At 41.5% G+C, this 121,896-nt stretch overlaps 2 protein-coding genes, 1 long non-coding RNA gene, 2 other non-coding genes and 2 pseudogenes across 5 annotated transcripts; 1 reads left to right on the forward strand and 6 right to left on the reverse strand.

The window, feature by feature from the left end:
• Positions 1–1,804: 1,804 nt before the first annotated feature.
• Positions 1,805–1,995, reverse strand: LOC115832220. Its single transcript, XR_004027653.1, has one exon. It is a non-coding gene; the product is annotated as a U2 spliceosomal RNA (small nuclear RNA).
• Positions 1,996–27,432: 25,437 nt separating this feature from the next.
• LOC115832190 lies at positions 27,433–27,498 on the forward strand (annotated as a pseudogene).
• Positions 27,499–37,613: 10,115 nt separating this feature from the next.
• On the reverse strand, positions 37,614–37,717 carry LOC115832208. The gene has a single exon (XR_004027643.1). It is a non-coding gene; the product is annotated as a small nucleolar RNA U13 (small nucleolar RNA).
• Positions 37,718–50,610: 12,893 nt separating this feature from the next.
• Positions 50,611–121,645, reverse strand: PPP4R2 (protein phosphatase 4 regulatory subunit 2). Its single transcript, XM_003264900.4, has 9 exons — positions 121,366–121,645; positions 120,293–120,374; positions 71,423–71,593; positions 59,629–59,722; positions 58,765–58,802; positions 56,071–56,145; positions 55,671–55,814; positions 54,679–54,968; positions 50,611–54,425 (listed from the first exon to the last, which is right to left on the reverse strand). Exons 1-9 carry the CDS (start codon positions 121,397–121,399, stop codon positions 54,100–54,102), a joined length of 1,254 nt encoding a protein of 417 aa, XP_003264948.1. The 5' UTR covers positions 121,400–121,645; the 3' UTR covers positions 50,611–54,099.
• On the reverse strand, positions 56,513–57,937 carry EBLN2 (endogenous Bornavirus like nucleoprotein 2). Its single transcript, XM_004093130.3, is given in 3 exon segments — positions 56,513–57,179; positions 57,182–57,671; positions 57,674–57,937. Coding segments are annotated over 3 exon segments (816 nt in total). The 5' UTR covers positions 57,746–57,937; the 3' UTR covers positions 56,513–56,925.
• On the reverse strand, positions 81,978–101,309 carry LOC115832040. Its single transcript, XR_004027515.1, has 3 exons — positions 101,186–101,309; positions 92,779–92,782; positions 81,978–81,990 (listed from the first exon to the last, which is right to left on the reverse strand). It is a non-coding gene; the product is annotated as an uncharacterized LOC115832040 (long non-coding RNA).
• LOC115832194 lies at positions 90,958–91,023 on the reverse strand (annotated as a pseudogene).
• Positions 121,646–121,896: the final 251 nt, after the last annotated feature.

Genomic DNA, 121,896 nt, shown 5'->3' on the forward strand with positions numbered 1-121,896 from the left:
CATGTTGGCCAGGATGGTCTTGAACTCCTGACCCCAAGCGATCTGCCCTCCTCAGCCTCCCAAAGTGTTGGGATTACAGGCGTGAGCCCGGCCCCAAGAAACATTTTTAGGGGAGTTAGGAAGTGAGATGGGGAAGGAAGGAGCCTGTCTAGATGGTGTTATCAGGCCAGCTACCACTATGGGCACCTGGAGCTTAACCCTGCTGGGCAGCTCTGGGAAGCAGTGCAGAGCACACCCCGGAGCCATCCCACCAAGGGCAAGGGGCTGGGGGGCTTATACACTGGCTCCTGCCAGTCATCTGGGAGGCAGATCTGGGGGTGGGAGGGGGTGGTGCTAATTCTCCAGCACTTTGGGTCAGAGTAAGGTGTGTTTGCTTACCTGAGTCAGAAAGCCCTCAGGTAAAAGGATGCCAGTGCTGGCAGTTGCAATCAGGCCTGTGTGCACTGCGATGCAAGGCAGAGAGGATGTGGGCTGGGTCTGGGCAGTGTCCACTGTAGTCTTTTTACCTGGACAGTCTGTTCTGTCCAGCACTCAGCACTCCTCTCTCCCCACCTTCTTGAATCATTCAGGCCCATCTAAGCTTACTCCCTCCTTTACTCATATCCCTGATCAGCAGGCAGTGCTGTTAGGACAGCATAAATCTCACTTCTTATCTGTATTTCTCACAGAGCCTAGCACGGTGCTTTGATGGGTAGAAGCTCTCTCAGTTGACCCCCGTCTAGCTTCCTTCCCAATTAGCTGCTGATGGAGAGTCCCTCAGCGAAACCCCTACCTGAGGCCCCTCGCTCACCCAGGGCACAGGCACCCCCTACACTTCCCTGCTGCTGACTCGGTGCTCCCCTTGAGTGTCCTGCGTTTGTGCCTAAACCTGCTTATGTCAGCTGTGATATAATTTAGAATAAATCACCTAAATTAAGTGCATTGAATAATAAATGAATTAAATTGAACATTATGTCATCTAATTAGACACAAGTGCAAACATGGTCTTTTATTTGACACATGGACACGTATGTTTATTGTAGCGCTATTTACAATAACAAAGACTTGGAATCAACTCGAATGTCCATCAGTGATAGGCTGGATGAAGAAAATGTGGCACATATACACCATGGAATTACTATGCAGCCATAAAAAAGAATGAGCTCATGTCCTTTGCAGGAAAATGGATGAAACTGGAAGCCATCATTCTCAGCAAACCAGCACAGGAACGGAAAACCAAACACCGCATGTTCTCACTCATAAGTGGGAGCTGAATAATGAGAACACATGCACACAGGAAGGGGAACATCACACCGGGGCCTGATAGCAGGGTTTGGGGGCAAGGGGAGAGAGAGCATCAGAACAAATACCTAATGCATATGGGGCTTAAAACCTAGATGACTGGTTGGTAGACGCAGCAAACCACCATGACACATGCATACCTATGTAAGAAAACTGCACGTTCTGCACATGTATCCAGAACTTGAAAAAAAAAACAAAAAGAGGAAGAAGTTCAAGTCCAGGCTGGGCAACACTGGTGGACCCCGTTCCTTTAAAAGGTCACCACCACTCGACTGCCAAGATGAGATCTAAGGACCTCCAAGAAACATTGAACACGCTCTGTCTGCGTGCAGATACAGAAACGTATAGTCTCGTTTGGGGTTCTAGTCTTCCCAAAGCTCTGTAGACACAGCGAAAATGGGAGTACTGAAAAGTCCACCTTATGTCCGCAGACCGGGAACCTTAAGGTAGTTCAAGGAATACGAAAACAAGCATATCACAGATACTAGGTGTGCAAGCTACTCTGCAGGGTATTTCCCTTCTAAAGGGGTGCACGGTTCGTGGAACTACTACAATACCAGGTCGATGCGTGGAGTGGAGACAGCAAGCTCCTATTCCATCTCCCTGCTGCAAAAACCCACGTAATATATTGTCCTCGGATACAGAACATATCAGATATTAAACTGATAACAACAGATACTAGACTTGATCTTAGCCCAAAGGTCGAGAAGCGTTACTGTCGCTTTCGCCCCCGCCGTCACCGTCCCTCACTCATCCATACTAAAGTCGCGGTGAGAGCCCCAGCCTCTCTCCTTGCCTCATTGCCTTTGTCTCGTCCACACCACTATTGACGCCATTACACACTCGGGCTGATTTCTTATTCTCCACGTTTTAAAAGGGAAATCTTTTTTTTTTTTTTTTTTTTTTTATTATTATACTTTAGGGTTTTAGGGTACATGTGCACAATGTGCAGGTTTGTTACATATGTATCCATGTGCCATGTTGATTTCCTGCACCCATTAACTCGTCATTTAGCATTAGGTGTATCTCCTAATGCTGTCCCTCCCCCCTCCCCCCACCCCACAACAGTCCCCGGAGTGTGATGTTCCCCTTCCTGTGTCCATGAGTTCTCATTGTTCAATTCCCACCTATGAGTGAGAACATGCGGTGTTTGGTTTTTTGTCCTTGCGATAGTTTACTGAGAATGATGTTTTCCAGTTTCATCCATGTCCCTACAAAGGACACGAACTCATCATTTTTTATGGCTGCATAGTATTCCATGGTGTATATGTGCCACATTTTCTTAATCCAGTCTATCGTTGTTGGACATTTGGGTTGGTTCCAACTCTTTGCTATTGTGAATAGTGCCGCAATAAACATACGTGTGCATGTGTCTTTATAGCAGCATGATTTATAGTCCTTTGGGTATATACCCAGTAATGGGATGGCTGGGTCAAATGGTATTTCTAGTTCGAGATCCCTGAGGGATCGCCACACTGACTTCCACAATGGTTGAACTAGTTTACAGTCCCACCAACAGTGTAAAAGTGTTCCTATTTCTCCACAACCTCTCCAGCACCTGTTGTTTCCTGATTTTTTAATGATGGCCATTCTAACTGGTGTGAGATGGTATCTCACTGTGGTTTTGATTTGCATTTCTCTGATGGCCAGTGATGATGAGCATTTCTTCATGTGTTTTCTGGCTGCATAAATGTCTTCTTTTGAGAAGTGTCTGTTCATGTCCTCTGCCCACTTTTTGATGGGGTTGTTTGTTTTTTTCTTGTAAATTTGTTTGAGTTCGTTATAGATTCTGGATATTAGCCCTTTGTCAGATGAGTAGGTTGCAAAAATTTTCTCCCATTCTGTAGGTTGCCTGTTCATTCTGATGATAGTTTCTTTGGCTGTGCAGAAGCTCTTTAGTTTAATGAGATCCCATTTGTCGATTTTGGCTTTTGTTGCCATTGCTTTTGGTGTTTTAGACATGAAGTCCTTGCCCACGCCTATGTCCTGAATGGTATTGCCTAGGTTTTCTTGTAGGATTTTAATGGTTTTAGGTCTAACATATAAGTCTTTAATCCATCTTGAATTAATTTTTGTATAAGGTGTAAGGAAGGGATCCAGTTGCAGCTTTCTACATATGGCTAGCCAGTTTTCCCAGCACCATTTATTAAATAGGGAATCCTTTCCCCATTTCTTGTTTTTGTCAGGTTTGTCAAAGATCAGATAGTTGTAGCTATGCGGCATCATTTCTGAGGGCTCTGTTCTGTTCCATTGATCTATGTCTCTGTTGTGGTACCAGTACCATGCTGTTTTGGTTACTGTAGCCTTGTAGTATAGTTTAAAGTCAGGTAGCGTGATGCCTCCAGCTTTGTTCTTTTGGCTTAGGATTGCCTTGGCGATGCGGGCTCTTTTTTGGTTCCATATGAACTTTAAAGTAGTTTTTTCCAATTCTGTGAAGAAAGTCATTGGTAGCTTGATGGGGATGGCATTGAATCTATAAATTACCTTGGGCAGTATGGCCATTTTCACGATATTGATTCTTCCAACCCATGAGCATGGAATGTTCTTCCATTTGTTTGTATCCTCTTTTATTTCATTGAGCAGTGGTTTGTAGTTCTCCTTGAAGAGGTCCTTCACATCCCTTGTAAGTTGGATTCCTAGGTATTTTATTCTCTTTGAAGCAATTGTGAATGGGAGTTCACTCATGATTTGGCTCTCTGTTTGTCTGTGATTGGTGTACAAGAATGCTTGTGATTTTTGTACATTAATTTTGTATCCTGAGACTTTGCTGAAGTTGCTAATCAGCTTAAGGAGATTTTGGGCTGAGACAATGGGGTTTTCTAGATATACAATCATGTCATCTGCAAACAGGGACAATTTGACTTCCTCTTTTCCTAATTGAATACCTTTTATTTCCTTCTCCTGCCTGATTGCTCTGGCCAGAACTTCCAGCACTATGTTGAACAGGAGCGGTGAGAGAGGGCATCCCTGTCTTGTGCCAGTTTTCAGAGGGAATGCTTCCAGTTTTTGCCCATTCAGTATGATATTGGCTGTGGGTTTGTCGTAGATAGCTCTTATTATTTTGAGATACGTCCCATCAATACCTAATTTATTGAGAGTTTTTAGCATGAAGGGTTGTTGAATTTTGTCAAAGGCCTTTTCTGCATCTATTGAGATAATCATGTGGTTTTTGTCTTTGGTACTGTTTATATGTTGGATTACATTTATTGATTTGCGTATGTTGAACCAGCCTTGCATCCCAGGGATGAAGCCCACTTGATCATGGTGGATAAGCTTTTTGATGTGCTGCTGGATTCGGTTTGCCAGTATTTTATTGAGGATTTTTGCATCAATGTTCATCAAGGATATTGGTCTGAAATTCTCTTTTTTGGTTATGTCTCTGCCAGGTTTTGGTATCAGGACGATGCTGGCTTCATAAAATGTGTTAGGGAGGATTCCCTCTTTTTCTATCGATTGGAATAGTTTCAGAAGGAATGGTACCAGTTCCTCCTTGTACCTCTGGTAGAATTCGGCTGTGAATCCATCAGGTCCTGGACTCTTTTTGGTTGGTAAGCTATTGATTATTGCCACAATTTCAGAGCCTGTTATTGGTCTATTCAGAGATTCAACTTCTTCCTGGTTTAGTCTTGGGAGGGTGTATTTGTTGAGGAATTTATCCATTTCTTCTAGATTTTCTCGTTTATTTGCATAGAGGTGTTTGTAGTATTCTCTGATGGTAGATTGTATTTCTGTGGGATCGGTGGTGATATCCTCTTTTTCGTTTTTTATTGCATCTATTTGATTCTTCTCTCTTTTCTTCTTTATTAGTCTTGCTAGTGGTCCATCAATTTTGTTGATCTTTTCAAAAAACCAGCTCCTGGATTCATTAATTTTTTGAAGGGTTTTTTGTGTCTCTATTTCCTTCAGTTCTGCTCTGATTTTAGTTATTTCTAGCCTTCTGCTAGCTTTTGAATGTGTTTGCTCTTGCTTTTCTAGTTCTTTTAATTGTGATGTTAGGGAGTCAATTTTGGATCTTTCCTGCTTTCTCTTGTGGGCATTTAGTGCTATAAATTTCCCTCTACACACTGCTTTGAATGTGTCCCAGAGATTCTGGTATGTTGTGTCTTTGTTCTCATTGGTTTCAAAGAACATCTTTATTTCTGCCTTCATTTCATTATGTACCCAATAGTCATTCAGGAGCAGGTTGTTCAGTTTCCATGTAGTAGAGCGGTTTTGAGTGAGTTTCTTAATCCTGAGTTCTAGTTTGATTGCACTGTGGTCTGAGAGACAGTTTGTTATAATTTCTGTTCTTTTACATTTGCTGAGGAGAGCTTTACTTCCAACTATGTGGTCAATTTTGGAATAGGTGTGGTGTGGTGCTGAAAAAAATGTATATTCTGTTGACTTGGGGTGGAGAGTTCTGTAGATGTCTATTAGGTCCACTTTATGTAGAGCTGAGTTCAATTCCTGGATATCCTTGTTAACTTTCTGTCTCGTTGATCTGTCTAATGCTGACAGTGGGGTGTTAAAATCTCCCATTATTATTGTGTGGGAGTTTAAGTCCCTTTGTAGGTCACTCAGGACTTGCTTTATGAATCTGGGTGCTCCTGTGTTGGGTGCATATATATTTAGGATAGTTAGCTCTTCTTGATGAATTGATCCCTTTACCATTATGTAATGGCCTTCTTTGTCTCTTTTGATCTTTGTTGGTTTAAAGTCTATTTTATCAGAGACTAGGATTGCAACCCCTGCCTTTTTTTGTTTTCCAGTTGCTTGATAGATCTTCCTCCATCCCTTTATTTTGAGTCTATGTGTGTCTCTGCACGTGAGATGGGTTTCCTGAATACAGCACACTGATGGGTCCTGACTCCTTATCCAGTTTGCCAGTCTGTGTCTTTTGATTGGAGCATTTAGCCCATTTACATTTAAAGTTAATATTGTTATGTGTGAATCTGATCCTGTCATTATGATGTTAGTTGGTTATTTTGCTCGTTAGTTGCTATAGTTTCTTCCTAGTCTCGATGGTCTTTACAATTTGGCATGTTTTTGCAGTGGCTGGTACCGGTTGTTCCTTTCCATGTTTAGTGCTTCCTTCAGGAGCTCTTTTAGGGCAGGCCTGGTGGTGACAAAATCACTCAGCGTTTGCTTGTCTGTAAAGTGTTTTATTTCTCCTTCACTTATGAAGCTTAGTTTGGCGGGATAGGAGATTCTGGGTTGAAAATTCTTTTCTTTAAGAATGTTGAATATTGGCCCCCACTCTCTTCTGGCTTGTAGAGTTTCTGCTGAGAGATCAGCTGTTAGTCTGATGGGCTTCCCTTTGTGGGTAACCCGACCTTTCTCTCTGGCTGCCCTTAACATTTTTTCTTTCATTTCAACTTTGGTGAATCTGACAATAATGTGTCTTGGAGTTGCCCTTCTCGAGGAGTATCTTTGTGGCGTTCTCTGTATTTCCTGAATCTGAATGCTGGCCTGCCTTGCTAGATTGGGGAAGTTCTCCTGGATAATATCTTGCAGAGTGTTTTCCAACTTGGTTCCATTCTCCCCATCATTTTCAGGTACGCCAATCAGACGTAGGTTTGGTCTTTTCACATAGTCCCAAATTTCTTGGAGGCTTTGTTCATTTCTTTTTATCCTTTTTTCTCTAAACTTCCCTTCTCTTTTCATTTCATTCATTTCATCTTCCATCAGCGATACCCTTTCTTCCAGTTGATCGCATCTGCTACTGAGGCTTCTGCAATCTTCGCGTAGTTCTCGAAACTTGGCTTTCAGCTCCATCGGCTCCTTGAAGCCCTTCTCTCCATTGGTTATTCTAGTTATCCATTCTTCTAATTTTTTTTCAAAGTTTTTAACTTCTTTGCTGTTGTTTTGAATTTCCTCTCGTAGCTCAGAGTAGTTTGATCGTCTGAAGCCTTCTTCTCTCAACTCATCAAAGTCATCCTCCATCCAGCTTTGTTCCGTTGCTGGTGAGGAACTGCGTTCCTTTGGAGGAGGAGAGGTGCTCTGTTTTTTAGAGTTTCCAGTTTTTTTGGTCTGTTTTTTCCCCATCTTTGTGGTTTTATCTACTTTTTGTCTTTGATGATGGTGATGTACAGATGGGTTTTTGGTGTGGATGTCCTTTCTGTTTGTTAGTTTTCCTTCTACCAGACAGGACCCTCAGCTGCAGGTCTGTTGGAGTTTACTAGAGGTGCACTCCAGACCCTGTTTGGCTGGGTGTCAGCAGCGGTGGCTGCAGAACAGTGGATTTTCGTGAGACCACAAATTCAGCTGTCTGATAGTTCCTCTGAAAGTTTTGTCTCAGAGAAGTACCGGGTTGAATGAGGTGTCAGTCTGTCCCTACTGGGGGGGTGCCTCCCAGTTAGGCTGCTCAGGGGTGAGGGACCCGCTTTAGGAGGCAGTCTGACCGTTCTCAGATCTCCAGCTGCGTGCTGGGAGAACCACTACTCTCTTCAAAGCTGTCAGTCAGACAGGGACATTTAAGTCTGTGGAAGTTCTTGCAGAGTTTTTGTTTGTCTGTGCCCTGCCCCCAGAGGTGGAGCCTACAGAGACAGGCAGGCCTCCTTGAGCTGTGGTGGGCTCCACCCAGTTCGAGCTTCCTGGCTGCTTTGTTTACCTAAGCAAGCCTGGGCAATGGCGGGCGCCCCTCCCCCAGCCTCGCTGCCGCCTTGCAGCTTGATCTCAGACTGCTGCGCTAGCAATTAGTGAGACTCCATGGGCATAGGACCCTCCGAGCCAGGTGCGGGACACAATCTCCTAGTGTGCCGTTTTCCAGGCCCGTTGGAAAAGCGCAGTTAGGGTGGGACTGACCCGATATTCCAGGTGCCGTCTGCTTCCCCTTTCTTTGACTAGGAAAGGGAACTCCCTGACCCCTTGCGCTTCCCGAGTGAGTCAATGCCTCGCCCTGCTTCGGCTCGCGCACAGTGCGCTTCACCGCCTGTCCTGCACCCACTGTTAGGCACTCCCTAGTGAGATGAAACCAGTACCTCTTAAAAGGGAAATCTTACATCCGTGCTTGTTCCAGCGTTCCGGGGCTTTCATTTCGAGTTTGCATGCCCCGTGCTTTCCCAAAGGGCGTGGCCTCCAGGGTTGACTCCGCCCCCGGGGCCGCCTCCTCATGGGGAGACGGGGATCCACTGGGGTCAACTTCCTCGTTTGTATGAACCGAGAGAAAAGACAGAATTGAAAGACACTGAGGGCTACAGCGAGAAGGGTGTGTGGAAGAGACCTGTTGGCGGAGAGTGGTCCGCGCAAACATGGTCATTTTTAAGAAAACTAAGATGAGTGCTTTGGAAAGATAATTTGCTAACAAAATTTGCTGTTAAATGCCTTTGAAGTGCTTTTAGCTTCATTCTTCTTTGGCAGACACCGTTCACTGGGTAAGTCCACACCTTTTTCCCACCCTTTTCTTCCTGATCTGCTTCTGCTATAGATGCTGGAAAGCTAAGTGCATGAATTCCCAAGCTGTCTTCGTGGCTGGATATGTCTATGACCCACTTCTGACTAAAGAGTAGCTAAAAATCTGATGGGGAAGGGGGCAGTCTCAGAAAAATTGCTTTCCTGATATCGTGGACAGATGTACTTCAGCTTTTTCCTGCCTTGAATATAGATGTAATACCCAGAGGTGCAGAAACCATTTTGTGATCCTGAGGCTGCAAGCCAACAGTGAAGACTAATAGAATGGAAAGAGAGACAATGCTTGAGTCTTTTGCAGAATCACGGAGCAACATTGGTGTTGGAATGTCTCCTTTAGACTAAGATGCCCTCGGCCGGGCGCGGTGGCTCACGCCTGTAATGTTCGTAACTCCCACAAAGATGTATCTTGGGGGCCGGGCGCGGTGGCTCACGCTTGTAATCCCAGCACTTTGGGAGGCCGAGGCGGGCGGATCACGAGCTCAGGAGATCGAGACCACAGTGAAACCCCGTCTCTACTAAAAATACAAAAAATTAGCCGGGCGTGGTGGCGGGCGCCTGTAGTCCCAGCTATTCGGAGAGGCTGAGGCAGGAGAATGGCGTGAACCCGGGAGGCGGAGCTTGCAGTGAGCCGAGATTGCGCCATTGCACTCCAGCCTGGGCGATAGAGCGAGACTCCGTCTCAAAAAAAAAAAGATGTTTCTTGGGGCCGGGCCTGGTGGCTCACGCCTGTAATCCCAACACTTTGGGAGGCTGAGGAGGGCAGATCACTTGGGATCAGGAGTTCAAGACCATCTAGGCCAACATGGCGAAACCCCATTTCTACTAAAAATACAAGAATTAGTCGGGTGTCGTGGAGGGCATCTGTAATCCCAGCTACTCGGGCGACTGAGGCAGGAGAATTGCTTGATACCGGAAGGTGGAGGCTGCAGTGAGCTAAGATCGTGCCTCTGCACTCCAGCCTGCACGACAGAGCACGATACTCTTGTCTCAAAACAAAAAGGTTTCTTGGGATTACCTCCCAAATAAACTATGTAGAGGCAAATCTGCATCACAGGATCTATTTATGAGAAATACTAAGACAAAGCATATTAACAATAGTCACTTCCATTGACTGAGGCTTTAAATATGGGCCTGGTGTTGTGCCAGGCAGCTCACATGCATTATCTCACTCACATTTACAACAATTCCACAAGGGAGCAGCTATGTTATTATGGTCAGGCAAAAAGTTGTGGTTGGCTGTGTGCAGTGGCTCATGCCTGTAATCCCAGCACTTTGGGAGGATGAGGCAGATGGATCAGTTGAGCTGAGGAGTTTGAGACCAGCCTGGGCAACATGGCAAAAAAAAAATCTCTACAAAAAAGTATAAAAACTAGCCAGAAGTGGTGGTATATGTGTGTGGTCCCAGCTACTTGGGAGGCTGAAGTAGGAAGATCACTTGAATCTGGAAAGCAGAGGTTGTAGTGAGCCATGATCAAGTTACTGCACTTCAGCCTGGGAAACAGAACAAGACTCTTTTAAAAAAAAAAAAAAAAAGTTGAGGTTCAGAGAGGTTAAGTAATTTGTTCAACTACACACAGCTAAAAAATGGCAGACATCAACAGATGAATGGATAGGATAAACAAATTGTTTATACACACACCCACACGCACACAGGAATATTATTAAAGTCTTAAAGGAATGAAGTACTGACACATGCTACAAAATGGATGAACCACAAGAACATCATGCTGAGTGAAAAACCCAAACACAAGAGGCCACATGTTGTACAATTACATTTATATGAAATATCCAGACAGATGAATCGACGGAGACAGAACTGAAATAGGCAGTTGCCAGGGGCTGGGGGAGGGAGGGAATGGGGAGAACTTGCTTGATGAATGCGTTCACTTTGGGGTGATGGAAATGTTTTGGAAGTGAGTAGAGGTGGTGCTTACAAACCATTGTGAGTACACTAAACACCACTGAATTGTTCACTTTAGAATGGTTAATTTTACGATATGTGAACTTCCTGCTCAATAATATTTTTATGGCAGAGCTGGGAGTTTAAGTTAGGTGACTTCAACCAAGAAACTCTGATGTCAGTGATCCTCAAAGTGCAATCCCAGACAAGCAGTGCAGCATCACCTGGGAAGCTGCTAGAAATTCTCATTCTTAGGCCTCACCTCAGATCTACAGAATCAGAAGCTCTGGAGGTGGGGCTCAGCCATCAGTGTTTTCACAGACCCTCCAGGCGACTCAGATGAGCTGAAGTGTGAGGAGGACTGCCCAGAAATCAATAGGAGTCTTATTCTCCGTCACACTCAGCCAATCTCAATCCATATATTTCACGTGAAAATAAAGTATTTGTGGATTCCTTGATATGAGGACTTCAAGGGCTCGTGTGGGTGTGAGTTTGAGTGTGTTGAACTCATCACACGCACCCAAGTTTAGCAGCCAAGGTGGGATCAGGATGCGCTTTCTTTCAAGGTGAGTGGATGCCCCCCAAAGCACAGTGCAGAGAGCTGGGCTGCACCACGTCAGCAGCGGAGAGGCCTTGGCAGGCCTGATGCATCCATCTTCACCTGACTGTCAGGAGGCTTGGGTGGGGCGGGGCGCCTGTTAACCAGACCAGCTGAGCCCAAACCGGCAAATGTTTCCCCACGATAAAACAGGAGGAGATTCAGGGGCCGTGCCAAAAATAAATCTCCTAAATATCCCAAGGCTCTGCTGCCTTCCAAATCTGTCCCTTTTTCAGTACCCAGTGAAGTTACTAACAAAAGCAGTTAGGTAGACAATTGAAATTATGTTCATTTTTGTACTAGGTTTAGAGCTTTAGTTCAATTCCAGGGACAAAACTCTTGAAAGTAGCAGTTCATTTTAAAAACAAATTCCAATGAAACAGTCAAAATACCCCAACCTAGCACATGGGATTCCCTTTTCAGTGTTCCATGGAGCATTAGTTCCTGAAGATGTTACTAGGAAAGCCTGGAAAAAGGGCGTGGTGGTCAATTGAACTTGAGAAATGGTGTTTCCTCCACCCACCTTTTAGAGAGTCACAGTACACATTCGCATATTAAAGGCTCTGAGAGATCCTGCAGCACAAAACCCTGCTTAAGTGTGTCCAACTCAGACTGTCACAAACTCCAAACTTTTTAAAAGGCAGCAAAGCCCAGCAGTTAAATGCGAGCTCTGGAACCAGCATCTGGGTTCATATCCTGACTCAGCCACTGGCTGTGTGACCACAGGGAAGTTAGTCACCCTCTCTGTACTTCAGTTTCCTCATAGATAGATGCAGATGAAAACTGACCATTCAGAGGGACCTTATGAGGACCAGCTTAGTTAATGCAGATACAGCAAATACAAGGCCTTACACCACTTAGCACATATTCAGTCCATGTTAGATGTGTGTTACATTTTTTAAAATCACTTAATCGGGGTGGGGCGTGGTGGCTCACACCTGTAATCTCAGCACTTTGGGAGGCCGAGGCAGGCGGATCATTAAGTCAGGAGTTCAGGCCAGCCTGGCCAACACAGTGAAACCCCGTCTCTACTAAAACTACAAACATTAGCCAGGCATGGTGGTGTGTGCCTGTAGTCCCAACTACTCGGGAGGCTGAGGCAGGAGAACCGCTTGAACCCGGGAGGTGGAGGTTGCAGTGAGCCGAGATTGCACCGTTGCACTCCAGCTTGGGTGACAAAGCGAGACTTTGCCTCAAAAAAAAAAAAAAAAAAATTAGTTGGTTTATTACAACATCTTGCCGACCCTAGTCCACTGAGCACATTTCCGGAAATGTGAGAGGTATGGCCTTACCTTTGTCTGAAACACAAAGAAATGACAACGGGCTGTTCCTGATAAAAAGGAAAAAGTTTAGAACCAACTGTCCCTTTTAAAGCCTAACTGGATACTGACTGAGCAGCAAGTGTGGATTCATCATTCTGGTGGGAGCCTTCTACCTATATGCCTGCTCTTCCTTTTTTCCCTAGAAGATTTCCCCTGGATATAGATTCCCTTTGGATGGTCTCCAAATATGTAGATAGAAATAACAGACAGGGGCTGGGCGCAGTGGCTCACGCCTGTAATCCCAGCACTTTGGGAGGCCGAGGCAGGCAGATCACTTGAGGTCAGGAGTTCGAGACCAGCCTGGTCAACATGGCAAGACCCCATCTCTACTAAAAATACAAAAATTAGCTGGGCATGGTGGTGTGCGCCTGTAATCTCAGCTATTGGGGAAGCTGAGGCACGAGAATTGCTTGAACCCGGGAGGCAGAGGTTGCAGTAAGCCAAGATTGCACTACTGCACTCCAGCCTGGGTGACAGAGCAAGACTCTCTCTCCAAAAATAAAATAAAACAGGCCAGCCATGGTGGCTCACACCTATAATCGCAGCACTTTGGGAGGCCAAGGCAGGCAGATCACCTGAGGTCAGGAGTTCAACACCAGCCTGGCCAACATGGTGAAACCCATCTCTACTAAAAATACAAAAAAAATTAGCTGGGCATAGTGGCGAGGGCCTGTAATCCCAGCTACTCGGGAGGCTAAAGCAGAAACATCACTTGAACCTGGGAGGTGAAGGTTGCAGTGAGCCAAGATCGCACCACTGCACTCCAGCCTGGGTGACAGAGCAAGACTCCATCTCCAATAAATAAATAAATAATAAAATAAAATAAACAGGGAAAAAGACGTGTTCATGATTTTATCCCATTCAGCCATCTAAGAAAAATGAGTAATTAGCCAGGTGTGATGGCAGGCACCTGTAGTCCCAGCTACTCGGGAGGCTGAGGCAGGAGAATCGCATGAACCCGGGAGGCAGAGCTTACAGTGAGCCGAGATGGTGCCACTGCACTGCAGCCTGGGCAACAGAGCAAGACTCTGTCTCAAAAAAAAAGAAAAAGAAAAGAAAAATGAGTAATGCTGTCTAGGATCTTAAGAGATTCATCAATGTCTTCAAATGTATTCAAAACATACTTATTGAACTTTTATTATGTGCTAGGCACCATCCTACGACTGGGATTATGGTAGGGAGCAAAACAGATGATGCCCCTGCTTACATGGAACTGTCAAAATGATTGACTCTGGGCTCTGCATTAGCCAGACAGAGATAGGCGGATGGATGTGTGAATATTCATTATTAAATGCTCATTATGCACTGGTCTTGTGTTAAGCATTTTATGTGTATTATCTTACTGAGTCTTCACAATAACCCTAGGCAGGCATGACTGTCTCCACCTAATAGATAAGAATTGAGACTCAGAGAGTTAAAGCCTTTTGCCCAAAGTCACACAGCTGGTGGAGAGCAGTGCTGGACCAGGATTGACTGACTTTAGATAGTTTGACTCCAAAGCCACATTCCACCACACCACAGCTTTCAAGAAAAAAGATGATATTGAAATGTCTTGCCTTCACTTCTTTCCTTTTTCTGCTTTAGTGTCCTGATTCCCAAAAAAAAAAAAAAAAAAGATATAATAGGGATAATTTAACATCCTCTGGATTATTTTGCATTCTTGAAATGATCATGCATTGCCAGAAAAAATATTTTTTGGTTTTTTCCCTCAAAGGAGGGATAAATGCTAGTTATAAAAATGCGGGCCAGGCCAGGTGCAGTGGCTCACACCTGTAATCCCAGCACTTTGGCGGGTGGATCACTTGAGGTCAGGAATTCAGGACCAGCCTGGCCAACAAGGTGAAACCCCATCTCTACTACAATTATAAAAATTCGCCGGGCATGGTGGCAGGCACCTGTAATCCCAGCTACTTGGGAGGCTGAAGTGGGAGGATTTGCTTGAGCTTGGGAGGCGGAGGCTGCAGTGAGCCGAGATCGCGCCACTGCACTCCAGCCTGGGCAACAGAGTGAGACTCCGTATCACACACACACACACACACACACACACAAAATGCAGGCCATCTAGAAAGGTATTCATGTCATTCACTCAGTAAAGCTCTCTGCTGCTGTTTGGTGGCACACACAGCAGAAACAGAGGAGGGAGACTGGCATCGTCCCTGCCTTCTTGGTACTGAGAACTGGGCAGGGGAGAAGGATGGGGCATTTCATCTCAGTGGGGTCGGGGACCTCCAGGAGACACATTTGGGGCTGGGAGAGTCTGGCCTTGGGGAGTCAGGGCAGGTTCTCTAAAGAAGTGAAGACTGAGCTGATAAAAGGAGAGGCAGCCTGGTGCGGTGGCTCACGCCTGTAATCCCAGCACTGTGGGAGGCTGAGGCAGGCGGATCACGAGGTCAAGAGTTCGAGATCAGCCTGGCCAACATGGTGAAACTCCATCTCTACTAAAAATACAAAAAATTAGCCAGGTGTGGTGGCAAATGCCCATAGTCCCAGCTACTCAGGAGGCTGAAGCAGAAGAATCACTTGAACCTGGGAGGCGGAGGTTGCAGTGAGCCAATATTGTGCCACTGTACTCCAGCCTGGGTGACAGAGTGAGACTCTGCCTCAAAAAAAAAAAAAAGTAGAGGCAGCAAAGGGAAAGTGCGCTGTCAGGGAAGAGGCTTCCCAGTGGAGGAAAGAGCCTGTGCAAAGGTCCTGAGACTACCAGGGCCGAGGCTGGAGGAAAGGAGAGATGGCCTGTGGGACCAGAGAGAGAGGGAGCAGCTCAGGTTGGCAAGGCAGGCATGGGTCAGACAACATGAGGCCTCACGAGCATGTCTTGTGTGGTCCGCGAGGCTTCATCCTTAGAACAATGGGCCCCACTGAAGAGTTACAAGCAAGAGAATGAATCTCTTAGAATCACCCAAACGCCACCACCCAGAATAATAACTGTACATGCCTTGCTCTGTGTCCTTTGCAACCTGGGTCCAGGCACTCACATTCACAAGCATAGAGCTGTTGCCCTTTCGAATGCAGACCCGCATGACAGAGTCTTTTTTCCAGACTGCTTTTTCCTCTTAGCCATACATGGTGCACATTACTTCAGGTCAATGTATGTGGCTCTATGTCATTATTTTAATGGCTGCTTACTGTTCCATGCATTAAGGGATCAAAATCTGGCTCTCCAGCCTCCGTCTATGGACATCGGGGTTGTCTTGTTCTCCCTCCCTTTGTGGACACCACGACAGTGCCATCCTCACACATGCACCACTGCAGTTTTTCTTCAACCTCAGCGTGGCTGAATTCCCTTTTCCTCAACGATGTGGTCATCCCAAGGCCTGGCCTGCCCTTGATCTGAAGGTTTAGCATCTGAGTGCCAGTGGGGCTAAACAAGACGTATGGCTTTATTTGGCAGGGGTGAAGATGGCAGTTTCTACCCTGGTCCAAAGCAGATGGAGGGACCCGGAGAGAGATTAGAATAAAGAGGGAATTGGCAGCTGGCTCTTCCTTTGGGAGTGAGGGAGGCCAGCAAGGATGAATTAAATGTTTAAAAAAAAAAGGTGAAATGAGCTGGAATCCAGCCATGGGCTCGTCTTGCATCTGACAGCAGCACATATGTCCGAGGAAGCTGGACTCTGTCATGTACACTTTTCAGGGGAGCCCATGGTTGAGTGGAGAGGAGCACAGTCAGTGAGACCCAACCCATCTCACCCATCCTCATCCACCATGCCCCAGCCTCAGCAGCCCTCCAATCTCTTATCCTGCCTTGCCCGGTCTGTCCCACCTTGGGACCTTTGCATGGGCTGGGCCCTCCACCTGGACTGCTCTTTCCACATCTTTCCATGGATGGGGACTTCTCATCCTCAGGTCTCATTCATCTGTCTCATCTCCATGACACCTTCACCAAACAGCCTATTTAAAGCAGTCCTTCTGGCCAGGCATGGTGGCTCACGCCTGTAATCCCAACACTTTGAGAAGCCGAGGCAGGCAGATCATTTGAGGTCACAAGTTTGAGACCAGCCTAGCCAACATGGTGAAAACCCGTCTCTACTAAAAAATACAAAAAGTCACCAGGTGTGGTGGCGGGTGCCTGTAATCCCAGTTACTTGGGAGGCTGAGACACAAGAATCACTTGAACCCAGGAGGCGGACGTTGCAGTGAGCCAAGATGGCTCCTTTGCACTCTAACCTGGGACACAGAGCAAGACTCCGTCTCAAAAAAAAAAAAAAAAAAAGCTGTCCTTCTTCCCTGTAGCACCCCCACACTGTCTGTCAAATCACCCTCATTATTCTCCTTAGAGCACCCATCAAAAGCATCTTGGTTTTTACTTTACCTGCTCTGAGTCCACCATCCCTTCCTAGGATGAAGACTCTGTGAGGACTGGGGTCTTGTCTTTCTTATTTCTTATTCCCCATTGCCTAGCACACTGCCTGGGACAAGGAGCCCACAATATATGTCTGATGAATGAAAGAATGAATGAATGGAGTCAAACAGACCTGGGTTCACATTCCAGCTCTGCCATTATTTGACCTTGGGTAAATATTTAGTGACTTTAAGCTAGCTCCTTATTTTTAAAATGAGTATGATCAAAGCTCCCACCTCACTAGATGGTCAGGAAGATTAAGCAACATGATGCCTGTCATGCCCCAATCCCAGTGCCAGCTGCAGGAAGTGTTTTGTGCAGAACAACAGGGAACAGAGGTCTTTCCAGAGGAAACCTGGCCTTTTCATGAACCAGTGCCACATTCACTTCTTCCCTAGGCTTCCAAATCCATAATTCTACCTGGAACAGGTACAGCACAGGTCTCTTTATGGCTGCTGTAGACAGTTGAAGATAATTATCAAACAGGTTCTGGGGACCAAAAATTCACCAGGTGTGGTGGCAGGTGCCTTGTAATCCCAGCTACTTGGGAGGCTGAGACACAAGAATCACTCGAACCCAGGAGACGGAGGTTGCAGTGAGCCAAGATGGCTCTTTTGCACTCCAGCCTGGGAGACAGAGCGAGACTCCATCTCAAACAAAAAAAAAAGCCATCCTTCTTCTTTTTTACAACCCTGCTCAGTGATCAGTTTTTAACAATTAACAGGGCCTCCGAGGCAGGCTCTGACTTACTCATTAAGGCAGGAAACAAGCCTTTCTCCACCGTCCACTTACAGATTTAAATGCCAATGATTACAGCCAACTAGGGCCACACCCATGAGCTGACCGGCAGGATTAATTTTTACAGAATTTAACCACTGTTGGATGTATCTATCCTTGAATTCTCAAATTCCCAGCGAGAAAACTTTGGATTTCTTTCATTAGCTGCTGCACAGGCAGAGAAGGCCACTCCTACGTGCATGCGGTTGGTAGCAAACAGGCTTTCCTCTTCCACAACAGCCAGGAGCCAGGTTGTTCTCAAAGCATCGTGCTCCCTCTGCTGGACATTGCCTAAACTGCAACTCCAGTATCCACATCACCCCCTCCTGAGTGCCTGCTACTTACCAGGGACAATGGGGACACACGACGACCTTTTACTCCACTGAATGAAAGATAATCCCCTGTCACATGTGACTTTTATTAAGTTATACATGGGAGGTGGGAGTGCAGACTCTTAAGATAATGGGAATTAAGGCTTTTGCCAAAATGAGGCCACACCTCGAAATCCTTTGCTGTGGATTTCAAAGCAAACTGGCACCTTGAGGGGAAGGGGCGGTGGGGGGAGTGTTTGGGCTTGTTTATGCTGAGCAAGAAAGGACTTCCTGTTGCTAAGAAGGCCGGATCTGAAGCTCCCAGAGCCTCCGTGGGCTGCCAACATTTCTTACACAATCCGCTTTGATGGCCTTGGCGCAAATTAATGAAACTGCACAGAGGTGATTTCCCTGGAAATCCACCGGGCTGAGAATTGAGGGAAGTTAAGGCTTGAGGCAGAAAGCTGGGGATGGGGTGCCGCCAAGCCTAGGACAGAGGGCGGCAGGCGGACGCTTTCCCCGGGGTGCACAGGTGGGTCCCCGGTCACTCGAATACAGGGGTGGGAGGGCGGGACAATGAGGCCCAAAACGAGATCACTAGCGAGACCCCATCAAGCTCACTCCTTTCAACCACACCTTTAGGTGTAGACATTTCCTACTAGAAACGATGTCTTCCCGTCATTCTTGATAAAAGTGGATTTTCTGCTGCTAAACTGAAAAGTCCCTGACTTTCCTTCTTGTCCTCTTCTGAACAGCTCTTTCCAACCCCGCTCCCTCCTTCCCTATGAAGATTACCGCTTGTTCACCATAAATGGCCAAAACCCAGACACAAGGCTGAAGCCCGTCCATGGGAGGAGAGTTGAGAGGGTGACAGCATTCCATACCACGTAGTGGGCCCAGGATGGGAAACAAGGTGTGTAAGCCTCAACCCCGGGCCTGGAGGGATGGCCGGATATATTGAGTGACAAAAAACCACACAGAAAAGTTGTACAGTTCCATGTCAGACATCCTGTAAGTGGCCAGCAAGATTTCTAACTTCTCCGTATGAACAAGAGGACACACCCCAAACAGCACTTGCTACTTCAAAGGAGCCAGGTTGTTTGACAGGGAGGGGAGACTGGTATGTCCTTTCTACACCTGGGTGTCATGAGTCTGGTAAGAAGAGGACCCAGCTCTTGCCAGGCAGGTCCCAGATGTGTCTCCGTGGAGCCTTTCCCTCCCTCCCACCTTGATTTCCCCTTTGAGCTGTGTTGTCAGCTTTCACCGGAACATGGCTCATGGCTCGTGGCATATTTTTGCACTAATACATCAGTCCTATTTGCCCTAGGCTTTGAACTTCGTAAGGCATGGACATGTCTTTGTAGCCCCTATATCTAGGCCAGCCTGGCCTGCAATAGATGCTCAATAAATTCTTTCAAACTCGGTGGAATGAGAAGAAACATTTAATAAATGTTTCCTAACAACTGGGAGAAGTGAATGACTTAGAAGCACACCACATATGGAACTCCAATTGAACTAAAGAACTTAATAGAGAGAACCAAATACTCAGTGCATTGCTGTGGTTCTTAAATTTCAGCAGGCAGCAGCATCACCAGGAGGGTTTGTTAGTTTCTGATTGCATAGGTCTGTGGTGGAATCTGAGATTTGCTCTTTCTAGTAGCTTCCCAGGTGACACTGATGCTCCTGGGCCAGGGACCATCTGCTGAGAACCGCCGTCCTATGATCTTAGGGTAAATTACTCCATTTCAAGCAAAGGAATAAATTACAAACAAAAAAGGGAGATTGGACCAACAGTTCGGGGACTTGGTTGCCCATCAGAATTAGGCCCACCCAGCGTGTTGAAATGTAGATTCCAAGGAGGTCACCCTCCAAAGCTGATGGTACAGCCCAGGAGTCTGTATTTTTAAAACTAATTCCCCCAAGTGAGTCTAAGTCACAGCCAGGTTTGGGAACTACTGATTCACCTACACATATTTCAAACTTCAGAGAATGGAAAACACCACCAGAATGGAAGATAAAGAGAAAAACAAGGGTGGATTTGCATGGAATAGAGTAGAAGGCTGAGCGGCTCACTCCTTCACTTCCTTCCAATCTCTGCTCAAATGTCACCCTTTGAGAGGCCTTCCCGGTCACCTCATATCTAATTGCAGCCTGACCCAGCACTTCCTGTCTTCTCTACCCTGCTCTAGTTTTTGTCTCCATAATAGTAATTGCCACCTAACATTAGGTATTTACCCACTTTGCTGCTTGTCTCCTGTCTCCCTCTAGAATGAAGACAACAGGAGGTGGAGAACTTGGTCTCTTTGGCTCATTGCTATTCCTTGGGTGCCTGCATCATAACAAGCCTCAAGAACAATTTGTGGAGTGACAGAATGAACTATGGTATCAGTAATTTTGGGTTCGTTGAGTCTTGTTTTATGGCTTGGTAATGATCCAGTTTTATAACTGTTTCCTGAATATCAATAAAGATGTGTCTTTGCTAACTGTTGAATACAGAATTCCACAAATGCCCCATAAGTCAAGCTTATTGCTGATGTTATTGAAACTTTCTACATTCCTATTATATTTTTGCCTACTTGTTTGTGGCAAAATCTCCCACTATAATAGTAGACATTGTGTGACTAATAGTAGACAAATGTGTGACAATTAGGCACATTACATATGTTATCTCTGTTATCATAGTAATCATTCCAGTTATTATCACTACGTAGTAAATGACCCCAAATTTCATGGCCAAAAAACCCCATCATTTTCTTATGCTCACAGATTCTATGGGTCAGGAATTCTTGTCCAGCGGAGTAGGGACATCTCATCTCTGTTCCACAGTACCTGGGGCCTCAGCCTGGCAATGCCAAAGCTGGGGCAACTGAGGGCTAGGGACCAGGATCGCCTGTAGGTGTCTTCATCACAGGTGTGATGTTGATGCTGGCTGTCAGCTGGGAACTGCAGTGGGGATGTCACTCCCTGAGGTCTTTTGACATATGTTGGCTTGGGCTTCCTCACAACATGGCAGCTGGGGTCCAGGAGTGAGCATCCCAGGAGAAAGCACATGGCCTTTTTATGATCTAGCCTCAGAAGTCACTCAGCATCACTCTGCCATACCACAGCCAAGGCCACATTCAAGGGGAGGAGACATGAACGCCACCTCTTGATGGCAGGACTGTCAATGTCACATTATATGAAGAACATGTGGGAGGGGAGATAGTACTGCAGCCATCATTGGAAAATACAATCTGCCCCAGCACCCCTGTGAAATCGATTTTGTTGTTCTCAATTTTAAATTTATGAGAACTAAGACACAGAAAGATTAAGTAACTTGCCCAAGAGAACTCAGCTAGTTAGTGGCAAAGTGAAGACTTAATCCTAGGTCTCCCTGACTCTAAATTGCACGACTGATTGATAGACAGATAGATAATCTATATGTGTATGTTATGTGTGTGTGTGTGTGTGTACATATATATATAATTCATTTATACTCAAACTTATTTTTAAAAATAATTTAAAGTGGCTAAATGCAAAAAAAAACATAATGTTTCATATTCAGAAAGTAATTCCCATAACTTATTCAACCACTACTAGTATTTTTGGCTTCTCAGAAAGAGACATTCTTACTTTATGTTTCCCAAGCACAAGGCTAGTTTTTATTTCTGCCTAATGCAGTTATGAGAAAGAAGGTGAATTAACAAGCAAGAATCAATCAACTTTCCAGGACCTTGGGAGGACATAAAGCTCCCCTCTGCTGTCTGCCCAGCTGAAAGAGCTTCTCTCAGACTTTCAGCATGGAGACGGCCCAGAGGTTGTGGGACTTGGATCCCAGGAGGACCAGATGAGCCCGCCTTTCTCCTTCTCTTCCCCTCCACCTGAAGAGCAGAAATAATTACCCTTCCCCTTCCCTACTTCAAAGGAATACGCCAACCACATGAGATCCAAGTCACTGATAAAGCACAGAGCATTTTCTATTTTTTTGAGATGGAGTCTCACTCTGTCACCCAGGCTGGAGTGCAGTGGTGCGATCTTGGCTCACTGCAACCTCTGCCGCCTGGGTTCAAGCGATTCTCCTGTATCAGCCTCCCGAGTAGCTGGGACTACAGGCACCTGCCACTGCACCTGGCTAATTTTTGTAGTTTTTTAGTAGAGACAGGGTTTCACCATCTTGGCCAGGCTGGTCTTGAACTCCTGACCTTGTGATCCACCCACCTTGGCCTCCCAAAGTGCTGGGATTACAGGTATGAGCCACCATGCCGGGCTCTGCACAGAGCATTTTCAAGACTTCCCTGAATTGCTGGATAGAAAAGTGAACGGGACCCTGGAGACCTTGGGCTGTTGTGGGCATCAGAATCCTGGGAACGCTTTTTTGAAATACAAATTCCCGGGACCCCCAACCAGAGCTTCAGATCCACAGGCTGGGGCCTGGCATGTGTTAAAAGCTCCCCACGTGACTCTGTTGACCATCCTGGATGTAAATCAATGATCTAGTGTGAGGCCCATTATGCAGGTGGTAAACAGAGAACCAGGGGTGCAAGTGGCCCCTATGTAGTGACCCAGAAGGTCAGTGCCAGGCTGGGACCCCAGCTCCAGCAGCCTCCCTAAGATTTCCTTACAGTACATTTTCCCTGCTCCAATGCGTGCCATGAGCTTGTTGGTTTATCAGGCTGAGCTGCTTAAAATAAATGAATGGCAACAACAAATTTCCAGGACAGAGTCACAAAGGCCACCAGACCTTGGTGCAGGACAAGCTGTTCCAATCATACACGTTGCCTACTTTCATCCTCACTACAGGCCAAGAGGCAAAACTACAGTCATGCCCATTTCACAGATTGGGACACAGAGAACTTGAGAAGACATCTGTTTTAGCTGGGCTCAAATAGAACTAAGTCACCACATCACTGCTGCCTCCACTTCCCTAATAGCTAAGCTCACCTCCCAGGCCCAGGTTTAAGCCTTTTACAAAGTCTAGGGTTGTGTCATATCTAAGTCGCACTAAATATACTCTTATTATTCCTATTTAACTGATGATCCACTGACACTAACATATATTGAGGCCTATTACGCAGCAGGTGCTTTGTCAGGTGCTATTCATTCTTCGTGGCATTTAATTATTTCAATAGAAGGCCCATTGCTCTACCCATTTTAGAGATCAGGAAACCAAGGTTTGGAGAAGTGAGTAATTTGACCAAATTTGCACAGCTGCTAAGGCACAGGTGCCTATGCTTTGATGCTCTCATCATAATATACGGACAGGCTGGGCGCAGTGGCTCACACCTGTAATCCCAGCACTTTGGGAGGCTGAGGTGCGCGGATCACTTGAGGCCAGGAGTTTGAGACCAGCCTGGCCAACATGGTAACACCCCATCTCTACTAAAAGGTTAAAAAAAAAAAATTTGCTGGGCATGGTGGCTTATGCCCGTAATCCCAGCTACCTGGGAGTCCGAGGCACAGGAATCAATTGAACCCAGAAGGCAGAGGTTGCCATGAGCCAAGATCACGGGCTCTGGCCGGGGTGACAGAGTGAGACTTTGTGTCCAAAATAAAAACAGGGCTGGGCGCAGTGGCTCAAGCTTGTAATCCCAGCACTAGGAGGCCGAGGCGGGCGGATCACGAGATCAGGAGATCGAGACCACGGTGAAACCCCGACTCTACTAAAAATACAAAAAATTAGCCGGGCGTGGTGGCGGGCGCCTGTAGTCCCAGCTACTCGGAGAGGCTGAGGCAGGAGAATGGTGTGAACCCGGGAGGCGGAGCTTGCAGTGAGCCAAGATTGCGCCACTGCACTCCAGCCTGGGCGACAGAGCGAGACTGCGTCTCAAAAAAAAAAAAAAATAAAAATAAATAAAAACAGTATATGGACAGTGTACTGCCTTCATCTGGAGAATGTGAGCTCCCTATGGGCAACTTACATTCTATGTGTAACTTATATACTAATAGATAACTTATAAGCTACTTACCATAAGTAATACATATAGTATAAGTGTGGTTTTGCACACCATTTTTCCTCAAAGCCAGACACATGCATAGCGGCGGGCACGCTGTAGGTCTTCCAATAATCCAGTTCAATGCAATTAAATCCAACTCAACATGACAAAGACTGAAACGTTCAGCCTCTCCTGGAAACAAATAGTACCTGCGGTCCACACCTCACCTTTGTAGCTCCCGGCACTGGGCCCGGCACCCAGCAGGGACTCGGAAGACAGCCATGAATGGTGAATACGGCTTCGAGGGGAGCTGTTTCCTCCTGAGCCTCCTTGGAGAGGATCTACAAAGAGGCCTTTTTGTTTGCGGCTGCGCAGCAAGCCCCCAGCAGGCCTTTGGGGAAAGCTGAGCAGAAAGCACGCAGGTGATTGTGCAATGGTGGAGGTGGGGCCTGCTCCTCCTGGATCACCCTCCAGCACTACCAGTTCCATCTGCAGAGCCAGCAACCCCGAGGGCGTCCAGCAGCCCCTCACTCCCAAGCCAGGCGGGAAGCATGGCCTCTGCTTACTCCCAGTCCAGTCCCCTGAAGGGACTTTGTCTAAACCAGTGAGGTGTTTTCCAGCCAAACTCTTCAATCGGCTATTGGCATTCGCTGGCTTCTTCCCTGTTTGACAGTGAGGCTCTGCCTTTGGAAAGGTTTTGTTCTGCCCCTCGGGGAGACCCAAGCTGGTCCTGAGATAGCGAGTGCAGCGTAGCTTTTCCGAGGGTGTGCTCTACTAAAGAGGGTCTCCACTAAAAATACAAAAATTAGCCGGGCTTGGTGGTGCACGCCTTAGGAAGATGAGACAGGAGAATCACTTGAAGGTGGGAGGCAGAGGTTATGCCACATATCTGAATTGTCACCCGGCAATGGCAGATAGCCGGCTGCCCTCTATTCCGCCCAGAGCCTGGATGCGACCTTAGAATCTTTCTCAACACATGTTGCTCTGTTCAGTGCCAGCCACCTGCCGTCCCTGCTCCATGCAGTTACTGAGTCTCACGGATGTAACTCTCTTTTCCAGCAGCTTACTCAAAAATCCATGGTGGGGTTGGGCACAGTGGCTCATGCCTGTAATCCCAGCACTTTGGGAGGCCAGGGTGGGGGGATCACTTGGGGTCAGAAGTTCAAAACCAGTCTGGCCAACATGGCGAAACCGCATTTCTACTAAAAATACAAAAATTAGTTGTGCATGGTGGTGGGCGCCTGTAATCCCAGCTACTCACGGGCTGAGGCAGGAGAAGCCCCACAGGCAGGTGGAGGTTGCATTGAGCCGAGATCTGGGTGACGGAACGAGACACTGTCTCAAAAGAAAAGGAAGGCATGGTGGGGCAGAAAGCACAGGAAATGACTCATGGGCATCTAGGAGGAAGCAGGGCACACTTGAGTGGAGAGGAGGGGTGACCAGGAGGGGAAGACAGGGAGGGCACCCCAGCAGCAGGGGCGTTGCAGCAGGGAATGGGATTTCACCGGGAGAGAGAAAATGATTGCCCTGGGTCCTTGTTAATTGAAATACCGAAATTCCCCAGCAGCTGGAAAACAAAGACTTCTAAGAGATTCACTGTGCACCTCACTGAGTCGTATCTGAGAGTACAGCGACAGGTGTGGCCACCATCAGCACGCTCTCACCTGATTATTGCACATCCCATTAACGGTTCACAGAAGCACAAATTCACATGGTCCATTCAGTCATAGACTAAACATCCAAATATGTAAGCCTGGCTGGGCATGGTGGCTCACACCTGCAATCCCAGCAGTTTGGGAGTCTGAGGTGGGCGGATCACTTGAGGCCAGGATTTTCAGACCAGCCTGGCCAACATGGCAAAACCCTGTCTCTACGAAAAATACAAAAATTAGCTGGGCGTGGTGGTGCACGCCTTAATCCCAGCTACTTGGGAGGCTGAGGCAGTGAAATTGCTTAAACTTGGGAGGCTGAGGCAGGAAAATTGCTTGAACCTGGGAAGCGGAGGTTGCAGCGAACCGAGATTACGCCACTGCACTGCACCCTGCCTGACTTAGTTGAGACTCCGTCTCAAAAAAAAAAAAAAAAAGTAAGCCTATGCTATGGGTTCTTTCTCATCCAGTCTTGATGTCATAAAATGTGGGACAAAAAAATAATGTTGCATATTGAAAATTTATCACAAATGTAAACAACAGGAACTGTCTAGAACTCTATCAGGGGAGACAAACATATATTTCCTTGACCAACAAGACATTGAAAAATTTAGCAAAGTTTTGATTCAGCCAAATATTTTCTGAATTCCAGGAATTTTTACGTAAATATAAAACTGTGAGTATAAGAGCATTTTTATTTTAATTTTTTAAAATTTTAAGCCCATCCTTTAATATTTTAGAGTAGAATTGGGAAAGTACCCCTCAGTAACAAGGAAAACTTGTGCAATTCAGTTAATTCAAGTCCTGCTTTTGTGTTCGTCACTGAAGAATTCTGTGGCACACTGAAAATTTCACTTTTATAAGCTTTTTAAAAGAAAGAGGAAGAGAGAGAGATGGATGACTCCAGCTCCGTCACCCAGGGTGGAATGCAGCATCATGATCACGTCTCACTGCAGCCTCCACCTCCTGAACCGAAATGATCCTCCCACCTTGGCCTCCTGAATAGCTAGGACCACACACAGGCTTGCACCACCATATCCACCTAATTAAAAACAAAAATTGTAGAGATGGGAGTCTCTTGCTGTGTTGCTCAAGCTAGTCTTGAACTCCTGGCCTCAAGCAATACTCCCTCCTTGGCCTCCCAAAGTGCTGGGATTGCAGTCGTGAGCCACCACGCCTGGTCTCAAAACTGTGTTTTCTTCTGTGTTTTTCATTTTATGATAATATCCTTGTATGTTTCCAGTTCACCTAGAGAATGGCTCCCCCAAAAAACTATTAAGTACTTACGTTTTGTCTATTTTCTGAAGAAAGTGAGGGTGAATATTGTTCCTGGTATAAATCTTTGGAAACATAATTTTCAGGATCCTGCAGGCCCTTTAAATTATAATCCTGTGTTCAAGGCTTGTCTTCTCCAAAAGCAGATGGAAGTTGGCCATGACTTATAATTATCATTGAAATCATGAACCTAAATCTTACACTCTCCACACTCCTTGTGCCCCCTCCAAATATCCCATAAGAGCTCTCAGCTCCTACTTCAGGAAGGAGGGAGGGAGGGAGGATCAAAAGAGGAAGGGGGAAAGGGATATGAGGAATGGGAGAAAGAAACAGTTCAGGTTACTTCAAAAGCAGGGCTGGGTGTGGTGGCTCATGCCTGTAATCCCAGTACTTTAGGAGGCCAAGGCTGGTGGATCAACTGAAATCAGGAGGTCAAGACCAGCCTGGTCAACGTAGTGAAATTCCATCTCTACTAAAAATGCAAAAATTAGTTGGGTATGATGGCGGCCGCCGGCAATCCCGGCTACTTGGGAGACTGAGGCAAGAGAATCTCTTGAACCCAGGAGGTGGAGTTTGCAGTGAGCCGAGATCGCGCTGTTGCACTCCAACCTGGGCGACAAGAATGAAACTCCATCTCAAAAATAAATAAATAAAAATAAATTTAAAAAGCAGATAGCATGCTTGCTTCGGCAGTACATTTACTAAAATTGGAATAATATAGACAAGATTAGCATGGCCCCTGCATTTAAAAATAAAGAACAGGCCGGGCGCAGTGGCTCACACCTGTAATCCCCGCACTTTGGGAGGCCGAGGCAGGCGGATTACCTGAGGTCAGGAGTTTGCGACCAGCCTGACCAACAGGGGGAAACCTCGTCTCTACAAAAATACAAAATTAGCCGGGCATGGTGGCACATGCCTGTAATCCCAGCTACTCGAGAGGCTGAGGCAGGAGAATCGCTTGAACCCAGGAGGCGGGGGTTGCGGTGAGCCAAGATCGCGCCATTGCACTCCAGCCTGGGCAACAAGAGCGAACTCTGTCTCAAAAAAAATAAATAAAATAAAAAATAAAAAATAACTTTAAAAAAAAGCAAGTAACATATACTCATTGAACCAGGATTCCTATTTCTAGGACCTCATCTTACATACACACTTCTTGTCCACTTGTGAAATGATGTATATACAAGATTAAAAGACTCTTTGTATTAGCAAAAAATAAAAATAAAAATTGATAAGAACCTAAAATTTCATCTGGAAGGGATAAATTAATTATGGATTAAATCTGTACTATTAGGAGTTAAACAGGTAGAATGGAATACACTGCAGCTGTAAGAAAGAATAAAGAGGGTCCGTATTAACTGTTGTGTAATCATTTTCAAAATACACTGTTAGATGTAAGGGTTAAAAAAAAGGGCCCGGGCGTGGTGGCTCACGCCTGTAATCCCACCACTTTGGGAGGCCAAGGCGGGTGGATCACTTGAGGTCAGGAGTTCGAGACCAGCCTGGCCAACTTGGTGAAACCTGGTCTCTACTAAAAATACAAAAATTAGCTGGGCACGGTGGCGCAAGCCTGTAATCCCAGCTACTCGAGAGGCTGAGGCAGGAGAATCGCTTGAACCCGGGAAGTGGAGGTTGCAGAGAGCAGAGATCATGCCACTGCACTCCAGCCTGAGTGATAGAGCAAGACTCTGTCTCAAAAAAAAAAAAAAAAAAAGACACAGCTCAGAACAATTCTATTGGATGCCTCCACTGTGTAAACAAGAATGAGATAAGATGTAGGTCCAGGAATTTGATTACATTTGCATACAATGTATATGGAAGGACCTGTATGAGCTGGGAACCCTGGACACCCTCACAGGGGAGAACTGGGTGGGCAAGGGATGGAATCTTTTTGGTGTCTTTAACATTTTGAATCATATGATTGCATTCGCCTTTCAATATAAACATTAAGGTCAGTTTTGTTTTGTTTTTAGTCAGAGTCTCTCTCTGTCGCCCAGGCTGGAGTGCAGTGGCGCGATCTCGGCTCACTGCAAGCTCCGCCTCCCAGGTTCACGCCATTCTCCTGCCTCAGCCTCCCGAGTAGCTGGGACTACAGGCGCCCCACCACTACGCCCAGCTAATTTTTTGTATTTTTAGTAGAGACGGGGGTTTCACCGTGTTAGCCAGGACGGTCCCGATCTCCTGACCTCGTGATCCGCCCGCCTCAGCCTCCCAAAGTGCTAGGATTACAGGCGTGAGCCACTGCGCCCGGATAAGGTCATTTTTTTTAACTGAATAGGCAAAAGAAATCCAGATCACTCCATGTCTGAGTTTGGCCAATATTTTCCCAAAGGACCAGAGAGTAAATATTTAAGATTTTCAGGCTAGTTAAGAGCTCAATCACCACCACCCTCAGCAATGTCTTTGCAATTCAAAAGCAGCCACGGACAGTAAGTAAAGGAATGGGTGTGGCCACGTGCCAAGAAAACTTTATTGAAGATGCTGAAACTTTAATTTCATGTAAGTTTCACATGTCATGAAGCATTCTCCACTTGATTTTCCCCCCAGTTGTTTAAAATTGTAAAGCCATTCTTAGCTCACAGGGCTGTAATCGGACAACTCCTGGTCTATGGTGATGGCCTGTTCATTTCTGCAGTGATCTCACTATAGCTTAGGGGTGTGTCCAGCTCGGGGCACCTGTATTAAGAGGAATATTAACCAGCGAACTGGTATGCCATCAGTCTGGTGCCAGGATGGGAGGAATGTTGAAAAACTTGGGGCCCTAGATCCTGAGGAAAGAAAATTTGGAATTAGAGGGCAAGAACAAAGTAGAATGAAAGCTGCCATCAAATAGTGATGGGCTGCGGGAGGGGGATCCGGGTCTCAGATGCAGAGTGGCCAGGTAGGACAAGGTAGCTTTGGGGCTTCACCCAAAGGAGAAATATTAACCATTCCTAGAGCTTCCGTGGAGAAGGAAGCCCTGGAGCAACGGCCGAGATGCACTTAGGGCAGCAGTGGATCAGTGAATGGGATGCCCTCCGTGCCCCCACCCCATCCCTGTCCTCACCACCTCAGGGCACACGCACCCTCCACAGCCAGAACCTGCATTTTCTTTTTCTTTCTCGCTTGCTTGCTTTCCTTCTTTCTTTCTCTTTCTTTCTTTCTTTCTTTCCTTCTTTCTTTCTTTCTTCTTTCTTTTTTCTTGCTCTGTCACCCAGGCTGGAGTGCAGTGGCACGATCTTGGCTCACTACAACCTCTGCCTCCTGGGTTCAAGAGATTCTCCCGCCTCAGCCTCCTGAGAAGCTGGGATTACAGGCACCCACCACCATGCCCGACTAATTTTTGTATTTTTAGTTAGAGACAGGGTTTCACCATGTTGACCAGGTTGGTTTCAAACTCCTGACCTCAAGTGATCCACCTGTCTTGGCCTCCCAAAGTACTGGGATTACAGGGGTGAGCCACCGCCCCCAGGCGTCCTCCATTTCTTTACCTGGGAGCTTCCTTGGCTGCCACTGTCTGCTCTGCCCACCCACAAGGCAGGTTAGAAGCACAGGGAATTAACCCCCCTCAGAAGCAGCGCTTCACCCGTGTTGGTGGGTAAATGTCCCAGTTGTGTCACCACTGGGACAATAGCTCCGTGGGGTGCAGTCTACACCAAAGAGCTCCTCAGTAGGGCCAAGGAAGGGTGAGCCAAGAGAAGCACTCACTCCCAGAACCTGCAAATTTTTAAACTTTAATAATTATACATGGCCAGGCGCGGTGGCTCACGCCTGTAATCACACATTGGGAGGCCAAGGGAGGCGGATCGCTTAAGGCCAGCTGTTCGAGACCAGCATGGGCAACATGGCAAAACCCCGTCTCTACTACAAATGCAAACATTAGCCGGCTGTGGTGATGCACAACTGTGGTCCCAGCTACTAGAGAGGCTGAGGTGGGAGGATCACTTGAGCCCAGGAGGTCGAGGCTGTGGTGAGCCAAGATAGCACCACTGCACTCCAGTCTGGGCAACAGAGTGAGACACAGTCTCAGACAAAAAAAAAAAAAAAAAAAATTATATAGGCTCGTAATCAAGTGCATAATAATTTTTTCTTTTCTTTGTATTTTTGAGTGGAAATTTATCTTCCGAGCCTGACTCCTTTGTGCCACCTGAAACAAGATGTAACATCGTCTCATTCCGATTCCCTCCATGATTTCTGGGGATTTCTCCATCTCTCTGAGTTGAATCCAGTGATTCAGATGATTTCCCTCGGTCTCCTTCTCCCTCCCTGGGGTTGCTCGGGGTCTCAGTCCAGACTGACACATCCACTTTCTCTCTCTTCTCTCAGCTCCCTTCTGAATGGCGATCAGCTGTTCTGCGTGTTTCCATGTCTTCTCTTGAACCCTGACCTAATCTTGCACTTACAAGTTTAGAACGTTCCTCCCTTTGTTTCTCCTCTTCACCAGGGCCCTTAAAGTGAGGATCTCCCACCTGTAGCAGGCCAACAGTTAAGCCTGAATGCAGGAGGTTGCTTGTGTCAGTTACCTGTATGTCTCCTGTCTACGCAACAGCTCAGGTATGTGTCCAGCAGACATTTCTGATATTTTCAAGACCCAGCTCCCAAAGGCGGCCCCATGTGGACCCGTCTCCACCTCAATATAGGGCAATGACTCTGACCAAAAATCTTGCTTGGCTCATGTTTCTTGGCTTGTATTTCTCTCATAGTCCATATCCAATCAGTCATCAAATCTTGTCAGGTCCATCTGCAAAGTGTATCCAGAATTTTATGCAGTAGAATATTTTTCAGCCTTTAAAAATAATGAAATCCTGTCCTTTGCAGCAACATGGATGAGACTGGAGGTCATTATGTCAAGTAAGCCGGGCACAGATAGCGAAATATCGCACGCTCTCACTCTTATGCGGGAGCTAAGAAAAAGTAGATTTCATGGAGGTAGAGAGTAGAATGATGGTTACCAGTCTGAGAAGAAAATCAGGGGACGAAGAGAGATTGACTATTGGGCACAAAAATACAATTAGAAGGAATAAGATCTGGCCGGGTGCAGTGGCTCACACCTGTAATCCCAGCACTTTGGGAGGCCAAGGCAGGCGGATCACGAGGTCAGGAGTTTGAGACCAGCCTGGCCAATATGGTGACAGAGTGAGACTCTGTCTCAAAAAAAAAAAAAGAAGGAATAAGATCTAATGTTCAATAGCACAGTAGGATACTGTAGTTAAAAATAATTGTGTGTGTGTGTGTGTGTGTGTGTGTGTGTGTGTGTGTGTGTTTTAATAGAGAGATGGCATCTCACTATGTTGCCCAGGCTGGTCTGAAACTCCTGGGCTCAAGCAATTCTCCCATCTTGGCCTCCCAAAGTCCTGGGATTACAGGCATGAGCAACTGCACCTGGCCAATAATGTACTATATATCTCAAAATAGCTGGAAGAAACTTGGAATATTCACAACACAGAGAAATGACAAATGTTCAAGGTGATTGATATGCTAATTACCCTGATTTGATCATTACACATTGTGTGCATGTATCAAAATATCACACTTACACCATAAGTGTGTGCAAACATTATGTATACATAAAAATTAAAATTAGCTGGATGTGTCTGTAGTCTCAGGTACTTGGGAGGCTGAGTCTGTAGTCCCAGGTAGAGACTGAGGCAGGAGGACTGCTCGAGCCCAGGAGTTCAAGACCAGCTGGACAACATAGACTCTGCCTCAATTTCCAAAAAAAAGAAAAAAAATGCCGGGTGTGGCAACTCACGCCTGTAATCCTAGCATTTTCCAAGGTCGAGGCGGGTGGATCATTGGAGGTAAGCAGTTCGAGACCAGCCTGACCAACATGGCAAAACCCCATCTCTACTAAAAATACAAAAAAAAAAAAAAATTAGCCAGACGTGGTTGCACATGCCCTGTAGTCCCAGCTACTCTGGAGGCTGAGACAGGAGAATCACTTGAACCCAGGAGGCAGAGGTTTCAGCGTGCTGAGAATGCACCACGACACTCCAGCCTGGGGAACAGAGAGCGATTCTGTGTCAAAAAAAAATGAAATTTTAGAAATAATTTCTTTTAATATAGCCATAATTTAACCACTTCTTTCACTGAGACCTTCTCTCTTCTCTCTCCCTCTCCCCTTCCTCCTCATGGCTCTTAATTTCTATCTACCGCCATCTCAGGACATTGTTTGATTTTCTCCATGGTGCATTTGCTTTCTCAAAGTATCTTGTTCGTTCAATTCCTTGCGTGACGATTTTCTGTCTCCCCTTCCTCTAAAATGTAAGCTCCCTGAAGACAGAGACGCTGTCTGGTTCACACCTGCCTAGATGAATACAAGTGAAGGCATTGCAGAACTTGTCTTCTTCAAACATGGGCAGCTAACAGCTTCCAGCACCAGAAATTTGAAACTGTGTTTTGCCTTTTCTTTAATGCTCTGCCTCCATTTCTAAGCTGGTTTTCTTCTGGGTCTCTGTTCTGATTCTCACACACCTGAGTGTGACTTACCCTGCTTCCCTTGCAGATGTCATTGTTCGTCCCTCAAAATATTTGTGGCACATTTCACGGTAAGGCTCTGAGACAGCGCTCCAAATTGTGTCTACATATCTTCTGTTGTGGGTACTTTGAAGTTTGTTGAATTATATTGTTTTGACAGAACTGTCACATCTCAGAACGTGTTGCTGACTAAAAACATACGCAGGACCTTTTTTCCTTCTTTTTCTTTCCTTTTTTTTTTTTTTTTTTTTTTTTAAAAAAGGAAAAACTTTACCATCATCTTGCAACTAAACGTATGGCCACAGGAGGGCACCATGAGGCCGCACTTCTGCTCTACGCAAAGTGGGTGGAAAATTAAAGGGACCTGATGGTGGGGACAGTGCAAAACTCTGGGACTTTTATTCTTAATCTCTTTCTTCATTCCAAGATCTACCGCCCAGTGGTAACACACCCTTTGGGGAGCAGGCTGAGAAAATCAAATACTGGTACAACGTTAACAAATAATAATAATTAATAAGCTGTGAATGTCTTCCAGTTCGTAGAAACTGTAAAAGCACATTTACTCAGATATACTTTATTTTTATCAGGGTTGAGTAAAAGTGTATGGATCAACAGCTATGAGCAAAAATGGAAGAAATCTGAAACTCCTGTAATGACAGACTTCAGGAAAATGTCCTCTATTGAAGTAAAAAAAAAAAAAATAGCAAAGTGACAGGACTGGGATGCAAACCCTGGCTGTGTATACAGTGTCTGTGTTCTGCTATTACACTCCATGTTCAGCACAGCCCAATATGGGAGTCACGAGTCACATGTGCACATATTTAAATTTTAAATTAACTTAATTAAAAGTAAATAAAATTAGGCCAAGCGAGGTGGCTCACACCTGTAATCGCAGCACTTTGGGACGCCAAGGCAGGTGGATCACCTGAGATCAGGAGTTCGAGACCAGCCTGATCAACATGGTGAAACCCCATCTCTACTAAATACAAAAAAATTAGCTGGGCTTTCTGGTGCATGCCTGTAATCTTAGTTACTTGGGAGGCTGAGACAGGAGGATCACTTGAACCTGGGAGGCGGAGGCTGCAGTGGGCCAAGATTGCGCCACTGCACTCCAGCCTGGGCAACAAGATCGGAATTCCATCTCAAATAAATTAATGAATAAATAAAATTACAAATTCAGTTCTTCAGTTGCACTAGCCACATGTTCAAGAGGTCAACTGCCAAATGACGCCTGTGGCTTCTATTGTATAGTACAGATATAGAACATTTCCATCATCATGGAGAATTCTATTGAATGGCAGTGGCATAGACAAAGCCTTGCAGTTTGTGCTCCTAACCATGACACTTTACTGCCTCATGGATTCTAGCAGTCTATCTACCTTGCCTATCTATTGTCATAGTTTCCCTTGAATTCAAAACAAAGTTTAAAAATATTTCATTCTTCTGCTAAACAAGAAGTTTACTTAGTACCTACATTTTACCCACCTATTCAATATAACATACCAAAGGTAGCAAAGCAAATAGAAAATATGCTCCCTGCTATTAAAAATTTAGAATCTAGGCTGGGCACAGTAGCTCATGCCTGTAATCCCAGCACTTCGGGAGGCTGAGGTGGGCGGATAATTTGAGGTCAGTGGTTCGAGACTAGCCTGGCCAAAATGGTGAAACCCCATCTCTACCAAAAATACAACATTAGCTGGGCGAGGTGGTGCACGCCTATAATCCCAGCTACTCGGGAGGCTGAGGCAGGAGAATCCATTGAACCCGGGAGGCGGAGATTGCAGTGATCCGAGATAGCGCCACTGCACTCCAGCCTGGGCACAACAGAGTGAGACTCCATCTCAAAAAAAAGAGAAAAGAAAATAGAATCTACTTAAATAACGTGAGTGAATTATCTGATGCCTACCACAGTTGGACAATACTGTATTCCAGTGGAACAGATGCACAAGATCGTGGAAAAGCATTATATTATAGGCAAATTTAACTAATAAAACATTATTCACCAAATATTTTCTTGCAGTCTTGTGGCTTACAACATTACATTTCTTCCACAGAATCACTGACTCACATAGTGGTTCAATCTATTTCATCTGACCAGAGCCTGTGTAAGTCATCTGCAATTCACCTGAAGCAGTGTATTGTTTGCTATATTACAGGAGCTTTTCACTTGATATGAAATGAAATCAGAAAACCCAAAGACATCTTGGCTCTGACATGCTCTGTAACAGTGGCTTTTCTGGGACAATGATTTTGCATCAGAGTAAGCCCAAAATTAAACTTAGGTAGGAGTCATGATAGAGCAACATGCACAGGTGTGCAAGGCAGAGGGCAGAGAACTTGAGTGTGGGAAAGTCAGACCTTGAAAAAAAAGTCACTCGTCTCTGTCAATTTTTTTTTTTTTTTTTTTTTTTCGGAGATAGAGTCTCATTCTGTTGCCCAGGCTGGAGTGCAATGGCATGATCTTAGCTCACTGCAACCTCCACCTCCCAGGTTCAAGCGATTCTCCTGCCTCAGCATCCCAAGGGACTACAGGCATGTGCCACCATGCCCAACTAATTTTTGTATTTTTAGTAGAGACAGGGTTTGCCAGGTTGCCCAGGATGGTCTGGAACTCCTGGTCTCAAGTGATCCGCTCGCCTCGGCCTCCAAAGTGCTGAGATTACAGGCGTGAGCCACCACCCCCAGCCTCTCCATGAATTTTATCAATGACCATCTCAAAGAGAATGCTTGACCTTCAGTAATACTGTAAATGAGATGGTCTGATGGATTTGGAAGAAGTGGGGAGACAAGAATAGAAAAAGGCTTTCAAGGCCGGGTGCAGTGGCTCACACCTATAATCTCACCACTTTGGGAGGCCGAGGCAGGTGGATCACCTGAGGTCAGGAGTTCAAGACCAGTCTGGCCAACAAGGCAAAAACCATCTCTACTAAAAATACAAAAAATTAGCCAGGCGTGGTGGCACGCCCCTGTAATCCCACTTACTTGGGAGGCTAAGGCAGGAAAATTGCTTGAACCCGGGAGGCAGAGGTTGCAGTGAACTGAGATGGCACCATTGCACTCCAGCCTAGATGACAGAAGGAGACTCCGTTTCAAAAAGAAAAAAAAGAAGAAAAAGGCTTTCATATAATATGCACATATTGACAGTTTTCACATAAAAGGGGATGAAAAACAGAAAGTTAAATAAGTTGCACATAAACTTTGTAAATTGCCCCTACACAGGGTTCAGGCAAAGGGGAGACTGAGACTTTGGCATCAGAGAATCCTACTCAACTGTTAACTGGCTGTGTGTCATTAGAGAGATTAATTTCCCTCTCTGAGCCACCATCTTGCTTATCTCCACAATGGAGATAATAACAGTCCCTACTTCTGGGAGTGTAAAGATTAGGAAATTAAATATTTTTTTTTCTTTTTTCTTCTTTTTTTTTTGAGACAGGGTCTCACTCTGTTGCCCAAGCTGGAGTGCAGTGGTGCCATCTTGGCTCACTGCAGCCTCTGGCTCCTGGGTTCAAGCGATTCTCCTGCCTCAGCCTCCCAAGTAGCTGGGATTACAGGTGCCCACCACCACACCTGGCTAATTTTTGTATTTTTAGTAGAGACGGGGTTTCACCATGTTAGCCATGCCGGTCTCGAACTCCTGGCCTCAAGTGATCCGCCTGCCTTGGCCTCCCAAAGTACTGAGATTACAGGCATGAGCCACAGTGCCAGGCCAGGAAATTAAATCTAAATCACCTGGTGCATAAAATGTCAAAATGGCTACACTAATGACCATTTATTTCACACCCCCAGCTGTATGACTTGAGAAGCGCCACTCTCTGGTGTCAATTTTAAAAGAAATATCTCTATGTTATTAAGGATTATGAATTGGTCCCCTTTGAAGTTCCTCAAGAGATACCAGGAAAGCTTTCAATAGCTTTTAACTCAAATAAATTTGTGAAAATGATTATAACACCTCCATCATTGCCATTTGCCCCAGACATTGCTACCATAGGGACCAAGATGTCTTCAAGGACCTGCTTTTAGACTTTGTTGACATCAATGTCAGATCAATGGCTGAAATAAAAGCATCTTCAAAATACTTCACAAAGCAATTGAATGTCATGAGTTGCACAGAACATCCAACCCTGCTTGGAGTGCCATGTTTGGTCAAGGAGAGGGTGGAAGAGGGAGACTCAAGACCCACCGCCTGCTTTCAAAAAGTCTTTCTCCATAAATAATACAGGAGTTTTAAAAAGATAACAGATACCTCAAGCACTCACTGGAAGAATCACATCCACAAATTCTAATTTTCTGTTTGTATCGACCACAAGAGTCTGTGTCCAACACGTGTAAAAGGATTTTTGGCAAATTCATCACTTTATATACCAGTTTGATTTTGGATACCTTTTTCATTTTATTTTTCTTCTTTCACATCAAACGGGGAATGTGCCAACATTGTAACAAAGTCTGAGGGAGGCACATCTCACATACGAGCGTGAAAACCCAATCATCACGTTTATGAACTATAAAAGGATCCCGGATTTTATTAACGAGCACATTTCTGGGTTTTGCTCTGCCAAGCTTCATGCTTTCATCCTCAGGCTAGTCCCCTCAGAGATAGAAAGCAGCTGTTCACTTCAAGACCTGAGTCTGAGTTCTGTGTAGGAAGAAGAGGTCAGAGAAGGGAAAAGGTAAAGGGGCCAAGGGCGCAGAACTTTCGCCCAGCAAGAAAACATCACTCCGGACTTCTGCTTTCATCTTGTCAGCCAGGGCTGTATCACAGGGCTATTCCTAGGAAGCTGGGTGGTCAGCGGGTCGCCTTTCCACCCTTTATAGAAAAGATAGGCAATGGCCAGGCGCGGTGTCTCACGCGTGTAATTCCCGCACGTTGGGAGGCTGAGGCACGCGGATCACTTGAGACCAGCCTGGCCAACGTGACAAAATCGCATCTTTACCAAAAATACAAAAATTAGCTGGGCGTGGTGGTGCATGTCTGTAATCCCAGCTACCAAGGGCTGGGGTGGGAGAATCATTTGAGCCCAGGAGGCGGAGATTGCAGTGAGTCAAGATGGCACCGCTGCACTCCAGCCTGGGCGACAGAGTGAGACCCTGTTAGAAAAAAAAAAAAAAAAAACCAGGCAAGTGGAGAGTGACGGATAATGGCTTTGGGATATCAATCAATGGTCTATCAAGGGACCCAGCCAAGAGTTTTCAGTGTTTTTTTTTGCCAGTTAAAGACACTAAAACACTACCAGCAACTCTCACCTATTACCCCTATCATTTCCTAAAAGAAGGTATTTGAACACTGCCAAGGCTGGGCACAGAAGCCTGTAATCGCAACACATGAGGAGGCCGAGGCAGGCAGATATCTTGAAGCCAGGAGTTCAAGACCAGCCTGGCCAACAAAGCAAAACCCCATGTCCACTAAAAATACAAAAAAAAAAAAAAAAAATTAGCCAGACGTGGTGGTGGGAACCTGTGGTCCCAGCTACTCAGGAGGCTGAGGTGGGAGGATCACTTGAACCTGGGAGGAGGAGGTTGCAGTGAGCCAAGACTGCACCACTGCATTCCATCCTGCGTGACAGAGGGAGCTTGTCTCAAAAAAAAAAAAAAAAAAAAAAAAAGAACCCACAAAACCTGCCAAAAGAGGAGGAAAGACAATCTCAGAATAATGATCTGCCCACACACTGCACCATCACTTTCGTTTTGTGCAAAATTCCCCCCACTGCTCTTAGTTTCTGAGACGTTTTCAGTGAAATGTCAGTCCTGGGAGCGGTGCTGAGCGATGGTGGCCCTGAATTCGCAGCGAGATGCGTAAACCACAACACTGAAGGGCCTATGGCTTTCGGAGACAGAAACTGGAAAAATAATGTTTTTCAGATTTCTTCATACAAACGACCGTGGAAGTAACTCTTATTACAAACTTATATGAGTTGTCATAAATGGAATGAGAAGTAGAAGGTGGAGGGGAGGGGAAATGTCTTCAGGAAGGATACATGAGGAGCAGCTGTCAGACACAGGAAGGCCCTCACAAAGGCAGCAGCAGGTTGGGCGGGTCTTGACAGAAGGTGCAGACAACTGGCCCTCCTAGGACGGAAACGCTGACTCCACTCAAGGCATCTGGTTCATGCAAACTCCGACGCAAACCATGGTGGGATGGTAGCTTCAAGGGGTCGTGCTGTCATTTCTCTTCAGTGAGTAGGTCACGTGGCTAGGGAGTTTGACTCTTTCCTTCCTTTTCCCAAAGAAGATTTTGTACCTCTCACAAAAAAACCATTCCATTTAAAGGAAGAACGCAAATTGTGCCTGGAAGAGCAGACTTGAAATCGGTCATTAATAGTATTAAAGGTCATTTCTCCACTGAGAACATTCTAGGCATTTCGATTATTGGCAGCAGCCCTTCAGGACTGTTTTTCTGCTAATTTTCCCTCAACCTCTTCAGTTGAATTCTGAATTTTCAAAAGTAGGACCAAGCTAGTTATGAGTGACTGTAAATTTGGAGGACAGAAATACACATGAAAATAACCAGTACTGGCCGGGCGCAGTGGCTCACACCTGTAATCACAGCACTTTGGGAGGCTGAGGTGGGCAGATGACGAGGTCAGGAGATGGAGACCATCCTGGCCAACATGGTGAAACCCCATCTCTACTAAAAATACAAAAATTATCTGGGCCAGGTGGTGCGTGCCTGTAATCCCAGCTACTCAAGAGGCTGAGGCAGGAGAATCGCTTGAACCAGGGAGTCAGAGGTTGCAGTGAGCCGAGATCGCACCACGACACTCCAGCCTGGTGACAGAGCAAGACTCCGTCTCAAAAACAAACAAACAAACAAAAACCACTACTTAGAGATCGCCGGGTGCGGTGGCTCACACTTGTAATCCCAGCACTTTGGAAGGCCGAGGTGGGCAGATCCCTTGAGCCCAGGAGTTCAAGACCAGCCTGGGCAACATGGCAAAACCCCATCTCTACTAAAAATATAAAAAATTAGCCAGTAGTGGTGGTGCACTCCTGTAGTCCCAGCTACCTGGGAGGCTGAGGTGGGAGGATTGCTTGAGTCCGGGAGTGGGAGGTTGCAGTGAGCTGAGATCATACCACTGCACTCCAGCCTGGGCGACACAGACGCCATCTCAAAACATAAAAAATAAATAAAAAATAAAAAAAGAACAGAGGCCAGTAAACTTTTCCATCAAGGCACAAATAGTAAATATTTCAGGCTCTGTGGACCACATGGTCACAGCTCTACTGCAGTCCTAGCAAGAAAGGAGCCACAGACAATACATAAAGAAATGGCAGTGACTGCATTCCAGTAAAACTTCATTACGGATACTGACATCTGAATTTCAGGTAATTTTTACACAAGTCACAAAATACTACTTTTCTTTGTGTTTTTTCCAATCATTAAAATATAAAAACTATTCTTACTTCACAGGCCCTAAGAAAACAGGCAGTGGTCCCACGGGCTATAGTTTGCTGATGATCCCTGAACTAGAAAATAAAATAGACAAAGCACTCAGGAACAAATTGAACAAGAAATATGCAAACCTCCGTGAGGAAATTTAAACGTTTTTGAAGTCACAAAAGTTAACTTGAATAAAAAGATATACCATGTCTTTGGTTAGAGATATTCAACATCCTGAAAATGCAAATTCTTCCACAATTAATTTTAAAATGTATTAGGAGGCCGGAAATTGTGGCTCACGCATGTAATCCCAGCACTTCAGGAGGCCGAGGCAGGTGGATCACCTGAGTTCAGGAGTTTGAGACCAGCCTAGCCAACTGGCGAAATCCCTTCTCTACTAAAAATATAAAAAATTAGCCAGGCATGGTGGCAGGTGCCTGTAATCCCAGCTACTCGGGAGGCAGAGGTAGGAGAATTGCTGGAACGCGGGAGGTGGAGGTTGCAGTGAGCCAAGATCGCACCACTGCACTCCAGTATGGGCGACACAGCAAGACTCTGTCTTAAATAAATAAATAAATAAATAAAGTACTATGATCCAAATTAAAGTAGCAAGAGATCATTTTTTTCTGGAATCACACAGCTGACTCTGAAGTTGACATGAAAAAATAAATAAGCAAGATTACGTCTGGAAAATTCAGAAAAAGAAGAACAAAAAGGAAGCAGCTGAACTAGAATGTAAAACACTATACACATCAGCAACTAAGCCAGTGTGGTATCAGCACATGAATGGACAGACAGAACACATCCAGAAATATTAATACATCCAAATGAACCCAGGACTTACTGTGTGATGAAGGCAGCATATCAAATCAGGGTGCTAAAGACGAAGTTTTTAATAAATGTTATTGGGCCATAAAGACAAACAGATCCAAACCTCATAGTATGCATCAGGATAAAAAGCACTCCTAGTAAACCAAATATTAAATGTAAGAAATGAAACCATATAAGTTAAAATGGGAGGAGCCGGATGGTGCACAGTGGCTAATGCCTGTAATCCCAGCACTTTAGGAGGCTGAGGTAGGAGGATCACTTGAGCCCCAGAAGTCAAGGCTACAGTGAGCTGTGATCACACCTTGTCCCTGTCCAGGCTGGGTGACAGAGTGAGACCCTGTCTCAAAATAAAATAAAATAAAATAAAATAAAATAAAATGGGGAAAGCCATTCTAAAACTAATTTAAAATCCAGAACCGTTGAAAAGAAAAAACTCATGAATTCAAGTATACATAAATAATTTGCTTATGATTTTTTCGTTATGCAAAGATCAAAGGAAAAAGACAAACTGGAAAAACAACATGATTGTAACGTCACAAAGATTAATTTCCATAATCTATCAAAGAAATTCTAAAGAAAATTCGGAAATGTTCTAGAAATTCTAAAGAAAAAATTCTAGAAATTCTAAAGACCAACAGCCCAATTTGGAAAATGGGCAAAGGACGTGAACTGAGAGATCACAGAAAAATACCAACAGCCCTTCAACCTGGGGAAAGACCCACACCGTTGGTGAGGCCATGAGAAACAGGCACCCCCATACACAGCTGGTGGGAGAACAGAACAACATAAACCCCAAGGAAGGGGAATTTGATGGGAACTACCCAAATTACTGAAGCAGTTACCTTTGACAGGACCCACTTCTGGGAATCCTGATTGGAAACAAGTGGAGTGTACATCCAAACTAGAGACTACAGGAAAGAAAGAACAAGAGTGATCTCTACATGGCAGTATGCTGTGAGCAGGATATATTAAGTGAAAAAAGGCTGGGCATGGTGGCTCAGGCCTGTAATCCCAGCACTTTGGGAGGCTGAGGTGAGTGGATCACCTGAGGTCAGGAGTTCGAGGCCAGCCTGGCCAACACGGTGAAACCCCGTCTCTACTAAAAATACCAAAAAAATGAGCCAAGCATGGTAGTACACACCTGTAATCCCAGCTACTTGGAAGGCTGAGGCACAAGAATCGCTTGAACCCAGGAGGCGGAGGTTGCAGTGAGCTGAGATCGCGCCACTGCACTCCAGCCTGGGTGACAGAGGGAGACAATGTCTCAAAAAAAAAAAAAAAAAAAAAGAGTGTAAAAAGCAAGGTGTATGCTACTTTTGTGTAAGGAAGAGAAATAAGACTACAGATAGATAGAGACATAGACGATAGAGATATAGACAGATGATAGAGAAATAGATGATAGAGATATAGATAGATGATAGAGATATAGACAGATGATAGAGATATAGATGATAGAGATATAGACAGATGATAGAGATATAGATGATAGAGATATAGATAGATGATAGAGATATAGACAGATGATAGAGATATAGATGACAGAGATATAGACAGATAGAGATATAGATGACAGAGATATAGACAGATGATAGAGATATAGATGGTAGAGATATAGATGATAGAGATATAGACAGATGATAGAGATATAGATGGTAGAGATATAGACAGATGATAGAGATACAGATGATAGAGATTAGATAGATGATAGAGATATAGACAGATGATAGAGATATAGATGATAGATGATAGATAGATATAGATAGATAGATAGATAGATAGATAGATAGATAGATAGATAGATGATAGATAGATAGAGACTAGACATTTTCTTTTTACCGTTTTGGGTGTTTTTGAGACCAGAGTTTTTGCTGTGTCACCCAGCCTGGAGTGCAGTGGCTATTCACAGGCAAGATTGTCGCACATCACAGCTTCCAACTCCTGAGCTCCAGTGATCCTCCCACCTCCGCTTCCCAAGTAGCTGGGACTACAGTTGCATGCCACCATGCCCAGCTAATTTTTATTTTTTGTAGAGATGGGGATCTTGCTATATTGCTCAGGTTGGCCCTCAAGTGATACTCCTGCCCCAGCCTCCCAAAGTGCTAGGATTACAGGTATGAGCCGCCAAACTCAGCTCTAAGATAATATGTTTTAATTCTTTTTTTTGAGACAGGGTCTTGCCCACCCACCCAATGGCACAATCATGGCTCACTGCAACCTCAGTCTCCTGGGCTCAAGCGATCCTCCTGCCTTGGCCTCCCAAAGTGCTGGAATTACAGGCATAAGCCACAGCACCCAGCCACTATATATTTTAATTTGCTTGTATTTGCATCAGGAAAAACTAAAAGCAAGAAACTAATAAAAATGGTTACCTATAGATTGGGAGCAAGGGGGATAAGGACACGAGTGGGAAGGAGAATTTTGTGTCATTTTGACATTTTAACCATTTAAAATTTTCTAATTTTCTTTTAATGACTTCACTTATTTAACAAACTTTAATTGAGCAATGCCCCAGGCATTCATGAATACCTAGATGTCGAGGAGTGGAGACAGATAGAGAATGTGACAGTACGCCCGGTGCAATGGCTCATATGTATAATCCCAGCATGTTGGGAGGCCAAGACGGGTGGATCATTTGAGGTCAGGAGTTTGAAACCAGCCTGGCCAACATGGTGAAACCCCGTCTCTACTAAAAATACAAAAAAAAAATTAGCCGGGCGTGGTGGTGGGTGCCTGTAATCCTAGCTACTCAGGAGGCTGAGGCAGAAGAATTGCTTGAGTCCAGGATGCGGAGGTTGCAGTAAGCAGAGACCATGCCATTGCACTCCAGCCTGGGCAACAGAGCAAGACTCTGTCTCCAAAAAAAAAAAAAAACAGAGAATGTGACAGTATTCTCATACATATGTATACTTCTACATATTAAAAATATATCTCTGAATATCTTCTTTGGTGCAATGGAAAATAATTCAGTTACATGATTAAGAAACCAAATCTAGTTAGTAATTGAAAGTGGATGTGTACAAGAAAGAGAGATGGAAGAATTAGAGACCCTATTCGAGATGCAAGTGCATTCTCAGAGATGGCAGTTGCTGCCTTCAAGGGAACCGAGCCCCTCTGTGGGAGACAACCACTGCACTCGACATAAAATGTCATTTCAGAGACACCATGTTTGAAATAGAACTACCTCCTCCCACAACCCTTCCTTCTTTCTTGCTTTATTTAGGATCATTGAACTTATCACCATCTTACACATATTTTTACTTATCTTGTTTGTCTGTCTTCATTAACTACCCCAGGGCCATACTCGTAAGAAATCCCTTAATAAACATCTGTGGATGAACAAATGAGCAGGTCGCTGCCTGGATTGATTGACTCTTTCTGAGATGTTTGACTCCAGAACGCTGGTTTTGTTGTCTCAGAAATCTCGATGCATGAATCCCTGTGGCTGGGGCTGTTGCAAGAACGTATGCAAAGTTGGTCATCGCTGTTGATCCGATCGAGGTTATGTGCGTTGCTGGCGTAGCACACGTATTGAAATTAATCACCACTGGAAATGTCTTTAGGAGGACTATACTGACTCCACAGTGAGACAAAAAGCGTGTCCTTCCAAAAGTCAAGGAAACACAGCAGCAAAGAGTAACTTTGACATTAGGAGAGCATGTATTTGTCATTGTGAAGATGACTGAAATTCTGCATTTTCTTGCCAAGCCAAAACCAAGAGCTCTGCAGAGCTTAAGAGAGGAAAATACCCACAAAATTCCTCGGAAGAAACGAGAATGTTGAGCCAGGGGAGGCTGTTGTGAGCGGTCCATGCATTGTGCAGGCACGTGTCCTGTTTCAGTGGGTGGCTTATTTCCTTACTTTACATAAAATAGTGGTGTATGTTACCATCTTAGATGACTGGGAATATAGCATCTGGTTTGCCTGCCAGATAAGGTTCCATTCTCACCTCCAACCACATCCCTAGGTGCAAGGATGTCTACTTCACATTACCTAATAATTCGACAAAGAACACTTAAAAGTTTAATGACTTGTTTTTTTCTTTCCAGAGGGCGCTGATTTTAAATATCTCCATCTCAAACTGCTGGAACCCAGCCAGTAATAGTCACAAGTCAAAATACTATGAGATCACTTAGAAGGGGACTGGTTAAATTAATTATGGTTCATCTATACACTGAAAGACTATGAAGTTGCTAAGGTGACTAGAGCACTTTCTAGGTACTGATTTGGAATATCACAAAACTCTAGTAAATGGGGAAGAAAAAAAAAGACCAGGTGCATCTATCTCAGTGGATTCAGTGTGCACTCACTATGAAAAGGGGAGTGGGGTAGGCTGGGCACGTTGGCTTACACCTGTAATCCCAGCACTTTGGGAGGCCAAGGCGGGTGGATCACCTGAGGTCAAGAGTTCGAGACCAGCCTGACCAACATGGCGAAACCTGGGGAGAGGGAGTGACGGCCACCTTGTGCTTGCCAGAGCATGCAGTTATCTCTAGAAAGATACAGCACATTTCTTTTCTTTTTTTTTTTTTTTTTTTTTTTTTTTTTTTTTTTTTTTTTTTTTTTTTTTTGGTGAGACGGAGTCTTGCTGTCACCCAGGCTGAAGGATACAGGACATTTCTGCAAAATGCTTTTTCTTTTGAGACAGGGTCTCACTCTGTCACCCCGACTGAAGTACAGTGGCGTGATCTCAGCTCACTGCAACCTCCACCTCCTGGGTTCAAGTGATTCTTTGTGCCTCAGCCTCCTGAGTAGCTGGGATTACAGGCGCACACCACCATTCTTGGCTCATGTTTTTGGATTTTTAGTAGAGACAGGGTTTCACCATGTTGGCCAGGCTGGTCTTGAAATCCTGACCTCAAATGATCCACCCACTTTGGCCTCTCAAAGTGCTGTGATTACAGGCATTAGCCACCACTCCCAGCCTGCAAAATGCTGCTTTTTGAACTCATTCGTAGGTAGGGCTTACTATCTACCAGTTAGTAATTGAAAGTGCATAAGTATGTTTTTTTCTAGTAGTTAACAGTTAATCCTTTTCTAACAGTTAATCCTCTTAACAGCCCTGTGAGGTAAGGGTCTCATCCCCCTTATTCTACAGATGCACAGAGATCACACAGCCAGAAAATGGCAGAGCTGGGATTAAAACCCAGGGAATCTGGCTCCTTGTCCTGGAGCATATTCTGCCCCACTGTTAAGACTGGCCTGGGGCATGAGGGACAGGGGTGTAACCAAGGGATCTGGAAGCAAGGGCAGGTGGATAGAAACAGTATATACTATTTTGTTCTATTTGAATTTTTGTCAGGTGTAAACATTACCCATTTTTAAAATAATCTTTAAATTTTATTTTTAAAAATAGATAATGCATTCAAAATGTCTAGCTGGAAAAACATGTGTGATCCGTTTAGAAGGATCAGGTGAAAACAGATGGTGAAATACACGGAACATGAAACCAAGAGCTTGGGTTTGTTGTGAATGATGAGGAAGCTTTTTGACGTTCTGAATGTGGGCAACTGGAAGTGGCTCTGAGAATCTTCAGCCACCAGGAATGGCTCTCTGCTGTCCACCTCCTCAGGGTCACCCTCCCCCTAATTCTACAAGCCCTCCAAGACTAACCAGCACCTAAGCATAATGGGTAACAACCACTGGGCTTTGGAGTCAGAGCCACTGATTCTCATTCTGACCCTCCGCTTTTAAAGGGTCCCCGGGCAAGTTGCCTTTCTTCACCTTAAATATCTCATCCATAAAATGGGCATAAGATTAAGCACCTCACAGGGTTGATAGTATGGTTAAATTAGGTAATACATGATATGTGCTAAGGATAATATCATGCATAAAGTAAGTGTTCAATTAGTGCTTGCTATTATTATCCTAGCATTGACCAGGATTGAAATCTCAACTTTGATTCCAAAAAAACTGTTGTCTTCCCCTCATGTTTCTCCTTTCTCCCTTAAAAGAAACATCAGGTACTGGACCAGATCTAGTTTATACCCATAGTCACTTAATGTTTCCAACAATCCTACCAGGTAGATTTAATTATACCCATTTTCCAGATGAGAAAACTAGGCTCAAAGAAATATTGTAACTTACACAAGATGCCTCAGCTGGGAATGAAGTTGTGACTTAACCCATATCATGCAACTCCCAGGCTGCTCTCCTCTGCTCATTACACCATACTACCTGATGGGCCTGCTCACCTAAGGCCAGGCAGGAACTGCCTCAACTGAGAAGCCTTCCCAGACTGCCACAGCTGCACCAAGATGGCTCTCCTGTGCACCTATGCAAGTCACCCACCAATTTGTTAAAATCTTGCATTGCTTATTTTCTTCAGGGTGATTGAATTCCTCAAATATGAAATTGGACTAAATCTACTCTTTTTAGCTCCCCGAATACACAACTCACAAAAGTTGCTACCTAACAAGAGACATGCTTTTCTGCATCTGCATGTTGTGTGTACCTCCTTAACTCCCTTTGTTGGGATAAGTGAAATCTGATAGTCATCACTTCATGAAATTCCAAATGAATACTGAGAAACACCTGGAATTCTTTCTGTGCTCTGTTGTTTTTTAGAGGGAACTTATGAAATATACTGGAAAATTTTCCCTACCTCCTATATCTGGGTACACTTCTAATATTCAAAACAAAACCATCATTATAATGATCCCAAAACACTGATAATTCTATTGCAGTTTGAATCACCCAAAATTGAGATATATTTAGCTTATGCTAAATCCCTGACTTTAAAATAACTGACATATTTGGCGAGCTGCTGGATCTTAACACACTTCCACCTTCAGAGTCTTTACTTGCACTGCCAAGAGCTGTGGGAGAGTTATTTTTGACAAACCCACAGTGGAAACTGACCCACATATTTCAATAGAAATGTTACAATTGCTACATTTAACCACAGTAATAGACTCAACATTAAGGTCTAAACAGCTTCTTGTATAATAGCCTGAAAGTTAGCCACATTTTAAATAATTTACATGAGAAACTGTATTCTGAATTCCAATCAAGTAACAATGTTTTCACGTTGAAAGTGGGAAATTGCATGCATTCTTAAATACACATGGGAATTGCTAGTCACCAACTAAGCTTACCCTTCCATTCTGTAGCATTGCATGAAATGCAAAGAAAAACAGTTATCATCCAAAATGAAGACAGGATACTGAACCCATATTTCTCTCTCAAATTCTCAGCGATTATAGGCAGCATCAAAAGTCTCACAAGCCTACTCAACTGCAAAAATTTGTTGCTGCAAGTATTACTGAATATCAAGTCCCATTATACCATGTCTAAAGCAGGACTTGGGTAATTTAATGATACGTCCTCCTGTAGCAGCACTATAAGAGGTGGGTGTGCTGTTGTTTTCTATAGGTAGGGGGTAGCTGGTCTCATTCACAGAAATTTCCTTTGTTAAGATGCTCACTTTCTGGTGATACCGTCCAATTGCCCACTGACTCCCTGGCAAGGGCATTCAACAGAATGTATTGCTCCCAATCCCAAAAACCTAGTAGCAAAGTTGCAGGGGTGACCTTAGCACACTTGAAGTGGGCAAAGTAGACACAGAACCGGTAAAACATAGGAATCTCAAGTGGGCTGTGGACCTACCACTTGCTTTCAATTTTGTTATCACTTGTCAAACATGGGGCTAGCCTGTGAGGTTACAAAGATGAGTGAAACAGTGGAGTTGGCAGACTAGTATACAGGGAATTGCTGGCACTTTGCAATATTCATTACTTTTAGTTATGGGAAGAAAAACTCTGAAAATGTACAAATAAAACCTAAAGACCACAAACTCTACGGCTAAAGTTTAAACTTAACACGTTCTGAAGAATAAAAGGGAATTGCATACTCTTCATTTTAAATAGGGAAGAGTTCACGCAGTTTATTCCTAGCCAGTGGAAAAATTAGTCTTCCCATCATTAGCCTTGAACTATGTACTAGTTAAACTATTTACTAAATAAAATTAAGTGGGGGTAAGAGATCAAATATGAGAAGCTGAAAACTAAAAAATTCTTAAGGTTAGAAACACATTGACTAGTACTCTCCTTAGTTCACAGCCACAGATCTTACCCTCTACTGTAGCTACTGTGCAATAATATGCCTAAAGGGCCAGGCATGGTGGCTCACGTCTGTAATCCCAGCACTATGGCAGGCTGAGGCGTGCAGATCACCTGAGGTCAGGAGTTGAAGACCACCCTGGCCAACATGGGGAAACACGTCTCTACGAAGAAAAAAAAAAAAAAATATATATATATACACACACACACAAAAAAACGAGACAGGCATGGTGGTGCATGCCTGTACTCCTAGCTACTCAGGAGGCTGAGGCAAAAGAATTGTTTGAACCCGGGAGGCGGAGGTTCCAGTGAGCCGAGACCAAGATCATGCCACTGCACTCCACCCTGGGCAACAGAGGAAGATTCCGTCCCAAAAACAAAAACAAAAAAAAGCATAGGAAAGGAGACCCACAGTTGAAAATAGAATCCTCCTCTCCACTTCAGGTAATTCTACACTTCTTGCCATGTAGTTGCCTGAAGGTGGGATTTCGAAAATGATTTTTTTAAAGACAGAGTCTCCATCTGTTGCCCAGGCTGGAGTGCAGTGGTGCGATCTCGGCTCACTGCAACCTCTGCCTCCCAGGTTCAAGCAATTCTCCTGCCTCAGCCTCCTGAGTAGCTGGGATTACAGGTGCCCACCACCACACCCGGCTAATTTTTGTATTTTTAGTAGAGATGGGGTTTCATCATGTTGGCCAGCCTGGTCTCGAACTTCTGGCCTCAAGAGATCTACCTGCCTTGGCCTAAAGTGTTGGATTACAGGCGTGAGCCACTGCGCCCAGCCTTTAAAATGATTAACACAAATATTGTAAATATATACATGCAAGCTAGTGCCAAATTATACCAACGGAGACTTTTATTTAAATCTGGATTTTGTTGACAATCAGCATGACTTCCCTGGCAAAGAACCACAACTGTCAGGTCAGATGCACCCTCTGCTGGAACACCTGGTCGCCACGTAAGAAACAGGGCTGTAACAAAGTCATGCATTAAGTTTTCCTCAGTTGAGGATTTGAGGTGGGTGGTGGCGCAGGGTGGGGGGGTGGTGGCGCAGGGTGGGGGGGGTGGCGAGGGTGGGGGAATGGGAGTGGCAGCAGGGCAAATAAACCATTATGGCACATAAAATAATTACACACATAAAAATATTCTAATTTATATTTTATTGCATTATGAAAATAATACATTTGGCAAAGTAATCTAGGCTCCAAGTTGAAATAAAAGAAAATCCTGAAGAGTGTACTGATTTTTAAAATGTGAAATAGTAAGATGTATTCTAACCAATACATACTAGCATTCTTATTAGGCCAAAACCCAGTAAACCTAATTTTTATAATTCCATATGAAATTACAAGATGTTTTGCATTCATTCATTTTATGATTAGCACAAATCTTGAGAACTGACCCTCATTTTATCAAAACCAATGTTAAATTCCTGTTCAGAAGACAATTTGAAACACTACCGAAAATTTTTAATTCCTTTGGTTTTTTAAGTTGCATTTTCATCCTTACCATGTTACATTTTTTCATAATCAAACATTGTAGCAGCTTTAGATTCTGCCCAAGTACCTTTAAGTAAACTAGTATATTACATTTACATTATTTGAAAAGTTGATTTTACAAATGCAAAAATGCATAAATACATGCCTATCTACACCGGCAAACAAAATACTCTGAATCTCAATGCTTTAACAGGCCACACCTTCTGGCCGAGGATTTCTGGGATGCCTTTCCAAGCCACAGGGCCTGGCTGGCAATTCCACTACTCAAACACACTTCTGAAAGGTGTAGTTACAATAAACCCTAAAGCAGGTTAAATTTATCTAATAATCAACATTTAAAATATGACATTTTCACTACTTCTGCTACATTTTTCAGAACTGAAAATATATTTTTCAAAAATGTACAAGGATATTTTCACTTTTTAAAAGGGAAAAGTGCTAAAAACATACCATATATATATATCTCACTTTCCTCATCACCATCTTCAAATTTTTTTTTACATGTTGGGTTATAGTCTAGAGAACAGGTAAGCAATCTGCTCAAGGTCAGAAACAAAATATCTTTAATCACTGAGGTCTCCATTCTTCATTTAGATCTTTTAACAGGACTTTGCTTGATATATGTTAAGAAATATGCCTGAAATCACTTCTGTTCAGAAGTGAATCAGTTACTATTAGAATTGATTCATAAATAAGTTACTATTAGAACTGACATTTTCATTAAGCAAAGTCTGTGTTAAGTGCACCTATGAATACCTGCGGAAATTTACTTCCAAATGGCCATCAATATCTAAAACCAGCTGAACAAGGTTTCCCAATTTAACTACAGAAGTATTCCACCTACCCTAAAGATATTCCATGAGCATTCTACAATTATCTGTATAAACAGCAACAAGTTTGATCTATGATCAACATGTGAATATCTAATAAATATTAAAACTATTAAACTATAGATTAAAATGCCGATCTCTCATAGAGTTAAGTGATGTCATTTTGGTACATTCACCATTATTGTACTTTATTTAATAAAGAAATACATTTGCCCTTGCAAATATAGCAATTGCAAGTTTACAAATAAAACCACAGACCTCAAAGTCATAATGCTAAATCTTCATTTATAACCAACAAAAGTAAATCAATTTGTTTACAAATGGTCCATGGCACTACAATTAAAATAAAAGATATCAAAGGTCACAGGATCTTAGGTAGGTTTACTGAAAATTTCATAAATATTCAAAAGAAAATTTCAAAATTTGTAAACTTAAATTTGCTTCATTTTAACATTTTTGAAAAAAAATTTAAAAATTTACAATGTTTAATTTTTCTCCCCTCTTCGGTATAGTAAATCAATATTCAGATTTTATTTCAACTATCAGACATAGTCATAAATATATCATCTAGCTGTTGTGAACTTGACAGTCAAGTCAGTCAGTAGTATATTATCCTACAAACATAAATGGATCCAAATCGTTTTGGTATTTACAGTCATGATGATTTAAGTAGTCAAAACGCAAAACTTGTGGTTGCCCCCCAAATCACCCAAAAGCATATTATACAGTGTCAGAAACTGTTTGCATCAGTTTTAGAAGCTCATCTGTGTAGTTCAGGTATCTGAAACTAAAAAAAGGGGGATTCTTTCATATTTTGATAAAAATGTACTCGAATATTTCATAACATTAATATTTATTGCTTTATATGAATACTGTATTGAAAGCCCAAGCATTCAGTTTACACAAAGAAATTATACAATTATATACCGCTTCACAAAGGCAGTGAACACATTACATTCTACAAAATCTACTTTACAGAAATTTAAAAACTCTAAATATCAAAAGGTACAGCTGAAGAAACAGGTATAAATTTGGCAGCCAGTAATTTTGACAGGGAAGTTGCAGCTTGCATGACTTTAAATATGTAAATTTGAAAATATTGAATTTAGAGTAATCATTGTGCTTTGTGTTGATCTGAAAAATATAACACTGGCTGTCGAAGAAGCATGTTCAAAAATATTTAATTCACTTCAAAATGTCATACAAATTATGGTGGTTTCTATGCACCCTAAAGCTTCAGTCACTTAGCTCAGGTACATACTAAAGTAATATATTAATTCTTCCAGTACAGTGGTGTTTCATACCATTGACATTTGCATACCCTAGAATAATTTAGAAAGACGTGTAATATTCACAATGTTCAGAAAAGCAAGCAAAAGGTCAAGGAACCTGCTTGGTTCTTCTGAGATGGTCTCATATCAGCTTCATAAACATTCATTCTACAAAATAGTAAGCTAACATTTGAACACAATTTCGAAGATAAAGCGTATTTTCTCATAAATAATGAAGTCTTTTTCTCAGGCACCTCAGAAGTATACGAAAGAATTCGAGTTTGAACAGATCTCTTGGAATGTGTTTAACCTGGTATTTCAACAGACTTAAGATTTCCAGGGTTTCACAAGGGCCAGATTTTATTTCAATTACTCAGAAGAGAAAGAAAACGTCTTCTGAAAGAGGTGAACTCAATCATTACCAATAGAAAAAGTATCCACTGTATTCATCTCTTATAGAAACAGAAAAATATAACATTTCCCCCCTTAGAATAATATATATATATATATGTATGTATGTATGTATATATGAGTTAAAGTTCCATTGTATGTAGCCAAACAATAAAATCTGGAAACCAGCATGAAACCCTATAATACACGTTAAAATGTTGAAACTATGACCAAAATATGAAAACTACTAGAGCTATCAGAAAGAGACAAGACAAAAAGCTTCTTGCATATGTATAAACTAAATGTGGTAATCTCAAAAAACTTTTCAAAATTATAATTACTTCCAGTTTAAAAACTTTAATCCTAAGTTTAAAAAAAAAAAAAAAATCTATACACAAACCACTGATTTGCCCAGACCAAAAAAAGAAAGAAAACTCAGCGGTAAGGTAAGCAGGACCCAGAGGAGCTGATATTCACAGTTCTTACATGTACAACCCTTTCAGGAATTATCCATAAAGTACTTTATTTTACAACCTGCTTCTCTTGTAAAACTAAAGGTCCACTTTATTACATAAAAGTTTTATACAGTGCTAAAACCAGAACTGTATGTAAAATACTGCATCTAAATGTTTCTAAATAGTTAGTCTTGTTCCATTGGTTCATCGGTGACTTCTGTGGCTTCGTCATCATTTTCCATGGATGATTCTGAAAGAATCTCTCCAGTTTTACTGGAATTGGATCCTACTAATTCTTCTGTTTCACGGCCATCAGAAGAACCACTACTTACAGGGCCTTTGTTTTCACTACCTTCAGAATGTAGCAAATCTTTCTCAGCTTGAGACACATCAGATTCCTCCATTTGATTATTTTCCTCAGAAGTCTCTTCATTCACAGTTAAGGCATCATCAGGTTGTTTTTCTTGATTTTTTCTTTCTGGGATCATTTCTCTTGATGTCATAAAAGACTCTAAAAATAAGCAAATGTTGTTGTAGTTAAATTTTATTTTCAAAATACCTCCAGTTAAGTTTCATGAATTCTGATATTCTATAGTTCAAATCACATCCCCTGAAATTCAGCAGCAACTACATACAGGTGGGAGAAAAGCCCAACATCAGCATTATAAGGAGTTCCATTATGTAAAATTCTTTCACGAAAAAAATGAAGTACAAGAATTTGAGGATCTCCTTACTCCACCCTTTTACAGATGGTCTCTAAATACCTTCTTCTTCCTCTTCATCCTCTTCTTCATCCTCTTCTGTACAGTGCTGCCGGGTACAACAGCTATCTCTGTCTTTATCCTGAGATGAAGATGATGCTTCTGTTTCTCCTACCATAACTGAAGAAATTTCGCTGGAAGTCGTTTGACTGGCTGTTTCTCTGACTTCACCTTCTTTGTCAAACCTGAGTCTTTTTACCTCATGTCCCTCAGCTTCCACAGCATCTTCATCTGGATGTTTATTTTTCAAAGGGCTCACTGAGGAAACTTCTGATTCAGATGTCAAAGAGTCACTGTAAATGTTTTTTTAAAGTGTCATTAGTAAGATTATTTTCCCCATCTTCTACATCCACACCCTTAAGGTTAAATAATGTTTTAAATTGTATTTCAGTGTCAAAGTTAAATTATTAACACCTGAGCAAAGAAAAACACAAGAGAATAACTTCAAGGTAACCTAAACTGTTTGATGAATAATTCCCAGTAGGACTTAGAAAAGCTTTATGACCTTTCTGTGCAATTATCCAGTAAGTTAAATATTCTCCTACAATAAACCTGAAAGTCTTCCATACGGACATACTCTCTAAGTCCTCTCCTTCATTTAGTCTTCCTTCCCTTAATGTGATACAGAAAATTTGAAGATATAAATAAAAGGTGTCCTTTTATGAACTACAATGAGAAACGATTCACAAAATCAACTTATTTATAAAGATCATTTCTCTTTTCAAGTAACTTTCAGAAACAACAAATGAAATAGATCATCATAGCTACTTTACTTTTAGACCCTAAAGGGTCTCCACAAATTAGCAGTTTTAAGTCTTGTCTATGTCCACCTTCAACATTTGCCACAGCTGCTAAGAGAAGCCAGTGCTCCTATAAACCACATGAAAACCTTGTTCTGTCCCTCAGAACTTATAAATAGTAAGTGGTAAGTACTGATTAAATGTTAACTTTAACTTTTAATAAAAACACTGTTTTTAAATATAAAACATACAAACCTGTGACTTTTCTCTTCATTTTGCTGCAAATTTGCCTCTTTGCTGTCTGTGCTCTCAGGCAACCCATTTGTTGTCATGGGGGCTGACAAAGAAACCTTTGGTCGATTAAGTGGCCTGGGTGTCCCAGGCCCATTTATATTAGACCTATAATAAGATAAATGAACATCATTTCCTATTTTTATAAAAAGTCATCCCTCTTAAGGTATGTTGATGTGAATGTATCACAGAAGTATTTGCTGCAACTTTGTTTTCAGGCCCATGCCTTACCAAATTAACTAATTCTATGTAGTTCATCCTATAGTGTCCACAAAATGCCCAATTTTAAAAAAAGTACACTAAGCCTGCTACTCAAAATCAGGACAATGCAAACTCTGTAGGTATTAAAAATCTAGAATCTCACCTCTCAGTATAGCTTGGTGAATTTCCAGGAAACATAACACCATTCATTCGATTTAAACTATTGGAATTGTTTTTCCTATAAGAAAAGAAAATATACTTGTGGATAACTTATTTTTTTTTTTTTTTTTTTTTAGACGGAGTCTGGCTCTGTCACCCAAGGTGGAGTGCAGTGGCGCAATCTCAGCTCACTACAACCTCCACTTCCCAGGTCCAAGCAATTCTTGTGCCTCAGCCTCCCAAGTAGCTGGGATTACAGACGCGCGATGCCACGTGTGGCTATTTTTTGTATTTTTAGTAGAGACAGGGTTTTGCCATGTTGGCCAGGCTAGCCTCGAACTCATGACCTCAAGTGATCGGCCCACCTTGGCCTCCCAAAGTGCTGGGATTACAGGCGTTAAGCCACCGCAATTGGACTTTTTTTTTTTTTTTTTTTTTTTTTAAAATAATGAGAATTACTTCATGTTAGGAGTGCATGGATCTATGATTCCACCCAACAGTCCCCCCTCAAGATCTTACTGGGTAGATACCATTTGAAGCAAAGGGAGTGTGATGGTTGATCCTGGTATAACATCAGGAGCTGTAAATCCCTAAAACGTGGGGTTCCTCATGTTGGCCCAGTAGTTTGCCGCTGTTGCTAAGTTTGGGAACATTCGCGGTGATAGCTCGCCAATAATGGGGTGGCAAAGTACACCCCCAAACTCAAAATATTTCCCCAATGCCTTTTTAACCATTGTTTTTTTCTCTTCAAAGACTGGGATCTCAGACACAATGGCCCGTAGAGCAATGGAGCCAACCACGCACTGATCTAAAAACATTCTCACAGCATAATAGGTTGTCATCTGTGCTTTCTTGGCAACTAACTTGACTTGCGTAGCTTGCATAGAAGGGATTCAAAGTCTCCAAACTGAAATGTGAACACTAATTCTCCAACCCACGGTCTTGAGCTGATCCAATCTATGGCTGATTCTGCATTGTAGCTAATTAGCAGATCAGCAGTCTCACCATGTGAATGTCTTCCAATAGATGCCATCATTGCCTTGAATCGTCTCTGAACTTGGAGACTGCTGGCGCAAATCTTATCACCTGATCCAGCGGCAATGCCTATCAAAGGTCACAGCAGTGGCGGAGAACTGATGACTTCTCAAGGGCAATAAAGTTAGGCATATCTTTGAATCCGCTAGCATAAGGAGTACCCATTTCCTTGTTCTCATTCCCAACCACAATATTAGACCTCTTGCTCACTCCAACACTCAGTAATGCCTCGTGTAACCCATCAAATATGAAACACAAGAATACTAAATTTGGGGTCACAGGGTGGAAATGAGATTTATGTGCTGGGTCTAACACAGACTTGGCTGCTTTTTTAATGTCCTTAACATCCCCAATGCTGGGTTGGGGTTCCAATGCATCCACTGGATACTGTCTGCTTTTCCCAGATAGCTCAAATCTTCCTTGAAGGTCAGGGAGCCCACTCCTGTCCATTGCGTCATCTGCTTGGCTGCTGGTCTGTGAGTCCTTTCTTAGATGAGACATTGTGGGTAACTGGTTCCGACTTAATTCTTTAATTTTGGGAAGAATCATGGGTCTAAAAGATCTTTTGTTTAAGATCTGTCACAGACCCAAACAAAAAGACTGTGAGAATTAAAATAAGCATACAATTTAAGAAAAGAATCCATTATTAGTCGCTATGACTTGACTCTGCACTTCTTTACCATTTTTCCAAAATACCTCATGTTCATTAGCAAAACAAAACATATTTTGGTTCACAAAAGAAATTTTTATCATATATATATTTTAATAGTTTTTCTGTCAAGAAATATAGTATGGGATTATTTTATTATCTTATTTAGCAACATAAGTATATTCTTGAGAACATTTTAAAAACAAATGGACTGGGCTGGGTGTGGTGGTTCACACCTGTAATCTCAGCATTTTGGAAGGCCAAGGTGGGAGGATCACTAGAGTTTAAGGCTGCAGTGAGCTATGATCACTCATCACTGCACTCCAGCCTGGGTAACAGAGTAGTCTATGAAAGCAGAGCCAGATTAACCTTAAACCAATGGTTCTCAGCAGGGGACAACCTCCCCTCCCTGCCTTTCACATCTCCAGGGGACATTTGGCAATGTCTAAAGATATTTGGAGGGGGGGGAACACTACTGGCATAAGTGGGTAGAGGTCAAGGACACTGCTAACCTCTTATAAGCCCCAGGACACCCACTCACAACAGAATTATCTGGTACAAAATGTCCATTGTTCCAAGGTTGAGAAATTGTATCCAAATTTAATTCTTACTTTGCTATATCTAAATCTTGACAACTGGAAATATATTCCATCATAAAGAGAAAAGCCATCAAGCAGTTATTCCAAACACGGGAATTATGCCCTAGAGACACCCTGGAAAGGCATCTAGAATGGCATCTCAGGGCAATGAGTGCCACCACAGTATGTAAATCCGACAATATTAAAATTACAGTAAATCACCAATCTCTTTAATCCAAATCTCTTTACTGGAAAAAACATTTAGATAATGTTATCAGTAATGTTCTACTTTGGGGACTGAATGGTAGGTTCCCAAGTATGTTATCACACTTAATTACATATAAAATAAATTCAATCTATTTTAAGAATATATTAGAAGCAATAAAATGATTAAATATAGTAAATAATACACTAGAAATAGAAAAAATATACTTACTCTGAAGAAGGATAAACACAGCTAACAACCATCACATTCTGCAATAACAAAAATCAGTGATTTAGTAAGAAGAAAAGTACTACGACATAAAGTTTAATCATTTTTGTTTCTAAAATCACTCTGGTGGGTTCAATTTCCATTGATGCTAATTTTGCTAGTAAACGAAAATGGTTAAAAATGAAAACTGGTAAAACAACAAAAACTAAAACAGTAACAAAGGACCAAAAGAGAATATCCTACTTTTCTGACAAAGTCAGGCTGGTCTCGAACTCCTGACTTTGTGATCCACCCACCTCAGCCTCTCAAACTACTGGGATTACAGGCATGAGCCACCGCACCCAGCCCACACCATTTCCTTTATTCAGAATACCCTTCCCTTACTCTAACACTCCCTCAACTCCCTCCACACACAAACACTAATGTTTATCTCTAAATCTGACCTGCATCTTTCTACTCAATACCTCATTTACATGCTTGGCACCAATAACTTTCCAAAGTTATGTACCTTTGAACTCCAGAACTGAGAAAATGAATTCCATGGGCAAGTTTATAAAACACTCTATAAAGTTAAAATAGCAATTACAACTTCTCAGAACCTTTAATAACTTGATATACACTATGAATTTCCAAGAAATAATAAGCTGCTTTCCCCAAACTTCAATGATCAACACACAAACCCTCCGCTACTCGCTCCTGTGAAATCTCTCTGTAAAACAGAATGCAATTAGGAAAACAATTTGGGAAACTCAAGGTAGGCTGAAAAACATATTTCAAGAAATGGTACCTGAAACAATCTTACTCTATGTTCTTTTCTAAAATAAAAGCTATTACATCACAGCATAATTCCAACAATAAAATAAATACCTTTTCTACTCCTCGGAGAAATTTGTCTGTTCCTGTATAGTTTCTCCTTGGATCTGTTAACAATTCACATAGTCGCTGAATAGTAAAAGGGATACTGCAAAAAAATATAATTTTACAGTGTGAGATCACTTATAATCAAGAGAAAGAGGAACATTATTTCTTTTGGTAGGTAAGGCTGTATCTAGTCACCCATGTATTTAGCTGCAAAAGAAAATGCTGTAATAGGGAAATAAATGCATGAGTCGTTTAAAAAAAGACAATAAAATAAGCGTACCTTTCTATTTAACAAAAAACCCATTCTCCCTTCCTTTAAAAAGCAATAAAGGCGGGGGGGGGAGAGGGGGAATGGTTAACAGGTACAAAAATATAGTTAGATAGAATGAATAAGATCTAGTATTTGATAGCACAACGGGTTGACTACAATAATTTATCGTACATTTTAAAATAACTAAGAGTATAAGTGGACTGTAACACAAAGCATGAATAAACGCTTGAGGTGATGGATACCCCATTTACCCTGATGTGATTATTATGCATTGTACGCCTGTATCAAAATATCTCATGTACCCCATAAATATGTAAACCTACTATTTACCCACACAAATTCCTGTTTTTTTTTTTTTTTAAAGCAACTTAGAACACCCAAAATCAACAGAAAGCTTCAAAACTGAGGAAAAAATTTTTATATAATAGAAAATTCTAAATCCTGATAATCTCATTTTTAAGTTTACAAGAGAGGTTACACAAATAATAATCAAGTTGGGGGTTATTTAATATATATATTTTTCCTCAAGTATTCTTCTGCACTCAAAGGTTGCTTTAAAATGTTCAAACAAAACCACAAATAAAGTATTTTAAATGTGCTTCTGCTCCATTATTACAATTTCATATATAATCTACATGTTTAATCCAACTTAAAATATACACCACAACATTTATTTAACTTTACCAAATAATTTCACTATACTTCAATTCTTCCTTGATCATAGTAAATACAAAACTGATATAAGTTGGAACTAAAATCATTTTATAAATATTTTTAAATTTTGAGCTCATGTAGCTATTAGCATTCATAAGAATTACAAGCTGAACAGAACAGCATAGTTATGAGCACGAGGTACGACAAACACAGCTAAGTACAAACATAAATCTTCAGACTTCAGTGTCTGCCATACCAATCTATTTATTCTCTTTAATATAAAAGAATTACAAAGCCTCAAATTAATAGTTAATATTCACAAAGGTCTTCATTTTTTATAGGCAGTGCGACACAGAATTTTCTTCCACCACAAGGTATAGCAGCTAGTGAGTTACAATGCCAGGACTCAAACCCAGTCTAACTTCAAATCTCATGTCCTTTCCATTGTACCACACATATTTTACAAAATTATAGTTGTTTATTTTCTAACTGGATGAACTACATTTGGTTCTCATATTCTTTGTGTCAATACTATGCTTATGTTCAAAGTATAAGATCTGCAAAAAATTCTGAAAGTGCTTAAAGTACATAAAGTGCATGTTATTCATATGAGAACAAATGTTTTTAGATAAATGAGAGTCCAAGAATCAATCTTTTGTCTCAAACCTCAAATCGAATCCAAACCTAAAAGTGAGAAAACTGTTCTACCAAAACACAAGGCACAGAACAAAAGATTAAATGTTTGTCTGATATCCCAAACATTCAGAAGCAACTAGAAATTCCTCTGGGTTTCTGAGCAATACTTTTTTGCTTTCGAAAATCTACTCAGAGTGAAGTACAACGTCAAAACGAAGAATCCTTTTAAATGGGGAAGTACAAAGCACACCAGCAGCGTTACTAATCATGAAACAATAAGCTTACACACCTTTATTTCATTCCTATAAAGACAACCCATTAGAAATCTATAGCTAATACACAAAACTAACTCTACTTTAAAAATGTTTAAGCATTTTCCGCATGTATAACAAACAGTATCAGCTTCTCAATTGTCTGTCCGTGAAACCCAGTATTATTGTGGATTTCAGATTAGTGGTATAATTCACCTTAGCTCCTCTTCTAGTTCACGGCTCTTCAAATCTTACACACACAACACACCTAAGCTATTTCCTCATTAATCACCCCATAGTGATACTGTCATTAAAAGTTTAATTACTCAAAATATACAAAATAGCACCAACAGTTTGGGTATTCAACAAGTGTTTGGGTATTCATACAGTACTTAACTGAAAAACACTGTCTAGTCATTATGCTTTTTCTTCCAACTAAAATTCTTTCCCACATTAAAACCTAATGTTTTCTCACTAATTAAAATTAGTTTAAACAGATGAATATTTTAAAACTTCTTGTTTAACAACATTTACACTGAATGTTTTGGCTAATTTTCTTTAGAAATGTAAGTTAAATTGTAGCCAATTATTAATATTTTATGTGTTGGTTAATATTAATACTGCTTTGGGAGGGGGGTATGTGTTTACATAGCAATGTCAGCAATAACAGCCTATGATAAAACGAGTTTAAGTTCTCAGACAATTTCAAAAGCTTTTTTCAAAAGATCCTTATTTCAAAAAGTAAAAGAAGCTTTTAAAAGTCATTTTACCAAATATGCAACAGATGGCACTAAAATGTCACACAACACTTCCTTTTCTCACATGACAGGCTAAAACCGAACCAAACACTTTCTGCAAATCAAAGTATCCACTGGAAATATTAGTATGATAAATGAATATAACAGCAGCATTGAAAGGTCTCTGTACATACACACTGTACTTTTAAACTTATTCCATAAATATAACAGCCTATTATAAACTAGAAATACCAACCTTGCTCAACAGCACAGTCAAAAGACATGTAAATGATTACAATTACAGTAATAAATAACAACATTGTATAAAAAGTGCCATGGAGACAGAATAAACTGTATGCCAAGCTTAGTAAGCATAACACCGGGAAAATTTAATTTGAGGTAGGCCTCTAAAAGGAGGCACAAGAATAAACCAGATAAATCAGTACAAAATGAATGCATTTGGTACAAGTATATGAAAGCTCTGCTCTCTTGATACTCATCCATTAGACATAGCATACAAAACAGTTTATTCTAACTTCTGAAAATATTAAGGCTTTTCCCACACATACTAAGAAAAGCAAATAGAGGGAGAGAAGCGTTAAACACACATGCCATCCATTCTCAATGAAAAGTCTATTCAGAAATCCTTAAATTTGGTGGGGAGTGGTGACCAGATGTTCAATAGCAAAGTTACACTGTAAAATAAAAAACTCTGGGCCAGGCACAGTGGCTCATGCCTGTAATCCCAGGACTTTGGGAGGCCGAAGCAGGCGATCCCCTGAGGTCAGGAGTTCAAGACCAGCCTGGCCTGTAATCCTAGCTACTCGGGTGGTTGAGGCAAAAGAATTGCTTGAACCTGGGCGATGGAGATTGCAGTTTGCAGTGAGCCGAGATCCAGCCACTGCACTCCAGCCTGGGTGATAAGAGTGAGACTGTCTCCCCCGCCCCCCACCCAAAAAAAAAGCATTTGGTTTACTCTGCAATGATATACCATCTGATTTATTCATATTGTAAAATGGAAAACTAAGATGATATACGGAACTGAAAAAAGGACATGACTAGCATCTCAAATTTTTTAAAACAGTGCCTACAACATCCAGTAACATTTTTTAAACCCCCCGCCCCAAACATTAAGGATCCACCAATGCTAAATATATATATATATTTTAATACACACACACACACACACACACACACACACACACACACACACACGCTACCCCACTAGGAGACCTTACTCAAACTGAATTTACCTAAGTCTTCATGGGTCTCATGGGTCTTGTCTGAAAACAAGGGTTCTACAAGTACACTTCAAAGATTATCATGACGACTAAATATGACATAATGTATATGGTATATTAAATCACCTAACAGTGCCTAAAATATTTTTAGAAAGTTCAATAAATCTTAGTTCTTACTGTCATCATTCCATCTACTCTTTGAAAGAGATTGTGGGAAGGCACACATGGTCCAAAGACCAACAAAACCAAAAGTATACCTCTGTCTTTAAAAAATTCCCTTTAATTCCAAGGAAAATAACTAACCCTAATTAACAGGATCACACATTTTACCTTATATATCTTAATTTAAATGCAAGCTGTCCCTATTTACTTTTTTTTTAAAGCAGAAATCTTGTACACCTGAAAGCTATGGAAATTCAAATTCCAAGAAAGCTGCTGAATATCAGGGAAAAGACATCTCAACATAAAGTAGCAATTCAATGCTATTTTTTAAAACATAAATTTTAAAGTCATAAGGCTAAACACTAAAGAAATAATGTCTTAAGCATGTATTTTAAACTAAATTTCTATAAAAGTACTAAGTTGAAAAGAAGGCACTCAAAAAATAAGTGCACACTTCATTCAGACTCCAAGAAAATCAGTTTAACTACCTTAACTTTATATTATATAAGCAACTTTTCCACATGAAAAAGACAAAGGAATGTAACATGTAGCACAGAGGCTACTGGAGTAAAAAGCTAAAGAAATTACCATAAAATCTGACATCCTACTAAAAAAAAAGTCAAAACAGTCATTTACTTTTGTTTTACCCATGTATATGTGGATTTTACTGTCTTTTCTGACTAAATGACCACATTAGTGGTGTCTTAGTTAACAGAAATACTGAGTTAAACTTAACTGTCAACATGGAAACAATATCTGTTATCAAAGACTGAATAAGTTCATAATTTTGTTTACACCTACAAAGTCTTACAAAAGTCAGAAATACCATTAGAATCGTATGATACTAGCTTTACTTGAAGCAATATGTTCTTTCTGTACTCGGGCTTTAATATTTACATAAACATACACATTCATAAATATTTATATTTATGAATTTTGGGTTAAGAAGTGGCGCAGACACTAGTTTACTTACATCATTGGGGTTCCTTATCATTATTAAAAGAGGCGAAATTAGCTGAGCACGGTGGCTCACGCCTGTAATCTCAGCACTTTGGGGGACCGAGGCGGGTGGATCACCTGAGGTCAGAAGTTCGAGACCAGCCTGGCCAACATGGCGAAACCCTGTCTCTACTAAAAATACAAAAATTAGCCGGGCATGGTTGATGCATGCCTGTAATCCCAGCTACTCAGATGCCTGAGGCAGGAGAATTGCTTAAACCCAGGTAATAGAGCAACACTCTGTCCCCACCAAAAAAAAAATTCATACATATATAATCTTATGTCTCAAATCAAATGACAGATTTCGCTTTTTTTTTTTTTTTTTTTTTTTTTTGAGATGGTGTCTCGCTCTGTCACCCACGCTGGAGTGCAGTGGCACGATCTCGGCTCACTACAACCTCTGCCTCCCGGGTTCAAGCAATTCTCTTGCCTCAGCCTCCCAAGTAGCTGGGACTACAGGCGCCCGCCATCACGCCCAGCTAATTTTTTGCATTTTTAGTAGAGATGGGGTTTCACAGTGTTAGCCAGATGGCCTCCATCTCCTGACCTCATGATCTGCCTGCCTGGGCCTCCCAAAGTGCTGAGATTACAGGTGTGAGCCACCATGCCCGGCTAATTTCGCCTCTTTTAATAATGATAAGGAACCCCAAGGATGTAAGTAAACTAATGTCTGCACCACTCCTTGACCCAAAATTAATCTACAGCAATTGTCAAAGCTTTTAATAAAGTTAATCATCTCTTGGAGTTCCTATAGTCTGAACTGTTATTTTATTTGCATCAAATATAACTAGCAAGAAAAAGTTAATTAGGCTGTTATTTTCAATTTTTAAGTTTATTAAAGAGAGTATCACGTCAAGCCATATTACCACTAGACAAGACCAGGTGGGGAATAGTAAGGAGGCATGGTTACAAAATCATGCCAATTCTCCAGTAATGAGTCTAAGAGAAAGAAGGGATAAAGAAAAAACAAGTAGGGGTGGGTGGGTGTGGGTTTGTGTGTGCGAGAGACAGGAATCTGCCACAAATAAGTACATTTTAACTAATATACTCAACAAACACTGACACAAATAATTAACAGCACAAAAACCTATTTTCCCCAGCCAACTGGGGAGCACAAAAATCAGGAAGCAATAAAGTGGATCAACAGTGTCAGAGAACAAAGTAATAAATGGCTAAGGACCCATTCTCTCAGTCCCTGAATCATCTGGAGCTAACCGTAAAGCAAACAACATACAAACTGAAAATCAAATGGGGGTTGTTTTATTCTACACTCCAGATTTTGGAGTATAAAAGTCTCATATATAACTTTAAAAGATCATGAGCAGTACTCTCAGCTGTGACTGACTGTACCTGCTTAACAGATGATATAAAGATTATTAGGTATCAAAAGTTTTCCACTTTTTCCAGACCTCCTCATAAATATATAGGAATGCTATTTTAGTCTACTATTCACAGAGTGAGGAGGCCGACTGCCTACTTTAGAGAGGTCTTAGAGGTAACAGCAATGACAAGAAAGGGTCACGATTTGAAACATTAATTTACTTTTATATTCATTATTCTTTCATTTTGAAAAATTCAGAGAACATAAAATAGTATCTTTTAAAAATGCCAGGAATGTAACTTACATGCTCTCTTATCCCTCAAAATGCCTCTTTGTGTATACCATTATAGGAATGAACCCACTACCTATTAGCAATTCCTAAATTCTACTCATGGTCTCTGTAACAGGAGGAGGATTTTCATAAATGGCCCTGGTTTGAGTAAACCCATATACTCTTTTTTATTATAATTCCAGAGGGCATAAAATGGTCTTTTAACTGACCAATTCATTAAAATTTTTAGTTTCATTCATTTTAATTTTTGGTGTTTCTCACCTGACAAACTGTAACTTCACTTTTGGAGAGTAGCTATAATCCATCTTCTATGAAATTTTAAAGTTCCAAAGTAATTTTAAAAGACAAGAAAATGACCAAAAAAAAAAAAAGAAAAAAGAAAAGAAATTAAGCATTCTACTGTCATTCTTCTATGTCTCAATAGACAAAATACAGATATAAATACACTTTTATTATTTTTTTCTAGTCCCCAGTTATTCAATATTTATTCTTTTCTTTACTCATTCATTCATCTATCCATCCATGCACCTAGTCATTCCATACTTGTCTGTTTGAGAACCTACTATATTCAGGCACTCACTCTTCTAGGACTTGTTTGGAAGACTGTTACCCCAGCTCTCCAGAAGCTTATAGTTCAGGAAATCAAGTAAACAAGTGCATGGACAATTTCCACTTCAAAGAGGGAAAAATCTGTACTTTGGCCGGGCGCGGTGGCTCATGCCTGTAATCCCAGCACTTTGGGAGGCCGAGGCGGGCGGATCACGAAGTCAGGAGATCGAGATCATCCTGGCTAACAGGGTGAAACCCCATCTCTACTAAAAATACAAAAAATTAGCCAGGCATGGTGGCGGGTGCTGTAGTCCTGGCTACTGGGGAGGCTGAGGCAGGAGAATGGCATGAACCCGGGAGGCAGAGGTTGCAATGAGCTCAGATTGAGCCATTGCACTCCAGCCTGGGCAACAGAGCGAGACTCCGTCTCGAAAAACAAACAAACAAACTTGTACTTTGGTAATACACTAAAATAATTTTAGAAAACGGATAATCTTTCTTACAGCAAAATACTAGGAAGCATTTAATATAAAACTTTTACAAATTGAAAGCAAAAACAACAAAAACTTACCAGTAAGAAAATTAGCAAAAGAAAGCCAAAAGAGGATATAAAGGGCAATTCACAAAAAGGCTGTTAAGTACATAAAAAGATGTTCCATTTCACTTGCAATCAAGAAACACAAATACAGACACATACACAGTACTGAAGAATTACAATATCTGCACTTATTACAAACGAAGGCATCAACAATCACATTTTGCTAAGTCAATTTTGCAGCACTGATAAACTGAAAATTAAGTGTTCATAAGCTAACCTAGCAATTACATTTCTACAAATTAAAAAAGCAACAATCTGGCCAGGCGCGGTGGCTCATGCCTGTAATCCCAGCACTTTGGGAGGCCAAGGTGGGTGGATCACCTGAGGTCGGGAATTCGAGACCAGCTTGACCAACATGGAGAAACCCCATCTCTACTAAAAACACAAAAATTAGCCGGGTGTGGTGGCGTATGCCGGTAATCCCAGCTAATCGGGAGGCTGAGGCAGGAGAATCACTTGAACCCAGGAGGGGGAGGATGCAGTGAGCCAAGATCGTTCCACTGCACTCCAGCCTGAGCAACAAAACTGTGTCTCAAAAAAAGAGGCAACAATCTATACGTATATTCAAAACATGACATTCATCAACGAAAGATATGTGGAAGGAAGGATGCTCACAACAAGCACTGCTCGTTAACAGCCAAAAAAAAAATGCCTGCCATCAATCAGAACAGGCAAATAAAAACTTATAATCTATTCACATAATAGATAACAATGTAGCCATTTCAAATAAATAAAAAGATAGCTTTAAATGTACTAATATAGACATGTTGAAGCTTCTCTAAAAGGAAAATACAACTAGCATATGCCATGATTCTACTTTCACTCTTTACGTACTTCTGTAACAGTGGGGATCTTTTTAAAAGCATGAACATACACCACTTTTGTAATTTAAAGATTATCTATTACAAATGGGGGGGAGGCGTGTATAAGAATGCACAAACCCTCAAACTGGTGGAAAACCAACAAAATGTTACTTCTTAGTAAATATTTTAAAAAACGATATACATATAAAAAACACAAAAATTGAACATTTTGCAGCTATGTTTCAACATACCAATATATTAAAATACAGACAAAAAGAGTAAACTAGAAATAGAAAAATCTTAATGTATCACTGATTAAGACTTAGATTCTGCCTGCTCAGACAAAGTGATTCATAAACTGAAAAATCAAATTTAAAAAATGTAAGTTCGGGCCAGGCGCGGTGGCTCAAGCTTGTAATCCCAGCACTTTGGGAGGCTGAGGCAGGTAGATTACTTGAGGTCAGGAGTTCCAGACCAGCCTGGCCAACATGGTAAAGCCCCGTCTCTACTAAAACTACAAAACTAACAAACAAACAAACAAAAAAAACCATAGCTGGCTGTGGTGATGCACACCTGTAATGCCAGCTACTCGAGAGGCTGAGGCTGGAGAATAGCTTGAACTCGGGAGGCGGAAGTTGCAGTGAGCCCAGATGGCGCCACTGCACTCCAGCCTGGGTGACAAAGACTCCACCTCTAAATAAATAAAATAAAACAAAACAAAACAAAATTTCAAAATACGGTTCAGAAAGTTTCAAAAGAATGCTCAGGCATTTAATGACTGTTCAAATCATTTTCTGAAGTAGGTGAATTACCTCTTTTACAGATTAAGAAACTACAAATATTTAGATTTATATAATAAATTTATAATACACAATTATATTTATTTTATTATAATATTTATATATAATATATAATACATGTATTTGTTTCTAGCCCAACGTAATGTGAAAGAACTGAAAATGGTATTTGCTATTACTAATTCAGAATCAGAAGTAAATCTGCTTACAAAGCAGCAGTATAATTTGACCTGTTTCACCTTTTTATTTTTGAATGACAGCCATAATTTATTGAAATAAAAGATGACTCACTATGTCTAAGTACTATTTATATATATGTACAATTTATAAATAACCCCGAGAAGTATTCTCTTTTGAGATGGAGTCTCGCTGTCGCCCAGGCTGGAGTTCCCTGGTGAGATCTTGGCTCACTGCAGGCTCCGCCTCCCGGGTTCACGCCATTCTCCTGCCTCAGTCTCCCGAGTAGCTGGGATTATGGGCGCCCGCCACCACGCCCAGCTGATTTTTTTGTATTTTAGTAGAGACGGGGTTTCACCGTGTTAGCCAGGATGGTCTCAATCTCCTGACCTAGTGATTTGCCCACTTCGGCCTCTCAAAGTGCTGGGATTACAGGTGTGAGCCACCACACCTGGCCCCGAGAAGTATTCTTATCTTGAACGTATTCATTTAGTTCAATAGTAAATCTTATGCAACATGCTTCTAAAATGTATCATGTGGCTATTTCTTGGATAAGTGCCTTTGAAATGCTTTTTTTCCTTTTTCTGAAAATTTTTAATATTGATATGGAAATATACACATATTGGTTAAATAATTTCAACAGTCCAACAGGGTGCACAGTGAAAACAGGTCTCCTTCCCATCCCAGGCCCCCAGGGGTAACTATAACTGATGAACCTCAAAGACAAAAGGTATGATTTCTCCCCCCAAAATATTTTTGTAGCAGACCCAAAGTCCAGGCATAAGGGTTTGACATTTCAAGCAAAATTCTTAAACCTAAAACAGTGGAATATGATATAAAGCAAACTGTTAACTGGATTACACTATCTTATTTCGAAATCCCATGCAATTAAATACCTAAAGAATCAAGCCATTTATGCCATCTAAAAATACAACTGAAACCCTTCAAATACTATCTAACTATGAATTCAGTGGTTAGAAAAACCACAATTCATTATATTTGGTATTGTTGTTGTTCCACACCCCAAATTAACGCCAAACTAAATATCGAATAATTCAACTTCACAAACACTTCTTCCCTTCAAAAAAGGAAACCGTAAAAATACGAAGTCCTGGCTGAGCGCGGGGGCTCACGCCTGTAATCCCAACACTGTGGGAGGCTGAGGTGGGCGGATCACAAGGTCAGGAGTTGGAGACCAGCCTCGCCAGCATGGTGAAACCCCATCTCTATTAAAAAATAAAAAAAATTAGCCGGGCATGGTGGCGCACGCCTGTAGTCCTAGCCTAGCTACGAGGGGGGCTGAGGCAGAATTGCTTGAACCTGGCAGGCGGAGGTTGCGGTGAGCTGAGATCACGCCACTGCACTCCACCCTGGGCGACAGCAAGACTCCGTCTCAAAACAAAACAAAACAAAACAAAAAAACAACAAAATACAAAGCCCTAAAAAAATACAATTTAAAATGACAGAACATGAGACACAGTAACATTTCTTTAAAAATGAGTACTGCTCGGCGTGGTGGCTCACGCCTGTAATTCCAGCACTTTGGGAGGCCAAGGCAGGCGATCATGAGGTCAGGAGATCGAGACCATCCTGGCTAACATGGTGAAACCCCGTCTCTACTAAAAATACAAAAAATTAGCCGGGTATGGTGGCATGCGCCTGCAGTCCCAGTTACTCGCAAAGCTGAGGGAGGAGAATTGCTTGAACCCGGGAGACAGGGTGCAGCGAGCCAAGATCGCGCCATTGCATTCCAGCCTAGGTGACAGAGACATCTTCTCAAAAACAAAATCAAACAAACAAAAAAACCAGGGAGTTTTACTTTTGTACAGAGTATCTTTTTAGTGTTTTTAATGTTTTACAAGCAGCCAAAAATGGTTACTTGTAACTAACAAGCAAGCCGTTACTTGGGAGAGAAATGAGGACTCCAAAAAAAGTCTAAACAAAAACTCACTAAAATACTTCCATAAATTAGTATTTCGTTTCAAAAGAAATGTGATTTCTCAATGATATAAAGGTTCTATATAAAGTATGAAGACATAACACCAAATATAAAACAGGAAAGAAAAACCATTAAAATGTTTCCTGATAAATGACTGTTTCCATTGATACCTATAAAAAGGTGGTTCAAGTTTTTTAAGAGGCTACAAATATTTCAAATAGTTGTAAGCTAAAAATCAAGTACTACATGTCACTAGAAACAAAGAATTTATTCTAATGGATAATCAATTATCAACCAGACACATCAAAACTGAAAGAAAAATCTATGATCTTCTGCTAAAAATTAAATCTTTAAAACAGTATTAAGTGCATACCCATTAAATCCAGTGACAATTTTCAGTATTCTTTCCTTCATTTCATCAAAGGGAATATATTCGACATTAGGGTTGGGAGGACCTCTTGGCTCAGGAGCTGAAGTTCTGAAATCATCCATCACTTTCTCCAGTTTGAAAATAAAATAGCCTTTAAATTGGGACCACTGAATCCTATAAGCAAAAAATTAAAAAATATATAATACCATGTAGCTTTACAATTCTTGAACACAAAACACAAATACAGAATATACTATGACACTAATACTAACAAAATTAAGATGTGAAGACTTAGTAATGAGAAAGCCGTCATTGAGGAGCACGCATCATGCCTCATTTATCACAAGCTCCACCCTGATGCTATCCAACTCCCAACCCAAACAAAACCCAGATCTCTGATTTAAATCTTTTAAATGAACTACCTCTGCCTCAAAGTTTATGGTGTGTTAGGTCCTATTCTTAGTATGTTTAAAATAGTATTTTGACTCTTTCCCTCATAACAAACCTAACGACAGGGGCATTAGTTACACTATCCTATTAAGTCAGAATGAATCCATATCTTAATCATGCAAGTTACAATGTTGGCATGCACTAGTAAAATTTGTCTATTATCTACTAAACAAAATAAACTTTACTTTCTCCTTTTTCTTTCCCTTTCAGTTAATATCTTCAGGCTCTTTTGTCACTTAAGAGACAAAAGGCATGTACCTATGATTAAGGCACATAATCACAGGTTCTATCCAACCAGTACTTGCACAATAAAAATACATAATTTGCTTATGTACTTTTCACATCTATTCATTTATCAAATTAACATAAACACCTTTTTATCCCTCTTTCCTCACATTTTACCACTAATATAAAAGGAAATTTTGTAAGGATACCTGCCTGAATAGCGTAAATTCCAGGAGACACAGCAGTCAGGAATGCTAACCATTTTCTCAGGCAGACAGTACTACCATTAGTGACAGCAGATCAATCTCTTTACACAGGTTGACTACTTAAACAAATTTACACAAATTAACGGGAGCCAATCTGTAATCACCTTCCACCCCATCCAGCAACCCTATAAACTAGGGTAGCAGTTTTCAAATTGTGGTCCAAGAGGTCAAAGCTATTGTCAAAAGAAAAAGGGCTGACTAGTTCACTGTTAATATGTGCACTGATGGTATAAAAGCAAGGTGGATAAAACTGATATCCATGTAGCAAGAGGCAAGACAGTAGCACCAAACTGTATTAATAGCTGTAGTAGAAGCCGTAATTTTCACAAACTCGTAAGAAATCTGTTTCACTTAAAGTGTAAAAGATATAAAAATTACTAATTTCATTAAATCCCAACCCTTGAATACATCTTTTAAATATTCTGTGTAACAAAATGAGAAATAGATATTAAAAACATTATGCTGCATATCAAAGAGGTATGGGATTCTCAAAGAACAATATCTTTATTTAGACTGTTGCCAGCTGAACTAGCTATTTTTCACAGAACAGCATTTTTACCTGAAAGGACTGCCACACAAATAAAGCTTATTTAGATTAGCAGACTGGGTGTGATGGCTCACACCTGTAATCCCAGCAGGCGGATCACCTGAGGTCAGGAGTTTGAGATCAGCCTGGCCAACGTGGTGAAACCCTGTCTATACTAAAAATACAAAAATCAGCCAGGCATGGTGGTGCATGCCTGTAATCCCAGCTACACAAGAGGCTGAGGCAAGGAGAATCACTTGAACTGAGGAGGCGGGGGTTGTAGTGAGCTGACGATTGCATCACTGCACGCCAGCCTGGGCGATGAGCAACACTCCACTTCCCAAAAAAAAAAAAAAAAAAAAAGGAGAATGTGGTGGACATATTCTCAAAAATAAATAAAGTGAACCTGTCATTTCAAGATAAATAACTGACAGTATTTGTTACCAATGATAAAAATTTGAACTTCTAAGCAAAAAACTAAAAGTCTGGAAAATTTTTATTCTTCACTGTGAGCTTGAAAGCTTCCTGATACACTCCCAAAATATTCTGAAGGCAACCAGCGTCAACATAAAAATATTATACGAGGCCAGGTGTGGTGGCTCATGCCTGTAACCCCAGCACTTTTGGAAGCTGAGACAGGAAGATCACTGGGGCCCAGGAGTTGGAAGCCAGCCTGGGCAAATAGCAATACCCTGTCTATACAAAATAATTAATTACTAATTAATTTAAATTAGGCATAGTGGTATGCACCTGTAGTCCCAGCTACTCAAGAGGCTGAGGCAACACGATTGCTTAAGCCCAGGAGGTAGAGGCTGCAGTAAGCCAAGATCACACCACTGCACTGCAGCCTGAGCAACACAACAAGACCCTGTCTCTTAAAGATACTATGTGATACCAAAAGCACAAGCAACAAAATAAACTGAATTACATCAAAATTTAAAATTTTGTGCACCAAAGGACACTATCAACAGAGCAAAAAGTCAAATCGTGAAATGGGAGAAAATATTTGCAAATCTTTTATCTGATAAGGGGTTAATATCCAGAATATATAAAGAACTCCTACAACTTAACAAAAAAGACAACCCAATTTAAAAATGGGCAAAGTCCTTAAATACGCACTTCTCCAAAGAAGACATACAAATAGCAAACACACAAGATGCTTAACACCATTAATCTTGAGGAAATGTCAATCCAAATCACAATGAGATACCATTTTACACCCATTAGGGTTGGCTATTATCCAAAAAACAAGTGAACAAGTTTTGGCTGGCCAAGGATGTAGAGAAACTGAAACCTTTTTTTTTCGAGACAGAGTGTCACTCTGTTGCCAGGGCTGGAGTGTGGTGGTGCAACCTTGGTTCACTGCAACCTCCGCCTCCTGGGTTCAAGCAATTCTCCTGCTTCAGCCTCCAAAGTGGCTAGGATTACAGGCGCCTGCCACTACATCCAGCTAACTTTTTGTATTTTTAGTAGAGACGGGGTTTCACCATGTTGGCCAGGCTGGTCTCAAACTCCTGACCTCGTGATCAGCCCACCTCGGCCTCCCAAAGTGCGTGAGCCATCGCGCCCGGCCAAGAAACTGAAACTCTTGTGCATTGCTGGTGGGAACGATGCAGTCACTGTGGAAAGCAGTTTGACTCCTCCAAAAAAAAAAAAAAATAAGATGAAACCACCCTATGATTCAGGAATCCCATTTCTCCGTAGATCCCCAAAAGGTGAAAACAACCCAAATGTGCCATCAGTACATGAATGGATAAGCAAAATGTGAGAGATACACACACACACACACACACACACACACACACACGAATATTATCCAGTCTTTAATCTGAAAGAAATTCTGAAATGGATTACGCTTGATGGCATTATGCAGAGTGAAATAAGCCAGACACAAAAAGAACGACTATTGCATGATTCCACTTATATGAGCTATCAAGAATAGTCAATTTAGAGTCGTCTGGCACTGTGGGGAGGAAGGTGCAGGGACTTACTCTTTAATGTGTACAATGTTTCAGTTTGGGTAAATGAAAAGTTCTGCAGATGGATGATAGTGATGGTAACATAACATTGTGAGTGTACTTAATGCCAATAAATTGTACACTTCAAATAGTTAAAATGGTAAGGTTTACATTTCATATATTTCAATAGGTATTTCCCCACAAAGAAGACACACAAATGGCCAATAAGCATATGAAAAGATGCTCAGCATTATTATCTATTAGAAAAATGCAAATCAAAACCACTCATTTCATACCCACTAGGGTGGCTAAAATCAAAAAGATGAATAATAAACAAGTGCTGGGTTGATGTGGGGAAACTGGTAATGTCATACATTACTGATGGGAAAGTAAAATGGTGTAGCTGCTTTGGAAAGTACTTGGGCAGTTCCTTAGAAAGGTAAACGCAGACTTGTAATCCAACAATTCCATTCTATTAAATGAGTGAATTATGTATTTTACCACTATTACTTTTAAAAATGGTGAGGATAATTAAAAGCCATTTGCATGATTACTTTTTTCCACCTTTCCCTATCCTATTTTAGAAAAGGGAATTTGAGGTTTAACAAGCAGAATTTTTAATTTTTAATTTAATTTCACAGAATTTTTGATATGCCTAATATTAATCCTCATTAATGTACAATTGCTTTTGGTTCCCAAAATCTACCTTTAAATTTTATGAGACTCTCCACATGCACTTCATACTTAAACATACCAGCGAGAGTTATACTGAAATAGGACGCTTATACTTTTCATTTCTTAAATTAATAATTTTTGTACTTTTAATATCACCCACTAATTCATAGCATGAGTTCAGATTTCCATATGCACAGAGTCTTGTGGTGTGTTTTAATCTCATCTTTCCATTAACCATCTGACATGACATGTTTGAGGTCCAAAAAAAGCACATTAATGGGAACAGCCAGACAAGAAGTATGGGACCCCAGGTAATGGAAATTCTGAAGAGATTCAAAGACTCTATGGCACTAACTCATGAGACAGAAATTAAGCCCCATAAATTGACATGAATTATGAACACACTGTAGTCTTAACTTTCGAATAAATCTAGCAGTTACTCTAAATTAGGTCAATACGATGCAATTCAAGTGATACTATTCCACATATATATACGGGGAGGGCATTCATAAAATGTGAAAGATACAGCTTTTTGATGGAGGACAACTATCTGATAAAAACAAAAACAGAAAATGCTTCCCAAAAAGTTATATAATTCAGGGGCCAGGCGCGGTGGCTCACGCATGTAATCCCAGCACTTTGAGAGGCCGAGGCGGGCTTATCACAAGGTCAAGAGACCGAGACCATCCTGGCCAACATGGTGAAATCCTGTCTCTACTAAAAATACAAAAATTAGCTGAGTGTGGTGGCACACACCTGTATTCCCAGCTACTCAGGGGGCTGAGGCAGGAGAATTGTTTGAACCCGGGAGGCGGAGGTTGCAGTGAGCCAAGATTGCACCACTGCACTCCAGCCTGGGCGACACAGTGGGACTCCATATCCGGAAAAAAAAAAAAAAAAAAGAAGTTATATTCAGGCACAAAAAACAGGCCACGAACAAATCAACTAAAAACTTGGCAACAAAAACAATTTCTTAGGAATGTACACTCACTGGATGAGTACACATGAGAACAAAAAAACCCTTAGTTTTCAATATGAAACTCAAATTATTCTAAAGATGCTCATAAAATATAAACACATTTTCAACTTCAGAACAAATTTCTCCACATAAAATCCCCTCCAATAAAATACATACTCAAACTTTAAATCTACTTTGCTGAAATTAACTCAATAATGTACTGAAATTAATCACCCATTAACTTTAAGTAGCTTCACCTCCCTTCACCTCCTTTTTCTTCTCCCCTTCCATTTTCCCATTTTTGCAGTTTCTCCTGTAGGAAAGTACAATTCGTATCTCTAATAAATATATCCTGGTGCTAGATTCTACATTGACCTTTTTTCTCCACAGGAACTCACAAGTTGATATTCAAACATGTTTCTCTCACAATTCTCTAAAGGCTAAAGGTATTTTCCAGAGGCTTAAGGACAGAAAATCCATCTCTTCTTTTCCCAAGTGGTGCTACAACAATTTAGTGGCCAGCGGCCAACCACCTTAACGTACTGCTTCCTACCATTTCCAATTCTACTAAGATTACCCTCTACTCAGCCTATCTGCACTGCACACAAACTGTGAGGAACACTAAGAACACAACAAAGCTCAGGAGACTCCTACTACTATTAGCTACTCCAAAGGATAGCAAATACTGCACCATTTATAAACATCAAACGGGAATTTGAGAAGAATGAACAAATAAAATCTAATGGAGATGATCATTCATTAAAGGTGACAGACTTAAAATACACTTAATGTTTAAAAGGCAGATATTTCAATCAGATGACTTAAAATGTCAAATAATTCAGTCTTAATTATATGACTGAGGCAAACAAAACAAGTATATTTAATCTGAATACTGAATTAAATAAGTGAAAGATCTGCAAAAGTAAGAAAACACTGTGAGTTGCTTACATAAAATTATGACACTTTTAAGGACTAATTTTAAAACAAAAATTACTATCTCTATAAATGGGGCATGAAACAAGAGATTCTTTTATATTATCATTCCACATCATATTACATCTTGTCAATTAACTGAACATTAAAACAGATCAGTGGAACAGAAGAGAGCGGAGAAGCAGACCCACACATATATGAAAATCTGATACGTGGTAAAGGACAGATAAGTCAGTAAACTGAAAAATACTGAGACTACTCCAAAATGTTAACAGGATTTAAAAACTAAAAAATGTGTTTTTTTCTGATTACATCAACAGTACAGCCATTGTAAGAAATAATAAAGACATAAAAGTAAAATGTATCCATAATCTGCAGTCAATCATCATCACTAAAGTAACATTTTAATATATTTTTCAAATTTGACATCCTAATATTCCTTTTTCCCCCCTCCTTACTCAATATGGGTATTTGAATGGGACAAAATGTCTTTGAAAGCAAGATTTTTAACTGCACCACATATTTGTGTCATAAATAATTAATCACAGTTTAAAAAAACAGGGCTGGGTGAGGTGGCTCACGCCTGTAATGCAAGCACTTTGTGAGGCTGAGGCAGGCAGATCACCTGAGCTCAGGAGTTCGAGACCAGCCTGGCCTACATGGTAAAATCCCATCTCTACTAAAAATACAAAAATTAGCCAGGCATGGTGGTGAGCGCCTGCAATTCCAGCTACTGGAATTACAGAGAGGCTGACACAGAAGAATCGCTTGAACCCAGGAGGCAGAGGTTGCAGTGAGCCGAGGTTATGCCACTGCACTGCACTCCAGCCTGAGTGACAGAGCAAGACTGTCTCAAAAAAAAAAAAAAAAAAAAAAAAAATCAGGTCACATCTACTGCATTACAATTAAAAATAACTATGCAGTTATGTGATTAACAGCCTAACAATAAACTCTGTAGGCATCTATTTATCACCTGAGGATAGATTTCTGTGAAATTATTGAGTCCAAAGTATGAAGTACATATATCAAGACTTTTGATTCGACCTTCAAAAACTCCGCAGACACGATGTACCACACTTCATAGTGTCATCAGTAATATAAAGCAACATGTTTCATTTGAGTATGATGACCTTTCAAAAATTCTGTCAATATGCTAGTACAGAACAGTTTAATTTGCATTTCCTTCATTGCTAGTGAAATGGAATATTTTTACCTGATTTTGACCACAAGACACTTGTTTTATGTGTTAATAGGTCCTTTGCAATCCCTCATCCCAGGGCTTCTTCAATTTTGGCACTACTGGCATTTTCTTTTCTTTTCTTTTTTTCTTTTTTTTTGGAGACAGAGTTTCACTCTTGTCGCCCAGGCTGGAGGGCAATGGCAACCTCGGCTCACTGCAACCTCCGCCTCCCAGGTTCAAGCAATTCTCCTGCCTCAGCCTCCTAAGTAGCTGGGATTACAGGTACCTGCCACCATGCCTGGCTAATTTTTGTATTTTTAGTAGAGACGGTGTTTCGCCATGTTGGCCAGGCTGGTCTCAAACTCCTGACTTCAGGTGATCCGCCGCCTTGGCCTCCCAGTGTGCTGGGATTATAGGCGTGAGCCACCAGGCCCAGCCACTGCTGACATTTTCAAGTTGGATAGAATTCTTTGTCACAGGAGGATGTCCTCTGTATTGTAGGATGTGGAGCTACAACCCTGGCCTCTACCTGCTAGAAACCTGTAGCACACCACCCACTCCAGTTGTGACAACCATAAATGTCTCCCAACATTATCAAATGTTCCCTGGGAGTCAAAAACTGTCCCCTGTTAAGAACCATGGGCCTATTCCCCACCTCTCTAAAATTATTTGTCTTTTGCTTATTTTTGTGTTATGGAAAAGGTAAATTATGTGATACAAGTATGAACATAATTTTTGGATTCTCATTCTATATTGACTGCTTCGAAGGTAAAAAGTATTGTTTTTGGCCAGGCATGGTGGCTCACACCTGTAATCCCTGCACTTTGGGAGGCCCAGGCGGGTGGATCACCTGAGGTCAGAAGTTTGAGATCAGTCTGGCCAACATGGTGAAACCCCATCTCTACTAAAAATACAAAAATGAGCTGGCGTGGTGGTGCATGCCTGTAATCCCAGCTACTCAGGAGGCTGAGGCAGGAGAATCACTTGAACCCGGGAGGCTGAGGTTGCAGTGAGCCGAGATGGTGTCACTGCACTCCAGCCTGGGCAACAAAAGCAAAACTCAATCTCATAAAAAAAGTACTGTTTTTTATATAAATGAAATGACACTAAAATATTTATGTTTCCTATTTTGAAATTATCCTTTAAGTGTTACATATTTTCTTGCTCATAAACGTCTATCTGAAGATGGCATAGTACCTGCTTTGAAACAAAGTTTTGACAAAAATTCTGAAGGGAAAGTATTTGCCACTGAAAGTGAATTTTTCAAATTAGAGTGCTAAATGGTTGTACACATAAAGGATCCAATCAGATGAAAAGAAAGCTTCAGAAGGTAACACAAACTTTCAGACAAAAGCTCAGTGTAAACTTGGGTTTCTTTCTTGGCAACTTACATATTCATGGTAAGGATTCTAAAAATGCCTAAAGATTCAAATTACTATCTATTCATCCACCTCTCCCTACCAATTAAAACAAAAAGTCCAACCAACGGTATGTTCCAGTTAGCCTGACTTGTGCTTCATTTTTAGCCTTTGAGCCCTTATTGAAAATGTCCCTGGCTGGGCAGATCACGAGGTCAGGATTTTGAAACCAACTTGGCCAGAATGGTGAAACCCTATCTCTACTAAAAATACAAAAATTAGCCAGGCATGGTGGCATGCACCTGTAGTCCCAGCTACTCAGGAGTCTGAGGCAGGAGAATTGCTTGAACTTAGGAGGTGGAGGTTGCTGTGAGCCAAGATCATGCCACTGCACTCCTGCCTGGGTGACACTGCACTCCACTGGGCGACAGGGTGAGACTCCGTCTCAAAAAAAGAAAAAGAAAAAGAAAAAAAAATGTCCCTAGAATCTATTACTATACCAACATAGACTCCTCCGTTCTACGTAAGTGCTGTACCAAAGATGACTCTTCTAACAGCATGGCTCACAATGACCACAGTCAACAAAGAGATGTTGAGTTTTTTAACTTGTACTAGCTTAATGGCCGAAGCGGATCTACCTTCCTCCCTGCAACTAGGGAGTCACTTTTCTCACCGCTTTTGCTACTGCTTTTTACCACCTCCTCTACAATCTAGTTGATAAACAATTCCAATCTGCCATCAACAGGGACTGATCTATCCCTTCACCCCCACATGTGTCAGATAGGATCGGGTAGGTAAGACCTGGGCCCTTTTTTTCGTTCTACCAACTCAGCCCTAACATCAAGGTCAACAGCAGTTAGCAAGTCCTGAAGAAATATGCGACAATCCTTGACTAACAAAATTACTTTTTTCCTGCCAGCAAGTGTGCTTAAAATAATAAAAGGAAATTCATTGGGAAAACCAGACTTACAGATATTAAACAGAAAATAAGACATCATAAACACTTAATTGCAGAGATTTCAGTGATGGTAAAAGAGAACCTAAAGGTCACAATGTAGGTTTAGGGCTCATCAAGGAAGGGCCTCAGGACAAAGTTGGAACTTTAAGCTGAACCTTACAGAAAAAGGAATTGGAAATATATTGACTAAAGTAAAGCAAGGAGTAGGTGTTTAATATAAACAATAAATGAGTTTCTCAAACTCAGCACTATGGACATCTTGAGCCAAAGGGTTTTAGCTTGTGATGAGCTGCTGCTGTCTGTGTGCACTGTAGGATATTTGCATCCCTGACCCCTATCCAGCAGCAATCCTCACTCCAAGTGGTAAAAAAATGTCTCTAGTCATTGCCAAAAGAACCATGGGAGGGAAGTGGTTCCTAGTGGAGAACACTGCAATACACCATCCCTTTTGTTAACATCTTACTGATTACCTTAAAATGATAAGGCTGGGGAAATCAGAACTGCCAAGATCAAAGTCACAAAATTTGAGGAATAAAATTTGTGGCACATGTATATACAGCTTTTTAAAGAAAGAGGGAAAGAGAAATCTAAATAATCTAAGCCTAATATATACATGATTCATTTAAAAAAATACTCATTAGCATTAAAATCTATCTCATGAATCACTTTCAGTTGTACAGGACAATGTGCTATGAAGATCTAATCTAGAATTTTTTTCTTGGGTGTAGTCATCTGTGTATTAAGTGGAGGGGGAAAAAAAATCCCCTTTCCATCCAACCCAAAGACCAATCCATGCGATATACAGCAAAGAAGACAATAATCATTCCATTTTTAAATTTAAGGAGACTGAAAGACATATGTAAATGATTAAAACTTAAAGTATCTGTTACTGAAATATAAAAATGAGTTGGCACTGCCACAAGTGGTGAGAGATTACTGTATATTTTAACACAAAGGTTTTATCCTGAAGAATCTTGAGTTTGAAAGTACAACAAAAGTATCTTAACAATGTCTGTTATGCTAGCTTTTAATATTTTGGTATTCGTTTATTTTGTGTAATTTTATATACAGATTGCTTTCACTGCTACTTTAAAGTATATCCCAGAGTTATGTGCTACTTTAAAATTGCCAAGCAAGTAGTAACTATCTGGAATGCATTTTTCTGTATCTCATACTTTCAGAAAAAGAAGAAAAAAATCATTAAAAGCAAAGTACCTATCACACGAACAATTTGTACTTTGGTTTAAGGACTGAATACATGGAAAATGAACATGTCAACACTATTAAATCAATTAACCCTTCCTGGGAATCTCCATCTACATATGACAAAACTAAAAAGATAAACTGGAAATTTGTACTGATACATAACTATACATATTTACGGGATACATGTAATAGTTTTGATACATGCATACAATGTGTACTGGTCAAATCGATATTTGGGATATCCATTTCAAACATTTATCATTTGTGCTGGCAACATTTCAAATCCTCTCTAGCTATTTTGAAATACACAATAAATTATTAACTATAGTCATCCTATTGTGCTATCACATACTAAAACTTACTCCTTTTATCTGACTGCACTTTTGTACCCAGTAACCAATTTCTATTCATCCGTGGACCCCCACCCTTCTCAGCCTCTGATAACCCTCATTCTACTCTCTACCTCTGTTAAGATCAACTTTTTTAGCTCCAACATAATGCATGAGAGCATGTGATATTTGTCTTTCTGTGCCTGGCTTATTTCACTTAATATAATGACCTCCAGTTCCATCCATATTGGTGCAAAGGATGGGACTTCATTCATTCTTTTTATATCTGAATTGGACTGTATTCCACTGTTGTGTGTGCGTATATATACACCACATTTTCTTTATCCATGCATCCATTTATAGATACTTAGATTGATTCTCTATCTTGGCTACTGTAAATAACGCTGCAATAAATATTAAAGTGCAGGTATCGGCCGGGCACAGTGGCTCATGCCTGTAATCCCAGCACTTTGGGAGGCAGAGGCGGGTGGATCAGGAGTTCAAGACCAGCCTGGCCAACATGGTGAAACCCGGTCTCTATTAAAAATACAAAAATTAGCCAGGCGTTGTGGTGTGTGCCTGTAGTCCCAGCTATTTGGGGAGGCTGAAGCAGGAGAATCACTTGAACTCGGGAGGCAGAGGCTGCAGTGAGCCGAGATTGCGCCACTGCACTCCAGCCTGGGCAACAGAGCGAAACTCCATCTCAAAAATGGAAAAAAAAAAAAAGAAAGTGCAGGTATCTCTTTGACATACTGATTTCTTTTCTTTTGGACACTTATCCAGCAGTGGGGATTGCTAGGTCAGATGGTAGACCTATTTTTAGGTTTCTGAGGAATCTCTACACTGTTTCTCACAGTGGCTGTACCAATCTACATTTCCTCTAGCAGCGTACTAGTGTTTCCCTTTTTCTGCACCCTTGCCAGAATCTGCTATTTCTTTTGCTTTCCTTTTTTAGACAGGGTCTCACTCTGTCACCCAGGCTGGAGGGCAGTGGTGCAATCTCACCTCACTGCAACCTCTGCCTCCTCGGCTCAAGTGATGCTCCCACCTCAGCTTCCCGAGTAGCTGGGACTACAGGTGTGTGCCACCATGCCTGGCTTGTCTTTTTGATAATGGCCATTTAACTGGGGTGTATAACATCTCATCGTGGTTGTGATTTACATTTTCCTGATGATTAGTAATGTTGAACATATTTTCATATACCTGTATGTCTTCTGAAAAATGTTCAGATAATTTGCCCATTTTAATTGGATAATTTGGTGTTTTTGCTTTTGAGTTGAGTTCCTTACATATTCTAGTTATTAATCCCTTGTCGGAAAGATAGTTTGCAAATATTGTCTCCCATTTCATTTTCTTCAGTCTACTGACTTTTCCCTTGTGCAGAAGCTTTTTAGCTTGATGTAATCCCATTCAACTATTTTTGCTTTTATTGTCTGTGCTTTTGAGGTCTCAGCTACCTTTGCCCAGACCAATGATCTGAACCGTTGGAAATGTTTAGGAACAAAACTGGGGCCAGGCAGATTGGCCAATGCCTGTAACCCCAACACTTTGGAAGGCTGGGGCAGGAAGACTGCTTGAGCCCAGCCGAGTTTGAGACCAGCCTGGGCAACATAGCGAGATCCCATCTCTACAAAAAACTAAAAAATTATCCAGGCGTTGTGGCATGTACCTGCAATCCTAGCTACCCGGGAGGCTGAGGGAGGAGGATTGCTTGAACCCAGAAGTTCAAGGCTGCAGTGAGCTATGATTGTGCCACTGCACTGCAGCCTGGGCAAAAGAGGAACAGTCTCTAAAAAACAAAACAAAACTATAGCTTGCTGCAGTCTCATCCCTCCAAAAGAAGTTATTCAAAAATCACTACTCATAGTTATCAAATGGAGCTAGGATTCTTGAAGACTAAGAAACTGGAGGAAAATATGGGTCCACTAACTGGTAGGAATCTCCATATCCTGAGTAATAATGGTCAGCAAGTTTTCTGAGTTACCTGGAAAATTGTACACAAAAAAAAACTATAGATTCGGAGGGAAGAGGAGGAGTTAAAATAAAACAGAACTACTGATTCAATGATGGCACCATTTAACACTCTTTTTAAAAGGTGCATTGTTTAAAGACATTTATAAAAAGGAGGGAAGCAATCAGAAAATTATAATAGTAGTACAAGAGGTCCAAAGTCTAAATGACCAGTTTAAAAAGAAAAAAATACACACACACACAGAAAAGTGGAGAGAAACCAATAATTATTTTAAATCAAAAACATTTTCTAAAATGAAAAATAAGCACTGGTGAGGATATGGAGAAACTGGGACCACTGGGCACTGCTGATGGGAACGTAAAATGGTGTGGCCATTGTGGAAAACAGTTCCTCGAAAACTTACACACAGAACTACTATATGATCCAGCAATTCTACTTCTAGGTGTATACCCAAAAGAAGTGAAAGTAGAGACTTAGACACTCGCACACCAACATTCACGGCAGTGTTATTCACAATGGCTGAATCCTGAAAGCATTACGTGAAGTAAAATAAGCCAGACACGGAATAATTTATAATGTCATTTAAGTGAGGTACCTAAAATCCATCAAAGACACAAAAGCTAGACAGGGATTGGAAGAAAGGAGGAATGGTCATTATTGTTTAATGGGTACAGAATTTATATTTGGGACAATAAAAAGGTTCTGGAAATGAATAGTGATGATGGCTCTACAACACTGTGAATGTACTTAATGCTACTGAACTGTACATTTAGCAATGGTTAAAAAGTGGTAAATTTCATTTTATGCATGTTTTGCCTCAACCAACCAATCCATAAATAATTCCCAGAATTAAAAAATACTAGTTTTCAAATTAAGAGAACTCGCAAGAGTTGCTGAACAGTGACCAACACAAGAGCTGACAAATAGACTCACAGCAAAGCACACTGTGTAATTCTGGAATCAAAGAGAAGATTCTACAAAACTTCAGGGACATAAACCAGGTCACATACAAAGAGGGCTCCAGATTTATCAACAGGTGTCAAAGAAAGCAATGAAAAAATTCCTTCAAAATTCAGAGACAATAATTTTCAACCTAGAATAACCAGACTATCAAATAAGTAGGTAGAATAAACACATTTTCAGATACTGAAAGTACAAAACAAAAAAAATTGTTATTGTGACTCCTCTCATTCCATCAAAACGATGTAAACCAAGAAAGAGCATGATATGGTATCTAGAATACTGAGACTCCAACACAAACAGTTAATTACAGGATGATAAAACACGGGTCTCCCACCATAAGATGGTAAGATTTCCATCTTCATCATAACATGGTAGGATTAAGGCAGGTCTAGAGAGCAACCAGTCCAGAATGGAGCAGTTAAGAAGGCTTGACAAGATTTTTTTTTAAAACATGAAATTGATATATAAACAACTAAAATTTGGGGTTGAATTAGTCATAAGCATACAGAAAATTAAATGAAAAACTAGCATTCACAGAGACAACGTATATATTGAATGCTAATGTGACCAAAATTTCAACGTAATTATATTGGAAAAAATGAGCAGTTAAAGTGGGAAGTTTGTGTGTATGCTTGGAGAAGGAGTACGTAAAAGAAACTAAATCTTAACTTTCATTAGTAAGAAATCAGACATTTAAGGGAAAAAGTAACTAGACTGTAAAATTAAGAGAAAAAGTAACTAGTAAAAAGACTGTACCTTAGAAATAGAAAGGTAGGCTGGGTGCGGTGGCTCACACCTGTAATCCCAGCACTTTGGGAGGCCAAGGCGGGCAGATCACGACGTCAGGAGATCAAGACCATCCTGGCCAACATGGTAAAACCCCGCCTCTACTTAAAATACAAAAATTAGCTGGGCGTGGTGGTGTGTGCCTGTAATCCCAGCTACTCACTTGAACCAGGGAGTTGGAGGTTGCAATGAGCCGAGATCATGCTACTCTACTGCACTCCAGCCTGGCAGCAGAGCGAGACTCCATCTCAAAAAAAAAAAAAAAAAGAAAAAGGTAAACACCAAAAGAAACAACTAAATGATTTTAAAGCAGTTTTACTTGCAACTCAAAAAATAAAAAACAAAGAAAATTTAAAGTGGTTGTCTCTCAGGAGTAAAACAAAAGAAAGTACAGAGACTTTTTTGTGACCTTTGTCGTATTAATAAATTCACTAATGTGTGTGCATATAACTTTAATAAAAGTAAAAACTAAATAATAAAAAAAATCAATTTAAAAAGAGTCAGGTGGTGCTCTGGAGTCTGGAAGCCTGAACAGGTATTTCAATCACTTTCTCATTTGCAGGGCCTAAGGCAGATTACCCTAGCCTCTCTGTTTCCCCCATCTGTGAAACAGGGATAATAATAGTTACTTCTGTTGCTGTAAGGATTAACATTAGTATAAGCAAAGTGCTTAGCAAAATGGCTACCACCTAGTAAGCACCCAATAGTTGTTTTTCCTCAAGAAACTCAGGATGGGGAGAACATCTGAGTAATATGGTAGATATATGCAGACAGCTTTGGGGATGAGGGTAGTGTTCTGAGATGGCATTAGTAAGGAAGACTAGAACAGTGAGAAAGACCTGTGTTAGACCACAATAAGATGCTTGGGCTTATACTGGCATTCTCTCGGTCCTAGAAATACTTCTAAAGGCGCTTTAAATATCCTCTTTCATCAGAGAGGATAAAATCTCTACCCAACGTTGCTTCTCCACCCATTCACAAAACTGCTTGTTTTTTAAAAATAAATGAAATATTTATTTTTTCTTTTCTGAGACACAGTTTCACTCTGTTGCCCAGGGTGGAGTGCCATGGCACAATCTCGGCTCACTACAATCTCCACCTCCTGGTTCAAGTGATTCTCCTGACTCAGCCTCCCGAGTAGCTGGGATTACAGGTGCATGCCACCATGTCCAGCTAATTTTTTTTGTATTATTAGCAGGGACAGGGTTTCACCATGTTGGCCAGGCTGGTCTCGAACTCCTGGCCTCAGGTGATCCACCCACCTTGGCCTCCCAAAGTGCCGGGATTACAGGCATGAACCACTGTGCCCAGCCATAAAAATAAATGAAATATTTCAACTAACAGAAAAGTATAGAGGAGAGGTCTATCACTTAGCTTTGTCAAACCTTAGCTACATTTTTATAGTTCTTGATGAGCTAAAAGACATTCACATATGTTATACTTACTCCAAAAATTCTTTGACTCCACCAGGATTTCCTATCCATTGATTCTATTACCTTTTTACTGTCCCTCAACCCTCTGACAACCTCTCTCCCTTCATTACCCAGCTTCAATTCTAAAAATTATAATCCAGCCCAGTGCGGCGGCTCACACATGTAACCCCAGCATTTTCGGAGGCCGAGGTGGGCAGATCACCTGAGGTCAGGAGTTCAAGACCAGCCGGCTCAACACGGTGAAACCCCGTATCTACTAAAAATACAAAAATTAGCCAGGCATGGTGGCACGTGCTTGTAATCCCAGCTACTCAGGAGGCTGAGGCAGGACAATGGCTTGAACCCGGGAGGTGGAGGTTGCAGTGAGCCGAGATCACGCCACTGCACTCTGGCCTGGGCAACAGAGTGAGACTCCATCTCAAAAAAAAAAAAAAAAGAGAAAAGAGAAAAAAAAAATTATAATCACTCCCTCAGATATAGTTGGTTCTCTAGCCCTTCTCTGGCTTCACTGTAATTTAAAAATAAAATCAACGCAATCCCCACCAAATCTGTCCCTACACAAACATAGGAAAGAAAGCAAAGACAAAGAAAAATCCACAACCATGCTGGCTGATCTTGAGTAAACTATAAATGCTACCAGACATTATCCCCAGTCTATTTCATTCTCTGACTCTCCCAGTAACTATTTCGTATCTTCTCACCTCAACCCTACATTGAGTTTTCCCTCCCTCACACTCAATGACCTTGCTTCTTGTTGCACTTATAAAACTGAAAACAATAGGGAATTTCCAGAGTCCCACCAGTTACCTACTGTCATGTACATGTACACACCCTGAATTCCCACCTGTTATCACAGATGGAACTATCCATGCTCTGGTCTATTTATATACCAGATTTGCCATCTGATCACCTACTCAAGAGCATCACTTGAGCAATTCTCCCCTTTCTCCTATCATCTACATCAACATTTTATTTGCTAATAATGGATCATTCCCACCAGCATACAAATATAAATATGCTGATATTTCTCCCTTTTAAACTTTATTCTTTATTCCACTTACCCTCCCAGTTCCAATACCATTTAAAAATTTGCTGTGCTTTGTAATAAAAGTCCTCAAAACAGCTGTCTCCCTCCCATTATCTCTCAAATATACTCCAAGCTTTCTGTCCCATCACTAAACCTAATCTGCATTTATCAAGATCACCAATGACCTCCAATTGCTAAATCCACTGGTCAGTGGACAATTTTCTTAAATGTCCCACTAATAATATTTTACACAGTTGATCACTCCTCCTTAATTATTTTCCTGGGTTTTCTTTTATCTTTCATGTTCATTTTCCTTTTCTGGTTTTCCAAACTGCTTAACGCTGGAGCACTCACAATTCAGTCTCTCTTTTCTATCTACACTTGGTGATCTCATCCAGTCTGGAGATTTTAATACTATCTGCATGCCAATTTTATCAGGATGACTCCTGATCCCCAGTCATCCACCCACCCATTTGGCCAACTAATACTTGCCATGTCCAAAACTGAACTTCTGATCTTTCCCACATATTGCTCCTCCTACAGCCTTTCACCTCTCAGATGTAATGTAATTCCACACTTCGGCTGCTCAGACAAACTCCTGAGTCACTACTGACTCCTTTCTTTCTTTTTCACATCACACTCTATCTTGCCTGGAAATCCTGTTGGTTGTGCCTTCAAAATACATATACAATGTGACTAATTCTTAACACCTCCTGCTACCACTTAATTCAAACCAGGAACATCTCTTAGCCTGATTTCAATACCCCTGCTTCTAGCTTAATTTACTCAAATGTATTTTCAGCACAGCCATTCACTGGACAATTCTTTTAAGTCTGATAGCGTCACTTCTCTGCTCAAAACTCTGTAATCCTAGCCAGGCGCAGTGGCTCACGCCTGTAATACCAACACTTTGGGAGGACAAGGTGGGAGGATGTAATCCCAACACTTTGGGAGGACAAGGTGGGAGGATCGTTTGCATCCAGGAGTTCAAAACCAGCCTGGGCAACAAGATCCTGTCTATACAAAAAAATTAAAAATTTGCCAGGCATGGTAGCGCAAGCCTGTAGTCTCAGCTACTCAGGAGACTGAGGTAGGAGGGACTGCTTGAGTCCAGGAGTTCGAGGCTGCAGTGAGCCATGATCACATCACTGCACTCGCACTGCATGACAGTGAGACTCTGTCTCAAAAATACAACAACAAAAAACTGCAACGGCTCTGGATTTCACTCAAAGGCCAAAGCCTTTACGGTGCTCCACATTGCCCTACATTATATTTCCCCCATTCCCTTTACCTCCTCCTCTCCTCGATCAGTCTACTTCAGCCACAGTGGCCTCCTTGTTAGTCTGTGAAAGGACTAGACACACTAAGTCCTACTTAAGGCTTTTGCACTGAAAGATTCTTCTACCTTGGCTGGCCGCAGTGGCTCACAAAAGTGCCTGTAATCCCAGCACTATGGGAGGCCTAGGCGGGCGGATCACGAGGTCAGGAGATCAAAACCATCCTGGCCAACATGGTGAAACTCCGTCTCTACTAAAAATACAACAATTAGCAGAGCATGGTGGCGCGCATCTGTAGTCCCAGCTACTTAGGAGGCTGAGGCAGGGGAATTGCTTGAAACCGGGAGGCACAGATTGCACCACTGCACTCGAGCCTGATGAAAGAGCGAGACTCTATCACAAAAACAAAAAAAGTCTTCTACCTGGATTTATCTTCTATATATTGCATGGCTGACTCCCTTATTCTTGGGCCTTGATCAAATGTCTGCTTCTAAATGAGACTTCCTCTGACCATCTTATTTAAAATTCCAACTACCTGGGCCAGGCATGGTGGCTCACACTTGTAATCCGAGCCTTTGGGAGGCTGAGGCGGGAGGCTCACTGGAGCCCACAAGTTTGCAATCAGCCTGGGCAACATAGTAAGAACCTGTCTTTTTTTTTTTTTTTTTTTGAGACGGAGTCTTGCTCTGACACCCAGGCTGGAGTGTGGTGGTGCGATCTCAGCTCACTGCAACCTCCACTTCCCGGGTTCAAGGTATTCTCCTGCCTCAGCTTCCTGAGTAGCTAGGATGACAGCCATGTGCCACCACGCCTGGCTAATTTTTGTATTTTTAGTAGAGACGGGGTTTCACCATGTTGGCCAGGCTGGTCTCAAACTCCTGACCTCAAGTGATCCACCTGCCTCAGCCTCCCAAAGTGCTGGGATTAGAGGCGTGACCCACTAGGGCCCAGCCCACCCCGTCTCTTAAAAAAAAAAAAATCCAACTACCTATTCACTGTTTAAAAAAAAAAAAAAAAAAAAAGGTTTTTTTAACATGGGAGTTTGAGGGGAGCGATGGGGAGGCTTTCTGGTAAAGACCTCCCAGAAAGCCTACTAGACAAATTCTAAAAGAGCTGTAACATTCTCCACTCTTAACTCTCATTTCCCTTACCCTTTTTCTTATTTTTGCATTGCCCTTACTATCCAGTAACATAATATATAATTTATTTAATCATCTACTGTCTGCCCACATATTTATACACACACACACACACACACACACACACACACACACACACCTCTCTCACAAGTACCAAGAATTTATTCATATATATAAAACAAATACAAAATCTGGCAAATAGTAGGCACGTAATAATTATCTGGTGATTGAATAAATGAATATCCTGAAGCCCACTCTGTGGGAATAATGTCTACAAACCATCTATAGTAGAAAAAAGAAATCAGGTAGAAAAAATGCCACCTTCCAAGCAGATCTGGGAATTATGTGTAGAACTGCTTTGGCAATTAATAGGGGAATAGCCAGGAGCAGTGGCTCACACCTGTAATCCCAGCACTTTGGGAGGCCAAGGCGGGCAGATCATGAGGTCAGGAGATCGAGATCATCCCGGCCAACATGGTGAAACCCCGTCTCTACTAAAATGCAAAAAATTAGCCAGGCAATGGTGGCGCGCGCCTGTAGTCCCAGCTACTCTGGAGGCTGAGGCAGGGGAAGAGCTTCAACCTGGGAGGTGGAGGTTCAGTGAGCTGAGATCACACCACTGCACGCCAGTCTGGCGACAGCAAGACTCTGTCTCAAAAATAAAAAAATAGGGGAATAGATTCATATTTGAACTGTAATGCATAATAAAAATAGCAAGCACATACATAATCACAAATGCCAGGTACTGTCCAAAGTGCTTAGAACATATTAACTCAATCTTCAGAAGCATATGTATGAGTTAGGTAGTACTACTCTCCCCATTTTATTATCAATAAGACAACTTCGAAACAGGTTAAATAAACTGCCCATAATTGCACAGGTAATAAGTAACAGGGCTAGGATTTCGACCCAGGAATTATGGCTTCAGAATCCATACTCTAATTACATCATGACATCTAGTTACAGGAACAGTATAGGCCAGGAGTGTCCAATGTTTTGGCTTCCCTGGGTCACACTGGAAGAGAAATTGTCTTGGGCTGCACATAAAATACACTAACACTAATGATAGCTGATGTGCTTTTTTAAAAAAATCGCAAAAATCTCATAATGTTTCAAGAAAGTTTATGAATTTGTGTTGGGTCACATTCAAAGCTGCCCTGGGCTGCATAAGCTCAGTATAGGCCAAAAAAGTTAATGCAAATATGCATCCCTAAGCTATTACGTGGTAAGAAAAGATACATAAAGAATTTAGTTGCCCTCAGGGAGCTCACAATTTAAACAAAAAATAATGGCACAGCAAATTTTACATATGATGACAGAAGGGGGCTGAGTCACATCTAATTCAGGGTCAATGGAGGTTTTCTAGAAGAGATGACCCCTAGCATGTATCTTTTAAAATGAGCACAAAGTCAAGAGCAATACAGAAGAAGAGGGAGAAAAAATGTGCACAAAGGAAAAGTAAGGTCTTTGTTCCAGCAAAGGGAACAATATGTACAAAGTCACTGAGATGAAGCAGTACGAATTTACTAGAGAATTGAGTAATATAGGAGAAAAGAAAAACATAGGGAACAAATAGAAAAATATCAAATTAAGTAGAGCCACAATTATTTATTTATGCTTTAAATCTCATAAGAACCTTAAGTTTTAACTTGAGCAAGGGAGAAGGTGCAGAAAGATTTTAATCATGAGAATAACTTACTTACATTGTAGCAGGACTACTATTAATAGCATATATTAGACAAGACTAGAAAGGGCAAGCAAAATCAAGTTAGGAAACCTATACAAAACCCAGGCAAGGTGAGAATGATGAACAGATATTATCTACATAACCCAATGTTGTCTGTGAACCTTCATGTTCATTCCCACTAATGCTGCACCATTACAAATTCTCATCTCCTCCAGCTTAAATACCATAATAGTCTCCTGAGTGATTTCCCTAATTCCTTTGAATTAGACTCAATTTCTCCAGGGCAAAGCTCTGATTTATCTTTTCTCTGCTCAGAAGCCTTCATTAACTTCTAATGTCTTTCTAAAGCCAAAATTCTATGCATTAGCAAGACCCTTTCTAATCTATCCTAATTCTTCCTCCACAGCTCTGAACTTTACTATTCCTTTGCTCACTGTTCCCTCTGCCCAGACTAAGTTGAAATGCCTCCTTGCACCATGATGCACTGCTAAATATAAGTTACTGCTCCCAAAGCACTTTGTTTATAACTTCCTTAAAGCAACTATTATATTCTTCCCCAGACCAAAATCACCAATTCTGTGTCCTTTTTTCCTTATAAGATCAGGTTCCATGATACTAGGCTAACAGAAGCTACAGTATCAAGAAATAAAAGCATTTCAACAATTCAAAGATCTTAGTAAGAACAATAAACATCTCATAATAATAGAACAAGGGTCAGCGCTAAATTTATCTGGATCCTTAAAGGTCAGAAGGTGATTCCCACTGACACAGTAAGTTGCCATTACAACCTTCACAACAGTTTTAAGATAATAATTTTAACACGTTTTACCAATATGATGAATTGCAGGTACTGTATACACATATATGCCGATTATAGCATATACTAATGAGTCACCTCCCCAGCTCATGGTTCCCATTTTCTTTAAAAGGTGCTGAACACACAAGGACGGGCCTCCAGTAGCCAGCTCGGTTTCTCTCATCACCCCACCTGACCAGGGCCAGGCCAATCAGGTATTTTCTTCCAAAAATGTGAAATATGGAAGATACCAAGACTGGGACTCAGTCCTTTGCTAGGTCCTGCTGCTGAGGTCCCTGGGCTCCATCCTCATACCCTTTGGCTTGGTAGTGTAGCTCAACCCTTGTTTCTAAGTGCTACTTCAATATCCTTCTAATAAATATTTCTTTCCCTTCTTTCCTAGTTTTCTTCTGGGCTTAAGTTAACCAGAATCAGTTGTGCTGCTTGGAAGCAAAAATTTTTTAATGAATTTGATGCTTTCAAAAAGCCAAGTATTATTTTGGGACTAAATCTTAAATGCTTTAGCTTAAAAGCAGAAATCTGAGCTGTGAAGAAAGAAAAAGGAAAAGAAAAGGAAAGAAAAGGGAGGGAAGGAGGGAGGGAGGAAGGGAGGAAGGAAGGAAGTTAAGGACAGAGAGAAACTCCTTCGGGCTTTCAAATTATAATTTAGAAGTTTATTTCCTATTTAATATTTAAAATGCTGTGAGACTAAATTAATTCAAATCTGGGTGGACATTCCCAAATGAACCATTTAAAACACTCAGTCCAGCAGACTACCCAACACCTTAAGGTCCACCAAAATATTCAGAGAATTTAGGTTTTAGTTTGGTTCTCTGCAGGTAACCCTACAGGATGTAAAAGATCCTCTATGTTGTTATACACACTGACAATCCTCCTAAGACAGATCAATACCAATAAAGTAACTTTACTGCTATTTTCCTTTCTTCATAGAAATTTATCCCTTGATTTTAGTTTGATAGATTTTCCTTTCTACCCTTGATTATAAATTGGTCAATTTTACCTTTTTCCAACATAAATATCCTAGATCTTCAAAATATATAAATGTTCCTGCATCAGACCCAAACACTGATTTTCCTACATTAGAAATTAGATTTGAATTTATGATGTATATATTATGAATTTAAATTTCTAGTTTGAAAAAGGCTGTTCATTTCATCCAATCATATCTATAAAAACTATTTTATTTTTAACATAAGCTTTTTACCTTTTAAAAGTACTAAAAAGGTAAATGCTTAGTGAAAATACAAATTAAGAAAAATTAAGCTACTAATGATAAAACTCTAATTCAGAAACAAAAACATTCAAACTGAATACCAAAAAGCAAAGGTAATCCAAATTATTCTTTTAAGTGGCTTCTGGCATTTCTCTTTCAAGTATATTATACCTGAAAAATCTGAATTTAATTCCTTAACATACAAAGGTTTACTCAAGTATACTTACATTTTTCACGGTGACTTTTTAAAAAGCAACTTACTAAATGGTCCACTTCCATTTTTTATTTTACTGAATGCACATAAATATTAAGTATATTCTAAATTAATATGCTATATTACACGGGATAGAAATGGAGGGACTGTCATGTCTTCCTTTGATGAACTACTGCAGTTTAAATTGTTTTAAACAAGGTTTCCTACTTTTGTAATAAAAAACATATTTTAAATATCCGGCCCTGTTTTTTAACACCCTATGCCTCATCTCAATACCAAATTCAGTGATTTTTAAAAAGGGCACATTAAAGAAATCTTATTCTGGCCAGGCACTGTGGTTCACGCCTGTAATCCCAGCACTTTGTGACGCCAAGGCGGGAGGATCACCTGAGGTCAGGAGTTCCAGATCAGCCTGACCAACATGGAGAAACCCTGTCTCTACTAAAAAATAAAAAATTAGCCAGGCATGGTGGCGCATGCCTTTAATCTGAGCTACTAGGGAAGCTGAGGCAGGAGAATTGCTTGAACCCAGGAGGCGGAGGATGCAGTGAGCAGACGTTGAGATCGCGCCATTGCACTCCAGCCAGGGCAACAAGAGCAAAATTCCATCTCAAAAAAAAAAAAAAAAGGAAGGAAACTTCATTCCATAATGATTCCATAATTTAAAGTTTTTGTATTGTTCCATTAACAATTTTAAAAAGGCAAAATCTCTTAAACAGTCACAAAGTAAGGATGCAATTTTACCCACTAATCTTCACAATGACCTGAACTTCTGGGCAAATACGAACTAAATATAAAAGTAACATACTAAAATGTTTCTTAAAACATTTTCTTACCTAAAACACACCATTATTTAAATCAGCCTATTTATACTGAATACTCAGAAGTCTTTCCTTCAAGAGTGAATGTCTCTTCCAAGTTGCGTGTACTATCCAATATCCTAAGCCTTCCAAGAGTTATTAATATTGTATCCATTAAATTTAAGTCAGCATCAACTGTAAGACTGCATTGTTTTAAAAAAAAGAAAGAAATGCGGCAAGCTGCAATTCTAGGTCACCAATATGTTTCAAACACTTTCCAATTTCAGAGATATTAAAATGTGGAGAAAAACATAATGATGATATTTATTGAAGTTCTTAAACTTGGTAGCAAAGATATTATAGGATTAAACTTCATTTTACTAAAGTTTGTAATTATGTCAAAATCTTTGGAATTTACATATATAGCAGAAAAAATTCTAAAGGCAAAAATTTAAATTTTACTCCCATCTAATCTAACCAAGCTCTCTCACATTATGAACTAAGCACTTCACACATTATGAGGCTACTACCACTTGACACTATAACCTTCACCTCATAACTAAAACTTTTCAATGCACAACAAAAGTAACAATTGTTTGTTGACCTTCTATACCTCATCAGTCTTAGGCCCCTAACCTAAGCTTATTTAAAAATCAATTGAAAAAAATTACTCTCTTAAAGGGCTACATTTATAAAAGATTTCCTCCAGGCCTAATTTTTAAAATGAAGTTAACGTATTTCGTAAGGGCCAATGCTGATAAAAGCTATAAGCAAAATATTAAAAGAAACAGGCTGGGCGCAGTGGCTCATGCCTGTAATCCCAGCACTTTAGGAGGCCAAGGAGAGCAAACCACTTAAAGTCAGGAGTTCGAGACCAGCCTGGCCAACATGGTGAAACTCCATCTCCACCAAAAATACAAAAATTAGCCAGGAGTGGTGGCAGGCACCTCTAGACCCAGCTACTTCGGGAGCTGAGGCAGGAGAATCACTTGAAGACTGCGCCACTGCACTCCAACCTGAACAACAGAGCGAGACTGTCTCAAAAAAAAAAAATACATATATATACATATATATATATATATATATACACACACATATATATATAGAAATGTAATACTTAACTGTTAAAATAATTTTTTAAATTACTACCAGATACTGTGGTTTGCTCACCACAGCACCCCCAATACCTTGCGCAGTACTTGGAACAGAATATATACTCAATAAATATTTGTTGACTTAAGTGATACCTTAATAAACATGAGAAGGAATGTGAGCAAACAATGTAAAATCAGGAATTACACAAACACTGTGATAAACAGAGCTTCCCCTTTGAGAAAATTCACACCAGTATTTTTTTCCTAATTTATGTTGAAAGTATCTAACCTGTCACATGGTATACATTTAATACATTCCAGGCTGGGTGTGATGGTTTATGCTTATGATCCTAGCACCCTGGAGTCAGAGGTGGGAGGAAGGCTTCAGCCCAGGAATTTGAGACCAGCCTGGGCAAAAGGGCAAAACCCTATCTCCACAAAAAAATATATAAAAATTAGCCAGGCATGGTGGTGCAAATCTGTAGTCCCAGCTACTCAGGAGACCGAGGAAGGAGGATCACCTGAGCCAGGGAGATTGCGGCTACAGTGAGTAGTGATCTTGCCACTGCACCCCCAGCCTGGGTGAAACAGTAAGATCCTGTTCCAAAAAAAAAAATTTTTTTTTTTAATGAAATAAAATGAATCCCAGCCCCTTCTCCTTCCCACTCTTTTTAAGTGAGCTATATGAGTTCACTTAAAACATTTACTACACACAAATTAGTTAACATAATTTTCAAAAACATATCTTCATAAAGCAATCTATACCTGAATTTAACCAGTAAACATTAAGCAAGATAGACTAATGCACAAATCTTTGACAAGTGTTATATACTAAATGTGTGCCCTTACCCGTCCACCCCACACCACTAATATTCATGTGTTGAAACCCCAACTCCTAATATGATAGTATTTGGAGCCCAGGCCTTTTGGAGGAGCCCTCGTAATCGGATTAGCACCCTTATAAGAAGAGACCTGAGAACTTACACTCTCTCCACCATGTGAGGACAAACCAATTATGTCAGAAACACCAGGCACAGTAGCTCACACCTGTAATCCCAGCACTTTAGGAGGCCAAGGTTGGAGGACTGTTTCGGCACAAGAGCTCAAGACCAGCCTGGGCTAGCAACACCCTGTCTCCACAAAAAAGTTTTTTAACTTTTTTTTTTTTTTTAAAGAGACAGGGTCTCACTCTGTGGCCCAGGCTGGAGTGCAGTGGTGCCACCTTGGCTAACTGCATCCCTGACCTCCCAGGCTCAAGTGATCCTCCCACCTCAGCCTCCTGAGTAGCTGAGACTAGAAGCACACACCACCACACCCAGCTGATTTTTGCATTTCTTTGTAGTGACAGGGTTTCAGCATGTTACGTTACCCAGGCTGGTCTCAAAACTCCTGGGCTCAAGCGATCCGCCTGACTCGGCCTCCCAAAGTGTTGGGATTACAGACGTGAGCCACTCACTACACCTGGCCAAAATAATTTTTTTAAAATATAAGCCAGGCGTGGGGACGTGTGCTTATAGTCTCAGCTACTCAGGAGGCTGAGGACAGGAGGACTGCTTGAGCCTAGGACTACAGTGAGCTATTGTCCCATCACTACACTCCAACCTGGGTGATAGAACAAGACCCTGTCTCAAAAACAAACGAAACAAAAAAACAGGGCCAAGAAGAAAGCCTTACCACATAACCTGACTACGCTGGCACACTTATCTTAGACTGCCAGCCTCCAAAACCATGAAGAAATAAATTTCTATTAAGTCACCCAGTCAATGGTATTTTATTATAGCATCCCAAGCTAAGATAGTAAATCTGTATTTTGAAGGAATAGTGACACACGATGCAGAAGGAAATAATGATACAACCACCAAATTATGCCCTCTAGAAGAAGCCTACACCTTGGCAGAATAATATTTATAACAAAATACCCCTAATATAGAGTGGAAAGTAAGACAAAATTTTAAATGGCAAGGCTATTATATTCTAGGAAAATCTGGGAAGCTCTCAGACAAGAGCCAAGTGGACAAAGAATAGACAGAATCTGGACATATGGAAATTGGGAGAGAAGAGAGAGAGCAAGTATACTTCACTCAGAATACCCTTTCACCCACTCACATTCATGACTCCAATCTGAATAATAATTTCTATTATTTTCTAAAGTTAGAAATAATAGCTTCTAGGGGCCAGGCATGGTGGCTCATATGTGTAATCCCACCACTTTGGGAAGTCAAGGGGAGCGGATCATCTGAGGTCAGGAGTTTGAGACCAGCCTAGCCAACATGGCAAAACTCCATCTCTATGAAAAATACAAAAAGTAGCCGGGTGTGGTGGCACATGCTTATAATCCCAACTACTAGGGAGGCTGAGGCAGGAGAATCGCTTGAACCCAGGAGGGGGAGGTTGCAGTGAGCTGAAATCACACCACTGCACTCCAGCCTGGGCAACAGAGTGAGACTCCATTCCCAAAAAATAAAAATAAAATAAAATAATAGTTCCTTTGTAGATGAAGACACGGTTTTATTTTTCATCTACAGTGATGTATCTTTTAATGACGGGGGTGTGTTCTCAGAAATGTGTCATCTGATGATTCCAATGTGTGAACATCAGAGTGCACTTACACAAACCCACATGGTATAGTCTACTATACACCTAGACTATATGGTATATAGCTTATTGCTCCTAGCATGCAAACCTGTAATGTTAAGTATTCCTATGTCTGAACATAGGTAAAATAGAAAAAGTACAGTAAAAATACGGCATTATACTATTATAGGACCACCATCATATGTGTGGTCCATCGATGACTAAAATGTCATTATATGGTAAACACCTCTATTCATTTATCTAACCCAGCTCCTACTGTGTGACACATTCTGAGTAAGGGAAGTTCGGCCCCCTCAAACTTACAGAACCACAAGTAGAAACAGACTAGTAAGCAAACAGCTGTAACAGAAAATGCAACTGATGCATGTCAGAAATATGGCAGTTTTTATTAAGAAAAGGAGATCCAAGAAAACTTTTCAGTAAATAATACATATTTGAATGGGGGCCATCTGAACAGTCTTAAAAGACAAGCTGAAGGTATCCCATAAGGAAGAACATATGAGGCAATTAACAACAAAGTGCTATGAGAATTTAACACCAGCACAGTACAACACTGCATATTCAGTGAACTTCAAGTAATGTGAAAAAGTTAAGAATGGTGGCAAGAGAAGACTGGAAAGGTAAAAAGAACCTAGGTGAAGAAAAAATTTTAAAGACCAAGACACTACACGGGAGGCTGGGGTGGAAGAACTGCTTGTGCCCAGGTGGTTGAGGCTGCCATGAGCCATGGACACACCACTGCACTCCAGCCTGGGCAACAGAGCAAGACCCTGTTTCAGATAAACTATGAAATAAAATAAAATAAAGACTATGACAGCACAGTCATCCCTTGGTATACTTCAGGAACTGGTTCCAAGACTCCTGTGTATACCAAAATCTGCATATACTTAAATCCCGCTGTCAACCCTGTAGAACCCACGAATACAAAAAAAGCAATCCATTGTGTAGGCGGGTTTCACACATCCTACAAATATTGTACTTTCAATCTATGTTTAAGTTGACCCCCACAGTTGAAACCTGTGTTGCTTAAGGGTCAAGTGTATCTGCCTGGCTAAAAGTGTAAGAAAGAAAGGTTAAAAACATAAAAAAGATATTAACCAGCAATGATGTACAAAGGACATCAAAGGAAACAAAACACAGTGACCATACCTCCTACTTTCCCCAAAACCAACCTGATCTATATCTGCACGCCCAGTGTCCCAGCCAGTTTACCATCTCTACCATACACTAACAAAATATTGTTAACAGTTGCATTAAAACATGCTGGTATGAGCCTGGCCAACATGGTGAAACCCTGCCTCTACTAAAAATACAAAAATTAGCTGGGTGTGGTGGTGGTCGCCTGTAATCCCAGCTACACGGAAGGCTGAAGCAGGGAGAACTGCTAGAATTCAGGAGGCGAAGGTTACAGTAAGCCAAGATTGAGCCACTACACTCCAGCCCTCCAGCCTGGGCGACAGAGCAAGACTTCATCTCCAAAAAAAAAAAAGCTGGTATGGATTTAGTAGACTTCTCCACCTTATACTTTCAGCTTCTTCCAAAGTTCTTCCAACTTTGTCAAGAGTTTCCGAAATGCATATATATGATGCATATATAAGGAACAGAGTCCTCACTTTAACATACACTTAATTCTGAAAGATGACAGAAATAACCAATCTCTCTTTCTCTCAGTCTTTCTCGACTCAATATATCTAACTCTTCCCTTTCAAGGACAGCATGCAGGGGACCTGTTGGTGTATCAGCAGTGGCCTGTGATCTGGACTGTAAATTACACACAGCTTCCAGGCTAACGACAGGCAGTTTACGGGAAACTAAAGGTTAGGTATACCTCTATGGTTACCTGTGGTTAATGAAGCCATGAGGCTACTAATCCATCAAGAAAGTGAGGAATTAAAGACTCTCTCTCCACAGATATAAAGAATGACCTGGCTGGGCACAGTGGCTGATGTCTGTAATCCCAGCACTTTGTGAGGCTGAGGTGGTAAATAGCTTGTGCCCAGAGTTCGGGACCAGCCTAAGCAACATAGGCCATATCCCATTCTCTATTAATCCCAGCACCGGGAGGCCAAGGCAAGCAGATCACTTGAGCTCAGGAGTTCAAGACCAGCCTGGGCAACATGACAAAACCCTATCTGTACTAAAAATACAAAAATTAGCTAGGTGTGGTGACACACGCCTGTAATCCCAGCTACTCGGGTGGCTGAAGCATGAAAATCTCTTGAACCTGGGAGGTGGAGGTTTCAGTGCACCACTACACTCCAGCCTGGGCAACAGAGTGAGACTCTATTTAAAAAAAAGAAAGAAAGAAAGAAAGAAAAAGAAACAATGAAACCAATGAAGCCAGTTCACAGATACCATATTTAAATAAACACAAAAACATCTAGGACATTCATATTATTTATTTCTCAAAATTATACTTAGCGTCTCAAACAGAATTCTGATAGGTAAAACTAAAAGACTTGGTTAAAGACCTTAGTTGGTGGTCTTACCATTTTTTTAAATTTTGGAGGTCCTAGAAAACTTGAAGACACGTTTAAAATCTTAAGGTATGCTTTCTCCTATAAAGTAGTCTCTCAACCTTGACACTACTGACACTTGGGGCCAGACAATTCTTCATTGCCGGGGAGTGTCCTGAGTAATATAGGATGTTTGGCGGCATCCCTGCCCTCTACCCCACTAGATGCCGGCAGCATGCCCCCAAACTGTAACAACCAAAAAGATCTCTAGACATTGTCAGCCCTGGTTTAGAACCACTGCTATAAGGCATTCAAAAAAAAAAGTGAACGAGAATATTATAGAATTAAAGGAAAATGTGGGAAAAAAAACCCCACATCTCAAAGAGTCTCATACATCTTCAAATAATTTCAGATCTAATTATTGTCAAGGGTTATTATTAGCTTAATTAAACAGCATAGGTCAAATTAAATGTTTTATTTATATTTAGATTAAAATATGTCATTTAAAACTATTTTTAAGATAGTAGAGGCCAGGCATGGTGGCTCACGCCTGTATGCCCAGCACTTTGGGAGGCCGAGGCAGGCAGATCACTTGAGGTCAGGAGTTCGAGACCAGCCTGGATAACATGGCGAAAACCTGTCTCTACTCAAAAAAAAACAGGGCAGGTGCAGTAGTTCACGTCTGTAATCCCAGCACTTTGGGAGGTCGAGGCAGGTGGATCACGAGGTCAGGAGATCAAGACCATTCTGGCTAACACGGTGAAACCCTGTCCTCTACTAAAAATACAAAAAAATTAACCGGGCGTGGTGGTGGGAGCCTGCAGTCCCAGCTACTCAGGAGGATGAGGGAGGAGAACGGCGTGAACCCAGGAGGCGGAGCTTGCAGAGAGCCGAGATCACGCCACTGCACTCCAGTCTGGGCAACAGAGCGAAACTCCGACTCAAAAAAAAAAAAAAAAAAAAAAAGCTGGGCATGGTGCCACACGCCTGTAGTGCCAGCTACTCGGGAGGGTGAGGTACAAGAATCGCTCGAACCTGGGAGACAGAGGTTGCAGTGAGCCGAGATCATGCCACTGCACTCCAGCCTGGGCGACAGAGCAAGAATCCGCCTCAAAAAAAAAAAAGACAGTAGGCTGGGCGTGGTGGCTCATGCCTGTAATCCCAACTTCGGGAGGCCAACTCGGGCGGATCACTTGAGGCCAGCAGTTCAAGACCAGCGTGGCCAACATGGCAAAACCCTGTCTCTACTAAAAATGTAAAAATTAGCTGGGCATGATACACACCTGTAATCCCAGCTACTCAGGAGGCTGAGGCAGGAGAACTGCTTGAACCAGGGAGGCAGAGGTTGCAGTGAGCTGAGATCAAGTCACTGCACTCCAGCCTGGGCAACAGAGAGACTCTGTCTCAAAAAAAGATAGTAGAGAGCAATCTTAAATCTTGTGGGTAGTGTTTTCATTCCTTTTGTTTTACAGGACTTTATGACATTTCTGAGATCTCAGAGTACTCTCAGTATTTATTTTCTTCCTATATCCTAAATGGCTTGCTTTGGCGTGTTTATTAATAAACAGGCCAGGAGTATATTTCGAGGAAAAAAAAATTACGACTGGGTGAGGCTGCTTACATCTGCAATCCCCGCAGTTTGGGAGGCTGAGGCAGGTGGATCACTTGAGGTCAGGATTTCGAGGCCAGCCTGGGCAACACAGCAAGACCCCAACTCATTAAAATGAATAAATAAATAAACAAGGATTCCAACTAACAAATGATAAAGCAATGCTAGATTTAGAATATTACCACTTTCAAATCTCCAATGAAAGAAATGATACAGGCAATTTTTTTAGTCTAGCCAAAAAATCTGAAAAAGGAACAACTGTATCAATGAGGAATCATAAATAAAATTACAAGTGGCAATAAAAAAAACTGTAAGATTTTAGCACAAAATAAAACAATGCAAATTAAAAAAAGCATTTTTTCACCTACCAGATCTTCAGATTTAAAAGCCTAATAATGGGCTCTCCACAATGGCTCACACCTGTAATCCCAGCACTTTGGGAGGCCAAGGTGGGAGAAATGCTTGAGTTCACAATTCTCAATTGAGACCAGCCTGGGTAACCAGCCTAAGCAAGACCCCATCTCTACAAACAAATTAATAAATTAGCTGGGTGTGGTGGTGCATACCTGTGGTCCTAGCTACTGGGGAAGCTCAGGTGGGAGAATCACTTGAGCCTAGGAGTTTGAGGTTGCAGTAAGCTATGATCATGCCACTGCACTCCAGCCTGGGCCAGAGTGAGACCCTGTCTCAAAAATATATATAAAAACAAAAATAATTTTAAAAGCTGAATAACGCCTGGTGCTCATATGGATACAGCGATAACTTTCATAGACTGCTAGTAGAAGCACATACTGAACAAGTTTTTTGGAAAGCCAGCTGGCAGTATAATGTACATAATCATGAACCCATAAATCCCACTCTTACATCTGTGCCAGTATATTAACTTAAGCACTGTCTGAATTGGTTGGTAACTGTAAACCGCCCAAAAAACTATCAAAGAAGACAGGTTAAATAAAGAACACCAAAACAATAAAATATTATGCAGCCCATGAAGACAATGAGGTAAATTTTTGTGTTTTGGTAAGATATCTAAAAACAAGCCCAGGCGCAGTGGTTCACGCCTGAAATCCCAGCATTTTGGGAGGCCAAGGCAGGCGGATCACCCGGGATCAAGAGATCGAGACCAGCCTGGCCAACATGGCAAAACCCTGTCTCTACTAAAAATACAAAAAAATTAGCTGGGCACGGTGGCATGTGCCCGTAATCCCAGCTACTCGGGAGGCTGAGGCAGAAAAACTGCTTGAAACCGGGAGCTGGAGGTTGCAGTGAGCTGAGGTTGTGTCACTGCACTCTAGCCTAGGCAACAGAGCAAGACAGTCTCAAAAAAAAAAAAAAAGAAAAGAAAGAAAGAAGGAAAGAAAAAGAAAAAACGTATCTAAATAAAGAAAATAACAAAAGGCAAACTGAAGTTTCATGGCATTTAACAAGAGGATTAACACACATACACTTATGTGTATAGAAAATTCTGTTAAGAATATACAAGAAACAGGTAACAGTATAGTTTGATTTTTCTTTTTTATATTTCTGTAAAATGAGACAGAAACAACTAAAGCAGTATTAATTTCAATCATCTTTGCACATGAGTTTCCCACATTTATAGGCACAAGAATTACCTAATTCGTGTGATCCATTACACTCAAAATGCAGTTATTCTCACCGAATTCCTCCTTAACCAAAATGAAGATGTAAATAGAAAAAGCATGTATCAAGATATTCTCCACATTTGCAATCCAAGTTTTTAAAACTACTTTTAAAATCTTACCTGTTCATCTAACCATCTAATATTTTGTCAGAAATAATTTTTAAAGTAACCACATGCTGGCTATGGCACTGATTTTAGCCATATCCTACCAAAAGCAACATAGCAAAACCAAAGACCACACACAATATTTACAAGAAAACTGGATGACAACTTAACAAGGTATCACCCCCAAAAACTCTCTACTATGAACAAGCAAGCAGGGCAAGACTAGAAAAGTATCAATGTCTACACAAGAGGAAAAGAAACAAGACTTGTCTTGCAATGACCCTACCTACAAACATCAAAATCTCAAATTCACCACTAGTATTCACTGGTAAGGGTGGTTTAAAAAAAAAAAAAAAAAAGAGCCTACATTCTACCTACATTTAAGATTGCTCCTTACAGCAAGATGCACTCTAGTATGCAAAAGCCCTAGAAAAGGTGGACCAGTCTCCAGTTAACAAATCACTTTGAAACAAAAATGGCCACCACCTCAAAAGCCACCCTGAAAGTCACCACAGACAACACTATCCCTAATAAAACAACCTCTAAAAATATTAAATTCCCTTTAGTTGCACAATTTTAAATAGAAATATAGTGCGCCCTCTGTTATCTACGAGTTCCACATTCACGAATCCAACCAACCTCAGATTGAAAATATTTGAGAAAGGGCTGGGCGCAGTGGCTCACGCCTGTAGCCCCACCACTTTGGAGGGCCGAGGTGGGCGGATCACGAGGTCAGGAGATCGAGACCATCCTGGCTAACATAGTGAAACCCCGTCTCTACTAAAAATATTTAAAAAAATTAGCCAGGCATGGTGGCGGGTGCCTGTAGTCCCAGCTACTCGGGAGGCTGAGGGAGGAGAATGGCGTAAACCTGAGAGGCAGAGGTTGCAGTGAGCCGAGATCACGCCGCTGCACTCCAGCCTGGGCGACAGAGCAAGACTCCTTCTCAACAACAAAAAAAGAAGAAAAATACTTGACAAAAATTGTACTGAAATGTGGAGACATTTCTCGTCATTACTTCCTAAACAATATAAGGTATAAAAACTATTTACATATCATTTATATTGTATTAGGTATTATAAGTAACCTAGAGATGCACCAAGGATGTGCAAAGGTTATATGCAAATATTATGCCATTTTACATCAGGGACTGAGCATCCACAGATTTTATGTCCAAAGGAGGTCCTGGAACCAATCCCCCACATATAACAAGGGACAACCGTACTTTGCCATTACTTGACGGAAAGCTACCTCACCCTCCTCCTTCCTCCCAGATATACACAATAATGCAAAAATTACAAATGTTCTTTCAGACCTCGCACTTTCCTTAAATTTTGAATACTTCTATAGCATATATTTTTCTCCAGTTTCATCACCTACAAATGGGAATATGAGAACTACCACCCAATATTGGTGTGGTAAGATTTTTACTTAACTGAGAATAACAAATCCAAGATGCATATATTAAATAGAAAGCTTAGTCACTTCAAGCTAAAGTACATGTATCAGTCTCATCACCTGTATGTTTCAAATTTATGTCTCTACAAAATTACAATTACTTAAAAGTTTTTTTCCATGAGGTGAATGGAAAATAGTCAAAATTACAAATCTTAAGGGTACATCAGTCATCTTATTGACCCTTCCACACTCAACCTTCTCATAATTGCCCCCAAATCCCCTGGAGCACATCAGGTCAAGCTTACGTAAGCCACTTGAAAAATCTCAGAAATTACAGAAATAACGATTATAAGAGTCCTAACAAAAGCAAAAAGCTCCAATTTTTTTTTTTTCCTGAGACAGAGTCTCACCCTTTTGCCCAAGCTGGAGTGCAGCGGTGCAATCTTGGCTCACTGAAACCTCTGCCTCCTGCGTTCCAGCGATTCTCCTGCCTCAGCCTCCCGAGTAGCTGGGACTACAAGCGCCTGCCGCGATGCCCAGCTAATTTTTTCTATTGTCAGTAGAGGCAGGGTTTCACCATGTTAGCCAGGCTAGTCTTGAACTCCTGACCTCAGATGAACCACCCGCCTTGGCCTCCCAAAGTGCTGCAATTATAGGCGTCAGCCACTGCACCTAGCCTAAAAGCTCCGAATTCTAATAGTGGTTTTGAAAAGATTCTGGCACTGTTACAGTAGAGGAGCATGTAAGACAACTGAACAAGGGGCAAGTGGTACATATTAATAAAATGCAAATTACAAGAGGATTTGGAGCCAGAATGCCTGAGTATAAAACCCAGTTCCATTGCTTATCAGCTGTACAACCTTGGACAAATTATTTAAGCCTGCTAAGACTCAACAGCCCCATTTTTAAAAAAGAGAATGACCTACTTCGGATAGTAGTTGTAAAGACTAAATCAGGTTATGCATATGAAATATCTGATAATGTCTGACACAAAATAAATGTTCATTAAATATTTGCCATTTAGGAATAAAAGAAAGGCTGGGCCCGGTGGCTCACGCCTGTAATCCCAGCACTCTGGGAGGCCGAGGCAGGTGGATCACCTGAGGTCAGGAGTTCAAGACCAGCCTGGCCAACATGGTGAAACCCTATCTCTACTAAAAATACAAAAATTAGCCAGGTGTGGTGGTGGGCGCCTGTAATCCCAACTACTTAGGAGGCTGAGGCAAGAGAATCGCTCGAAACCGGGAGGAAGAGGCTGCAGTGAGCTGAGATTGCGCCACTGCACTCCAGCCTGGGAGACAGAGTGAGACTCTGTCCTAAAAAAAAAAAAAAAAAAAAGAGAGAGAGAGGCAAGTAAATTATAATGAAAGAAGTAGAGTTTTAACCATGACTGTCTTCTAAGCAACAGTCAAACAGATTACAAGCATAGAGACAAGAGAGATACTATGACACAGCACCAAATTGCTCTTCACTCTACAGAGCCTCTCAATAAAGCTTTTTATTTTTCTAGCCAGGCATGGTGGCACATGCCTCTGGCAGCTACTGGGGGCAGGGGCTGAGGCAGGAGGATCATTTAAGCCCGGGAGGTCGAGGCTGCAGTGGGCTTTGATGGCACCACTGTACTCCAGCCTGGATGACAGAGCAAGACCTTGTCTCAAAAAAACAAAACAAAAAAGTTTTTTATTTTTTTGCGTTAAATGGTAAGTGATAACAGAAAAGCCCTACTTCCATGCCACATTTTTTAAAAAAACCACTAAGGGCATTATTACTATTATTTTATATCATTACTAATTTGAGACTTAAATTAGCTATTATTCACTTTATAGTCAATGGTGTGAGTTCTCAAAAATATTTAATTTTCAGGTAATAGGTTACCCAAGGTATCCGATAGGGATGGAATGTGCAAGCGGTTACAGGTAGATTTCCACACACATGTATTACAAGCAATGCAAAACCTGGGCAGCCTGACACATCAACAGGACTGCTATTGGGTGAAGCCAAAGAGAAGACAAGCAAACGAACACATCAGAGAGCTGGTGAAAATGAAGATCTAAAATACATTTCTCAACATATAATGTTTTCCATAGGCACATGTAATTAAACAGTAAACACTCTCCTCAATTATCTACACTGTTATGTTCTAGTCAGCGATTCAGTTTTTTGCTATGGATCCTGAATAATAAACTTCTACATCAAAAACGGAAAAGACCTTCAGTCTACAAGCAGAGAGAAAGCATGGGATTCTGTGGACTATAAATTCCTTCTCTTCTTACTAATCAGATCTGAAGCTTACTAATGATGTTTTGAAGCAACATGAAGTTTTTGACAGGTGTCCAGTAATGTCATATGCAGTAATAGTCCATAAACATTATGAACCCATACACTCACTGGCAGACACAAAGTGGATCTGTAGATATAGATACACATGTGCATACAGTTAAAACTAACGTATTTTGAGAACCTCTTTGTGACTTTAGAGTTTAGTAGTAGCGGTGACTGCTCTTTCTCATGCAATATAGACAACTGCTTCTCAACTTTTTAATGTCTCCACACCGTTCACCAATTATTAGTTACTCCCTAACAGTTAATAAACATCTCACATTATTATCAGACACTTTAACACTAAGCACTATCACCATGCCCCATTCCCCACTCCTAGTTGCTACTGCTACAATACCACCCCCAGACAAATAGTGCTGCAGCACAGAGATTCCTCTAAGCTTTCAAGCTGGAAGGAACCTTGGAGATCATCTGTTACAAGCCTCTCATTCAGTAGCTGAGGAAACTGTGACCAATAGTAACTTAAGTGATGAAAATCACTAAAAGTAGAATAATTAGTTACAGTAACTCCCACTTACGGGACACTCACTATGTGCCTGTCGCTGCATTAAGCACCTTATAAATATAAACTCATTCAATCCCCACAACATCCCTTTAAATAGACCCACTTTATTACCTATATTTACACACCTGGAAATTAAGGGAGAGAAGTCAGCCTTGGTCATATAGTAACCACGTGATGAAATTCAGAATTCAAACCTAAATCTGTTTTGTGCTCTCCTGACTGTCCAATCAGAGTTCATTCCACAAGATTAAGTACTTTAGACTTGTTTCTTGAGCCATATTCATTCTATTTATGCCCAGCATACAGATAATTTTTACTGTCCCCCGAGTTTTCATATCTATAGCTATATACTTTATTATTCAAGTCCTCACAACAGCTGAAACAACTAAAGGTACAAACCCCATTTTTTTTAAGTGAGGAAACAAGCTCACAAATAATCTGTCCAAAGTCTCACCAAGAAGTAGAAAAGCTAAGTTTGGAACTCAAGCAATGTTCTCTCCAAGACATGACATTATTCTACCATCACCACATGCTAACTCATATGCAATTAGGAAACTAGCCAACGACTACTAAAAACTAAACCGACCATGGAAAACATGAGCTTATCTGGGCACCTAAAATAATGAAGAAAAGAAAAATTAACTCTACTCAGAAAGTTGGCATGCCTAACTTCCAGTGTACCACTCAGGTTTACATGATGTGATGAAAAAGAAACTATAATTTTATTCATGTTCATACCTTAATAACCTCACTCACTGGAATATTTAGAAGCAAAAGGGCATCTATTCAACTAATATTTGCTGAAAATCTATTGTGCTTCCCCTGTGTACCATCGTGATGATAGCACATGAGAGGACTTTTGGTGACACGTGGATAATTCGTATTTTAGTAATTTTAGTATTTATAGATTGTAAAGTGACTCAGAAAACATAACCACCATACCAAGCCAATGGCTTCAGATCTTATTTCCCAAAGCAACATTAAGGGAAAAAAATTAACACAGTGGTTATGGGAAGGGGGGCAGGGGCTAGGGGTTAGGGGTTGAGGGCTTGACCTTTATCTGTAATATTCTTTCCACTTAAAAATTTTGAGGAAAAAAAACTCAGCTGACCTGAAGAAAAGCATTAAAGAAGTAATTGTACAGATGTCACAAGAATGTGGAAAAATTCATAAAGGTAGTATTTGGCTGACATTTTAGAAACAATTTTCAAAGTGTTCAAGAAATACTATGTTAGACAAAATAAAACAAAACTCCCTCTTAAGAAACCCCACAGAGGCCGGGTGCGCTGGCTCACACCTGTTACCCCAGCACTTCCGGAGGCCGAGGCGGGTCGATCACTTGAGGTCAGGCGGGTCGATCACTTGCGGTCAGGAGTTCGAGACCAGCCGGGCCAACATGGTGAAACCCCATCTCTACTAAAAATACAAAAATTAACGGCGTGGTGGTGCGCACCTGTAGTTCCAGCTACTTGGGAGGCTGGGGCAAGAGAATCACTTGAACCCGGGAGCCAGAGGTTCAAATGAGCCAAGATACCACTGCACTCCAGCCTGGGTGACAGAGTGAGACTCTGTCTCACAAAAAAAAAAAAAAAAGGAAAGGAAAGAAAAAAAAAACCGAAAAGAAAAAGGTAAAAGAAACCCCACAAAAGGATCTAACAGCCTCATGGGCTTAAAGAGAATTTCTTTATAATAATGGGGGTCTTAGTTGTTGATAACTACTTTTAAACAACCTTTTATTTTCTTACTGTTATGTCAAAACACCTGAACACAAAGAACTTCAAACTGTAGAGGGGGGAAAAAAGAGAATCAAAATATGCATTATCAACAACATAACAACGAGTATTATTTATCGAGCATTTACTCTGCATACCAAGCACTGTGCTGAGTTTCCTATGTATTGCCTGCCCACAATTCAAGGTACTATTATTATCCCATTTTATAAATGAGGGAAGTGACTTAACAGGGATGTAAAAGTTTTCCTAAAAAGCAGAATTCTAAGATGGCAGTGGTGCTACAGTTTTTCATCTCTCTAAAACCTTATGGCCAACCAAATTAGAGAGCAGAACCAAAAACCAGTGGACCATATTTAGAACAAAACTAGCTGACACAGTATTCCCACAGACCCCAAAAAGTGGATGAGGAAAAACTGATGGTCACATGACCTCAACATTACTGGGATCTATGACAGAGAGAAGTCAAGGTGTATCTCAAAGGCCTAGGAACAGGAGAATTATAAAATAGCCAACAAGTATTCACTGGAAATCACTGCAGACCAATATGAGAACAGCAGCTGAAACTGAGATGGATTTTGCCAACTCTAGCGGTGAGTGAATAGACTGCTCTGAGTTCGAAAAGACGAAGCAGGTCTTGCTCACTTGAGCTCTTGAAAGTGACCCAACAGTGCTCCAATCAAGAGGTAAGCCCCCAATGAGGAGGAGGAGTCAACATAAATGAAGACAAGGTTCAAAAAAAAGCAGGAGCAGCAAACACAGCCTGGAATTTCAGAATGCAAACTGCCATGTTCTTAAAACACTTCACAAAAGCAACGAGAGTGCTCCATGTAGTTAGAAAAGCTACTCTGGGCCGAGTGTGGTGGCTCACGCCTGTAATCCCAGCACTTTGGGAGGCCAAGGCAGATGGATTACGAGGTCAGGAGTCAGCCTGGCCCACGCGCTGAAACTCCGTCTCTACTAAAAATAACAAAAACTAGCCAAGCATGGTGGCACGCGCCTGTGGTCCCAGCTACCAGGGAGACTGAGACAACGGAATAGCTTGAACCTGGAGGCGGAGGCTGCAGTGAGCCGAGATCACACCACTGTATTCCAGCCTGGGCAACAGGGCGAGACTCCATCTCAAAAAGAAAAAAAAAAAAAAATTGTGGCATATTCATATGATACATCTACTCAGAAATAAAAAGAAATACAAACTATGTTGAATAGAAGAAGCCAAAGAATACATATTGTATGGTTCCATTTACATAAAATTCTAGAACTCACAAACTAATCTACATTAACAAAAAGTTGCTTGGAGGGAAGGAAGCACACACAGTTGCTTGGAGGGAAGATTACAATGGGGCATGAGCAAACTTCTGGGAGTAATGAATGAACATGTTCACAATCTTGACTGTTGTGATAGTTTCCTGAGTGTAGACATTAAAACTTAGCAACCTGTACATTTTGAATAAATACAGTGTATTGTGTGTCAATTATACCTCAATAACACTGCTTTTCTTTTTTTTCCCTTTTTTTTTTTTTTTTTTTTGAGACAGAGTTTTGCTCTTGGAGCCCAGGCTGGAGTGTAACGATATGAGCTAGGCTCACTGCAACCTCTGCCTCCCGAGATCAGGCGATTCTCCCCAGTAGCTGGGATTACAAGCATGCACCACAGCTGGCAAACTTTGTATTTTTTAGTAGAGATGGGGTTTCTCCATGTTGGTCAGGCTGGTCTTGAACTCCCGACCTCAGATGATCTGCCCGCCTCAGCCTCCCAAACTGCTGGGATTACAGGCGTGAGCCACCGCACCCGGCCAGTAACACTACTTTTTAAAAAAGGATTCAAAAGAAGAATTCAAGACAAAATAATAAGTACTGAAGATATGCAAAGAAGCAGCAATATAGTCTCCCTCCCCTCCCCAACAAAAAAACCAAAAACAACTCAATCGTTTTCTTGAAATATTTAATACTTTTTAAAAATTTAAAAATTCACATTGAAAGACTACACCACCAGCGTGTAGATAAGTGGATTAAAAAAAAAAAAAAGACCACACCATATACCTGAGTACGATGACTCCAAAATATCCAACATTGATTTTCAAAATGCTTTTAAAGATCTAGTCTAGAAAAACCACTGTATTTTGGCCAGGCGCAGTGGCTCACACATGTAATCCCGACACTTTGGGAGGCGAAGGCGGGGAGATCACAAGGTCAAGAGTTTGAGACCAGCCTGGCCAATATGGTGAAACCCTGTCTCTACTAAAAATACAAAAATTAGCCAGGTATAGTGGTGGGCACCTGTAATCCCAGCTACTGGGAGGCGGAGGTTGCCATGAGCCGAGATGGCGCCACTGCACTCCAGCTTGGGCAACAGAGCAAGACTCCGACTCAAAACGCACACACACACCACTGTATTTTAAAGGAAAAAATCTTTCAGGAAGGTAGACAAAAAGAGTGGGCAGTTTACAAGGTAAAAAAAAATTATCATCAGATGTTAACAGCTGGCCAGGCACGGTGACACCTCTGTAATCCCTGCACTTTAAGAGGCCAACAAAGTGGGCAGATCACTTGAGCTCCAGAGTTCAAGCTGAGGAGACCAGCCTAAAAACACGGTGAAACCCCATCTCTACAGAAAACACAAAAATTAGCCAGGTGTGGTGGCATGTGCCTGTAGTCCCAGCTACTGGGAAGGCTGAGGTGGGAAGACAGAGTTTACAGTGAACCAAGAATGCATCACTGCACTCCAGCCGGGACAAAAGAGCAAGACTGTCTCAAAAATAAATAGATTTTAACAGTTTCATTGGGGGAAACAATAGAATTAACAAACTTAAGACACTCAAGGATAGAAAATGTTTGAACCAAAGATTTTATTTCCAGCCAAAGTGACCTTCAAGATTGAAGGGCACATGCCAGGCACGGTGGCTCATGCCTGTAATTCCAGCTCTTAGGGAGGCACAGGTGGGAGGACAGCCTGAGCCCAGGAGTTTGAGACCTGCCTGGGCAATATAGCAAAACCCCATGCTCAACAAAAAGGGGAAATAAAAAGGGGGGCAAATAAAAAAATAAAAATAAAAGGCACAGACAACATACAAAACATGTATAAGAACTCCAGGCCGGGCACCGTGGCTCAGGCCTGTAATCCCAGCACTTTGGGAGGCCGAGACGGGCAGATCACTTGAAGTCAGGAAATCGAGACCAACTTGGCCAACATGATGAAACCCCATCTCTACTAAAAATACAAAAGTTAGGCCAGGCACACTGGCTCGTGCCTGTAATCCCAGCACTTTGGGAGGCCAAGGCAGGCAGATCACCTGAGGTCAGGAATTCGAGACCAGCCCAGCCAACATAGCGAAACCCCGTCTCAACTGAAAATACAAAAAAGTAGCCGGGCATGGTGGCATGCACCTGTAATCCCAGATACTCAGGAGGCTGTGGCAGAAAAATCGCTTGAACCCAGGAGGTGGAGGTTGCAGTGAGTCAAGATCGCGCCATTGCATTCCAGCCCGGGCAACAGAGCAAGACTCTGTCTCCAAAAAAAAAAAAAAAAAAAACTCCAGAAATATTGTTTCAATTAGCCCCTTTTCAATAATCTATTAAAGAATAAGCTTCATTCAGACAACCAAACTGACTAGAGACAGAGACAATACAATGACAATGACATAAGGACTCGTTGTAGGCATGAGATCTATATACCTACTATAAAACTAAGACTGACAGTTAAAAGGGAAAGTCGGCCAGGGCAGTGACTATGCCCGTAATTCCAGCATCTTTGGAGGCAAAGGCAGGGGGAGGATCACTCGAGGCCAGGAGTTCGAGAACAGCCTGGTCAACATGGCGAAACCCCGTCTCTACTGAAAACACAAAAATTAGCCAGGCAATAGTGGCACATGCCAGTAACCCCAGCTACTCAGGAGGATGACGCACAAGAATCACTTGAACCCAAGAGGCAGAGGTTGCAGTGAGCTGTGATCGCACCACTGCACTCCAGCCTGGGTAACAGAGTGAGACTCTGTTTCAAAAAAAAAAAAAAAAAAAAAAAAAAAAAAAGGGAAAGTTACGTAACAGCAATATGCTCAGACAATTCAGACAGAAAAACTTTTAAATGGGGGCTAGAAATAGAGAATATGTAAAAAAAATTTTAACATTCCTAGTAATTATATTGGTGGCAGTAATATTTGCATTATTATTTTAGACTTTCTGATGTGTAATGTTGGTTACAGTCAGTAATTACAAGACATCCTGATTCTATCATACACTGCCTGTGTTCTTGAGAGAACCAGGATTTTGGGTACGCAAAAAGTTATAAAATCCCTGGGCCGGGCGCAGTGGTTCACACCTGTAATCCCAGCACTTTGGGAGGCCAAGGTGGATGGATCACGAGGTCAGGAGATCGAGGCCATCCTGGCTAACACGGTGAAACCCCATCTCTACTAAAAATACAAAAAAAATTAGCCAGGCGTGGTGGCGCATGCCTGTAATCCCAGCTACTCAGGAGGCTGAGGCAGGAAAATCGCTTGAACCCAGGAGGCGGAGGTTGTAGTGAGCCGAGACTGCGCCAGTGCACTCCAGCCTGGGTGACAGAGCGAGACTCCGTCTCAAAAAAAAAAAAAAAAGAAAAAGCCCTATGCACTCCCATGTTTACTGCAGCACTATTTGCAACAGCCAAAATATGAAACCAGCTCAGTGAAATGGCTCATGCCTTGTAATCTTTGCACTTTGGGAGGATTGCTTGAGGCCAGGAGTTGGAGATCAGCCTAGGCAACATAGCAAGACCTTGTCTCTACAAAAAAAATTTATAAATTAGCCAGGCATCGTGGCATTTACCCTATCTGTAAGTCCTAGCTATTCAGGAGGCTGAGGCAAGAGGATCCCTTGAGCCTAGGAGTTTGAGGTTGCAGTGAGCTATGACTGAGTTGCTGCACTAAAGCCTGGGCAACAGCAAGACCTTGCCTCAAAAATACTTTTTAAAACAAGGAACCAACCTGAGTTCCCACCAATGGATAAGAAAATGTGGTATATTATTCAGCAATAAAAAAGAATTCGATCCTGTCATTTGCAACAACATGGATGGAACTGTAGGCCATTATGTTAAGTGAAGTCAAGTCAAGCACAGAAAGACAAACATCACGTTTTCACATATGTGGGAGCTACGACAGTGGATCTCACAAAGGTAAGAGTCTAAAGACTGGTGATTACTAGAGACTGAGCAAGGAACAGGAAAGATAAAAGGGGGGAAAAAGAATCTACATGTATTTATTACCACCAAACTCTATACTTAAAATGGTAAAGATGGGGCCAGGGGCGGTGGCTCATGCCTGTAATCCCAGCACTTTGGGAGGCCAAGGCGGGTGGATCACGAGGTCAAGAGATCGAGACCATCCTGGCCAACATGGAGAAACCCTGTCTCTATTAAAAATACAAAAATTAGCTGTGTCTGCCTGTAGTCCCAGCTACTTGGGAGGCTGAGGAAGGAAAATCGCTTGAACCCGGGAGGCGGGGGTTGAAGTGAGCCGAGATCGCGCCACTACAATCCAGTGTGGCGTAGAGCGAAGACTCCATCTCAAAAAAAAAAAAAAAAAAAAAAAAAAAGAAAGAAAGAAAACAATGGTAAAGATGGTAAATTATATAAGTGTGCGAGTGTGCATTTGAGACAAGGTCTTACTCTGTTGCCCAGACTGGAGTGCAGTGACACAATCACGGCTCACTGCAGCCTCGACCTCGCAGGCTCAGGTGATCCTCCTACCTCCTCCTCCCAAGTAGCTGGGAGTAGCTGGGACTACAGGTGCATGCCACCGCGTTAGGCTAATTTTTTGTAAAGACAGGTTTCACCATGTTGCCCAGGCTGGTCTCGAACTCCTGGGCTCAAGTGACCCTGGGCCACCTGCCTCAGCCTCTCAAAGTTCTGGGATTACAAGCATGAATCACTACGCCTGGCCAGTAAATTATATAAGCATATTTTACCTAAACAAAAAAAAAAACACTTTTTAAAATGCTGTATTCTTGATTCTGAATTGCAAGCCTTAGTATTTTATGTAGCTGAGTAATAATAAACATCTCTACCACCAGGATTGTAGTCTTGAAACGCCATTTCCCACTAAAAGGCAGGTCTTCTTGAGAAATATCTGATTCACATCTGGGGCAAGAAATGAGCTTAGAACATATTCTTATAACAGAGAATAAGGATACTATCAAAGACTACTAACGTCATGTCAAAAGGACTCTGGAGCCAACTGGCAAAGGCTACCACTGGCCAAATGGGAGACAACTTGACCGTCAAAAAGGATAATAATTGCAACTCAAACCCATCAAATACCTTTAAATCCATGACTGAAACGCATCAAGCCTTTAAATTCATGATTGAAACACACCATATGTTCCTGTTTATTCAGCGCATACTATATATTTAGCATGATGTCAGAAACTACGTTACCTTCAGAAGAGTGTTGCTCCAGAAAATGTCTCATTTTCAGGTCAAAGTATTCTTTCCAACATAAAAACAATTTTTTGAAGTGGCAGGAAACAATTCACTTGGGGATTAATTATTTTAGTTATATACATATATAGTTTCCCTCTTCACATCAATTTAGTATGTCTTGGCATCTTTCCTAACTTCCTACATCAGATGTTTACAAGTAATTTTAATAGACTAAGAAGTAAAAATCTTCAAATTTTTCCTACAACCTCCTCCATTGTAAAAGCCTACACTTAACAATCCTAAAACCTCTCTAAAGCTAAAAACAAGTGTCAAATCATTGTCTTTTGAAAAGAAAACTAAGTAGCCTGGGGGGGTCACTGATTTTGATCCATAAACACTTTCACATACTACTTCTGTTAATGCTTTCTTGCTATAATACATCAGTGAAAATAAAAACAACTATGAAATTTTTTTTTGAGACAGAGTCTCACTCTGTCACTCAGACTGCAGTACAGTAGCACCAACCATCATGGCTCATTGCAGCCTCAACCTCCCAAGTTCCAACAATCCTTCTGCCTCAGCCTCTGGAGAGGCTGGGACTATAGGCATGTACCAACAAACTCAGGTAACTTTTAAATTTTTTGTCCTGAGCTCAAGGGATCCACCGTTTCCCAAAGTGCTGAGATACAGGCATGAGCCACCACATCCGGTGGAAATGCTTATCTTAAGGAATCCACCCATCCTAAAACATCAGAAAAGTCTAAATTGCTGTTCTTTAAATTTTCATTTTCATTCTCTTGTTACAATCTCACATAGTAGACAAAGCTTAGTTTAGCCATAAATGGGTAACAGAAATTCTGCAAATGTCAGTATCAAAGATATGCCATGTTGATAAAAAGAAATCAAAGCTTAAAGCTAAATGCATAAACACTGGCTATTTACATAATAAAATAAAAAATATTTTCCAAATTCAATTGAATATAAGAATCTAAGTGCACCAATCATTTCAGTACAAAATATGCTTAGTGAATATATAAACACCTAATATGGGGTGGTGGATTGGGAATTTTAAGTCCTCTTCTACCAGGATAAAATAACTGTCCAAAAAAAATCAGATAACTTCCCCAGCCACTTGGTGTTCCAGTAAGACAGGATATTAAAAAGCTATCTTTCAGAAGCTTTCAACTATTTATACATTTATAGGCAATGTACTTTATCAAGAAGGGAAAGCAGTGTGTACAAACCTGATAAACTGAGTAAGAGGTTTTAAGTACTCATCTCCAAATAGTTTGATATAATCTTGTACATCAAAAAACAGCCAAAAGTAAAATGCTATTCGGCTTGACATTGTTGACAGGGCTAAGTCTGTGCCAACTAGCAATTCAAGAGGAATAGTGGCAGTCTAAGCATTTATGTTTTAGGGATTAATTTATTTTTGAAAGATGGCACGTGGTCATTTTTAGGCTTATCTATATAAGCACAAATTAACACTTTTACATTGCTCTAAATCAAGATGTTCTATATGAAACCCTAATGCGAAGGTAAAAATGACTTCTCCCCCAGAGGGTCCCATTTTTTAGTGTAATACATAGAAATACAAGATTGAACACATCACAGTGACGTTCTCAAAATGACGGGTATATTTTAATAGAATACTAAGGAGATTCAGCTTGCAGGCATGACCATTAAATCAAGCATTGAGGCAGCAAAGGTGTTTTTCTTTCTAAAATTAGGCTAGTTGTTAAAAGGCTACACTACAACCATAAGCAAATCTTGTGAAAAATGAACACTTGCTAATAATAAAGCCAGAGAAATTATACAATACTTGCTGAAAGCTACTCATACTAGGCAGATAACCCACTTATTAACATTGAAACCATAAAAACCTACCGCTTTCCTGCTGCCCCAGCCCCCACTCAAAGACTACAAAAAGAAGTCATCAAAGATGCACTGTCCTCTACAAATAAACTTAGCCAGATTGTGTCTACCACACAAACTGCAAAACAATGACCTGGAATGTTCCTTCTGAACACAGCCCTAACTTTATAGTGTAAGTTTCAGATTCAGAACATTTGGAAACGAACTTAATAAAATGCTGAGCATATGTAACAAGTTAGCTATCTTAGAAAGTCTACAGGTCAAAACTGTAGCATCTGGAATTTGTCAGATAATCACAGAGTCCTCAAGATGATAAATAGAAGTGACACTTTAAACACCTACATATGCAAATATGACCAAAAAAAGGCTGGACACACGACAATATGAGACAATACCACCAAGACTCTGAAACAGAATCAAAGCCACACAATTCTAGGAATAAGCGTATTTGTTATGGTCAAAAAGGGTCATAATGGAATAGGCATTCTTCCTTTCTCTGGCTCGTTAAGACTAACACATTCTCTAAGCGTGCCAAAGCCTAGCTATAAAGAAAATTTTAACATACACAAGTTTTTAAAAATCCGTTACAGACCAGGTATAAATAAGTGTATACGTTCTTTAAATGTAAATTTATATATAAATTATTTAAATGACCAGGACTTCTACAATTTAGAATGAATGATTTAATTATCCCAAAATACACTTTTTTCCCTTTCCTGAGCAATTCTGAATAATGCACTGGTCTATAACGACAAATGCATGTTTTCAACTCACATTGTTTCTCCAGTCTTGGCTACATGACAAAGAAACTGATCCAGGACAGGACAAACTTCCTTTTTCCCCCTCTTCTCAAAATCTAGATAAAGAAAAAAAAATGTTATCAGTTTTCTCAAAAACAAACTTTCCTCCTAGTCCTTTCCCTTATTAAGAATCAATTAAATACAAAATTAAAAACATAAGGCCTCTCAACCAAATAACCACCTCAATCCTCCCAAGTTCTACTTCCAACATGGCACCCTCTTTACAGATAACAAGAATCCTCCTAAAGGGGGCACTCAACTTCACAAACCATTTTTAACGCAGTGCTTCTCCAAGTGTGGTCCGGCGGAACACCAGCATTATATTAAGCTGGGAATCCAGTGAAAATAAAAATCCCCAGGCCCCGACTCCCACCAATTGTTATCTACGTCCATAAATCTGCCTTTTTAAGAAACACCAACTACCCCAAGTAGCCGTCCCCAAATGATTCTGTTATGTCAAAGAATAATTCTCAAAACGCTGAAATCTTTCTATTCGAAGTTTGAAAGCCACTGCTCTCAAGCCTGTTGCGTGGAAGGCGTGCAATCAACGACGGTGAAGGCAACCACCTTGAAATTAGGGTGCGGAAGGATGACTTCAAAAGCCATGAAAAAGGCATCCTAAGACAACTTAAAAGTTGCGATGCCATCCGCTACCCCCGCCCCCACCAACCTTTTACTTTTTCTCCCACCCCAACGCCTAGCGTGCGGGTAGCCTGGTGGAGAAAGGGGGATGCCTGGGAGGGAGGGATCTGCGGGCCCGCGACTCGTCCCCTGAACGGGTGGGAGAAAGACTGGGGCCCCCGCAAGAGCCTCCCCGGCTCCCCTCCCCCAGCCCAGACGCCGGCGGCCGACACAAAGCCAGAGCGGGGCGGGAGGGAACTGCCCACAGGGCTCCCCGCCCCTGGGGAGGTGGAGGGGGATGGGAGCCCGGGAAACACTCTCCCCACGCCGCGCCCGACCCCGGCCCTCGGAACCATACGCCCTGAAAGGAGAGAAGAGCGAGCCGCAGAAGGTGAGGGGGAATGGAGAGGGGGCAGCTACCCCCACCTTTCAGCGCCTCCTGGAGCCTCTCGACGTCCATGGCTTCCCGGAGTCCCTCACAGCCTCCGCCTCCCTCCGCGGGTCTCTTGGGGACCGGAACGCCTCCCCCCACCCCCCCGACGCCCTCCCCCTCCCTCGCACACACTCCGGCACGCAGGCGACCGGGCGGGGGAAACGAAGGGAGCCGGGGGAAGCGTGCGAGAGAGCGAGACCGACAGAGCGAGCACCTCCCCAAGCCGCTACCACCAACCCTCCAACATGGCGCCCGGCACGTCACCGCGCGCACGCTCCCGGCCGCCGTCCTCGCTCCCGCCGCGCGCTCCGGCCCGGAACCCGAGAGCGCGTGCGCGGCCGAGGCGTGACGCTGGGGCCCAGTGCAACCACCAGTCGCGGCTGCGTCCAGGCGGCTGCCGGAGCCCCGGCTGTGGGCCCACGCTCCGCGGAGCTGAAGACTGGACGGTCAGGCGAGAGGGTTGCAGGCAGACTCCTAGGCTTTGAATCCCTGCCATTTGCTCTCTGTGTGAACTTAAGCTACTT

The sequence above is a fragment of the Nomascus leucogenys genome, chromosome 21 (assembly GCF_006542625.1).
Source record: "Nomascus leucogenys isolate Asia chromosome 21, Asia_NLE_v1, whole genome shotgun sequence".
Classification (NCBI taxonomy): Eukaryota; Metazoa; Chordata; class Mammalia; order Primates; family Hylobatidae; genus Nomascus; species Nomascus leucogenys.

Coding starts and splice junctions, on each gene's coding strand:
- PPP4R2 (XM_003264900.4), bottom strand. CDS start 121,399: ATGGACGTCGAGAGGCTCCAGGAGGCGCTGAAAG. Junction 71,594..120,292: donor GCCAAGACTGGAGAAACAAT/GTGAGTTGAAAA, acceptor TTTTGCTTATAG/GATTCAGTGGTCCCAATTTA. Junction 58,803..59,628: donor TTCTCCGAGGAGTAGAAAAG/GTATTTATTTTA, acceptor TTGTTATTGCAG/AATGTGATGGTTGTTAGCTG.